Source organism: Microplitis demolitor, chromosome 5 (assembly GCF_026212275.2).
Source record: "Microplitis demolitor isolate Queensland-Clemson2020A chromosome 5, iyMicDemo2.1a, whole genome shotgun sequence".
Taxonomy (NCBI): Eukaryota; Metazoa; Arthropoda; class Insecta; order Hymenoptera; family Braconidae; genus Microplitis; species Microplitis demolitor.
The window spans coordinates 17,996,106-18,118,001 of NC_068549.1; the positions used below are offsets into that span (position 1 = coordinate 17,996,106).

Here is a 121,896-nt window from a genome sequence, read left to right on the forward strand (position 1 = left end):
AAACACTCTGCTCGCGCCACTTTAAAATCGCGTCATAGCAAATTTCAAAAAACTGTTGAATTTTTAATTGTTCCCCAGATCAGCCAGTCAATGCCATCCATTGCCATTAATATAACTCAGCTCGAAATACCTAAAAATATATCCCTCGCGGACCCAGAGTTCTATAAGCCGTCTGAGGTCGATGCTCTAATCGGAGTGAAGCTCTTTTATAAGCTCCTTAGTGTGGGACAAATTTCCCTCAAAAATCATCCCGACGCTGTTCTGCACAAAACGCTGCTTGGGTGGATAGTTGCTGGGGAAATAAACAGCAATTTGAGCGTTTCCAACGTGTCGTGTCATCTTAATTTAAACTCACCATCGTCTGATATCTCTTTAACCCGATTTTGGGAGGTGGAAGAAACTCCGTCTGTTGCAATCTTAGCTACGGAAGAAAAGGCTTGTGAAGAGCACTATAAGCTCCATACCACTCGGACTGTAGAGGGTCGGTATGTAGTTCGCTTGCCGTACAACAGCAAAAAGAGCAGACTAGGCGATTCATATTCGTCAGCCTTAAAAAGATTTTTTGCGCTAGAAAGGCGTTTCCAACGAGACCATGCAATCAAGCATGATTACCTCGAATTTTTGCGGGAGTATAAAGAGTTGGGTCACATGTCGGTGTCCAATGACGTATGTGAAGATCATTTAGGGTTCTATCTCCCTCATCATGCTGTCCTAAAGGACGACAGCATCACCACCAAGATCCGTGTAGTCTTCGACGGTTCTGCGAAAACATCTACGGGAATTTCCTTGAATGACACTTTAATGGTTGGTCCACAACTTCAGGATAGTTTATTTACAATACTCACTCGTTGGCGATCTCACCCTTACGTGCTCACTGCCGACGTAGAGAAGATGTACAGGCAAATCCTCGTACACCCCGAGGATGCAATCTACCAAAAAATTCTGTATCGCGAAACTTCTCAAGAGCCCATTAAGACCTGTTTGCTGAGCACAGTCACCTATGGCACTGCTTGTGCGTCTCACTTATCAGTGCGCACCCTTCATCAACTTGCTTACGATGAAGGTCCTGCATACCCTCTTGCTGTCATCGCTCTGCTGAGGGACTTCTACGTCGACGATTTGTTTACCGGCACTAAAACTCGCGCAGAAGCAGAGTGCATACGTGACGAATTAATTAATTTATTGAAAAGAGGCAAATTCCGTCTTCGCAAATGGGCCTCCAACGAGCCTGCCCTTATCCAAAATTTACCTTAGGCCTCAGAGGGAACCCACATGTCCCTGGATCCTGACGCTACCATCAAAACTCTCGGTATACGGTGGAGTCCTCGGGACGACACACTCTTCTACACTATTAGCGCGCCTGCTTCCGAGGCCACTACCAAGCGTGCAATTTTATCACAAATTGCGAAACTATTTGATCCACTAGGCCTCCTTGGCCCTATAATTGTCTATGCTAAGATAATAATGCAACTTTTGTGGAAGGCTGGACTTGCCTGGGATGAATCAATCCCGATCTCAATTCACTCACTATGGGCCCAATTTCGGGCCCAGTTGTCTATGATTGAAGAGCTGCGGTTCAAGCGCAGCGTTGCTTTCTCGGGAGCAGTCGATGTCCAATTGCATGGATTTTGTGACGCAAGCGAGCAAGCATACGGAACATGTATCTACATCCGCTCTATCGATGAGGCTGGGCATGTTCGTACTCATCTCGTTTGTTCAAAATCACGAGTTGCCCCAGTGTCGTCACTATCATTACCTCGATTAGAGCTCTGCGCTGCGTTATTACTTTCCAGACTCTATGACGTAGCTATTAAAACCCTATTGTTGGATATTAAGGACGTTTACTTATGGTCTGACTCGACTATCACACTTCATTGGATAAATACCCCTCCTCATCTACTAAAAACCTTCGTTGCCAATCGAGTGGCGGAGATTCAGAGGCTTTCTCATCGTTGCCATTGGCGCCACGTGTCTTCTCAAGACAATCCCGCGGACTCTATTTCGCGTGGCCAAACTCCGGCTGAGTTCGTTGCCAACAGCATCTGGCAGACTGGCCCAAGTTGGCTGCAGTGCGAGCCTAGCACTTGGCCCAAGGGAGCTCTCCCTTCAATCGACATTCCAGAAATGAAGCCTATAATTCCCGATCGCGTACTTTGTATGAAAATAGAGTGCGGACTCAATGATCTGCTCGAAAAATACCACTCTAGCCATAAATTAAAACGGGTAGTGGCTTACGTAATGCGTTTTGTTTACAACGCTCGCCATAAAAATCATCGCCGATCCGATCGATTAAGTTTACAGGAGCTACAACAAGCTCATGATCTCATAATAAGGATTACTCAGCACTCAGCCTTTCTGAAAGAAATAAAGCAACTAAAAAACAATGGAGTTATCTCCGACAATAGTAAATTAATTCCGTTAAATCCCTATCTTGACGAGCAAGATCTCCTAAGAGTAGGAGGAAGGCTGGCTCGTTCCTCGCTAACTAAGGAGCAGCAACACCCCCTGCTCTTACCAGCTCGTCATTATATAACGCGTCTTATCATAACCGGAGAACACGTGCGGCTGAAGCATGCTGGCACTCAAGCCACCCTATACTCAGTGCGTCAAACGTATTGGCCCTTAGACGGTCGCAACATTACGCGAAAAATTATCTATCGTTGCATTACCTGCTTTCGAGCGAAACCGCGTGCCGCTGATCACGTCATGGGAATCCTGCCTGAACCCCGTGTCACCCCTTCCCGTCCTTTCCTCCGTGTTAGAGTCGACTACTGCGGTCCTTTATACATAAAGGAAAAACGCTTTCGCAATCGTAGCCGATTGAAGGTTTATGTCGCAATTTACGTATGCATGTCAACCAAAGCAGTTCACTTAGAACTAGTAAGTGATCTCACCACCGAGGCCATTATTGGCAGCCTCCGAAGATTGTTTTCAAGGCGTGGAAAATCTCTCGAGATATACTCGGATAACGCCACGAATTTCGTCGGGACAAACCGTGAGCTTAATGAACTGCAAACATTGTTTAATTCGGAGGAGCATAAGAACTCCGTCCTAAGTTTTCTTACGTCCGAAAGGATAACTTGGCATTTTATTCCCCCCCGTGCCCCCCACTTCGGTGGGCTCTGGGAGGCCGCCGTAAAATCTTTTAAGCATCATCTGATTCGTACAGTTGGTGATACGCTGTTAACATTTGAACAGCTCGAGACGTGCGTTATAGAAATAGAAGCAATTTTAAATTCCCGCCCTATTTCTCCTATGTCCTCTGATCCAAATGACCTGCTCTCCCTTACCGCTGGTCATTTCCTAGTTGGTGGCCCTCTGACAAGCTTTCCTCAGGACGACCTCACCGATACACCATCTAATCGCCTATCAGCTTGGCAACATGCTCAGCAGCTGAAGCAACATTTTTGGAAGCGCTGGCACAAGGAATACCTACACCAGCTCATAACCCTGAGCGGGCACCTCGACAAATCGAACGGTCTACAGGTTGGTTCACTGGTGCTTATTGTGGAAGAAAATCTTCCTCCACTTCAATGGGCGCTAGGGCGCATTACCGCAGTACATCCCGGAGCAGACGGCATCATCAGGGTGGTTACCGTGAAGACTTCCACCGGCGAATACAAACGCTGCACCAAACGCGTGTGCCCATTGCCCCTTGACTAGTTGCGACTTCACCAACATTTATTTTGAACGCAGATCCGTTCAAGGCGGGCGGCATGTTCCGTCGCAGAATAATAGTCTTATATTAGTTTATTATTTTACGTATATTTAACGAATTTAATTTACGCCTTGTAATATTTTGTATTTTTAGTTTAAAAATATTTGTCCCTGGAATTTAGGAATTACCCATCTTTTTTTTTTTATCTTCAATTTTATTTTATTGTTATATTAGCTTCATTTATTTTACCGTATTTTAAACATCTGTTTAGGATTTAGTTGAAAACTTATTTTATGTCTAAATATTTTTTGCTCAAGTAAACGGCCAAACATCGGCTCTATTGTTTAGGGATTAAGTTTAAAATTTAAAAATGTAAAATACTTCTAGTCCCGTGTTTATGACTCCTTTGCTCCTTATCCTTAAATTATTTAAGCCCTATCATAAATCAGTCCGGACATCTGTTCCTAATTGCATTCGTCTACTCTCCAAAATAGTCCAGTCACCATTTTTTTTTCTGGATCTCACTCTCTCGGCTCGTCCTCTTTCACTTTCGTTTTGCCCCCCTTCTACTCCGCCATACTCCCACGACGATACGACCCTTCCCCATTTTCTCTGGCCCTTCTAATGCCCTCCGCGCTCCAATCACAACCCTTAGTTTTCCACTTTCCTTCTAGCACGCCCCTTTTTCCCTCAATCTTAGTTCTTTAAGTTTAACGCTAAGATATTTTTGTAAAATGTAAAAACCAGTTGTACTCGATACTTTGAAGAGATCAGCATTGCGCTCGGTCTAATAAATCCACAACAATATTTATTTAGCAAAATTGCTTGTTAAATATTTATTTCTTAACAAAATTACTTGTTAAGATTGGCTTTAATTTAATTGTTTAAATTATTATTTAACAAAATTAATTGTTAAAATTTATTCTCGCGGCAAACTAGTCGCGAGACATTTCAATGGGAGATGGCTTATATATATTTTTGTCAAATTTATCTGACACACGCGCTTATACTTATATTTTTAACAACCTTCCTATGCTTCTTAAATAATTATTTCGCAGTCGCCCTAAGAAGGATTCGAACCTAGCGCCCTACGCACGCAAGACCGACGATGTACCGCTACGCCACACGGCCGATGAGTAGCCATAGACGTTACTTAACTTATAAGCTAAGCGTACAAGTACTCACTTCGTTACAGCAACAAAATTAATTTAGTTACGGCAACCATTGTTTTCGCTCACAAATTAACCTTCAGAACTTAAAAAAATTCACATATCACAATAAAAAAAATATATTTTATTATAAAACAGAAGTTCATGTCACGAAACTCCGAATCGACTGACATACACAAATTTTGGCCAAATTTTTTTGTCTTATAAATTTTGGGCTCAGAAACTTAGAACAATTTAGACTTTTCAGACTTAGAAAAATTTTAAGTTTCGGGACTAAAAAGATTTCGGTGCTCAAAAAAAAAAAAATAATAATAATAATACTTGTCGAACGCAAATTTAACGATTTATATGTAGATCATATCGAAATAATATATTATTTTAACCCCGAAATTTTTTCTAAGTCCCAATTTTAGTTTGATTAAGTACCAAATAATATTTGATTTAACTAGTTAGTATGTGTTGTAACCACTAAACTTTTATTGTAGCGATAACTAAAAATAAATAACAAACTAATTTTAGCTACTTCAACTATTTTTTTTTAAGGCATCTGAACAATAAATAATTATCATAACTATTTAAATTAGTTACACTAACTAAATAAAAATACTTGGATAGAACTATGTAAAATGTTTTACCACTACTATTTAAAATTGTTACATCAACAGCAAAAATATAGTGATATACGGATACAACTTTAAAAAATTCATTGAATCAACTATTTCGAAATAGTTAAAAATATATAGTTGCTGCTACGATTCTTTTTAGTTAGATTGAGTACCAAAAAATATTTGATTCAACTAGTTAGTATTTGTTATGACTACTAAACTTTTATTGTAGCGATAACTAAAAATAAATAACAAAATAATTTTAGTTACTTCAACTATTTTTTTAAAGTCATTTGAATAATAAATAATTATCATAACTATTTAAAGTAGTTACAACAACTAAATAAAAATAGTTGGATACAACCATGTAAAATGTTTTACCACTACTATCTGAAACTTGTTACATCAACAGCAAAAATATAGTGATATACGGATACAACTTAAAAAAAATCGTTGAATCAACTATTTCGAAATAGTTACAAGTATATAATTACTGCTACGATTTTTTTCAGTTAAATTGAGTACCAAATAATATTTGATTCAACTAGTTAGTATTTGTTGTGACTACTAAACTTTAATTATAGCGATAACTAAAAATAAATAACAAAATAATTTTAGTTACTTCAACTATTTTTTTAAAGTCATCTGAATAATAAATAGTTACAATAACTATTTGAATTCGTTACACTAACTAAATTAAAATAGTTGTCTCTTTTTAGTTATGGCAACTACTGAGATTTCTTTCAGTGTAATCGGCTAAAATTTTATCAATAAGGTGGCCCATAAAGGGGGTCTAGGCAGGCCGATAGAGGGGACATCAGGAATTGAAGTTATATTTTCATGTATTATTTAATTTCTAATAAATATTTTTGCATATATTTTTTTTTTCATTTGAAATTAAAAGTATAAGCTTCGAGGTTCTATCACCGTTTTATACATGAATTAGTTTTTTATATTTTAATTCTCAATTCGAAAAAGAAAATACGCTTAACTGGCCGATAGAGGGGTCACTTAGCTTAGTTTTTTTTTTTTTTTTTTTTCAACCAAAAGTACTATATTGAGTTGATATATATATTTTTTTTATATTCAAAAAATATAAAATTTTTATAAGAAATGAATGAAATGAAATATATGCTAGCATATAATTTATATTACATATGGCATCATATATTTTCTTTGTTATATTTACTCGCATGCTTATATATTCGCATCGAATTAACTAATTTTGAGAATTTAAACTGCAATTGAAGGAGTATATCAAAATTTAGACCTAATTTAATTGGAGTTGGTCATACGAATAGGAAAATTTTTTTTCCTATACACAATATGAATATATTTTTCGTATATGACAAGAATATACATTTTTGTATATGATAAAAATATATTTCTTGTATATGATTTACATATATATTTTATATATGCTCAACATATACAGACTCGTATATGATAAATTTTATATATTTCAATGTAAAAATAATATATTAGAAAAAATATAGTTAAATTGGCCATATATATTTTTTGATATTTATCATATATTTTTATCATTTATGTTATTGTCATACAGTTGATAGTTGATGAATCGTTGGAGTAACATTCATGAGCGTTTATTATTTATTACTTTAAGTTCAGTAGGAGAGTAATTTTCTCAAAACGATTCCAAGTGCAGGTGCAACAAATACTTAAATATTTTATCTGACAATGTCTAGACTTTGGTGTCGCCAGTCTATTGTTATAAGTGTGAAAATCTGAAACTCAAGTATACAAACTTAAGGGTTCCCCCCCCCCCTTGGGAGAAGGGGGTTAATTGAACCAAAAATACTTAGACATTTTTCTATATATGAATAAAAGCAAAATGATTACTTTTTTTTACGAGATTATGATTTATTATATAGACTATCATCTCTCATAAGCACATAACTTAACAAATGATAAAAATTTTCAATAAATACGAAATTGAACAACTGCATGAAATGTTTCAATCGTCTCCTTTGCGGGGACAATTGAACCACTAGTCGGGGACAATTAAACCAAGAGTATGAGATCCACAATCGAATGACCTTAATGAATGATTTATTATTCATTACAGCTCAAAACTAAAATTACAATACTTCTAATAATATTTATTATTTTTTATAATATTATAATGTTATAACAATCAGTTTTGAAACTTCGGCCAATATATTTTTTTTTCTTGGTTAGTTTAGCTTTCTTTGACATTTAGTCAAGATGCACGCGCATGTCTGATGCTCACAGTGTGACTCATGTGGTTCAACCGTCCCCGAGAGTACTGGTTCAATTAACCCCATATGATTTTATTGAAATAATTAGTTTTAAAAAAAATAATCAAGAACTATTTTACTAGAAGTAAAGTCAGAAATTTATGAATAATATATGTATGAAGGTATTACAAAAAAAATTTTAAGATTACATTTGAAAAATAAAAAAATATTAAACAATTTGTCAAGAGCTAAAAAACAAAGTTCAGATGCCTAAAAACACAAAAACTTGAATGATTTAAAATTAAATCATTATGTTGGTTCCAAATTTTGGTCAGACTAAGGTTTGGTGTATTAAAATATAGTTCCAAGAGGATGACTCATTTTTATATTTTTTCTGATTTTTTAAGCTTACTGGATTAATTGACCCCACTCTCCCCACTTGAATTTTAAAGGCGGTCCCAAACCAATAACCTTCTTCGATGGTCGAGCAGGTAACTACGTACCTTTCTACAAATTGGCAGACTCTGACCAGAGAGACCTCAATCATTTTCAAGCCGCTGTCAAGTTGCCATCGAGTTTTAGCAACGTACATTTATACGAACGTGTTAGAAAAAAATTTTCGTTTTTCTTTGAAATTAAATAATTGATCATCAAAATAAATTCAAAATGTCTTGCAATAATCTAAAACAAGGATGCAAAGAGTTTACCCCGTCGGTCGAGCAGTCAGTGTATCCGTCGTCACTTGAGAGCATAAGTGAATACAACTATAATCAATCAGTGAATTATGATCAGTTAACGATTTTCGATGCTGACCAAAAGCAGCAAAAACAAGATCATCGGCAGAACAATACATCATCTCTGCAGAAAGTCGAGCAAGCTAGCACGGAAGGTAAGATTGTGGCGGGCTATGATTCTGAAGTTATTTTACAACAGTTAAGATGTTAATGTTTTATCAAATTTTAAAATATTTTAACAAATAAGTATCAGTAGTATGTGAAAACGTATTTCTATGATCATTTTTTTTTACTGTAATTATGAAAACTGCTTAGATATTACTCACAACCAATAAGTGATAAACAGACGTAATAGTTATTTTTTTTTTCATTTTATAGAAAAAAATAACAAACGGAGAGCACGGACTGCATTCACTACTCACCAACTTAGTAAGTTGGAGAAGATTTTTTGCGAAAACATTCACATATGTCGTCCAACGAAAATCAGCACTGCATCTCGATTAAACCTTAGTGAAAGACAGGTAAGGCAGTTTGCTATTTTTTCTATCATTTATTAGTGACATATTCATAAGATATAGTAAGGAAATTTTTTTTCTTATATTATTTAAAAATCAATTTTTTTTTATTTGAAGTCAACATCCTGGGTTACTACAAAAAAAAAATGTTTTCTTTGAGAATACATAAATATCAATAAACATTTAATAATTACATAGAAAAGATAAATTTAAATATATATCCATAATTTATTACAGTTTTAAACAGTAGCAAAGACTTAGAAACAGTCAATTTTACATTATTTTTGATATAGCAACTTTTTTAGTTTCATATAATAAGATGTTTTTTCGGTCCTCAATAGTAAATACATTTTCAACCGTTATATTTTGAGATAAAAATTAAAATCCTCCATTATAAATTCACATCAATTATTATACATAATATTATCTCATCATCATCTCCGTATTTTATGTCATTATATAAAATTCTAAGTTTAATTCTTTTTCTTCGATGTAAAAATATGAAAATGATGATATATAAACGCATATCTACCAATTTGTATTTTGTAAATAATATAACTTCTACTTTATCGACTATAATAATAAAGTTTTATACATATTTTTTAATTTTTTTGAAAGCATGCTTTATTGTTGCGACCAAATCTAAAGTAAATAACTTAGTTGCATGATATTTATTACTATATCTTCAAACCTATTCATTTTGCTGATCGAGTCGTTTGATTAAAAAAAATGACGATGACAAATAATATCATATATGATTATTTTAAATTATTTTTATTCAATAAAAAATATGCATTTAAATTTATTTCGCAATATTCTATTTATAAGTATAATTTAACTCTATGAGTGCAATATATAAATCTATACAGTTATATATAATTATATCAAAACATCCGAAATTATGTATAGTCAAAACTCTTATAATGTAATTGTTGCTAGAAATTTATATATAACTTTAGATACCCTGATAACACGAGTTGATCGTGAAAAAGTTGGTCATTCATTAGTTTCCGACCAACTTGACGACAAGTTATCGACAACTTCAGCTTTTGCAACTTTTGGCTACAAGTTACCGCCAACTTTCTCAGAAAGTTGGCGGCAGTATGGAGCCGCAACTGGAATGCAAGTTTCTGAGGAAATTGAAAGTAAACTTACCGTCAACTTATGATCACCAACTTTTGCAAGCAACTTTTGCCACCAACTTTCTCAGAAAGTGATAGTCAACTTTTTAGATTTACAACTTTTGCCACCAACTTTCTCAGAAAATGTCCATCAACTATTGGCGGTACCAACTGTTGGCGATCAACTTGGTTCCAGTTGCGGCTGCAAGTTTCTCGTCAGTTTCTCGCCAACTTGGCTATCAGGGTAATTATATAAAATTTGTCTTTCCTGATCTACATTACCAACAAATGATAGTTTTTACAGTTTCTTCTATAAACTGACAATTTTCACTTGAAAAAGGACGAAAAATAATGAGTAAATGTCATTTTCAAATTGATATAAACTAAAATTACATTAAAAATTATAAACTTGGTATTTATAGTTTTTATTACTTTATTACAAGGATTAGTCTAATTATTACATGTTCTTGCACTAAAAATTGGAACTTCTCCACTGCTTTTTTTTCCATATAGTTCAAAATTAAAACATCAAATTTTTAACCCAAAGTTTTAAATATATTTCTGATCATTTTATCGAAAAAACGTAAAGTTTAGATATTATATTCAGAAATATATATATTTATCGCTGATAATTAAACCACTCATTAATGGTATTTTCTAAAATTATTAAATTTATAATTAATTATTTTACAGGTGGAGGTGTGGTTTCAGAATCGACGAATGAAGGCAAAGCACGATAAATTGAAAATTGCAGCTACCAACGGCAAGAAAATTTTATATCCTTCGAAAGAAAAATTAAATCAGTTCGTTGCCACAGATGCCATAAAGGATAGAAGAGTAAACACATCTGGATTAAGTGCCACCATTCATTATCATCAGTTGCTACCAAATCAAGATCCAAATGTCAGAAACGACGGTAACTGTAGGACAAATGATACCAACTACCAAACAGCATACACCGGGGGTATATACTGCAATCAGTACAATGCTACCACTGAATATCCGGCTAATAATAGTAACTGATACCCATACGAAGTAGTTCAGACCTCATATCCACTATTTAACTCTTTTGAAGATATCATACCACCGATCGAGTTCAACAACGAAATCGATGGGTTCAATTTTTCAAGCCCTATACTCAATGCCTTCCAACTTCAGTAAATAATAAGATTTAATTATTGTAATAACTTTGCTTAATTAAGTTATCTTTAATGCTATTGCTTGTATTTTCTAGTTATTAATTATTTTATGCATATAAGTTAAGCTTTCATAATAAAAAATATGTATGTTATTTTGAAGGATAGTTGTAAACAACAATAATAATAATAAAACAAAACTAAAAAATTTAGAAAAACATTTTTTTTCTCACCGTACAAAATATGATAATTTTTTAATATCAATGTTATTAAATTTTTATTTTGTTAACTATCAATCAAACTTAAATCTGCAATACTTAAAAAATGTTCAAAGGTTTCGACAGCAATTTAGAAGTATACATCGATATCGATTTATATACGAATATTTATAAGTTTATAGATAAAAAGATTCGATTATATGTATATAATGAATTCTATTGTAATTCATGTACAAAACCAAATTCATCATTAGGTGCATTATTTACGTAGGATGCATTAATTTGATTATTTGAGTTAAGTAATGCCATAAACTTCTAATAATTATGAGTGTGTAACAGACTAGAGGATTTGACTACCATCCAGCGATTACCAAAATCGAGCATCATTAACGTAAATCATTAATTGGATGGGTGACCCTTTAGTACAATAATAGTTGACCGTTAATATTTTTTTTATTTTAAATTGAAATTTAACCAAAATTTATATTCATGAAGACAGTTAATTCTAATTAAAATACTCAATTAATAAATTTCAGATATTTTCAATAAGCTTTTAAAATTGACTATATTCGTTCAAGCATGATTATATCTAATCATATATGATTATATATAATCAGATCTGGCCAATTTTTGGATCTGATCATATATAAGTAATTATATATAATTAGGCAACATCATTTTCCCCGGGTATTCGTTCAAAAGTATTCTATCTTTGTTTTCTTTATTCCTACAAGCAAAAGTATCCTGATAAATATTATCGCTCATGTATGTATTATTAAAGATGATACCGTATTTACTGAACCATTCATGATCCGTGGTTTTTTAATGTTTTTAAGAATTATATGAAAGTTTTGAATATTAAAGTAACGACATCTAACAGATGTGACAAAATTGGAGAGCTCTTTATTACTATCGGTATTGAAAATCACGGTACGATCAACCATCGCTCTGAAATGCTACAGACACACGCGATATTATGGTAGTGTTTTCATAGAAAAAAATGGCATGCAACAGAAAAAAGGACCAGCGACATAAACTTGTCCCAACCTCCCTATTCCAGTAGCCTGGCTCTCTCGGGTAAACATGGATATTTATCTATCTTTCCGTATGATGGCGCTGCGGAAGCGGTATAGTGACATTTCTAGCGATTGAATTTATAATTTAAAGAAAAAGTTTTTAATTTAGAAATTAGCCGAGAAATCAATGTCTATAACAATTTTCCGCAATTTTTCTTGACAACTTTCATCAAACTTCAAAAAAAAAAAAAAAAAAATTAGTTACAAAGCATAATGCAATTTTTTTATTGTTGCATTGTTTCCGACTAGTAATTGTCCCAATACATATATTGGGTCCCAATTGAGAATCGCTGTAGCATGCCCAGTAGGTCTACCCTAGTCGGAGCCGGATTGGGAATTTGTTAGGATATCCCAATGCAAAAATTATCTACCCAACATCAGTTTATCCTAAGTGGGACCTGATTGGGAACTCGTTGAAATAGCCCAATGCAAAATTGAATTACTTTTATCGGTTTTGCCACATCGGAATCCAATTGGTAACTAGTTGGTGTAACCCAATGCAAAAATTATTATTATTTTAATAACTTTTATGATTCATATACAACCTGAAATGCTTAAAATTTGTTTTATTATTAAATTTTTTTTTTTCAAAAATTTAAGAATTAAACAAATTTACTTTTTACGCTCGTACACAATATTTATGTTAAAATTACTTTTTTTTATCTCCAAATTGTTTATAAACAATTTTATTTTATTAAATTTATTTAATTTTCAAATCATGTTATTTTTCGCTTCTTCTGAACCGAATATTTCATTTAGTGTCTCTCCCTCCTCTCTTTTCTATTTTTTCTAGTATAATTTTGATTGACTGAAATTTTAAATAAATTATTTTTTTCTAAATTTACTTTGAGTACCCTGAGGTTTTAATTTGAGAATCCCCTTGATCATAAAATTTTTTAATGTTTTTTAATATTTTGTCTATTGGCTAAAAATTAAACAAAATACAGAAAACAATAATATATTTATACAAAGAGTTTTGTGTTGTTGATGTTGTATTTTTGTTGATGATGTATTATTTGAACTTGTAACTGCAGTTATTTCTTTTGTTACTCAGTAATCGTTTATAAACAATGAGTGGATTATATGGGCTACTTATGAAAATAGCGAGACCTAGTTTTCTTATTTTTTAAGTACTTAGTAATGAAATTTATTACTGCAATTTCAGAGAATTGGTTTTTTAAATTATTTTACGGAGGTTCAAGCGAAACTAGACAGTCAAAGTAGTATTAAAATTTTTGTTGCTTACCAAACTCTCTCAATAGTTATAGGAATGAATTATTTTAATTTATAATGATATAATGAATTTATCGATCAATAATTATTACTTATTTAATTAAAGGAAGTAATGAAATTACTTCGTTATTTTTGACTCATATATAGTTTTAATAAAGAACGTGGCAACAGCGCGCTTTAAATTCTTAAACATTGACGTGTGCATAAGAGAAATCCGAACGAAAATGTAGCCAACGCTACAAATGCAAGAAAATTTAAAAGCAAAATTGATCAATATCAAAATATATACATTCCACAGCTTATATATTACACTAAATGAAGAACAAATCAAAATAAAAACTCTAAATTGATATGACACTCACACTTCAATCGTAAAATGTGATAATTAAACAAAAATCCAGTTACCAACATGAAAAAACCAAATAGTATGAATAACAAACTCTTAAAAAGTATCTAAGCTAAATTTTTTACAAAAGAGACAATTCCCCTGATAGCACAAGCTGCTCGTCAGAAAAGTTGACGGCACTAGTTGCGCGCCATTTGTCGACATCTTATGGGCAACTTTATACTCAGCAGCTGTTGACGACAATTTGCCTTCAACTTACTGAGAAACATGGCGACAATCTACTGCCGCAATCTGAAGGCAAACTACCGTCAGAAAAAGATCAGCAAAAGTTGACGGAAAGTTGTCATCAAGGTTTTCCAGCATATTGTGAGCAGTTTTCTATCAACAGTCGGACCGCAAAAATCGAAGTCAGTTACGGTTGACAAATAGCGCACAGCTTTCCGTCAAAAGTTTATCAGTATTTTTCTGACAGCAAGTTGCCAGTATTAGTTAGCTAGAAAGAATTTGACTTAAAAATGTGAGAAATTTGGGAGCGCTCAAACTAACGGCTATCTGCACTGTTCGAGATGAATGTACCTCATTGTAAATGTAAGCGCCTCAGATTCAACATTTGACGCCATAACAGTTTTGTTGTAACCTGTCTGTACATTTAATTTCTCTTTATTCTTTATAAAACTATTATTTTTCTAAATAACATAATACTTTACAAATTTTTCTTTAAATACCATTGGATATTTTGATTGGTATTTAATTTACTATATTACGATGTCAGTAAGTCATAAGGAGGTTAGTTTCTCTTATTATTCTTTGTTTATTCGATTCAGATTTTCTATTTAGCCATTAAATTTTATGTGAATGGCTCTGTGCTAAATCTAAATTAAAAATTCATTTTTTTTTATTAAAATAAATTTCTTTTTCTATTTAGTGACCAGCTTTGAAATTGCTTTGATAAATTTTCGATTTTTGCAAATTCAGTAACAATAATAATGCAATTATTTATTATCGGTGATAATTATTGTAATTTAATTGTTAAAAATTACTTTAAAATTAACTGGGAATTCTGTATTTGCAATTTTGTATTTAAAAATCATTATTTTTTAATAATACTGTAGTTAGCCGATACCCAATAATTTTTTTAAAAACTATAAATTCTAAACAATACACCTATAGTTTTACAATTTTTTTTCATGTGCATACTATTAGATTTTATATTTTTGAATGATTTGTAAAAAAAAAAAAAAATCGAAAGTTGTCAATTGTCTGCTAACTTCAGGATCATTCGAACTTTTGTTTTAAAGATTTTTTCTCCTAGCTTATGGTTCCTTACCTGGCTTTTATTATTGTGCATAATTATCTGAAATTTTTCATATATTTTTTAATTTTTTTTCATTTTATCTCGTGATTTTTTTAGTTAATAATGCATCATGATTATTTATTTTTTCATTTTGTATCGTTACACATTCTGTATATATGCATAATATGATATAATATTAACCAATAAATAGTTGAGTGATTGTTCTAGGAATTTTATGTTGTTTACAGTAGCAGAAATACGATGCTCATGAGTTTTTCACCCTGTGGTGAAGAGATGTAATGTTTTTTGTGCTTTAAGATCCAATAATTTTTCTATATTTTTAAAAACGATAAATTATTATAAACATAATATTTGAACAAATTGCCCCTGTGGTTTTTATTTCCTTTGTACATATGGATATTTTTAGTTCATTATTTTTTTTTTTTTAATCGATCGTTTTTTGAAAAATTAAGACGTCGGCTAACTTCAGTATCATATTATTGTTTTGCTCTAAAAAATTGCTGGTCACTTGATTTAAAATAAAATCACTTTTTTATGCTGATATATACTGTACTGAAGGTATATATATATTTATATATATATATATATACATTTACATTTTATTTATTTATTGAATTTTCAGCTTTGGTGAGAATATAAAATGCATAATTATATGAAAATGATTATTACTCATGAATCCTTCAATATTTTTCGATAGTTAATAAATTAACAACATATTACTTTCAGTCCTCTTTATATTCTGCTGTGCAGTAATAACAGAAACAACAACAATAATAATGGTAATAATAAAAATAATAATAATAAGTTAACGTCATCCATTATTTTTCGAACTTTTCTTTACATTTTAAAAATATAATAATTACAATTTTAATTATACTTTTTCCTATAATAAATGTCTTTTTCAGCATTTAATTTTTTTCTTTTTAATAGCGCCCTGATTAAACAAAACAATTTGTGACGATTAAAAACGATTAAAAATTAAATCATCATTAATCGGCATAATCGTCATGGATTTTCAGATTTAATCGCCCCAAATCGTTGAAAGACGATTTATTATTTTACGATTAAAAACGATTAATGACGATTAAAATTTTAAATCGTCATCAATCGTCTTTGATCTTTATTCGAAAAATTTAATCGTTTTTAATCATCAATTTATGATTTATTACGATTTATGACGATTCAAAACGATGAAAACAGTTTTAATCGTCACAAATCGTTTAGTTTAATCAGTGAGTGAAACATTAGCTGGCTATATCTAATGAATTAATGATGTATCAACAAAATGTACGGAATCTGATAAGTTCATAGATCATAAAATACTAATAATTATGGTACAGCGTATTTTTTAATTTTGTTGAATGGAAATTGATTTTTTGACTCATAGGTGTAGATCTATTTTGATAAGCTTGTCGTTTTTTCTGTAGTCTCTACACGGAGAAAAAAATATAGTAAAAGTTACGATCTTATAGTAAAATTTACTAACAGATATGAAAAAATACATTCTGCATTGTAATTATTACTAAACGTTTAGTAAAATTTACTAGTTAATAATAATTTCATAATAAGATATTAAAAATTACTCTGCGTAATCTATTTTTTGCTACCACAATTGTGTTTTTTACCATCTGTACAGTAAATTTTACTACAAGTATTTCTAATGAATACAAATTTAAGAAAGTTAATTTTCTAATACAATATAGGATTTAGTATAAAAAATATTAAAAATTCCTATACGCAATGTATTTTTTGCTAACACAATTGTATTTTTTACTATCTACACAGTAAGTTTTACTACAAGTATTTCTAATAAATACAAATTTAAGAAAGTTAATTTTCTAATACAATATAGGATTTACTATACAAAATATTAAAAATTACTATACGCAATGTATTTTTTGCTAACACGATTATATTTTTTTACTGTCTGTATAGTAAATTCTACTATGTATAGATACAACTGAAATTTGGTGGGGATTGCATATACAAATATGTATTACAAGTTCTGGAACTTCTGTCCAAAGGAGACATTGGGCCGTCAGACATAGAAAAGGATTTGCGGGCGGGAGACCAGGGTTCGAATCTAGATTGAAACCAAATGATTTTTTAAAGAATAAAAATCGACACCAACACCAATACAGATGACATGAATAGCAATAATAATCAAAATCATAGTAATAATAAAAAAAAATTAAAAGCTAATAAAAATTTAATTTTATTTTTTCCATTCTAATATAGTAAAATTTACTAAACAGGATAGTAAAATTTACTAAACGGCATTGTAAAATTTACTTATCTGTTTATGAATTTTTTCTATAAATCATAAGCGTTTCAAGATTACTATCTAAATTTAGTAATTATTCCCATATTTTTTATTAAGTTTTACTAAATTTTTTTCTCCGTGTAAACAGTGTTTTGAAGTACAATAAAAGTGATTTGTAGACAGGAAACAGGTACCGGAGCATTTAAGAGTATTTTAACATTTTAACATTAACTGTTTAATGATTATTTTTTATTTTTCTTGGTGGAAGCATGACAATCAAATTAAAACCATTAGTCGGATTATTGTTTAATTGTTTCTAAAAAAATTTGGATGAAAAGCGATTTTAGGAATTTAAGCGCATTCTCAGACGGTTTCCCTCATTTGTTAAAAATATGTAATGACTTTTAACTGTGAAAATCATATTTTAATTTAATCAATTAATGCTTCGCTGGATTATTTTTTAATAGAATATTTATTTATGTATTCTATTTTTTTGCCTGTTCGAAAAATTTCGAAAACAATCTGATAAGTTTTAAAATGTTTGATTCTCAAATATTACTTAAAATTAATTCTTATCAGTCTAGAATACTTTTCGATCGGGTTGCTCGGTATATATTAGTGTAATTTACAACTTTGAAATATATTGTACGATTTCTCGGGATATTTAAAAAATTTATAAAACTATTTTGTCCGTTGCAGACTGATTAAATAATTTTGAACGAAGTTAAACATCTACATATATATAAAAATTTTTCAGAAATTTATTAAATTTTCAGAACAAAAATCCCAAATATTCTAGAAAATTTCGAATCATTTTCATGAAATATAAACAATTAAGTATAATTCGAAGATTCTCAAATGATTGTCGAAATTTATGAAACAATCCAGTACATTCTAAACTAATTAGAATAATCATTGAAAGTTTAAAAAATTTTTTAAGTATTATAGGACTGCACAGATCACCATTGAAATTTATAGAACAATTTGAAACACTGTAGACTAATTACAATAATTTTAAAATAATTTTAAAAATTTTCAGATATTCCTAACTTTTGTAGAGTACCATTAAAATTGACAGGACAATTCTCAACATTCTTGACAAATTAGAATCAATTCATGCGATTTCAATCAACTAAGTAGAATTTACAGTTTTCTAATTCATTGTCAAAAAGTTCAGAGTTATCTACAACATTTTAGGCTTATTATGATATTTGTTGAATGATTTTAACCCATCTGAACTTCCGTTTTGTTTACAGGACGCTATTTGAATGATAGGATGTCGCTGTAGTAAAAGCGAGCAACTAAAAAAGACGGGAGTGTTGAAGGGTTATAATTCTAAATAGTAATTTACACTAAAAGTGTAGAAAGTTTGAAATACCTGTACTGCGCGCCATGATGCCCGAGACAATCATGCCGGAAATTTTTTGAATAATAGAGAACACTGTAGATTGAGAAAAATAACTTTTGAAAATTTTAACCCTCTAGCACTCTCGTGTTTTTTAGTGTCTCGCTTGCACTACAGCAAAATTCTATAATTTGAATAGTGCCATGTGAGCAAAATGATCATAACGGAAGTTCTGACGAGTTGAGTATCTCGGGATAATGCAAAACTTTCCAGATAACAAAACAAAACGCATGGTGGTGGATAGACTGAAATTCTAAACAAAATTTCCCCTACGTCCCCTAGACCAGGCTTATGACGGGTAGTCGAATGTATTTCAAAAAAGGGGACTTGAGAAAAAAAAAATGTCTTATCCTTTTAAATGACGTGTAAAAGTTGTCTGTGTGTTACTTAGGAAGTCCGCGTCTTCGAGTAAATTCTTCTTTCTGAAATCGTTTTGTTAAATTTCATTTCTTTTTACACAATGAATAATTTTTTTTAATAATTTGCGCTTCATCATTTCAGATGTTTTCAAAACTATGTATCCTGAAGCCGACTTTAATGATTACCCGAATGCTGTTAAAGCAGCATTAAAAAACGCAAAAGCTCGGGTTAGTCAGAAAAATAACAATTCTGGTCAGCCAAAGAAGTCAAGTCAGCCAAAAAAGAGAGTGACCGTATCGAAGGACTATTATAGCGAACCCTTCCCGAAAAGATCCTGCATTGACACTCAAAAATAAACATTGACATGAAAAATTTAAAATATCATTTCAAATGATGTGACAACATCGGCACAAAGTGGACAAAGTAAATTGGCATGGAGTATTAATTGCTGAAAATCGACGCTTTGAGTGCCCAATATGTCGAAGCCCAATTTTACGTGTTGTCAATGTTACTGCTGCGTAAATTATTGCCGAAATTTTTTTTAAAGTTTTTCTGACCAAACTAATACTTTTTCTTTTATTATTATTATTATTATTATTATTATTATTATTATTATTATTATTATTATTATTATTATTATTATTATTATTATTATTATTATTATCAATTATAAATCATAATAATATTTCCACGTTAAAAAGTTTTTGAATGTAATTTTAATTTTAATAATTTAAAATGTTTTAGAATTATTTTTGGAACTTAATTAAGACAAAAAATTTTTTACTTCCACTTTTTATATAATTACATAATTAGTTATAAGATAATTTAAATGATTGTATGGTTTCTGAAATAAAAAAGAATTTAATAAAAAATTTAATTAAAAAAATTATGTATTTGCAAAATTTTTTACATGGTTTTCTTTAGACTAATTTATTATTAAATACTTTATATCATTTAAGCATTTTACAATAATTAAAAAATATAAAAAAATTTTTTAAATTCCATTATAGCTTAAGACTTGATTACCTAGTTTGTCAGTTACCTACCAAGATTTACTTTACCGACGGTTGAATTTTTGTTCGACGTGATGTGACCCTGATAGCCAAATCGACGGTAGATCGCGCGCGGATTGATCGTCAATCTGACGGAAACTTACTGCCGCAATCTGACTACAGTATGACAGCCAAAATTGATGTCAGATGTCTGACGACAACATTCCAGCAACTTTCCAGCAACTTTTTTCCCTTGAACAAATCGGTAAAAATGTCCACTCTTACCAATTGAGTAGATAATTTATCGATAGAATAAGTCAATGAAAGAGCGTTCTTAGTTACCAACCGCTAAGTTGGAAGTTTTCCTTGCTAGATGGCGCTATTCAAATTGCACAGAATTTGGGCTGGCTGGAAATTGTTTTAATGCCTTGGTACTCGATTTTTGATTTTGAATGGATTAAAAAAAAAATAAGGTATAAAATTTTGGAAATCAAATTTTATAATATTAGAATGTATTTTAATATTTAACTCTTAGTTTTGAAATTTTTAATTTCATAAAATATTAATAAACATGAAAGAATAAAATTAAAATAAATAATAGTGTATTGATCCACATATGTGATGATATGATAATAAATTTCCAACTAATACTTTGTTGCTTTAGTCATGTGATGTACTGTTTCCTTCATCTGCTAACAAAATTCCTTCGTCAATGCAGGATCTTTTCGGGAAGGGTTCGCTATAATAGTCCTTCGATACGGTTACTCTCTTTTTTGGCTGACTTGACTTCTTTGGCTGACCAGAATTGTTATTTTTCTGACTAACCCGAGCTTTTGCGTTTTTTAATGCTGCTTTAACAGCATTCGGGTAATCATTAAAGTCGGCTTCAGGATACATAGTTTTGAAAACATCTGAAATGATGAAGCGCAAATTATTAAAAAAAATTATTCATTGTGTAAAAAGAAATGAAATTTAACAAAACGATTTCAGAAAGAAGAATTTACTCGAAGACGCGGACTTCCTAAGTAACACACAGACAACTTTTACACGTCATTTAAAAGGATAAGACATTTTTTTTTTCTCAAGTCCCCTTTTTTGAAATACATTCGACTACCCGTCATAAGCCTGGTCTAGGGGACGTAGGGGAAATTTTGTTTAGAATTTCAGTCTATCCACCACCATGCGTTTTGTTTTGTTATCTGGAAAGTTTTGCATTATCCCGAGATACTCAACTCGTCAGAACTTCCGTTATGATCATTTTGCTCACATGGCACTATTCAAATTATAGAATTTTGCTGTAGTGCAAGCGAGACACTAAAAAACACGAGAGTGCTAGAGGGTTAAAATTTTCAAAAGTTATTTTTCTCAATCTACAGTGTTCTCTATTATTCAAAAAATTTCCGGCATGATTGTCTCGGGCATCATGGCGCGCAGTACAGGTATTTCAAACTTTCTACACTTTTAGTGTAAATTACTATTTAGAATTATAACCCTTCAACACTCCCGTCTTTTTTAGTTGCTCGCTTTTACTACAGCGACATCCTATCATTCAAATAGCGTCCTGTAAACAAAACGGAAGTTCAGATGGGTTAAAATCATTCAACAAATATCATAATAAGCCTAAAATGTTGTAGATAACTCTGAACTTTTTGACAATGAATTAGAAAACTGTAAATTCTACTTAGTTGATTGAAATCGCATGAATTGATTCTAATTTGTCAAGAATGTTGAGAATTGTCCTGTCAATTTTAATGGTACTCTACAAAAGTTAGGAATATCTGAAAATTTTTAAAATTATTTTAAAATTATTGTAATTAGTCTACAGTGTTTCAAATTGTTCTATAAATTTCAATGGTGATCTGTGCAGTCCTATAATACTTAAAAAATTTTTTAAACTTTCAATGATTATTCTAATTAGTTTAGAATGTACTGGATTGTTTCATAAATTTCGACAATCATTTGAGAATCTTCGAATTATACTTAATTGTTTATATTTCATGAAAATGATTCGAAATTTTCTAGAATATTTGGGATTTTTGTTCTGAAAATTTAATAAATTTCTGAAAAATTTTTATATATATGTAGATGTTTAACTTCGTTCAAAATTATTTAATCAGTCTGCAACGGACAAAATAGTTTTATAAATTTTTTAAATATCCCGAGAAATCGTACAATATATTTCAAAGTTGTAAATTACACTAATATATACCGAGCAACCCGATCGAAAAGTATTCTAGACTGATAAGAATTAATTTTAAGTAATATTTGAGAATCAAACATTTTAAAACTTATCAGATTGTTTTCGAAATTTTTCGAACAGGCAAAAAAATAGAATACATAAATAAATATTCTATTAAAAAATAATCCAGCGAAGCATTAATTGATTAAATTAAAATATGATTTTCACAGTTAAAAGTCATTACATATTTTTAACAAATGAGGGAAACCGTCTGAGAATGCGCTTAAATTCCTAAAATCGCTTTTCATCCAAATTTTTTTAGAAACAATTAAACAATAATCCGACTAATGGTTTTAATTTGATTGTCATGCTTCCACCAAGAAAAATAAAAAATAATCATTAAACAGTTAATGTTAAAATGTTAAAATACTCTTAAATGCTCCGGTACCTGTTTCCTGTCTACAAATCACTTTTATTGTACTTCAAAACACTGTTTACACGGAGAAAAAAATTTAGTAAAACTTAATAAAAAATATGGGAATAATTACTAAATTTAGATAGTAATCTTGAAACGCTTATGATTTATAGAAAAAATTCATAAACAGATAAGTAAATTTTACAATGCCGTTTAGTAAATTTTACTATCCTGTTTAGTAAATTTTACTATATTAGAATGGAAAAAATAAAATTAAATTTTTATTAGCTTTTAATTTTTTTTTATTATTACTATGATTTTGATTATTATTGCTATTCATGTCATCTGTATTGGTGTTGGTGTCGATTTTTATTCTTTAAAAAATCATTTGGTTTCAATCTAGATTCGAACCCTGGTCTCCCGCCCGCAAATCCTTTTCTATGTCTGACGGCCCAATGTCTCCTTTGGACAGAAGTTCCAGAACTTGTAATACATATTTGTATATGCAATCCCCACCAAATTTCAGTTGTATCTATACATAGTAGAATTTACTATACAGACAGTAAAAAAATATAATCGTGTTAGCAAAAAATACATTGCGTATAGTAATTTTTAATATTTTGTATAGTAAATCCTATATTGTATTAGAAAATTAACTTTCTTAAATTTGTATTTATTAGAAATACTTGTAGTAAAACTTACTGTGTAGATAGTAAAAAATACAATTGTGTTAGCAAAAAATACATTGCGTATAGGAATTTTTAATATTTTTTATACTAAATCCTATATTGTATTAGAAAATTAACTTTCTTAAATTTGTATTCATTAGAAATACTTGTAGTAAAATTTACTGTACAGATGGTAAAAAACACAATTGTGGTAGCAAAAAATAGATTACGCAGAGTAATTTTTAATATCTTATTATGAAATTATTATTAACTAGTAAATTTTACTAAACGTTTAGTAATAATTACAATGCAGAATGTATTTTTTCATATCTGTTAGTAAATTTTACTATAAGATCGTAACTTTTACTATATTTTTTTCTCCGTGTAGAGACTACAGAAAAAACGACAAGCTTATCAAAATAGATCTACACCTATGAGTCAAAAAATCAATTTCCATTCAACAAAATTAAAAAATACGCTGTACCATAATTATTAGTATTTTATGATCTATGAACTTATCAGATTCCGTACATTTTGTTGATACATCATTAATTCATTAGATATAGCCAGCTAATGTTTCACTCACTGATTAAACTAAACGATTTGTGACGATTAAAACTGTTTTCATCGTTTTGAATCGTCATAAATCGTAATAAATCATAAATTGATGATTAAAAACGATTAAATTTTTCGAATAAAGATCAAAGACGATTGATGACGATTTAAAATTTTAATCGTCATTAATCGTTTTTAATCGTAAAATAATAAATCGTCTTTCAACGATTTGGGGCGATTAAATCTGAAAATCCATGACGATTATGCCGATTAATGATGATTTAATTTTTAATCGTTTTTAATCGTCACAAATTGTTTTGTTTAATCAGGGCGCTATTAAAAAGAAAAAAATTAAATGCTGAAAAAGACATTTATTATAGGAAAAAGTATAATTAAAATTGTAATTATTATATTTTTAAAATGTAAAGAAAAGTTCGAAAAATAATGGATGACGTTAACTTATTATTATTATTTTTATTATTACCATTATTATTGTTGTTGTTTCTGTTATTACTGCACAGCAGAATATAAAGAGGACTGAAAGTAATATGTTGTTAATTTATTAACTATCGAAAAATATTGAAGGATTCATGAGTAATAATCATTATCATATAATTATGCATTTTATATTGTCACCAAAGCTGAAAATTCAATAAATAAATAAAATGTAAATGTATATATATATATATATATATATATATATATATTTATTTATTTTTCGTATATGATAGAAATATTTATTTTATGTATGTCAAATATATACGGACTTGTAAATGATGAGGTTTATATTGTTTAATAAAAAAAAAATATATCATTCAATATAGTTCAATTGGCCACATATATTTTTTAATATTTATCATAAATTTTGACTTAATATATTATTTTCATATGGATAACTTTGTTATAATGCTATTTTAAATTTATTGAAAATAGAACAAAATTTTTCAGAACAGATATTTAAAATTTTTAAATAAAACAATATCAAATACTGTAGGAGAAAAGGGGGAAAGCAAAATGGGCCTCTAAACGGTTGGGGTTCTATTTCACCCCCAAATCATTCGAGGCACTCAAAATTTTAGGAAGTCCATTCGGCCCCCACAGGCTTACTTCGCCATTCTTCCCCTACATTTTTATCAAAAAAAGAAAAATAATAAATAAATATGGTGACTATTTGAAAGCAAAATATTAAATTGACTGAAAATTTTTTTCTATCATAATTTTTTTCATAAGTCGTTGATTCGAATTTACCGAAAAAATTTCCGATTTCTGCTTTAATAAAAATAACTTGGTTGAAAAAAAGAAATTTATCAACATTAAAATTAGAAAAAAATAGATTATATTTGAGAAAAAATGAATGATATCGTAAGTTTCCAGCAATTAAATATTTTTTTTTTTTTTTTGGATGAAAAAAAAAAAATTTCAAATAAGATTTTTTTAAAATAATATTGGCGAATATGACTTATTTCTCCGAAACAAACTTTTTTTTTGTCACACACATATAAGTTACTAGAAATTCATACAATACAAGTGAAATTAAAGGCTGCAGTTACATTTGGAAAAGAAAACAAAGAAAAAAAATTCAATTTTTTGTTTTTTGATCATTTCTTGGAAGTGGTTCATCGTTTCCAGAAAAAAAATTTCTTTTTTAAATTGTCGATTCCTATGAAAAAAATTCATTAAAAGATATATGTTAAAATATAAAAAAAATATATTTTCTATGTATGAAAATATATTAACAATACATGAAAAATATACAAATATGCATGAAAAATGTATTTCAAATACTTAACTTTCGGCCGATTTTCGTATGTGTTTTCTGTATTTTAAAAAAAAATATATATATATACATATATATATATATATATATATATATATATATATATATATATATATATATATCTTTATTTATTTTTCGTATATGATAGAAATATTTATTTTATGTATGTTAAATATATACGGACTTGTAAATGATGAGGTTTATATTGTTTAATAAAAGAAAAATATATCATACAATATAGTTCAATTGGCCACATATATTTTTTAATATTTATCATAAATTTTGACTTTATATATTATTTTCATATGGATAACTTTGTTATAATGCTATTTTAAATTTATTGATAATAGAAAAAAATTTTCCAGAACAGATATTTAAAATTTTTAAATAAAACAATATCAAATACTGTAGGAGAAAAGGGGGGAAGCAAAATGGGCCTCTAAACGGTTGGGGATCCATTTCACCCCCAAATCATTCGAGGCACTCAAAGTTTTAGGAAGTCCATTCGGCCCCCACAGGCTTATTTCGCCATTCTTCCCCTACATTTTTATCAGAAAAAGAAAAATAATAAATAAATATGGTGACTATTTGAAAGCAAAATATTAAATTGACTGAAAATTTTTTTTCTATCATAATTTTTTTCATAAGTCGTTGATTCGAATTTACCGAAAAAATTTCCGATTTCTGCTTTAATAAAAATAACTTGGTTGAAAAAAAAATATTTATCAACATTAAAATTAGAAAAAAATAGATTATATTTGAGAAAAAATGAGTAATATCGTAAGTTTCAAGCAATTGAATAATTTTTTTTTTTTTTTTTGGATGAAAAAAAAAAAATTTCAAATAAGATTTTTTTAAAATGATATTGGCGAATATGACTTATTTCTCCGAAACAGACTTTTTTTTTTGTCACACACATATAAGTTACTGGTAATTCATACAATACAAGTGAAATTAAAGGCTGCAGTTACATTTGGAAAAGATAACAAAGAAAAAAAATTCAATTTTTTTTTTTTTATCATTTCTTGGAAGTGGTTCATCGTTTCCCGGAAAAAAATTTCTTTTTTAAATTGTCGATTCCTATGAAAAAAATTCATTAAAAGATATATGTTAAAATATAAAAAAAATATATTTTCTATGTATGAAAATATATTAACAATACATGAAAAATATACAAATATGCATGAAAAATGTATTTCAAATACTTAACTTTCGGCCGATTTTCGTATGTGTTTTCTGTATTTTAAAAAAAAATATATATATATACATATATATATATATATATATATATATATATATATATATATATATCTTTATTTATTTTTCGTATATGATAGAAATATTTATTTTATGTATGTTAAATATATACGGACTTGTAAATGATGAGGTTTATATTGTTTAATAAAAGAAAAATATATCATACAATATAGTTCAATTGGCCACATATATTTTTTAATATTTATCATAAATTTTGACTTTATATATTATTTTCATATGGATAACTTTGTTATAATGCTATTTTAAATTTATTGATAATAGAAAAAAATTTTCCAGAACAGATATTTAAAATTTTTAAATAAAACAATATCAAATACTGTAGGAGAAAAGGGGGGAAGCAAAATGGGCCTCTAAACGGTTGGGGATCCATTTCACCCCCAAATCATTCGAGGCACTCAAAGTTTTAGGAAGTCCATTCGGCCCCCACAGGCTTATTTCGCCATTCTTCCCCTACATTTTTATCAGAAAAAGAAAAATAATAAATAAATATGGTGACTATTTGAAAGCAAAATATTAAATTGACTGAAAATTTTTTTTCTATCATAATTTTTTTCATAAGTCGTTGATTCGAATTTACCGAAAAAATTTCCGATTTCTGCTTTAATAAAAATAACTTGGTTGAAAAAAAAATATTTATCAACATTAAAATTAGAAAAAAATAGATTATATTTGAGAAAAAATGAGTAATATCGTAAGTTTCAAGCAATTGAATAATTTTTTTTTTTTTTTTTGGATGAAAAAAAAAAAATTTCAAATAAGATTTTTTTAAAATGATATTGGCGAATATGACTTATTTCTCCGAAACAGACTTTTTTTTTTGTCACACACATATAAGTTACTGGTAATTCATACAATACAAGTGAAATTAAAGGCTGCAGTTACATTTGGAAAAGATAACAAAGAAAAAAAATTCAATTTTTTTTTTTTTATCATTTCTTGGAAGTGGTTCATCGTTTCCCGGAAAAAAATTTCTTTTTTAAATTGTGGATCCCTATGAAAAAAATTCATTAAAAGATATATGTTAAAATATATAAAAAATGTATTTTCCATGTAAAAAAATATATTAACAATACATGAATAATATACAAATATGTATGAAAAATTTATTTTAAATACTTAACTTCTGGCCGATTTTCGTATGTAGTTTATATATTTTAAAAATATATATATATACATATATATATAATTATTGAATAAATATATAAATAAACATATGTCCTTTATTTAAACCAACAACTTAAATAAAAAGATGTAAAATTTTTATAAAAAATAAATTTTTTATAAATAATTTTTTTACTTCCATAGTCATATTTTTTATGTAATCTAAGATATACATAATTTTAATATATTCCAAGTATATCACATGTATACAAAAATCCGTGAAAAGTTAACTACTCAAAATTAATTTTTTATACATATTTCCCATATATTTATATATTGTTTATATATTTTTAAGATATATTTTTTTATAAGTTTTTTTTATAAGGTGAATCATTATGACGGATTAGTTCTGTAGATCAAAACAACATACATACCCGATGCTTAAAAACTACATTAAATAATTAGCTGCTTAGATAAGCCGTCTTGCCCCAACCTCCCCTATACGATTGCATTACTCCCGATATCATGGTCGTACTAGAAAATACAATTCATATATAATGTCAATAAAATATTTAATTTAAAAAATAATTTGTTAGAGTAGATTTATTATCATTCAATATTCAATAGAACTGTTATAAATTCAAAAGTTTCTTTTACAATTATCACTATCCCTCTGTATGGACTTATGGAGCAGTTTTAAGAAAATAACTACTTGTATTATAAATTATTTTATAGTAATTAAATAATTCATTATTTATTCTACAGATTTGATTTCTACACACAATAAAAATTTATTTACTACTAAATTATCTAATATGTTGCTAGAAAAATTCATTTAAACAATACGTCTCAGATATTGTAAAGTTGTTAGAAATTGTCGCCATACTGACACGTCGAAATCTTTTCAGCTATTCAAAATCGGTATTATGCATGTTGTAAATAAGCACTGAACGGACAGTCAATACCTACTTTATTTTTCAAATATAATCCGATTAAATCCTGGCCGCATTTTCTTGAATATTGAGGTACTATAAATTTTGTCGTTTGAACTAATGGTCACTATACCTGAAAAACTGTAGGTGTACACAAGCATATAATATATATATATGTATGTATGTACATATAAATATAAATATAAATATATACATATATATATATATGCATATAATCTATATAATATATATAATATATATATATATATATATATATATATATATATATATATATTAGAGTGTTTTAAAAAGACCAATATTTTTTTATTTTATGGTGTACAAAAATTGAAAGTAGAATAAAAAATTAAAATTTTGGCACTAACCCGGGCTCTTAATAATGATATTAAGGTTTGCATCAATCCATTTTTTTATTTTCCATTTAAATAACACGGAAAAAAAATTTTTTTTTTTTTTAGAATTTTCCAGCTCACAAACTAATCAACGAATTTCTATGCACGATATATTTTTTTTGTAGAAAATTTAACGCTCGACAAAAAAAGTCTCCTATCATTTTTTAATAAATCCTACCGTTTAAAAGTTATTTAAGCCTTAAGTCAAATCTATATTAAATTTTGAGATTTTTTTACTTTTCCAGCGAAACTATCAGTCTTATCAAAAAATCTCATGAGAACTTTTTGTAGATAATTTTATTTCTTACAAATTATCATTAATAAAGTTTTTCGAAATTCCGCATTGTTGACAAGTTATTTTCATTTAAATGTCAAGCTCTTAAAATCAATCAGAAATCTATTATTTTATGAGCTTAACATTGAAATGAGAATGACTTGTGAACAATGTAGAATTTCGAAAAACTTTATTTATAATAATTTGTAAGGAATAAAATTATCTACAAAAAGTTCTTATGAGATTTTTTGATAAGACTGATAGTTTCGCTGGAAAAGTAAAAAAATCTCAAAATTTACTATAAATTTGACTTAAGGCTTAAATAACTTTTAAACGGTAGGATTTATTAAAAAATGATAGGAGACTCTCTTTGTCGAGCGTTCAATTTCCTATAAAAAAATATATCGTGCATGAAAACTCGTTGATTAGTTTGTGAGCTAGAAAATTCTAAAAAAAAAAAAAAATTTTTTTTCCGTGTTATTTAAATGGAAAATAAAAAAATGGATTGAGGCAAACCTTAATATCATTATTAAGAGCCCGGATTGGTGCAAAAATTTTTATTTTTAGTTATATTTTTAATTTTTATACACCATAAAATTTTACATCAAATACACATGAGGGAGGGGAGGGGGCAAAAGGGGGTAGGCAGAACGGGGTACCTCCAAAATTAAAATAAAAAATTTTTTTTTGTCTAATTACTATTCCTATATATTCGCGCATTTTTACTTCTACGCATGTCACCTGGGGCAAAATAGACCACCCGAAAATTCTGAAAAAATGATTCCTTCATATTTTTATTGTAAAATTAAAAAAAAGTTAATATATTATTCCATTTTTTGGCTGATTTTCTTCAGCTAGGGCAAATTTGGCCATTAAAAATATTCGAAAATAATATTTTATCTTTTAATTGATCATATTTTTTAAATAATGCAAAATAATTTGTAATCTGAAAAATAAAAAAACACGTTTTTGGATTCAAAAGAATGACAAATAAAAAATATAGAAGTGATTTTTTTATTGAATAACAATAAATAATTAAGCTAATCGAGGGGGAACGATTCATGACACGTAGAAAAAATTTTTTTTGAGTCTTATAAAACCAAAAATAGTTGTCAAGACAAAGAAAAACATTCTTCATGACGAAAACAATTAAAAAAAAATATTCATCATTTTTTGGAGGGAAGCCTCTCTGGCCCACAAAGAAAAAAAATGTCGTCTGTCTTCGTATTCACCACTGATGTGGAATGTAATTTTTCTTCATGTATGTTACATTAAAAAATTTAATTTAATGAACTTTGATAAACTTTCAGAATTTTATTTTTTTTTTTTAATTTTTTTGAAGGGTATTTGATTTTGCCCGCCAAAAATAAAATTTTATTTTATAACGGCAGCTAAGAATTTTGTCTATTTACCTTGAATATCAATAAATATAAAAAGATTTAGTATATTTTAATCCTCGAAAACTTAGTATTTCCTTAAGTACCCCCTTCACCCCCTATACATGCATTCATACATATTCATCAAAAAATATTATGTGAATCCTATAGTATAAAAAGTACGTAAATGTATTCTTATCGTCGATATTTACAACAATAAAGAGAGTACAGATAGAAATATAGCATGGAAGTTCTTCATACTCATCAAAATATATATCCATGATTGATGATTCATTTAAGGATCACATGATTCATTTAACGATCGTAAATTTTATTTATTAAGTCGGAAGCAGTACTAATTTTATGCTTACATTATCCTTTATCTCTTTCTAAAATTTATCAATTAATCTATTACCACTATTGTTGTTGTTTAGACCACAGCATTTTTTACTATAAATCTATATACTAGATAAAAAAAAATTATAATTCATATAGGAAGAGATAATACTACCGATCCTTATGTTGCACCCTGCTGGGAATTCACACTTAAGCTTTGGGAGAGACACTAAGTTTTACAACCACTAAGGTTTGGGCTTCAGAGTAAATAGGATTTTAACTAGAGGCCGTAACGTCGAGACACCTTATTGCTATAGACTTACCTATCTATTGTTCGTATATTAAGTATCCGAAAATAATATAAGTACTAAATTTCAAAGCTTTACACTTCGTTGTCTAGAGAAATTACATGAATTTATAAGATAACATTTGTCAAAAGCATTAATAATTCTCCTTTCTCTAGAAGCATTTGAATTTTCTATCTCTCAATCAGGTCACAACGAGTTCTGTTAATATGATTAAAATAAGTAAATGGATAACCGTAATATTCATTAAATTATGAATGTTATGTTCTTCTCAAGATTTTTATAGTCACAATTATGTTTATCTATTTTTCTAATTTTCGTGTTTGAATTTTTTTTTAAGTACCAAACTGTAATTAGCGGTTATATGTTCAAAAAATCTTGACAACTTCCAAAATATTTATTTATCTCGACGTTTTTTTTTTTTCGTATGAATCACGTGTTGCCTTAAACGAATAGTAATTATATGTGCAACCGTGAAACTTAATCCTTTTTTGAAACAGTAATGTAGATTTTTTTTCACTTTGGCGGTAAAAATGGAGTATCCCCTAAAAAATGCGAAAAAAAAAATTCTACATATTAAATAAAATTGATCAAATTAAATTTTCGTGTAAGCAATTTACATAAAGAAACATTACATTTCACACAATTATTGGATGCAAAAAAAGAAAAAAAAATTTTACTGGTTTTTATCATAAATCAAAAGCCATCAAAATTTTTGGACTGAAATTCAATTTTTGAAAAACTTTAACAAAAAATATTCAAAATAATATTCAATTATGTTTACAAAAGTGAATTTGGAATGTTTAAAAAGTAAATATTCTTTTTATAGAATTTTGGGGTACTCCGTTTTACCTACCTCGCCCCTTCCTCTATATGCCCCATATAGCCAATGCATTGATACATATATGTCACATATATATTTTTTCGTATGCGTTTAAGTAATATATATATATTCATGCGCCGGCAAAAAAAAAAATTTTTTTTTCAGGTCTCCTAGTTTCAAAAGTTTTCTTAGGTCCTCAAAAAAATCTTCCTGAAAAATCAGCTTGAAATGTTAAAAATTGAACTGGCGCTAATAAAATTTATTTTCCCATTTAAAATGTACGTATATACATTTTATTTCTTTATTTTTCAAGGAAAATTTTTTTATGTGTAATTATTAGTTTTTCATTTTTGGTATTTAATTAATGATATTTTTTTTTCTGATTTGAATTTGAATTTTTTTTACAGAAAGTCGATTTTATCGACTGATTGACACAGATAAAGTAAAAACGTTAATCGCTATGGTTTTAAATTAGTTAATACCTTGAAAGCTTGATATATTTTTTGTATTTTCGTAACAAGCGTAACAACTCAAGACATTTTTGTGAGGAATTCAATTTTCTATAAAGTTTTTTTTTTTTTTTTCCAAAATCAAAGTTCATAATTTTGTAGAAAATTAAATTGTCTACAAAAAAGTTATTTAGTCTTTTCTTCTAACGATTATTAGAAAAAAAGTTATGACGCTTGAAACAATAGTGAATTCGAAAAATTAATGTAATACACATAGTTTTAAAAAACCATTTCCGAATTTTATTGCATATAAATTTTTATACGGTGAACCTATATATTATTTATAATCAATCAGCTGTTTAATAAAGGTTTCTTGTTTATTTTCTGTACAGATTTAAAAAAAAAATAGTTTTTTTTTAAAATTAAAATTTTTTCTCTTTCTTTGTTTTTAAAAAAAAAAAAAAAAAAAAAAAAAAAAAAAGAAAAACGCTCTGTTTTGAAAGTAAGGAAAATTATTTTCATAAGTTGAAAAAAAAAATTCACAGATGGCATTAGCTCAAATAAAAAAAAAACTGAAATTTCTGTCAAAAAACAGTTCAATATCATAGAAACATAAAATTATATTATTTAATATAGTTTAAATCTTCGTAATTTTTTTCTAAGCATTCTAACAAGAAAAAAGACTAAATAACTTTAATTTCCTACAAAATTATTCAATTTGATTTTCGAAGAAAAAATTTTATAATAGTTTTATTTTTAAAAAATGACAGGATATGAATATTCTTTAAGCTGCTCTTTTGGGAAGATTTTTTTTGTTTTTACTCAACACTAGCTTTTGAGACCATAAGAAAAAAAATAATTTTTTTTCGAAATACTCTACTATATACGTATATGTAGTATGCTTGTGCACAATAAGTAAGACAAAGAAATAAAAATTTCCAATGTTCAAGAATTGTTCTGAAGAATAAAAGTGACTTTAAAAAAAAAATATTTTTTCCGAAAAATACTATGGGGTAAATAATCAAATCGCTGCAACAACCAAACTGTATATTGCATCAAGCCATTTAAAAGCGTCGGTGTATTATTGTAACTTCGTACGACATGAAAGTGATGAAGATCGCGTGAACCCATACAGGTTTTTTACAGAGTATATATACAAGGCTATTGGAATGTTTAAGGATGTATTTACACAACTATTGATAAGCACTGAAAATTATCAATCGTATTTCAAGTTTGATAGCTTTACAAATTGTCTCTAAGCTCATTATATACTGTACCAATTTCAAAAATGAAATGAAAATATATCTATTCAAGGTTGCACTCACACCTTACTTCATTAGAATATATGTAGTAGCCCATCGGTCATACATTTTTTTTTATAAATTGTCTGCATTTACTGCAGTTACTGTCTGCAGTTACTGTAAGTGTGAAACATTCGCTTGGGAGCCGACAGGATATTGAAGGCAGAGAAGGGAGAAGTAGATAATTTTGAACAGAGAAAATAGAATACAGTTCGGTGACGTACAAGCCACGTTTGCCTATAAATTGGCGTACCTGGAGGCTTCAGACATCAGTTACCTCAGCGACTTCCATAAGTTAGCATCAAAATCTACGCTCTAACTTAGTACATACTGTTGAAACTTCCGATATTTATTTAAATCTAACAATTTAATAAACAACCAAGTGAAAATGTCTACTTTCGATTTCGACTTTATATTGAATGAACACAATCCATCATTGGAGTTCCAAACTTACGCATCTTCACCAGAAAGTATACGATCAGCTGTCTCAGAAGAATCAAGTTTTTCTCCATCCCCCAGTTCTGATGAAGTCCAGTTTGCTAATAATCCACTGGAAAATATTGTAAAAGTGGAGGAAGATTTAGAAGAAACACAAGGTAATTAAACATTTATAAATGCAAATTTTTTTTTTTACTTTTCTTAAAATTTATTATTTCAATTACTGATAATCACGCTAGCTGTTCAAATTTTTTTTCTTGAAGTGTGTAAAGTACTTTTAAAAATTCAATTTATTATTCATACTCGTTTATTATATTCTAACTTTTCGAAATTTTATTGCGGTGAACTATAGTTTCAATTCATTTAATATAGATCAAGTGTTATTTTTAGAGTATTTTATAAAAAAAAAAGTATAAAAAGCTTTTTAGTAAATATTTTTGATGATTTATTTGTTCTTTCGTTGCAACTTATAAAAATAACTTTATAAATAGTTATCTATTAAGTGAGTAAATAATTATTACAATATTCTCATTTTGTTTTATAGGTAGTAACTCAAAAAGAAGACTACGAACTACATTCTCCAACGATCAGCTTCTTTATCTGGAACAATTATTCGCCGAGAGCAAATACTTATGTCGTCCAAAAAGAATTATGACCGCAACTAAACTAGGACTCCAAGAAAGACAGGTAAGATGATTTTTCTATTTTTATTTTTACTTATTCGCGAAATTGACATTATATGTGTTGAAAACAGTGTTTTTTTTTTTAACTCATTTATAAGAAGCTAATTATCTGATGAAATATTTTATTTGAATTATTAAATTCACAAATTGAATTATCTAATATCACCAACAAAAATTAGTATCAGGGGTTTGTTTATATATGATACTACAGTTAGCTAACGTCTAATCATTTTTTTTATAAATGATAAAAAACGAATATTTTAAAAATTGCACCTATAATTTTTATACTTCTCTACAGGTGCATATTTTTAGTTTTTTTTTTTTTTTTTTTAATTAATTTATTTAATGGAGTAAAAAAATTGTTAATTGTTGGCTAACTGCAAGATCTTTGTAAATATTGATAAAATCTCAGACGATGAAACTATTTTCGTTTAAAATGCTATGGTATCATAGTTTAGTCGGACAATATTGACCACGTAGCTGAAATCGAAATAAACACTTGCTAAAATTACTATATATAGTAAAATAGACAGTGATTATATCACAAATTACTGTCGCCATTGGAAATTTTACTGTAGTCGTACTAATTGTTTCATGTGTCTATTTCAATTTTCGTCACGTAGCCAACATGGTCCGGCTTTACTATAACACTATATAGCATTTCAAACGAAAACAATTTTTCTGTGCAATAATCAATTTAAATTTAAAAATATAGAATTTTTGATTTGATAAATAAATAAATGAATAAATTAAAAGTTAATTGGTGTAAGAATTTGTTACATAAAAAAAAAATCAGTTTCTTACATGATTCTTTACACCTAATATAGGAATATCTCCGCGAATCCGTAATTAGTAACAAAATAATGTCTACAAATTATTATAAAACCATACATTGATATGATATTTCAAAATTATTAATTTCATAATTATTTTACAGATAAAAGTCTGGTTTCAAAATCGACGCATGAAGCAGAAGAAATTAGAGAAGGAAAATGAAGACACCAATAACGGAAAAATCAGTTCATTTTCCGCAAATAACGATGTAAAAAAGAGGAGTAATCAGTTGATCGCCACAGAAGATGCAAAGTTCAGAAGAATGAATACATCGGCTGGATTCAGGCCAACAGTACATCATCATCATCATCATCATCTACCACAAAATATCGACTCGAACACCAAATTATATGATAGTTATTTTTCACATACCGTCAACTATCAAACTGCATACAGCGGGAGTCAGCAAACCGGAAATATTAACTACACCGAGAGCTGTAGTTATGGAAACTATAACACCAACGTATATAATAATGATAACAATTGCTGCTACTCAACCAAGAACGTAATTAATAATAACCAAAACACATGTAGTTATTTTTCACAACCTGTAGATAAATACCTGAATTGTAATGACTATGAAAACTACTATGCCAATTCTAAAATCGGTGTTAGTGATCTTAACTTATACTCAATCGGAGAAAATCAGACTTCAGAACAAAATTTGAGTTTTTCTACAAAATCTGAACCATCATTTGATTTTTTCGACGATATCAATGGATCCAATTTTTTAAGCACTGTGCTAGATGTATAATGATTATTAAATAGATATACAGTTGTTGAGTGAGACTGATGTTTCTATAAGTGATGTCAAGTATTAAGTAGATATTTAATTCAACCGGCCAATTAAATTATGAATACTTTTTGTAAATTATGCACTCCAAAGCCATGCGTTAAGTCAATATAAGTCCACTTGCCAAATACTATTTGGCCATAAACAATAAAAAACTATAGTTTTACTTATGACCTTAAAAGCCGAACACATTCAATGTGTGTTAAAATACACGAAGGGAAAATTATGGTAACTGTTCCTATAATACTATTGTAAACATAATATTATGGTAATCATTCCCATAATGTACGGAAATTATTATCATTATATTATGGTAACCGTTACCATAATATCACGGTAACGATTACCATAATATTATGGTAACAATATCATAGTTACATGGTAACAATTACCATGATTCCATAGAAACTATTCCGATTCCATATGGAAATTATACTCATAATTATAGGAATGATTACCGTAATATATATACTATATTACTATAATTTATATATACTTTTTTAAATTACTTGTAAGTCGAATGTATAAAGCATTCCTAATCTATTTAACTTATTGTGATTACAATGTTAATTTACTGTCATAAATCACACGTTATTGATAGATCATCCTAAATTATTTAATGTTTATATATAAAACCGAATATATATTTTGTAATAATAGAATATTGATAAAAATTAGTAATGATATTATATTCATTTTTATACATTGTATTTGCTTTTTTATAACTCATGGAAATAATAATTTAATAAAATATTTTTATAACTTTTTAAATATGCTATTTTCTTTTCTATTCAATCATCAATTATTAGTTAATCTTTTATAGTTTTCAAAATATATATTTAAGTAAAAATGTGACAACAAGAGGTCGTTTATCTAAATATTTTTTTATTAGAAAAAATTTCAATTTTTATTTTTATTTAAATTTTTTTTATAATCCTGATGGAAAAAAAGTTTGGATCCAATGTATGATCTAATTTGATCTGATATTTTAGATCTATATAAATCTATATTCTGTCTAGATTCATCCAGATCAAATTAGATAGTTGGATATAATATATATATATATATATATATATATATATATATTGAATAAAATTAAAGAAAACATCATTTGAGTATTTTTTTTTTTTTAGTATTTTAAGTATATTTTACTTCCGTTTGCGAACGGTGAAAAAGAAGGAATATTACATTTTCCTAACGAGTTCTATAATAACCTTTTTTGTTTTACTCCACTTTTCTCGTAATCTAATTTACCTAATAAAATTAGTTTACCATTCCAGGTAATCAGAATTCAGTTCTGATGATAAGCAGCTATTATTTTTTACTCACAAAATTATATTTTTATAAGTATAGTCGTTTGAAAAATTAATTGGTCAAATATCCAGCGCAAAAGAAAATATGACAATTTTTTTTTCATATTTTATTATATTGTCATAATATGGAGAAGATGCAGAATAAATATTCACGCAGGGCTTAGCAAATATTGATGGATATCATCATAAATAAATATTTTATTGAACGCATGCCTGATTATTGCTCCTTATCATATCTTGAAAATGGCTGTGTACCGATCGTTAGTTAATAATTAATAAAAAGCAAATGGCGTTCTGTGTTCTTCAATAGCTTTTGCCTTGATAGCCAAGCTGGCAGCAAGCTAGCGACAACCTATAGTAGTAACTTGCCACTACCCTGATAGCCAAGTTGGCGAGAAACTGACGAGAAACTTGCAGCCGCAACTGGATACTAAGTTGACCGCCAATAGTTAGTACCTCCAATAGTTGATATACATTTTCTGAAAAAGTTGGTGGCAAAAGTTGCTTGCAAAAGGTTGACAATCATAAGTTGACGGTAAGTTTCTTTTCAATTTCCTCAGAAACTTGCATTCCAGTTGCGGCTCCATACTGGCGCCAACTTTCTGAGAAATTTGGCGGTAACTTGTAGCCAAAAGTTGCAAAAAGTGAAGTTGTCAATAACTTGTTGTCAAGTTGGTCGGAAACGAATGAATGACCAACTTTTTCACGATCAACTCGTGTTATCAGGGTAAGTTTGCCGCATAAATTGGCATTCTCATAAGTTGACGGCAACTGGTTGCCAAATTTCTGAGAAAGGTTAAATTCCATTAGTTGACGGAAAGTTGCCTTCAATTTTATCAGAATGTTTGTATCAGCTGTTAGTCAACAATTACAAAAAATGAAAGTTATGAAAAAGTTGACGCTAACTTGATCGCAACTAATTGACGCCAACTTTCTGACCAGGAAGTCTTCGTATTAGGGCACATTGCTCTAAAGTTTCAACAACTTTAACAAAAAATATTCAAAATAATATTCAATTATGTTTACAAAAGTGAATTTGGAATGTTTAAAAAGTAAAAATTTTTTTTATAGAATTTTGGGGTACTCCATTTTACCTACCTCACCCCTTCCTCTATATGCCCCATATAGCCAATGCATTGATACATATATGTCACATATATATTTTTTCGTATGCGTTTAAGTAATATATATATATTCATGCGCCGGCAAAAAAAAAAATTTTTTTTTCAGGTCTCATAGTTTCAAAAGTTTTCTTAGGTCCTCAAAAAAATCTTCCTGAAAAATCAACTTGAAATGTTAAAAATTGAACTGGCGCTAATAAAATTTATTTTCCCATTTAAAATGTACGTATATACATTTTATTTCTTTATTTTTCAAGGAAAATTTTTTTATGTGTAATTATTAGTTTTTCATTTTTGGTATTTAATTAATGATATTTTTTTTTCTGATTTGAATTTGAATTTTTTTTACAGAAAGTCGATTTTATCGACTGATTGACACAGATAAAGTAAAAACGTTAATCGCTATGGTTTTAAATTAGTTAATACCTTGAAAGCTTGATATATTTTTTGTATTTTCGTAACAAGCGTAACAACTCAAGACATTTTTGTGAGGAATTAAATTTTCTATAAAGTTTTTTTTTTTTTTTTTTCCAAAATCAAAGTTCATAATTTTGTAGAAAATTAAATTGCCTACAAAAAAGTTATTTAGTCTTTTCTTCTAACGATTATTAGAAAAAAAGTTATGAAGCTTGAAACAATAGTGAATTCAAAAACTTAGTGTAATACACACAGTTTTAAAAAACCATTTCTCAATTTTATTGCATATAAATTTTTATACGGTGAATCTATATATTATTTATAATCAATCAGCTGTTTTATAAAGGTTTCTTGCTTATTTTCTGTATAGATTTAAAAAAAAAATAGTTTTTTTGAAAAATTAAAATTTTTTCTCTTTCTTTGTTTTTAAATAAAAAAAAAAAAACGTTCTGTTTTGAAAGTAAGGAAAATTATTTTCATAAGTTAAAAAAAAAATTCACAAATGGCATTAGCTCAAATAAAAAAAAAACTGAAATTTCTGTCAAAAAACAGTTTAATATCATAGAAACATAAAATTATATTATTTAATATAGTTTAAATTTTTGTAATTTTTTTCTAAGCATTCTAACAAGAAAAAAGACTCAATAACTTTAATTTCCTACAAAATTATTCAATTTGATTTTCGAAGAAAAAAATTTTTTAATAGTTTTATTTCTAAAAAATGACAGGATATGAATATTCTTTAAGCTGCTCTTTTGGGAAGATTTTTTTTGTTTTTACTCAACACTAGCTTTTGAGACCATAAGAAAAAAAATGATTTTTTTTCGAAATACTCTACTATATACGTATATGTAGTATACTTGTGCACAATAAGTAAGACAAAGAAATAAAAATTTTCAATGTTCAAGAATTGTTCTAAAGAATAAAAGTGACTTTAAAAAAAAAATATTTTTTCCGAAAAATACTATGGGGTAAATAATCAAATCGCTGCAACAACCAAACTGTATATTGCATCAAGCCATTTAAAAGCGTCGGTGTATTATTGTAACTTCGTACCACTTGAAAGTGATGAAGATCGCGTGAACCCATACAGGTTTTTTACAGAGTATATATACAAGGCTATTGGAACGTTTAAGGATTTATTTACACGACTATTGATAAGCACTGGAAATTATCAATCGTATTTCAAGTTTGATAGCTTTACGAATTGTCTCTAAGCTCATTATATACTGTACCAATTTCAAAAATGAAATGAAAATATATCTTTTCAAAGTTGCACTCACACCTTACTTCATTAGAATATATGTAGTAGCCCATCGGTCATAAATTTTTTTTTATAACAATAGTGTAATACTTTAAGTGTAAATCCTAAACTTCCTTCACAAAGAAGATTTATTTAAAACGGACAATTGAAGAGGTGTGAAGTCTTCATATATCTATTGAACTTATTGTCTAGACATTGGCGCCAGATTTTTAATCCTGGGACCCTCATGGCCTAGGTACATATATATACATTGTCTGCAGTTACTGTAAGTGTGAAACATTAACTTGGGAGCTGACAGGATATTCAAGGCAGAGAAGGGAGAAATAGATAATTTTAAACAGAGAAAATAGAATACAGTTCGGTGACGTACAAGCCACGTTTGCCTATAAATTGGCGTACCTGGAGGCTTCAGACATCAGTTACCTCAGCGACTTCCATAAGTTAGCATCGCAATCTACGCTCTAACTTAGTACATACTGTTGAAACTTCCGATATTTATTTAAATCTAACAATTTAATAAACAACCAAGTGAAAATGTCTACTTTCAATTTCGACTTTATATTTAATGAACACAATCCATCATTGGAGTTCCAAACTTACGCATCTTCACCAGAAAGTATACCATCAGCTGTCTCAGAAGAATCAAGTTTTTCTCCATCCCCCAGTTCTGATGGAGTCCAGTTTGCTAATAATCCACTGGGAAATATTGTAAAAGTGGAGGAAGATTTAGAAGAAACACAAGGTAATTAAACATTTATAAATGCAAATTATTTTTTTGACTTTTCTTAAAATTTATTATTTCAATTACTGATAATCACGCTAGTTGTTCAAATTTTTTTTCTTGAAGTGTGTAAAGTACTTTTAAAAATTCAATTTATTATTCATACTCGTTTATTATATTCTAACTTCTCGAAATTTTATTGCGGTGAACTATAGTTTCAATTCATTTAATATAGATCAAGTGTTATTTTTAGAGTATTTTATAAAAAAAAAAAGAATAAAAAGCTTTTTAGTAAATATTTTTGATGATTTATTTGTTCTTTCGTTGCAACTTATAAAAATAACTTTATAAATATTTATCTATTAAGTGAGTAAATAATTATTACAATATTCTCATTTTGTTTTATAGGTAGTAACTCAAAAAGAAGACTACGAACTACATTCTCCAACGATCAGCTTCTTTATTTGAAACAATTATTCGCCGAGAGCAAATACTTATGTCGTCCAAAAAGAATTATGACCGCAACTAAACTAGGACTCCAAGAAAGACAGGTAAGATAATTTTTCTATTTTTATTTTTACTTATTCGCGAAATTGACATTATATGTGTTGAAAACAGTGTTTTTTTTTTAATTTATTTATAAGTAGCTAATTTTCTGATGAAATATTTTATTTGAATTATTAAATTCACAAATTAAATTATCTAATATCACCAACAAAAATTAGTGTCAGGGGTTTGTTTATATATGATACTACAGTTAGCTAACGTCTAATCATTTTTTTTTATAAATGATAAAAAACGAATATTTCAAAAATTGCACCTATAATTTTTATACTTCTCTACATGTGCATATTTTTAGTTTTTTTTTTTTTTTTCAATTAATTCATTTAATAGAGTAAAAAAATTGTTAATTGTTGGCTAACTGCAGGATCTTTGTAAATATTGATGAAATCTCAGACGGAGAAACTATTCTCGTTTCAAATGCTATGGTATTTTAGTTTAGTCGGACAATATTGACAACGTGGCGGAAATCGAAATAAACACTTGCTAAAATTACTACATATAGTAAAATAGACAGTGATTATATCAGAAATTACTGTCGCCATTGGAAATTTTACTATAGTCGTACTAATTGTTTCATGTGTCTATTTCAATTTTCGTCACGTAGCCAACATGGTCCGGCTTTACTATAACACTATATAGCATTTCAAACGAAAACAATTTTTCTGTGCAATAATCAATTTAAATTTAAAAATATAGAATTTTTGATTTGATAAATAAATAAATGAATAAATTAAAAGTTAATTGGTGTAAGAATTTGTTACATAAAAAAAAAATCAGGTTCTTACATGATTCTTTACACCTAATATAGGAATATCTCCGCGAATCCGTAATTAGTAACAAAATAATGTCTACAAATTATTATAAAACCATACATTGATATGATATTTCAAAATTATTAATTTCATAATTATTTTACAGATAAAAGTCTGGTTTCAAAATCGACGCATGAAGCAGAAGAAATTAGAGAAGGAAAATGAAGACACCAATAACGGAAAAATCAGTTCATTTTCCGCAAATAACGATGTAAAAAAGAGGAGTAATCAGTTGATCGCCACAGAAGATGCAAAGTTCAGAAGAATGAATACATCGGCTGGATTCAGGCCAACAGTACATCATCATCATCATCATCATCTACCACAAAATATCGACTCGAACACCAAATTATATGATAGTTATTTTTCAAATACCGTCAACTATCAAACTGCATACAGCGGGAGTCAGCAAACCGGAAATATTAACTACACCGAGAGCTGTAGTTATGGAAACTATAACACCAACGTATATAATAATGATAACAATTGCTGCTACTCAACCAAGAACGTAATTAATAATAACCAAAACACATGTAGTTATTTTTCACAACCTGTAGATAAATACATGAATTGTAATGACTATGAAAACTACTATGCCAATTCTAAAATCGGTGTTAGTGATCTTAACTTATACTCAATCGGAGAAAATCAGACTTCAGAACAAAATTTGAGTTTTTCTACAAAATCTGAACCATCATTTGATTTTTTCGACGATATCAATGGATCCAATTTTTTAAGCACTGTGCTAGATGTATAATGATTATTAAATAGATATACAGTTGTTGAGTGAGACTGATGTTTCTATAAGTGATGTCAAGTATTAAGTAGATATTTAATTCAACCGGCCAATTAAATTATGAATACTTTTTGTAAATTATGCACTCCAAAGCCATGCGTTAAGTCAATATAAGTCCACTTGCCAAATACTATTTGGCCATAAACAATAAAAAACTATAGTTTTACTTATGACCTTAAAAGCCGAACACATTCAATGTGTGTTAAAATACACGAAGGGAAAATTATGGTAACTGTTCCTATAATACTATTGTAAACATAATATTATGGTAATCATTCCCATAATGTACGGAAATTATTATCATTATATTATGGTAACAATATCATAGTTACATGGTAACAATTACCATGATTCCATAGAAACTATTCCGATTCCATATGGAAATTATACCCATAATTATAGGAATGATTACCGTAATATATATACTATATTACTATAATTTATATATACTATGTTACTATAATTTTCGCTCCGTGTAATATGTTTGTAACAAACTTGGCTTTATAGTGTATTTAGATTTTTCTATTTTTTTTAAATTTTGATCTGGTAACATTAATTATTATTGTATCTGAAAACTTATAGTGTTAGAAGAGAAAATACCAAATATTTGTCATAGATATTATAAATATTTTAATTTATTATGTCACTTTTTTAAATCACTTGTAAGTCGAATGTATAAAGCATTCCTAATCTATTTAACTTATTGTGATTACAATGTTAATTTACTGTCATAAATCACACGTTATTGATAGATCATCCTAAATTATTTAATGTTTATATATAAAACCGAATATATATTTTGTAATAATAGAATATTGATAAAAATTAGTAATGATATTATATTCATTTTTATACATTGTATTTGCTTTTTTATAACTCATGGAAATAATAATTTAATAAAATATTTTTATAACTTTTTAAATATGCTATTTTTTTTTCTATTCAATCATCAATTATTAGTTAATCTTTTATAGTTTTCAAAATATATATTTAAGTAAAAATGTGACAACAAGAGGTCGTTTATCTAAATATTTTTTTATTAGAAAAAATTTCAATTTTTATTTTTATTTAAATTTTTTTTATAATCCTGATGGAAAAAAAGTTTGGATCCAATGTATGATCTAATTTGATCTGATATTTTAGATCTATATAAATCTATATTCTGTCTAGATTCATCCAGATCAAATTAGATAGTTGGATATAATATATATATATATATATATATATTGAATAAAATTGAAGAAAACATCATTTGAGTATTTTTTTTTTTTTTAGTATTTTAAGTATATTTTACTTCCGTTTGCGACCGGTGAAAAAGAAGGAATATTACATTTTCCTAACGAGTTCTATAATAACCTTTTTTGTTTTACTCCACTTCTCTCGTAATCTAATTTACCTAATAAAATTAGTTTACCATTCCAGGTAATCAGAATTCAGTTCTGATGATAAGCAGCTATTATTTTTTACTCACAAAATTATATTTTTATAAGTATAGTCGTTTGAAAAATTAATTGGTCAAATATCCAGCGCAAAAGAAAATATGACAATTTTTTTTTCATATTTTATTATATTGTCATAATATGGAGAAGATGCAGAATAAATATTCACGCAGGGCTAAGCAAATATTGATGCATATCATCATAAATAAATATTTTATTGAACGCATGCCTGATTATTGCTCCTTATCATATCTTGAAAATGGCTGTGTACCGATCGTTAGTTAATAATTAATAAAAAGCAAATGGCGTTCTGTGTTCTTCAATAGCTTTTGCCTTGATAGCCAAGCTGGCAGCAAGCTAGCGACAACCTATAGTAGTAACTTGCCACTACCCTGATAGCCAAGTTGGCGAGAAACTGACGAGAAACTTGCAGCCGCAACTGGATACTAAGTTGACCGCCAATAGTTAGTACCTCCAATAGTTGATATTCATTTTCTGAAAAAGTTGGTGGCAAAAGTTGCTTGCAAAAGGTTGACAATCATAAGTTGACGGTAAGTTTCTTTTCAATTTCCTCAGAAACTTGCATTTCAGTTGCGGCTCCATACTGGCGCCAACTTTCTGAGAAATTTGGCGGTAACTTGTAGCCAAAAGTTGCAAAAAGTGAAGTTGTCAATAACTTGTTGTCAAGTTGGTCGGAAACGAATGAATGACCAACTTTTTCACGATCAACTCGTGTTATCAGGGTAAGTTTGCCGCATAAATTGGCATTCTCATAAGTTGACGGCAACTGGTTGCCAAATTTCTGAGAAAGTTTGAATTCCATTAGTTGACGGAAAGTTGCCTTCAATTTTATCAGAATGTTTGTATCAGCTGTTAGTCAACAATTACAAAAGATGAAAGTTATGAAAAAGTTGACGCTAACTTGATCGCAACTAATTGACGCCAACTTTCTGACCAGGAAGTCTTCGTATTAGGGCACATTGCTCTAAAGTTTCAACAACTTTAACAAAAAATATTCAAAATAATATTCAATTATGTTTACAAAAGTGAATTTAGAATGTTTAAAAAGTAAAAATTTTTTTTATAGAATTTTGGGGTACTCCGTTTTACCTACCTCACCCCTTCCTCTATATGCCCCATATAGCCAATGCATTGATACATATATGTCACATATATATTTTTTCGTATGCGTTTAAGTAATATATATATATTCATGCGCCGGCAAAAAAAAAAATTTTTTTTTCAGGTCTCCTAGTTTCAAAAGTTTTCTTAGGTCCTCAAAAAAATCTTCCTGAAAAATCAGCTTGAAATGTTAAAAATTGAACTGGCGCTAATAAAATTTATTTTCCCATTTAAAATGTACGTATATACATTTTATTTCTTTATTTTTCAAGGAAAATTTTTTTATGTGTAATTATTAGTTTTTCATTTTTGGTATTTAATTAATGATATTTTTTTTTCTGATTTGAATTTGAATTTTTTTTACAGAAAGTCGATTTTATCGACTGATTGACACAGATAAAGTAAAAACGTTAATCGCTATGGTTTTAAATTAGTTAATACCTTGAAAGCTTGATATATTTTTTGTATTTTCGTAACAAGCGTAACAACTCAAGACATTTTTGTGAGGAATTCAATTTTCTATAAAGTTTTTTTTTTTTTTTTTCCAAAATCAAAGTTCATAATTTTGTAGAAAATTAAATTGCCTACAAAAAAGTTATTTAGTCTTTTCTTCTAACGATTATTAGAAAAAAAGTTATGAAGCTTGAAACAATAGTGAATTCAAAAACTTAATGTAATACACACAGTTTTAAAAAACCATTTCCGAATTTTATTGCATATAAATTTTTATACGGTGAATCTATATATTATTTATAATCAATCAGCTGTTTTATAAAGGTTTCTTGCTTATTTTCTGTATAGATTTAAAAAAAAAATAGTTTTTTTGAAAAATTAAAATTTTTTCTCTTTCTTTGTTTTTAAATAAAAAAAAAAAAACGTTCTGTTTTGAAAGTAAGGAAAATTATTTTCATAAGTTAAAAAAAAAATTCACAGATGGCATTAGCTCAAATAAAAAAAAAAACTGAAATTTCTGTCAAAAAACCGTTTAATATCATAGAAACATAAAATTATATTATTTAATATAGTTTAAATCTTCGTAATTTTTTTCTAAGCATTCTAACAAGAAAAAAGACTAAATAACTTTAATTTCCTACAAAATTATTCAATTTGATTTTCGAAGAAAAAATTTTTTAATAGTTTTATTTTTAAAAAATGACAGGATATGAATATTCTTTAAGCTGCTCTTTTGGGAAGATTTTTTTTGTTTTTACTCAACACTAGCTTTTGAGACCATAAGAAAAAAAATAATTTTTTTTCGAAATACTCTACTATATACGTATATGTAGTATACTTGTGCACAATAAGTAAGACAAAGAAATAAAAATTTTCAATGTTCAAGAATTGTTCTAAAGAATAAAAGTGACTTTAAAAAAAAAATATTTTTTCCGAAAAATACTATGGGGTAAATAATCAAATCGCTGCAACAACCAAACTGTATATTGCATCAAGCCATTTAAAAGCGTCGGTGTATTATTGTAACTTCGTACCACTTGAAAGTGATGAAGATCGCGTGAACCCATACAGGTTTTTTACAGAGTATATATACAAGGCTATTGGAACGTTTAAGGATTTATATACACGACTATTGATAAGCACTGGAAATTATCAATCGTATTTCAAGTTTGATAGCTTTACGAATTGTCTCTAAGCTCATTATATACTGTACCAATTTCAAAAATGAAATGAAAATATATCTTTTCAAGGTTGCACTCACACCTTACTTCGTTAGAATATATGTAGTAGCCCATCGGTCATAAATTTTTTTTTTAACAATAGTGTAATACTTTAAGTGTAAATCCTAAACTTCCTTCACAAAGAAGATTTATTTAAAACGGACAATTGAAGAGGTGTGAAGTCTTCATATATCTATTGAACTTATTGTCTAGACATTGGCGCCAGATTTTTAATCCTGACCCTCATGGCCTAGGTACATATATATACATTGTCTGCAGTTACTGTAAGTGTGAAACATTCACTTGGGAGCTGACAGGATATTCAAGGCAGAGAAGGGAGAAGTAGATAATTTTAAACAGAGAAAATAGAATACAGTTCGGTGACGTACAAGCCACGTTTGCCTATAAATTGGCGTACCTGGAGGCTTCAGACATCAGTTACCTCAGCGACTTCCATAAGTTAGCATCGCAATCTACGCTCTAACTTAGTACATACTGTTGAAACTTCCGATATTTATTTAAATCTAACAATTTAATAAACAACCAAGTGAAAATGTCTACTTTCGATTTCGACTTTATATTTAATGAACACAATCCATCATTGGAGTTCCAAACTTACGCATCTTCACCAGAAAGTATACCATCAGCTGTCTCAGAAGAATCAAGTTTTTCTCCATCCCCCAGTTCTGATGGAGTCCAGTTTGCTAATAATCCACTGGGAAATATTGTAAAAGTGGAGGAAGATTTAGAAGAAACACAAGGTAATTAAACATTTATAAATGCAAATTATTTTTTTGACTTTTCTTAAAATTTATTATTTCAATTACTGATAATCACGCTAGTTGTTCAAATTTTTTTTCTTGAAGTGTGTAAAGTACTTTTAAAAATTCAATTTATTATTCATACTCGTTTATTATATTCTAACTTCTCGAAATTTTATTGCGGTGAACTATAGTTTCAATTCATTTAATATAGATCAAGTGTTATTTTTAGAGTATTTTATAAAAAAAAAAAGTATAAAAAGCTTTTTAGTAAATATTTTCGATGATTTATTTGTTCTTTCGTTGCAACTTATAAAAATAACTTTATAAATATTTATCTATTGAGTGAGTAAATAATTATTACAATATTCTCATTTTGTTTTATAGGTAGTAACTCAAAAAGAAGACTACGAACTACATTCTCCAACGATCAGCTTCTTTATTTGAAACAATTATTCGCCGAGAGCAAATACTTATGTCGTCCAAAAAGAATTATGACCGCAACTAAACTAGGACTCCAAGAAAGACAGGTAAGATAATTTTTCTATTTTTATTTTTACATATTCGCGAAATTGACATTAGATGTGTTAAAAACAGTTTTTTTTTTTTTAATTCATTTATAAGTAGCTAATTTTCTGATGAAATATTTTATTTGAATCATTAAATTCACAAATTAAATTATCTAATATCACCAACAAAAATTAGTATCAGGGGTTTGTTTATATATGATACTACAGTTAGCTAACGTCTAATCATTTTTTTTATAAACGATAAAAAACGAATATTTCAAAAATTGCACCTATAATTTTTATACTTCTCTACATGTGCATATTTTTAGTTTTTTTTTTTTTTTTTTCAATTAATTCATTTAATAGAGTAAAAAAATTGTTAATTGTTGGCTAACTGCAGGATCTTTGTAAATATTGATAAAATCTCAGACGGAGAAACTATTCTCGTTTAAAATGCTATGGTATTATAGTTTAGTCGGACAATATTGACCACGTGGCGGAAATCGAAATAAACACTTGCTAAAATTACTATATATAGTAAAATACACAGTGATTATATCACAAATTACTGTCGCCATTGGAAATTTTACTATAGTCGTACTAATTGTTTCATGTGTCTATTTCAATTTTCGTCACGTAGCCAACATGGTCCGGCTTTACTATAACACTATATAGCATTTCAAACGAAAACAATTTTTCTGTGCAATAATCAATTTAAATTTAAAAATATAGAATTTTTGATTTGATAAATAAATAAATGAATAAATTAAAAGTTAATTGGTGTAAGAATTTGTTACATAAAAAAAAAAATCAGGTTCTTACATGATTCTTTACACCTAATATAGGAATATGTCCGCAAATCCGTAATTAGTAACAAAATAATGTCTACAAATTATTATAAAACCATACATTGATATGATATTTCAAAATTATTAATTTCATAATTATTTTACAGATAAAAGTCTGGTTTCAAAATCAACGCATGAAGCAGAAGAAATTAGAGAAGGAAAATGAAGACACCAATAACGGAAAAATCAGTTCATTTTCCGCAAATAACGATGTAAAAAAGAGGAGTAATCAGTTGATCGCCACAGAAGATGCAAAGTTCAGAAGAATGAATACATCGGCTGGATTCAGGCCAACAGTACATCATCATCTACCACAAAATATCGACTCGAACACCAAATTATATAATAGTTATTTTTCAAATACCGTCAACTATCAAACTGCATACAGCGGGAGTCAGCAAACCGGAAATATTAACTACACCGAGAGCTGTAGTTATGGAAACTATAACACCAACGTATATAATAATGATAACAATTGCTGCTACTCAACCAAGAACGTAATTAATAGTAACCAAAACACATGTAGTTATTTTTCACAACCTGTAGATAAAGACATGAATTGTAATGACTATGAAATCTACTATAAAAATGCTAAAATCGGTGTTAGTGATCTTAACTTATACTCAATCGGAGAAAATCAGACTTCAGAACAAAATTTGAGTTTTTCTACAAAATCTGAACCATCATTTGATTTTTTCGACGATATCAATGGATCCAATTTTTTAAGCACTGTGCTAGATGTATAATGATTATTAAATAGATATACAGTTGTTGAGTGAGACTGATGTTTCTATAAGTGATGTCAAGTATTAAGTAGATATTTAATTCAACCGGCCAATTAAATTATGAATACTTTTTGTAAATAATGCACTCCAAAGCCATGCGTTAAGTCAATATAAGTCCACTTGCCAAATACTATTTGGCCATAAACAATAAAAAACTATAGTTTTACTTATGACCTTAAAAGCCGAACACATTCAATGTGTGTTAAAATACACGAAGAGAAAATTATGGTAACTGTTCCTATAATACTATTGTAAACATAATATTATGGTAATCATTCCCATAATGTACGGAAATTATTATCATTATATTATGGTAACCGTTACCATAATATCACGGTAACGATTACCATAATATTATGGTAACAATATCATAGTTACATGGTAACAATTACCATGATTCCATAGAAACTATTCCGATTCCATATGGAAATTATACCCATAATTATAGGAATGATTACCGTAATATATATACTATATTACTATAATTTATATATACTATGTTACTATAATTTTCGCTCCGTGTAATATGTTTGTAACAAACTTAGCTTTATAGTGTATTTAGATTTTTCTATTTTTTTTAAATTTTGATCTGGTAACATTAATTATTATTGTATCTGAAAACTTATAGTGTTAGAAGAGAAAATACCAAATATTTGTCATAGATATTGTAAAAATTTTAATTTATTATGTCACTTTTTTAAATTACTTGTAAGTCGAATGTATAAAGCATTCCTAATCTATTTAACTTATTGTGATTACAATGTTAATTTACTGTCATAAATCACACGTTATTGATAGATCATCCTAAATTATTTAATGTTTATATATAAAACCGAATATATATTTTGTAATAATAGAATATTGATAAAAATTAGTAATGATATTATATTCATTTTTATACACTGTATTTGCTTTTTTATAACTCATGGAAATAATAATTTAATAAAATATTTTTATAACTTTTTAAATATGCTATTTTTTTTTCTATTCAATCATCAATTATTAGTTAATCTTTTATAGTTTCCAAAATATATATTTAAGTAAAAATGTGACAACAAGAGGTCGTTTATCTAAATATTTTTTCATTAGAAAAAATTTCAATTTTTATTTTTATTTAAATTTTTTTTATAATCCTGATGGAAACAAAGTTTGGATCCAATGTATGATCTAATTTGATCTGATATTTTAGATCTGTATAAATCTATATTCTGTCTAGATTCATCCAGATCAAATAAGATAGTTGGATATTATATATATATATATATATATATATATATATATATATATATATATATATATTGAATAAAATTAAAGAAAACATCATTTAAGGATTTTTTTTTTTTTGAGTATTTTAAGTATATTTTACTTCCGTTTGCGACCGGTGAAAAAGAAGGAATATTACATTTTCCTAACGAGTTCTATAACAACCTTTTTTGTTTTACTCCACTTTTCTTGTAATTTAATTTACCTAATAAAATTAGTTTACCATTCCAGGTAATCAGAATTCAGTTCTGATGATAAGCAGCTATTATTTTTTACTCACAAAATTATATTTTTATAAGTATAGTCGTTTAAAAAATTAATTGGTCAAATATCCAGCGCAAAAGAAAATATGACAATTTTTTTTTCATATTTTATTATATTGTCATAATATGGAGAAGATGCAGAATAAATATTCACGCAGGGCTTAGCAAATATTGATGGATATCATCATAAATAAATATTTTATTGAACGCATGCCTGATTATTGCTCCTTATCATATCTTGAAAATGGCTGTGTACCGATCGTTAGTTAATAATTAATAAAAAGCAAATTGCGTTCTGTGTTCTTCAATAGCTTTTGCCTTGATAGCCAAGCTGGCAGCAAGCTAGCGACAACCTATAGTAGTAACTTGCCACTACCCTGATAGCCAAGTTGGCGAGAAACTGACGAGAAACTTGCAGCCGCAACTGGATACTAAGTTGACCGCCAATAGTTAGTACCTCCAATAGTTGATATACATTTTCTGAAAAAGTTGGTAGCAAAAGTTGCTTGCAAAAGGTTGACAATCATAAGTTGACGGTAAGTTTCTTTTCAATTTCCTCAGAAACTTGCATTCCAGTTGCGGCTCCATACTGGCGCCAACTTTCTGAGAAATTTGGCGGTAACTTGTAGCCAAAAGTTGCAAAAGCTGAAGTTGTCATTAACTTGTTGTCAAGTTGGTCGGAAACGAATGAATGACCAACTTTTTCACGATCAACTCGTGTTATCAGGGTAAATTTGCCACATAAATTGGCATTCTCATAAGTTGACGGCAACTGGTTGCCAAATTTCTGAGAAAGTTTAAATTCCATTAGTTGACGGAAAGTTGCCTTCAATTTTATCAGAATGTTTGTATCAGCTGTTAGTCAACAATTACAAAAGATGAAAGTTATGAAAAAGTTGACGCTAACTTGATCGCAACTAGTTGACGCCAACTTTCTGACCAGGAAGTCTTGGTATTAGGGCACATTTTTTCTATCATTATTTTTTTCATAAGTCGTTGTTTCGAATTTACCGAAAAAATTTCCCATTTCTGCTTTAATAAAAATAACTTGGTTGAAAAAAAGAAATTTATCAACATTAAAATTAGAAAAAAATAGATTATATTTGAGAAAAAATGAATAATATCGTAAGTTTCAAGCAATTAAATAATTTTTTTTTTTTTTTTTTTGGATGAAAAAAAAAAAAATTTCTAATAAGATTTTTTTAAAATGATATTGGCGAATATGACTTATTTCTTCGAAACAGACTTTTTTTTGTCACACACATATAAGTTACTAGTAATTCATACAATACAAGTGAAATTAAACGCTGCAGTTACATTTTGAAAAGAAAACAAAGAAAAAAAATTCAATTTTTTTTTTTTTGATCATTTCTTGGAAGTGGTTCATCGTTTCCCGGAGAAAAATTTCTTTTTTAAATTGTAGATCCCTATGAAAAAAATTCATTAAAAGATATATGTTAAAATATAAAATAAATATATTTTCTATGTATGAAAATATATTAACAATACATGAAAAATATACAAATATGCATGAAAAATGTCTTTTAAATACTTATTTCTTGGCCGATTTTCGTATGTAGTTTATGTATTTTAAAAATAAATATGTATGTATATATATATATATATCTTTATTTATTTTCCGTATATGATAGAAATATTTATTTTATGTATGTTAAATATATACGGACTTGTAAATGATGAGGTTTATATTGTTTAATTTAAAAAAAAATATATCATAAAATATAGTTCAATTGGCCACAAATATTTTTTAAATTTATCATATATTTTGACTTAATATATTATTTTCATATGGATAACTTTATTATAATGCTATTTTAAATTTATTGATAATAGAAAAAAATTTTCCAGAACAGATATTTAAAATTTTTAAATAAAACAATATCAAATACTGTAGGAGAAAAGGGGGGAAGCAAAATGGGCCTCTAAACGGTTGGGGATCCATTTCACCCCCAAATCATTCGAGGCACTCAAAATTTTAGGAAGTCCATTTGGCCCCCACAGGCTTATTTCGCCATTCTTCCCCTACATTTTTATCAAAAAAAAAAAAATAATAAATAAATATGGTGACTATTTGAAAGCAAAATATTAAATTGACTGAAAATTTTTTTTCTATCATAATTTTTTTCATAAGTCGTTGATTCGAATTTACCGAAAAAATTTCCGATTTCTGCTTTAATAAAAATAACTTGGTTGAAAAAAAAATATTTATCAACATTAAAATTAGAAAAAAATAGATTATATTTGAGAAAAAATGAGTAATATCGTAAGTTTCAAGCAATTGAATAATTTTTTTTTTTTTTTTTGGATGAAAAAAAAAAAATTTCAAATAAGATTTTTTTAAAATGATATTGGCGAATATGACTTATTTTTCCGAAACAGACTTTTTTTTGTCACACACATATAAGTTACTAGTAATTCATACAATACAAGTGAAATTAAACGCTGCAGTTACATTTTGAAAAGAAAACAAAGAAAAAAAATTCAATTTTTTTTTTTTTGATCATTTCTTGGAAGTGGTTCATCGTTTCCCGGAGAAAAATTTCTTTTTTAAATTGTGGATCCCTATGAAAAAAATTTATTAAAAGATATATGTTAAAATATAAAAAAAAATGTATTTTCCATGTAAAAAAATATATTAACAATACATGAATAATATACAAATATGTATGAAAAATTTATTTTAAATACTTAACTTTTGGCCGATTTTCGTATGTAGTTTATATATTTTAAAAATATATATATATACATATATATATAATTATTGAATAAATATATAAATAAACATATGTCCTTTATTTAAACCAACAACTTAAATAAAAAGATGTAAAATTTTTATAAAAAATAAATTTCTTATAAATAATTTTTATACTTCCATAGTCATATTTTTTATGTAATCTAAGATATACATAACTTTAATATATTCCAAGTATATCACATGTATACAAAAATCCGTGAAAAGTTAACTACTCAAAATTAATTTTTTATACATATTTCCCATATATTTATATATTGTTTATATATTTTTAAAATATATTTTTTTATAAGTTTTTTTTATAAGGTGAATCATTATGACGGATTAGTTCTGTAGATCAAAACAACATACATACCCGATGCTTAAAAACTACATTAAATAATTAGCTGCTTAGATAAGCCGTCTTGCCCCAACCTCCCCTATACGATTACATTACTCCCGATATCATGGTCGTACTAGAAAATACAATTCATATATAATGTCAATAAAATATATAATTTAAAAAATAATTTGTTAGAGTAGATTTATTATCATTTAATATTCAATAGAACTACTATAAATTCAAAAGTTTCTTTTACAATTATCACTATCCCTCTGTATGGACTTATGGAGCAGTTTTAAGAAAATAATTACTTGTATTATAAATTATTTTATAGTAATTAAGTAATTCATTATTTATTCTACAGATTTGATTTTTACACACAATAAAAATTTATTTACTACTAAATTATCTAATATGTTGCTAGGAAAATTCATTTAAACAATACGTCTCAGATATTGTAAAGTTGTTAGAAATTGTCGCCATACTGACACGTCGAAATCTTTTCAGCTATTCAAAATCGGTATTAAGCATGTTGTAAATAAGCACTGTACGGACAGTCAATACCTACTTTATTTTTCAAAAATAATCCGATTAAATCCTGGCCGCATTTTCTTGAATATTGAGGTACTGTAAATTTTGTCGTTTGAACTAATGGTCACTATACCTGAAAAACTGTAGGTGTACACAAGCATATAATATATATATATGTATGTATGTATATATAAATATAAATATATATATATATATATATATATATATATATATTAGAGTGTTTTAAAAAAACCAATAATTTTTTATTTTATGGTGTACAAAAATTGAAAGTATAATAAAAAATTAAAATTTTGGCACTAACCCGGGCTCTTAATAATGATATTAAGGTTTGCATCAATCCATTTTTTTATTTTCCATTTAAATAACACGGAAAAAAAAATTTTTTTTTTTTTAAGAATTTTCCAGCTCACAAACTAATCAACGAATTTATATGCACGATATATTTTTTTTGTAGGAAATTTAACGCTCGACAAAAAATGTCTCCTATCATTTTTTAATAAATCCTACCGTTTAAAAGTTATTTAAGCCTTAAGTCAAATCTATAGTAAATTTTGAGATTTTTTTACTTTTCCGGCGAAACTATCAGTCTTATCAAAAAATGTCATGAGAACTTTTTGTAGATAATTTTATTTCTTACAAATTATCATAAATAAAGTTTTTCGAAATTCCGCATTGTTGACAAGTTATTTTCATTTAAATGTCAAGCTCTTAAAATCAATCAGAAATCTATTTTTTTAAGAGCTTAACATTGAAATGAGAATAACTTGTGAACAATGTAGAATTTCGAAAAACTTTATTCATAATAATTTGTAAGGAATAAAATTATCTACAAAAAGTTCTTATGAGATTTTTTGATAAGACTGATAGTTTCGCTGGAAAAGTAAAAAAATCTCAAAATTTACTATAAATTTGACTTAAGGCTTAAATAACTTTTAAACGGTAGGATTTATTAAAAAATGATAGGAGACTCTCTTTGTCGAGCGTTCAATTTCCTATAAAAAAATATATCGTGCATGAAAACTCGTTGATTAGTTTGTGAGCTAGAAAATTCTAAAAAAAAAAAAAAAAATTTTTTTCCGTGTTATTTAAATGGAAAATAAAAAAATGGATTGAGGCAAACCTTAATATCATTATTAAGAGCCCGGATTGGTGCAAAAATTTTTATTTTTAGTTATATTTTTAATTTTTATACACCATAAAATTTTACATCAAATACACATGAGGGAGGGGAGGGGGCAAAAGGGGGTAGGCAGAACGGGGTACCTCCAAAATTAAAATAAAAAATTTTTTTTTGTCTAATTACTATTCCTATATATTCGCGCATTTTTACTTCTACGCATGTCACCTGGGGCAAAATAGACCACCCGAAAATTCTGAAAAAATGATTCCTTCATATTTTTATTGTAAAATTAAAAAAAAGTTAATATATTATTCCATTTTTTGGCTGATTTTCTTTAGCTAGGGCAAATTTGGCCATTAAAAATATTCGAAAATAATATTTTATCTTTTAATTGATCATATTTTTGAAATAATGCAAAATAATTTGTAATCTGAAAAATAAAAAAACACGTTTTTGGATTCAAAAGAATGACAAATAAAAAATATAGAAGTGATTTTTTTATTGAATAACAATAAGTAATTAAGCTAATCGAGGGGGAACGATTCATGACACGCAAAAAAAATTTTGTTTGAGTCTTATAAAACGAAAAATAGTTGTCAAGACAAAGAAAAACATTCTTCATGACGAAAACAATTAAAAAAAAATATTCATCATTTTTTGGAGGGAAGCCTCTCTGGCCCACAAAGAAAAAAAATGTCGTCTGTCTTCGTATTCACCACTGATGTGGAATGTAATTTTTCTTCATGTATGTTACATTAAAAAATTTAATTTAATGAACTTTGATAAACTTTCAGAATTTTTTTTTTTTTTTTAATTTTTTTGAAGGGTACTTGATTTTGCCTGCCAAAAATAAAATTTTATTTTATAACGGCAGCTAAGAATTTTGTCTATTTACCTTGAATGTCAATAAATATAAAAAGATTTAGTATATTTTAATCCTCGAAAACTTAGTATTTCCTTAAGTACCCCCTTCACCCCCTATACATGCATTCATACACATTCATCAAAAAATATTATATGAATCCTATAGTATAAAAAGTACGTAAATGTATTCTTATCGTCGATATTTACAACAATAAAGAGAGTACAGATAGAAATATAGCATGGAAGTTCTTCATACTCATCAAAATATATATCCATGATTGATGATTCATTCAAGGATCACATGATTCATTTAACGATCGTAAATTTTATTTATTAAGTCGGAAGCAGTACTAATTTTATGCTTACATTATCCTTTATCTCTTTCTAAAATTTATCAATTAATCTATTACCACTATTGTTGTTGTTTAGACCACAGCATTTTTTACTATAAATCTATATACTAGATAAAAAAAAATAATAATTCATATAGGAAGAGATAAAAAAATGTAAATATTATCAAGTTTTGAAAATTTCCAACTAATTAGGAAAGATAACTAGAAATATACGTAGTCAACAAAAAAAGTTACGAAATAATTATCAAGTAGAATCATTTTCTGTCGCCAGTAAAACAATAAGGCGGATATAGACAATGAGTTGAATATTTCGAAAGCGACCGTTCTTAAATCGAAGACGTGGAAATTAGACAAAATACTATGGCGCCTCAAAGATAAATATACATAAATCATTCAATGGTCGATACGTGTAATTTTGGTTACCGATCCTTATGTTGCACCCTGCTGGGAATTCACACTTAAGCTTTGGGAGAGACACTAAGTTTTACAACCACTAAGGTTTGGGCTTCAGAGTAAATAGGATTTCAACTAGAAGCCGTAACGTCGAGACACCTTATTGCTATAGACTTACCTATCTATTGTTCGTATATTAAGTATCCGAAAATAATATAAGTACTAAATTTCAAAGCTTCACACTTCGTTGTCTAGAGAAATTACATGAATTTATGAGATAACATTTGTCAAAAGCATTAATAATTCTCCTTTCTCTAGAAGCATTTGAATTTTCTATCTCTCAATCAGGTCACAACGAGTTCTGTTCATATGATTAAAATAAGTAAATGGATAACCGTAATATTCATTAAATTATGAATGTTATGTTCTTCTTAAGATTTTTATAGTCACAATTATGTTTATCTATTTTTCTAATTTTCGTGTTTGAATTTTTTTTTAAGTACCAAACTGTAATTAGCGGTTATATGTTCAAAAAATCTTGACAACTTCCAAAATATTTATTTATCTCGACGTTTTTTTTTTTTCGTATGAATCACGTGTTGCCTTAAACGAATAGTAATTATATGTGCAATCGTGAAACTTAATCCTTTTTTGAAACAGTAATGTAGATTTTTTTTCACTTTGGCGGAAAAAATGGAGTATCCCCTAAAAAATGCGAAAAAAAAAATTCTACATATTAAATAAAATTGATCAAATTAAATTTTCGTGTAAGCAATTTACATAAAGAAACATTACATTTCACACAATTATTGGATGCAAAAAAAGAAAAAAAAATTTTACTGGTTTTTATCATAAATCAAAAGCCATCAACATTTTTGGACTGAAATTCAATTTTTGAAAAACTTTAACAAAAAATATTCAAAATAATATTCAATTATGTTTACAAAAGTGAATTTGGAATGTTTAAAAAGGAAAAATTTTTTTTATAGAATTTTGGGGTACTCCGTTTGACCTACCTCGCCCCTTCCTCTATATGCCCCATATAGCCAATGCATTGATACATATATGTCACATATATATTTTTTCGTATGCGTTTAAGTAATATATATATTCATGCGCCGGCAAAAAAAAAAAATTTTTTTTTCAGGTCTCCTAGTTTCAAAAGTTTTCTTAGGTCCTCAAAAAAATCTTCCTGAAAAATCAGCTTGAAATGTTAAAAATTGAACTGGCGCTAATAAAATTTATTTTCCCATTTAAAATGTACGTATATACATTTTATTTCTTTATTTTTCAAGGAAAATTTTTTTATGTGTAATTATTAGTTTTTCATTTTTGGTATTTAATTAATGATATTTTTTTTTCTGATTTGAATTTGAATTTTTTTTACAGAAAGTCGATTTTATCGACTGATTGACACAGATAAAGTAAAAACGTTAATCGCTATGGTTTTAAATTAGTTAATACCTTGAAAGCTTGATATATTTTTTGTATTTTCGTAACAAGCGTAACAACTCAAGACATTTTTGTGAGGAATTAAATTTTCTATAAAGTTTTTTTTTTTTTTTTTTCCAAAATCAAAGTTCATAATTTTGTAGAAAATTAAATTGCCTACAAAAAAGTTATTTAGTCTTTTCTTCTAACGATTATTAGAAAAAGAAGTTATGAAGCTTGAAACAATAGTGAATTCAAAAACTTAATGTAATACACACAGTTTTAAAAAACCATTTCCGAATTTTATTGCATATAGATTTTTATACGGTGAATCTATATATTATTTATAATCAATCAGCTGTTTTATAAAGGTTTCTTGCTTATTTTCTGTATAGATTTAAAAAAAAAATAGTTTTTTTGAAAAATTAAAATTTTTTCTCTTTCTTTGTTTTTAAATAAAAAAAAAAAACGTTCTGTTTTGAAAGTAAGGAAAATTATTTTCATAAGTTAAAAAAAAAATTCACAGATGGCATTAGCTCAAATAAAAAAAAAAACTGAAATTTCTGTCAAAAAACAGTTTAATATCATAGAAACATAAAATTATATTATTTAATATAGTTTAAATCTTCGTAATTTTTTTCTAAGCATTCTAACAAGAAAAAAGACTAAATAACTTTAATTTCCTACAAAATTATTCAATTTGATTTTCGAAAAAAAAAATTTTTTAATAGTTTTATTTTTAAAAAATGACAGGATATGAATATTCTTTAAGCTGCTCTTTTGGGAAGATTTTTTTTGTTTTTACTCAACACTAGCTTTTGAGACCATAAGAAAAAAAATAATTTTTTTTCGAAATACTCTACTATATACGTATATGTAGTATACTTGTGCACAATAAGTAAGACAACGAAATAAAAATTTCCAATGTTCAAGAATTGTTCTAAAGAATAAAAGTGACTTTAAAAAAAAAATATTTTTTCCGAAAAATACTATGGGGTAAATAATCAAATCGCTGCAACAACCAAACTGTATATTGCATCAAGCCATTTAAAAGCGTCAGTGTATTATTGTAACTTCGTACCACTTGAAAGTGATGAAGATCGCGTGGACCCATACAGGTTTTTTACAGAGTATATATACAAGGCTATTGGAACGTTTAAGGATTTATTTACACGACTATTGATAAGCACTGGAAATTGTCAATCGTATTTCAAGTTTGATAGCTTTACGAATTGTCTCTAAGCTCATTATATACTGTACCAATTTCAAAAATAAAATGAAAATATATCTTTTCAAGGTTGCACTCACACCTTACTTCATTAGAATATATGTAGTAGCCCATCGTTCATAAATTTTTTTTTATAACAATAGTGTAATACTTTAAGTGTAAATCCTAAACTTCCTTTACAAAGAAGATTTATTTAAAACGGACAATTGAAGAGGTGTGAAGTCTTCATATATCTATTGAACTTATTGTCTAGACATTGGCGCCAGATTTTTAATCCTGGGACCCTCATGGCCTAGGTACATATATATACATTGTCTGCAGTTACTGTAAGTGTGAAACATTTACTTGGGAGCTGACAGGATATTCAAGGCAGAGAAGGGAGAAGTAGATAATTTTAAACAGAGAAAATAGAATACAGTTCGGTGACGTACAAGCCACGTTTGCCTATAAATTGGCGTACCTGGAGGCTTCAGACATCAGTTACCTCAGCGACTTCCATAAGTTAGCATCGCAATCTACGCTCTAACTTAGTACATACTGTTGAAACTTCCGATATTTATTTAAATCTAACAATTTAATAAACAACCAAGTGAAAATGTCTACTTTCGATTTCGACTTTATATTTAATGAACACAATCCATCATTGGAGTTCCAAACTTACGCATCTTCACCAGAAAGTATACCATCAGCTGTCTCAAAAGAATCAAGTTTTTCTCCATCCCCCAGTTCTGATGAAGTCCAGTTTGCTAATAATCCACTGGGAAATATTGTAAAAGTGGAGGAAGATTTAGAAGAAACACAAGGTAATTAAACATTTATAAATGCAAATTATTTTTTTGACTTTTCTTAAAATTTATTATTTCAATTACTGATAATCACGCTAGTTGTTCAAATTTTTTTTCTTGAAGTGTGTAAAGTACTTTTAAAAATTTAATTTATTATTCATACTCGTTTATTATATTCTAACTTCTCGAAATTTTATTGCGGTGAACTATAGTTTCAATTCATTTAATATAGATCAAGTGTTATTTTTAGAGTATTTTATAAAAAAAAAAAAGTATAAAAAGCTTTTTAGTAAATATTTTTGATGATTTATTTGTTCTTTCGTTGCAACTTATAAAAATAACTTTATAAATATTTATCTATTAAGTGAGTAAATAATTATTACAATATTCTCATTTTGTTTTATAGGTAGTAACTCAAAAAGAAGACTACGAACTACATTCTCCAACGATCAGCTTCTTTATTTGAAACAATTATTCGCCGAGAGCAAATACTTATGTCGTCCAAAAAGAATTATGACCGCAACTAAACTAGGACTCCAAGAAAGACAGGTAAGATGATTTTTCTATTTTTATTTTTACTTATTCGCGAAATTGACATTATATGTGTTAAAAACAGTGTTTTTTTTTTTAATTCATTTATAAGTAGCTAATTTTCTGATGAAATATTTTATTTGAATTATTAAATTCACAAATTAAATTATCTAATATCACCAACAAAAATTAGTATCAGGGGTTTGTTTATATATGATACTACAGTTAGCTAACGTCTAATCATTTTTTTTTATAAACGATAAAAAACGAATATTTAAAAAATTGCACCTATAATTTTTATACTTCTCTACATGTGCATATTTTTAGTTTTTTTTTTTTTTTTTTTTTTTCAATTAATTCATTTAATAGAGTAAAAAAATTGTTAATTGTTGGCTAACTGCAGGATCTTTGTAAATATTGATAAAATCTCAGACGGAGAAACTATTCTCGTTTAAAATGCTATGGTATTATAGTTTAGTCGGACAATATTGACCACGTGGCGGAAATCGAAATAAACACTTGCTAAAATTACTATATATAGTAAAATACACAGTGATTATATCACAAATTACTGTCGCCATTGGAAATTTTACTATAGTCGTACTAATTGTTTCATGTGTCTATTTCAATTTTCGTCACGTAGCCAACATGGTCCGGCTTTACTATAACACTATATAGCATTTCAAACGAAAACAATTTTTCTGTGCAATAATCAATTTAAATTTAAAAATATAGAATTTTTGATTTGATAAATAAATAAATGAATAAATTAAAAGTTAATTGGTGTAAGAATTTGTTACATAAAAAAAAAAATCAGGTTCTTACATGATTCTTTACACCTAATATAGGAATATGTCCGCAAATCCGTAATTAGTAACAAAATAATGTCTACAAATTATTATAAAACCATACATTGATATGATATTTCAAAATTATTAATTTCATAATTATTTTACAGATAAAAGTCTGGTTTCAAAATCAACGCATGAAGCAGAAGAAATTAGAGAAGGAAAATGAAGACACCAATAACGGAAAAATCAGTTCATTTTCCGCAAATAACGATGTAAAAAAGAGGAGTAATCAGTTGATCGCCACAGAAGATGCAAAGTTCAGAAGAATGAATACATCGGCTGGATTCAGGCCAACAGTACATCATCATCTACCACAAAATATCGACTCGAACACCAAATTATATAATAGTTATTTTTCAAATACCGTCAACTATCAAACTGCATACAGCGGGAGTCAGCAAACCGGAAATATTAACTACACCGAGAGCTGTAGTTATGGAAACTATAACACCAACGTATATAATAATGATAACAATTGCTGCTACTCAACCAAGAACGTAATTAATAGTAACCAAAACACATGTAGTTATTTTTCACAACCTGTAGATAAAGACATGAATTGTAATGACTATGAAATCTACTATAAAAATGCTAAAATCGGTGTTAGTGATCTTAACTTATACTCAATCGGAGAAAATCAGACTTCAGAACAAAATTTGAGTTTTTCTACAAAATCTGAACCATCATTTGATTTTTTCGACGATATCAATGGATCCAATTTTTTAAGCACTGTGCTAGATGTATAATGATTATTAAATAGATATACAGTTGTTGAGTGAGACTGATGTTTCTATAAGTGATGTCAAGTATTAAGTAGATATTTAATTCAACCGGCCAATTAAATTATGAATACTTTTTGTAAATAATGCACTCCAAAGCCATGCGTTAAGTCAATATAAGTCCACTTGCCAAATACTATTTGGCCATAAACAATAAAAAACTATAGTTTTACTTATGACCTTAAAAGCCGAACACATTCAATGTGTGTTAAAATACACGAAGAGAAAATTATGGTAACTGTTCCTATAATACTATTGTAAACATAATATTATGGTAATCATTCCCATAATGTACGGAAATTATTATCATTATATTATGGTAACCGTTACCATAATATCACGGTAACGATTACCATAATATTATGGTAACAATATCATAGTTACATGGTAACAATTACCATGATTCCATAGAAACTATTCCGATTCCATATGGAAATTATACCCATAATTATAGGAATGATTACCGTAATATATATACTATATTACTATAATTTATATATACTATGTTACTATAATTTTCGCTCCGTGTAATATGTTTGTAACAAACTTAGCTTTATAGTGTATTTAGATTTTTCTATTTTTTTTAAATTTTGATCTGGTAACATTAATTATTATTGTATCTGAAAACTTATAGTGTTAGAAGAGAAAATACCAAATATTTGTCATAGATATTGTAAAAATTTTAATTTATTATGTCACTTTTTTAAATTACTTGTAAGTCGAATGTATAAAGCATTCCTAATCTATTTAACTTATTGTGATTACAATGTTAATTTACTGTCATAAATCACACGTTATTGATAGATCATCCTAAATTATTTAATGTTTATATATAAAACCGAATATATATTTTGTAATAATAGAATATTGATAAAAATTAGTAATGATATTATATTCATTTTTATACACTGTATTTGCTTTTTTATAACTCATGGAAATAATAATTAAATAAAATATTTTTATAACTTTTTAAATATGCTATTTTTTTTTCTATTCAATCATCAATTATTAGTTAATCTTTTATAGTTTTCAAAATATATATTTAAGTAAAAATGTGACAACAAGAGGTCGTTTATCTAAATATTTTTTCATTAGAAAAAATTTCAATTTTTATTTTTATTTAAATTTTTTTTATAATCCTGATGGAAACAAAGTTTGGATCCAATGTATGATCTAATTTGATCTGATATTTTAGATCTGTATAAATCTATATTCTGTCTAGATTCATCCAGATCAAATTAGATAGTTGGATATTATATATATATATATATATATATATATATATATTGAATAAAATTAAAGAAAACATCATTTAAGGATTTTTTTTTTTTGAGTATTTTAAGTATATTTTACTTCCGTTTGCGAAGGGTGAAAAAGAAGGAATATTACATTTTCCTAACGAGTTCTATAATAACCTTTTTTGTTTTACTCCACTTTTCTTGTAATCTAATTTACCTAATAAAATTAGTTTACCATTCCAGGTAATCAGAATTCAGTTCTGATGATAAGCAGCTATTATTTTTTACTCACAAAATTATATTTTTATAAGTATAGTCGTTTGAAAAATTAATTGGTCAAATATCCAGCGCAAAAGAAAATATGACAATTTTTTTTTCATATTTTATTATATTGTCATAATATGGAGAAGATGCAGAATAAATATTCACGCAGGGCTTAGCAAATATTGATGGATATCATCATAAATAAATATTTTATTGAACGCATGCCTGATTATTGCTCCTTATCATATCTTGAAAATGGCTGTGTACCGATCGTTAGTTAATAATTAATAAAAAGCAAATGGCGTTCTGTGTTCTTCAATAGCTTTTGCCTTGATAGCCAAGCTGGCAGCAAGCTAGCGACAACCTATAGTAGTAACTTGCCACTACCCTGATAGCCAAGTTGGCGAGAAACTGACGAGAAACTTGCAGCCGCAACTGGATACTAAGTTGACCGCCAATAGTTAGTACCTCCAATAGTTGATATACATTTTCTGAAAAAGTTGGTAGCAAAAGTTGCTTGCAAAAGGTTGACAATCATAAGTTGACGGTAAGTTTCTTTTCAATTTCCTCAGAAACTTGCATTCCAGTTGCGGCTCCATACTGGCGCCAACTTTCTGAGAAATTTGGCGGTAACTTGTAGCCAAAAGTTGCAAAAGCTGAAGTTGTCATTAACTTGTTGTCAAGTTGGTCGGAAACGAATGAATGACCAACTTTTTCACGATCAACTCGTGTTATCAGGGTAAGTTTGCCGCATAAATTGGCATTCTCATAAGTTGACGGCAACTGGTTGCCAAATTTCTGAGAAAGTTTAAATTCCATTAGTTGACGGAAAGTTGCCTTCAATTTTATCAGAATGTTTGTATCAGCTGTTAGTCAACAATTACAAAAGATGAAAGTTATGAAAAAGTTGACGCTAACTTGATCGCAACTAATTGACGCCAACTTTCTGACCAGGAAGTCTTCGTATTAGGGCACATTGCTCTAAAGTTTCAACAACTTTAACAAAAAATATTCAAAATAATATTCAATTATGTTTACAAAAGTGAATTTGGAATGTTTAAAAAGTAGAAATTTTTTTTATAGAATTTTGGGGTACTTCGTTTTACCTACCTCACCCCTTCCTCTATATGCCCCATATAGCCAATGCATTGATACATATATGTCACATATATATTTTTTCGTATGCGTTTAAGTAATATATATATATTCATGCGCCGGCAAAAAAAAAAATTTTTTTTTCAGGTCTCCTAGTTTCAAAAGTTTTCTTAGGTCCTCAAAAAAATCTTCCTGAAAAATCAGCTTGAAATGTTAAAAATTGAACTGGCGCTAATAAAATTTATTTTCCCATTTAAAATGTACGTATATACATTTTATTTCTTTATTTTTCAAGGAAAATTTTTTTATGTGTAATTATTAGTTTTTCATTTTTGGTATTTAATTAATGATATTTTTTTTTCTGATTTGAATTTGAATTTTTTTTACAGAAAGTCGATTTTATCGACTGATTGACACAGATAAAGTAAAAACGTTAATCGCTATGGTTTTAAATTAGTTAATACCTCGAAAGCTTGATATATTTTTTGTATTTTCGTAACAAGCGTAACAACTCAAGACATTTTTGTGAGGAATTCAATTTTCTATAAAGTTTTTTTTTTTTTTTTTTTTTTCCAAAATCAAAGTTCATAATTTTGTAGAAAATTAAATTGCCTACAAAAAAGTTATTTAGTCTTTTCTTCTAACGATTATTAGAAAAAAAGTTATGAAGCTTGAAACAATAGTGAATTCAAAAACTTAATGTAATACACACAGTTTTAAAAAACCATTTCCGAATTTTATTGCATATAGATTTTTATACGGTGAATCTATATATTATTTATAATCAATCAGCTGTTTTATAAAGGTTTCTTGCTTATTTTCTGTATAGATTTAAAAAAAAAATAGTTTTTTTGAAAAATTAAAATTTTTTCTCTTTCTTTGTTTTTAAATAAAAAAAAAAAACGTTCTGTTTTGAAAGTAAGGAAAATTATTTTCATAAGTTAAAAAAAAAATTCACAGATGGCATTAGCTCAAATAAAAAAAAAACTGAAATTTCTGTCAAAAAACAGTTTAATATCATAGAAACATAAAATTATATTATTTAATATAGTTTAAATCTTCGTAATTTTTTTCTAAGCATTCTAACAAGAAAAAAGACTAAATAACTTTAATTTCCTACAAAATTATTCAATTTGATTTTCTAAGAGAAAATTTTTTAATAGTTTTATTTTTAAAAAATGACAGGATATGAATATTCTTTAAGCTGCTCTTTTGGGAAGATTTTTTTTGTTTTTACTCAACACTAGCTTTTGAGACCATAAGAAAAAAAATAATTTTTTTTCGAAATACTCTACTATATACGTATATGTAGTATACTTGTGCACAATAAGTAAGACAAAGAAATAAAAATTTTCAATGTTCAAGAATTGTTCTAAAGAATAAAAGTGACTTTAAAAAAAAAATATTTTTTCCGAAAAATACTATGGGGTAAATAATCAAATCGCTGCAACAACCAAACTGTATATTGCATCAAGCCATTTAAAAGCGTCGGTGTATTATTGTAACTTCGTACCACTTGAAAGTGATGAAGATCGCGTGAACCCATACAGGTTTTTTACAGAGTATATATACAAGGCTATTGGAACGTTTAAGAATTTATTTACACGACTATTGATAAGCACTGGAAATTATCAATCGTATTTCAAGTTTGATAGCTTTACGAATTGTCTCTAAGCTCATTATATACTGTACCAATTTCAAAAATGAAATGAAAATATATCTTTTCAAGGTTGCACTCACACCTTACTTCATTAGAATATATGTAGTAGCCCATCGGTCATAAATTTTTTTTTATAACAATAGTGTAATACTTTAAGTGTAAATCCTAAACTTCCTTCACAAAGAAGATTTATTTGAAACGGACAATTGAAGAGGTGTGAAGTCTTCATATATCTATTGAACTTATTGTCTAGACATTGGCGCCAGATTTTTAATCCTGGGACCCTCATGGCCTAGGTACATATATATACATTGTCTGCAGTTACTGTAAGTGTGAAACATTCACTTGGGAGCTGACAGGATATTCAAGGCAGAGAAGGGAGAAGTAGATAATTTTAAACAGAGAAAATAGAATACAGTTCGGTGACGTACAAGCCACGTTTGCCTATAAATTGGCGTACCTGGAGGCTTCAGACATCAGTTACCTCAGCGACTTCCATAAGTTAGCATCGCAATCTACGCTCTAACTTAGTACATACTGTTGAACTTTCCGATATTTATTTAAATCTAACAATTTAATAAACAACCAAGTGAAAATGTCTACTTTCGATTTCGACTTTATATTTAATGAACACAATCCATCATTGGAGTTCCAAACTTACGCATCTTCACCAGAAAGTATACCATCAGCTGTCTCAGAAGAATCAAGTTTTTCTCCATCCCCCAGTTCTGATGAAGTCCAGTTTGCTAATAATCCACTGGGAAATATTGTAAAAGTGGAGGAAGATTTAGAAGAAACACAAGGTAATTAAACATTTATAAATGCAAATTATTTTTTTGACTTTTCTTAAAATTTATTATTTCAATTACTGATAATCACGCTAGTTGTTCAAATTTTTTTTCTTGAAGTGTGTAAAGTACTTTTAAAAATTCAATTTATTATTCATACTCGTTTATTATATTCTAATTTCTCGAAATTTTATTGCGGTGAACTATAGTTTCAATTCATTTAATATAGATCAAGTGTTATTTTTAGAGTATTTTATAAAAAAAAAAAAGTATAAAAAGCTTTTTAGTAAATATTTTTGATGATTTATTTGTTCTTTCGTTGCAACTTATAAAAATAACTTTATAAATATTTATCTATTAAGTGAGTAAATAATTATTACAATATTCTCATTTTGTTTTATAGGTAGTAACTCAAAAAGAAGACTACGAACTACATTCTCCAACGATCAGCTTCTTTATTTGAAACAATTATTCGCCGAGAGCAAATACTTATGTCGTCCAAAAAGAATTATGACCGCAACTAAACTAGGACTCCAAGAAAGACAGGTAAGATGATTTTTCTATTTTTATTTTTACTTATTCGCGAAATTGACATTATATGTGTTAAAAACAGTGTTTTTTTTTTTTAATTCATTCATAAGTAGCTAATTTTCTGATGAAATATTTTATTTGAATTATTAAATTCACAAATTAAATTATCTAATATCACCAACAAAAATTAGTATCAGGGGTTTGTTTATATATGATACTACAGTTAGCTAACGTCTAATCATTTTTTTTTATAAACGATAAAAAACGAATATTTCAAAAATTGCACCTATAATTTTTATACTTCTCTACATGTGCATATTTTTAGTTTTTTTTTTTTTTTTTCAATTAATTCATTTAATAGAGTAAAAAAATTGTTAATTGTTGGCTAACTGCAGGATCTTTGTAAATATTGATAAAATCTCAGACGGAGAAACTATTCTCGTTTAAAATGCTATGGTATTATAGTTTAGTCGGACAATATTGACCACGTGGCGGAAATCGAAATAAACACTTGCTAAAATTACTATATATAGTAAAATACACAGTGATTATATCACAAATTACTGTCGCCATTGGAAATTTTACTATAGTCGTACTAATTGTTTCATGTGTCTATTTCAATTTTCGTCACGTAGCCAACATGGTCCGGCTTTACTATAACACTATATAGCATTTCAAACGAAAACAATTTTTCTGTGCAATAATCAATTTAAATTTAAAAATATAGAATTTTTGATTTGATAAATAAATAAATGAATAAATTAAAAGTTAATTGGTGTAAGAATTTGTTACATAAAAAAAAAAATCAGGTTCTTACATGATTCTTTACACCTAATATAGGAATATGTCCGCAAATCCGTAATTAGTAACAAAATAATGTCTACAAATTATTATAAAACCATACATTGATATGATATTTCAAAATTATTAATTTCATAATTATTTTACAGATAAAAGTCTGGTTTCAAAATCAACGCATGAAGCAGAAGAAATTAGAGAAGGAAAATGAAGACACCAATAACGGAAAAATCAGTTCATTTTCCGCAAATAACGATGTAAAAAAGAGGAGTAATCAGTTGATCGCCACAGAAGATGCAAAGTTCAGAAGAATGAATACATCGGCTGGATTCAGGCCAACAGTACATCATCATCTACCACAAAATATCGACTCGAACACCAAATTATATAATAGTTATTTTTCAAATACCGTCAACTATCAAACTGCATACAGCGGGAGTCAGCAAACCGGAAATATTAACTACACCGAGAGCTGTAGTTATGGAAACTATAACACCAACGTATATAATAATGATAACAATTGCTGCTACTCAACCAAGAACGTAATTAATAGTAACCAAAACACATGTAGTTATTTTTCACAACCTGTAGATAAAGACATGAATTGTAATGACTATGAAATCTACTATGAAAATGCTAAAATCGGTGTTAGTGATCTTAACTTATACTCAATCGGAGAAAATCAGACTTCAGAACAAAATTTGAGTTTTTCTACAAAATCTGAACCATCATTTGATTTTTTCGACGATATCAATGGATCCAAATTTTTAAGCACTGTGCTAGATGTATAATGATTATTAAATAGATATACAGTTGTTGAGTGAGACTGATGTTGCTATAAGTGATGTCAAGTATTAAGTAGATATTTAATTCAACCGGCCAATTAAATTATGAATACTTTTTGTAAATAATGCACTCCAAAGCCATGCGTTAAGTCAATATAAGTCCACTTGCCAAATACTATTTGGCCATAAACAATAAAAAACTATAGTTTTACTTATGACCTTAAAAGCCGAACACATTCAATGTGTGTTAAAATACACGAAGAGAAAATTATGGTAACTGTTCCTATAATACTATTGTAAACATAATATTATGGTAATCATTCCCATAATGTACGGAAATTATTATCATTATATTATGGTAACCGTTACCATAATATCACGGTAACGATTACCATAATATTATGGTAACAATATCATAGTTACATGGTAACAATTACCATGATTCCATAGAAACTATTCCGATTCCATATGGAAATTATACCCATAATTATAGGAATGATTACCGTAATATATATACTATATTACTATAATTTATATATACTATGTTACTATAATTTTCGCTCCGTGTAATATGTTTGTAACAAACTTAGCTTTATAGTGTATTTAGATTTTTCTATTTTTTTTAAATTTTGATCTGGTAACATTAATTATTATTGTATCTGAAAACTTATAGTGTTAGAAGAGAAAATACCAAATATTTGTCATAGATATTGTAAAAATTTTAATTTATTATGTCACTTTTTTAAATTACTTGTAAGTCGAATGTATAAAGCATTCCTAATCTATTTAACTTATTGTGATTACAATGTTAATTTACTGTCATAAATCACACGTTATTGATAGATCATCCTAAATTATTTAATGTTTATATATAAAACCGAATATATATTTTGTAATAATAGAATATTGATAAAAATTAGTAATGATATTATATTCATTTTTATACACTGTATTTGCTTTTTTATAACTCATGGAAATAATAATTTAATAAAATATTTTTATAACTTTTTAAATATGCTATTTTTTTTTCTATTCAATCATCAATTATTAGTTAATCTTTTATAGTTTCCAAAATATATATTTAAGTAAAAATGTGACAACAAGAGGTCGTTTATCTAAATATTTTTTCATTAGAAAAAATTTCAATTTTTATTTTTATTTAAATTTTTTTTATAATCCTGATGGAAACAAAGTTTGAATCCAATGTATGATCTAATTTGATCTGATATTTTAGATCTGTATAAATCTATATTCTGTCTAGATTCATCCAGATCAAATAAGATAGTTGGATATTATATATATATATATATATATTGAATAAAATTAAAGAAAACATCATTTAAGGATTTTTTTTTTTTTGAGTATTTTAAGTATATTTTACTTCCGTTTGCGACCGGTGAAAAAGAAGGAATATCACATTTTCCTAACGAGTTCTATAATAACCTTTTTTGTTTTACTCCACTTTTCTTGTAATCTAATTTACCTAATAAAATTAGTTTACCATTCCAGGTAATCAGAATTCAGTTCTGATGATAAGCAGCTATTATTTTTTACTCACAAAATTATATTTTTATAAGTATAGTCGTTTGAAAAATTAATTGGTCAAATATCCAGCGCAAAAGAAAATATGACAATTTTTTTTTCATATTTTATTATATTGTCATAATATGGAGAAGATGCAGAATAAATATTCACGCAGGGCTTAGCAAATATTGATGGATATCATCATAAATAAATATTTTATTGAACGCATGCCTGATTATTGCTCCTTATCATATCTTGAAAATGGCTGTGTACCGATCGTTAGTTAATAATTAATAAAAAGCAAATGGCGTTCTGTGTTCTTCAATAGCTTTTGCCTTGATAGCCAAGCTGGCAGCAAGCTAGCGACAACCTATAGTAGTAACTTGCCACTACCCTGATAGCCAAGTTGGCGAGAAACTGACGAGAAACTTGCAGCCGCAACTGGATACTAAGTTGACCGCCAATAGTTAGTACCTCCAATAGTTGATATACATTTTCTGAAAAAGTTGGTAGCAAAAGTTGCTTGCAAAAGGTTGACAATCATAAGTTGACGGTAAGTTTCTTTTCAATTTCCTCAGAAACTTGCATTCCAGTTGCGGCTCCATACTGGCGCCAACTTTCTGAGAAATTTGGCGGTAACTTGTAGCCAAAAGTTGCAAAAGCTGAAGTTGTCATTAACTTGTTGTCAAGTTGGTCGGAAACGAATGAATGACCAACTTTTTCACGATCAACTCGTGTTATCAGGGTAAGTTTGCCGCATAAATTGGCATTCTCATAAGTTGACGGCAACTGGTTGCCAAATTTCTGAGAAAGTTTAAATTCCATTAGTTGACGGAAAGTTGCCTTCAATTTTATCAGAATGTTTGTATCAGCTGTTAGTCAACAATTACAAAAGATGAAAGTTATGAAAAAGTTGACGCTAACTTGATCGCAACTAATTGACGCCAACTTTCTGACCAGGAAGTCTTCGTATTAGGGCACATTGCTCTAAAGTTTCAACAACTTTAACAAAAAATATTCAAAATAATATTCAATTATGTTTACAAAAGTGAATTTGGAATGTTTAAAAAGTAGAAATTTTTTTTATAGAATTTTGGGGTACTTCGTTTTACCTACCTCACCCCTTCCTCTATATGCCCCATATAGCCAATGCATTGATACATATATGTCACATATATATTTTTTCGTATGCGTTTAAGTAATATATATATATTCATGCGCCGGCAAAAAAAAAAATTTTTTTTTCAGGTCTCCTAGTTTCAAAAGTTTTCTTAGGTCCTCAAAAAAATCTTCCTGAAAAATCAGCTTGAAATGTTAAAAATTGAACTGGCGCTAATAAAATTTATTTTCCCATTTAAAATGTACGTATATACATTTTATTTCTTTATTTTTCAAGGAAAATTTTTTTATGTGTAATTATTAGTTTTTCATTTTTGGTATTTAATTAATGATATTTTTTTTTCTGATTTGAATTTGAATTTTTTTTACAGAAAGTCGATTTTATCGACTGATTGACACAGATAAAGTAAAAACGTTAATCGCTATGGTTTTAAATTAGTTAATACCTCGAAAGCTTGATATATTTTTTGTATTTTCGTAACAAGCGTAACAACTCAAGACATTTTTGTGAGGAATTCAATTTTCTATAAAGTTTTTTTTTTTTTTTTTTTTTTCCAAAATCAAAGTTCATAATTTTGTAGAAAATTAAATTGCCTACAAAAAAGTTATTTAGTCTTTTCTTCTAACGATTATTAGAAAAAAAGTTATGAAGCTTGAAACAATAGTGAATTCAAAAACTTAATGTAATACACACAGTTTTAAAAAACCATTTCCGAATTTTATTGCATATAGATTTTTATACGGTGAATCTATATATTATTTATAATCAATCAGCTGTTTTATAAAGGTTTCTTGCTTATTTTCTGTATAGATTTAAAAAAAAAATAGTTTTTTTGAAAAATTAAAATTTTTTCTCTTTCTTTGTTTTTAAATAAAAAAAAAAAACGTTCTGTTTTGAAAGTAAGGAAAATTATTTTCATAAGTTAAAAAAAAAATTCACAGATGGCATTAGCTCAAATAAAAAAAAAACTGAAATTTCTGTCAAAAAACAGTTTAATATCATAGAAACATAAAATTATATTATTTAATATAGTTTAAATCTTCGTAATTTTTTTCTAAGCATTCTAACAAGAAAAAAGACTAAATAACTTTAATTTCCTACAAAATTATTCAATTTGATTTTCTAAGAAAAAATTTTTTAATAGTTTTATTTTTAAAAAATGACAGGATATGAATATTCTTTAAGCTGCTCTTTTGGGAAGATTTTTTTTGTTTTTACTCAACACTAGCTTTTGAGACCATAAGAAAAAAAATAATTTTTTTTCGAAATACTCTACTATATACGTATATGTAGTATACTTGTGCACAATAAGTAAGACAAAGAAATAAAAATTTTCAATGTTCAAGAATTGTTCTAAAGAATAAAAGTGACTTTAAAAAAAAAATATTTTTTCCGAAAAATACTATGGGGTAAATAATCAAATCGCTGCAACAACCAAACTGTATATTGCATCAAGCCATTTAAAAGCGTCGGTGTATTATTGTAACTTCGTACCACTTGAAAGTGATGAAGATCGCGTGAACCCATACAGGTTTTTTACAGAGTATATACAAGGCTATTGGAACGTTTAAGAATTTATTTACACGACTATTGATAAGCACTGGAAATTATCAATCGTATTTCAAGTTTGATAGCTTTACGAATTGTCTCTAAGCTCATTATATACTGTACCAATTTCAAAAATGAAATGAAAATATATCTTTTCAAGGTTGCACTCACACCTTACTTCATTAGAATATATGTAGTAGCCCATCGGTCATAAATTTTTTTTTATAACAATAGTGTAATACTTTAAGTGTAAATCCTAAACTTCCTTCACAAAGAAGATTTATTTAAAACGGACAATTGAAGAGGTGTGAAGTCTTCATATATCTATTGAACTTATTGTCTAGACATTGGCGCCAGATTTTTAATCCTGGGACCCTCATGGCCTAGGTACATATATATACATTGTCTGCAGTTACTGTAAGTGTGAAACATTCACTTGGGAGCTGACAGGATATTCAAGGCAGAGAAGGGAGAAGTAGATAATTTTAAACAGAGAAAATAGAATACAGTTCGGTGACGTACAAGCCACGTTTGCCTATAAATTGGCGTACCTGGAGGCTTCAGACATCAGTTACCTCAGCGACTTCCATAAGTTAGCATCGCAATCTACGCTCTAACTTAGTACATACTGTTGAACTTTCCGATATTTATTTAAATCTAACAATTTAATAAACAACCAAGTGAAAATGTCTACTTTCGATTTCGACTTTATATTTAATGAACACAATCCATCATTGGAGTTCCAAACTTACGCATCTTCACCAGAAAGTATACCATCAGCTGTCTCAGAAGAATCAAGTTTTTCTCCATCCCCCAGTTCTGATGGAGTCCAGTTTGCTAATAATCCACTGGGAAATATTGTAAAAGTGGAGGAAGATTTAGAAGAAACACAAGGTAATTAAACATTTATAAATGCAAATTATTTTTTTGACTTTTCTTAAAATTTATTATTTCAATTACTGATAATCACGCTAGTTGTTCAAATTTTTTTTCTTGAAGTGTGTAAAGTACTTTTAAAAATTCAATTTATTATTCATACTCGTTTATTATATTCTAATTTCTCGAAATTTTATTGCGGTGAACTATAGTTTCAATTCATTTAATATAGATCAAGTGTTATTTTTAGAGTATTTTATAAAAAAAAAAAAGTATAAAAAGCTTTTTAGTAAATATTTTTGATGATTTATTTGTTCTTTCGTTGCAACTTATAAAAATAACTTTATAAATATTTATCTATTAAGTGAGTAAATAATTATTACAATATTCTCATTTTGTTTTATAGGTAGTAACTCAAAAAGAAGACTACGAACTACATTCTCCAACGATCAGCTTCTTTATTTGAAACAATTATTCGCCGAGAGCAAATACTTATGTCGTCCAAAAAGAATTATGACCGCAACTAAACTAGGACTCCAAGAAAGACAGGTAAGATGATTTTTCTATTTTTATTTTTACTTATTCGCGAAATTGACATTATATGTGTTAAAAACAGTGTTTTTTTTTTTTAATTCATTCATAAGTAGCTAATTTTCTGATGAAATATTTTATTTGAATTATTAAATTCACAAATTAAATTATCTAATATCACCAACAAAAATTAGTATCAGGGGTTTGTTTATATATGATACTACAGTTAGCTAACGTCTAATCATTTTTTTTTATAAACGATAAAAAACGAATATTTCAAAAATTGCACCTATAATTTTTATACTTCTCTACATGTGCATATTTTTAGTTTTTTTTTTTTTTTTTCAATTAATTCATTTAATAGAGTAAAAAAATTGTTAATTGTTGGCTAACTGCAGGATCTTTGTAAATATTGATAAAATCTCAGACGGAGAAACTATTCTCGTTTAAAATGCTATGGTATTATAGTTTAGTCGGACAATATTGACCACGTGGCGGAAATCGAAATAAACACTTGCTAAAATTACTATATATAGTAAAATACACAGTGATTATATCACAAATTACTGTCGCCATTGGAAATTTTACTATAGTCGTACTAATTGTTTCATGTGTCTATTTCAATTTTCGTCACGTAGCCAACATGGTCCGGCTTTACTATAACACTATATAGCATTTCAAACGAAAACAATTTTTCTGTGCAATAATCAATTTAAATTTAAAAATATAGAATTTTTGATTTGATAAATAAATAAATGAATAAATTAAAAGTTAATTGGTGTAAGAATTTGTTACATAAAAAAAAAAATCAGGTTCTTACATGATTCTTTACACCTAATATAGGAATATGTCCGCAAATCCGTAATTAGTAACAAAATAATGTCTACAAATTATTATAAAACCATACATTGATATGATATTTCAAAATTATTAATTTCATAATTATTTTACAGATAAAAGTCTGGTTTCAAAATCAACGCATGAAGCAGAAGAAATTAGAGAAGGAAAATGAAGACACCAATAACGGAAAAATCAGTTCATTTTCCGCAAATAACGATGTAAAAAAGAGGAGTAATCAGTTGATCGCCACAGAAGATGCAAAGTTCAGAAGAATGAATACATCGGCTGGATTCAGGCCAACAGTACATCATCATCTACCACAAAATATCGACTCGAACACCAAATTATATAATAGTTATTTTTCAAATACCGTCAACTATCAAACTGCATACAGCGGGAGTCAGCAAACCGGAAATATTAACTACACCGAGAGCTGTAGTTATGGAAACTATAACACCAACGTATATAATAATGATAACAATTGCTGCTACTCAACCAAGAACGTAATTAATAGTAACCAAAACACATGTAGTTATTTTTCACAACCTGTAGATAAAGACATGAATTGTAATGACTATGAAATCTACTATGAAAATGCTAAAATCGGTGTTAGTGATCTTAACTTATACTCAATCGGAGAAAATCAGACTTCAGAACAAAATTTGAGTTTTTCTACAAAATCTGAACCATCATTTGATTTTTTCGACGATATCAATGGATCCAAATTTTTAAGCACTGTGCTAGATGTATAATGATTATTAAATAGATATACAGTTGTTGAGTGAGACTGATGTTGCTATAAGTGATGTCAAGTATTAAGTAGATATTTAATTCAACCGGCCAATTAAATTATGAATACTTTTTGTAAATAATGCACTCCAAAGCCATGCGTTAAGTCAATATAAGTCCACTTGCCAAATACTATTTGGCCATAAACAATAAAAAACTATAGTTTTACTTATGACCTTAAAAGCCGAACACATTCAATGTGTGTTAAAATACACGAAGAGAAAATTATGGTAACTGTTCCTATAATACTATTGTAAACATAATATTATGGTAATCATTCCCATAATGTACGGAAATTATTATCATTATATTATGGTAACCGTTACCATAATATCACGGTAACGATTACCATAATATTATGGTAACAATATCATAGTTACATGGTAACAATTACCATGATTCCATAGAAACTATTCCGATTCCATATGGAAATTATACCCATAATTATAGGAATGATTACCGTAATATATATACTATATTACTATAATTTATATATACTATGTTACTATAATTTTCGCTCCGTGTAATATGTTTGTAACAAACTTAGCTTTATAGTGTATTTAGATTTTTCTATTTTTTTTAAATTTTGATCTGGTAACATTAATTATTATTGTATCTGAAAACTTATAGTGTTAGAAGAGAAAATACCAAATATTTGTCATAGATATTGTAAAAATTTTAATTTATTATGTCACTTTTTTAAATTACTTGTAAGTCGAATGTATAAAGCATTCCTAATCTATTTAACTTATTGTGATTACAATGTTAATTTACTGTCATAAATCACACGTTATTGATAGATCATCCTAAATTATTTAATGTTTATATATAAAACCGAATATATATTTTGTAATAATAGAATATTGATAAAAATTAGTAATGATATTATATTCATTTTTATACACTGTATTTGCTTTTTTATAACTCATGGAAATAATAATTTAATAAAATATTTTTATAACTTTTTAAATATGCTATTTTTTTTTCTATTCAATCATCAATTATTAGTTAATCTTTTATAGTTTCCAAAATATATATTTAAGTAAAAATGTGACAACAAGAGGTCGTTTATCTAAATATTTTTTCATTAGAAAAAATTTCAATTTTTATTTTTATTTAAATTTTTTTTATAATCCTGATGGAAACAAAGTTTGGATCCAATGTATGATCTAATTTGATCTGATATTTTAGATCTGTATAAATCTATATTCTGTCTAGATTCATCCAGATCAAATAAGATAGTTGGATATTATATATATATATATATATATTGAATAAAATTAAAGAAAACATCATTTAAGGATTTTTTTTTTTTTGAGTATTTTAAGTATATTTTACTTCCGTTTGCGACCGGTGAAAAAGAAGGAATATCACATTTTCCTAACGAGTTCTATAATAACCTTTTTTGTTTTACTCCACTTTTCTTGTAATCTAATTTACCTAATAAAATTAGTTTACCATTCCAGGTAATCAGAATTCAGTTCTGATGATAAGCAGCTATTATTTTTTACTCACAAAATTATATTTTTATAAGTATAGTCGTTTGAAAAATTAATTGGTCAAATATCCAGCGCAAAAGAAAATATGACAATTTTTTTTTCATATTTTATTATATTGTCATAATATGGAGAAGATGCAGAATAAATATTCACGCAGGGCTTAGCAAATATTGATGGATATCATCATAAATAAATATTTTATTGAACGCATGCCTGATTATTGCTCCTTATCATATCTTGAAAATGGCTGTGTACCGATCGTTAGTTAATAATTAATAAAAAGCAAATGGCGTTCTGTGTTCTTCAATAGCTTTTGCCTTGATAGCCAAGCTGGCAGCAAGCTAGCGACAACCTATAGTAGTAACTTGCCACTACCCTGATAGCCAAGTTGGCGAGAAACTGACGAGAAACTTGCAGCCGCAACTGGATACTAAGTTGACCGCCAATAGTTAGTACCTCCAATAGTTGATATACATTTTCTGAAAAAGTTGGTAGCAAAAGTTGCTTGCAAAAGGTTGACAATCATAAGTTGACGGTAAGTTTCTTTTCAATTTCCTGAGAAACTTGCATTCCAGTTGCGGCTCCATACTGGCGCCAACTTTCTGAGAAATTTGGCGGTAACTTGTAGCCAAAAGTTGCAAAAGCTGAAGTTGTCATTAACTTGTTGTCAAGTTGGTCGGAAACGAATGAATGACCAACTTTTTCACGATCAACTCGTGTTATCAGGGTAAGTTTGCCGCATAAATTGGCATTCTCATAAGTTGACGGCAACTGGTTGCCAAATTTCTGAGAAAGTTTAAATTCCATTAGTTGACGGAAAGTTGCCTTCAATTTTATCAGAATGTTTGTATCAGCTGTTAGTCAACAATTACAAAAGATGAAAGTTATGAAAAAGTTGACGCTAACTTGATCGCAACTAATTGACGCCAACTTTCTGACCAGGAAGTCTTCGTATTAGGGCACATTGCTCTAAAGTTTCAACAACTTTAACAAAAAATATTCAAAATAATATTCAATTATGTTTACAAAAGTGAATTTGGAATGTTTAAAAAGTAGAAATTTTTTTTATAGAATTTTGGGGTACTCCGTTTGACCTACCTCGCCCCTTCCTCTATATGCCCCATATAGCCAATGCATTGATACATATATGTCACATATATATTTCTTCGTATGCGTTTAAGTAATATATATATTCATGCGCCGGCAAAAAAAAAAATTTTTTTTTTCAGGTCTCCTAGTTTCAAAAGTTTTCTTAGGTCCTCAAAAAAATCTTCCTGAAAAATCAGCTTGAAATGTTAAAAATTGAACTGGCGCTAATAAAATTTATTTTCCCATTTAAAATGTACGTATATACATTTTATTTCTTTATTTTTCAAGGAAAATTTTTTTATGTGTAATTATTAGTTTTTCATTTTTGGTATTTAATTAATGATATTTTTTTTTCTGATTTGAATTTGAATTATTTTTACAGAAAGTCGATTTTATCGACTGATTGACACAGATAAAGTAAAAACGTTAATCGCTATGGTTTTAAATTAGTTAATACCTCGAAAGCTTGATATATTTTTTGTATTTTCGTAACAAGCGTAACAACTCAAGACATTTTTGTGAGGAATTCAATTTTCTATAAAGTTTTTTTTTTTTTTTTTTTTTTTCCAAAATCAAAGTTCATAATTTTGTAGAAAATTAAATTGCCTACAAAAAAGTTATTTAGTCTTTTCTTCTAACGATTATTAGAAAAAAAGTTATGAAGCTTGAAACAATAGTGAATTCAAAAACTTGATGTAATACACACAGTTTTAAAAAACCATTTCCGAATTTTATTGCATATAGATTTTTATACGGTGAATCTATATATTATTTATAATCAATCAGCTGTTTTATAAAGGTTTCTTGCTTATTTTCTGTATAGATTTAAAAAAAAAATAGTTTTTTTGAAAAATTAAAATTTTTTCTCTTTCTTTGTTTTTAAATAAAAAAAAAAAACGTTCTGTTTTGAAAGTAAGGAAAATTATTTTCATAAGTTAAAAAAAAAATTCACAGATGGCATTAGCTCAAATAAAAAAAAAAACTGAAATTTCTGTCAAAAAACAGTTTAATATCATAGAAACATAAAATTATATTATTTAATATAGTTTAAATCTTCGTAATTTTTTTCTAAGCATTCTAACAAGAAAAAAGACTAAATAACTTTAATTTCCTACAAAATTATTCAATTTGATTTTCGAAGAAAAAATTTTTTAATAGTTTTATTTTTAAAAAATGACAGGATATGAATATTCTTTAAGCTGCTCTTTTGGGAAGATTTTTTTTGTTTTTACTCAACACTAGCTTTTGAGACCATAAGAAAAAAAATAATTTTCTTTCGAAATACTCTACTATATACGTATATGTAGTATACTTGTGCACAATAAGTAAGACAAAGAAATAAAAATTTTCAATGTTCAAGAATTGTTCTAAAGAATAAAAGTGACTTTAAAAAAAAAATATTTTTTCCGAAAAATACTATGGGGTAAATAATCAAATCGCTGCAACAACCAAACTGTATATTGCATCAAGCCATTTAAAAGCGTCGGTGTATCATTGTAACTTCGTACCACTTGAAAGTGATGAAGATCGCGTGAACCCATACAGGTTTTTTACAGAGTATATATACAAGGCTATTGGAACGTTTAAGGATTTATTTACACGACTATTGATAAGCACTGGAAATTATCAATCGTATTTCAAGTTTGATAGCTTTACGAATTGTCTCTAAGCTCATTATATACTGTACCAATTTCAAAAATGAAATGAAAATATATCTTTTCAAGGTTGCACTCACACCTTACTTCATTAGAATATATGTAGTAGCCCATCGGTCATAAATTTTTTTTTATAACAATAGTGTAATACTTTAAGTGTAAATCCTAAACTTCCTTCACAAAGAAGATTTATTTAAAACGGACAATTGAAGAGGTGTGAAGTCTTCATATATCTATTGAACTTATTGTCTAGACATTGGCGCCAGATTTTTAATCCTGGGACCCTCATGGCCTAGGTACATATATATACATTGTCTGCAGTTACTGTAAGTGTGAAACATTCACTTGGGAGCTGACAGGATATTCAAGGCAGAGAAGGGAGAAGTAGATAATTTTAAACAGAGAAAATAGAATACAGTTCGGTGACGTACAAGCCACGTTTGCCTATAAATTGGCGTACCTGGAGGCTTCAGACATCAGTTACCTCAGCGACTTCCATAAGTTAGCATCGCAATCTACGCTCTAACTTAGTACATACTGTTGAAACTTCCGATATTTATTTAAATCTAACAATTTAATAAACAACCAAGTGAAAATGTCTACTTTCGATTTCGACTTTATATTTAATGAACACAATCCATCATTGGAGTTCCAAACTTACGCATCTTCACCAGAAAGTATACCATCAGCTGTCTCAGAAGAATCAAGTTTTTCTCCATCCCCCAGTTCTGATGGAGTCCAGTTTGCTAATAATCCACTGGGAAATATTGTAAAAGTGGAGGAAGATTTAGAAGAAACACAAGGTAATTAAACATTTATAAATGCAAATTATTTTTTTGACTTTTCTTAAAATTTATTATTTCAATTACTGATAATCACGCTAGTTGTTCAAATTTTTTTTCTTGAAGTGTGTAAAGTACTTTTAAAAATTCAATTTATTATTCATACTCGTTTATTATATTCTAATTTCTCGAAATTTTATTGCGGTGAACTATAGTTTCAATTCATTTAATATAGATCAAGTGTTATTTTTAGAGTATTTTATAAAAAAAAAAAAGTATAAAAAGCTTTTTAGTAAATATTTTTGATGATTTATTTGTTCTTTCGTTGCAACTTATAAAAATAACTTTATAAATATTTATCTATTAAGTGAGTAAATAATTATTACAATATTCTCATTTTGTTTTATAGGTAGTAACTCAAAAAGAAGACTACGAACTACATTCTCCAACGATCAGCTTCTTTATTTGAAACAATTATTTGCCGAGAGCAAATACTTATGTCGTCCAAAAAGAATTATGACCGCAACTAAACTAGGACTCCAAGAAAGACAGGTAAGATGATTTTTCTATTTTTATTTTTACTTATTCGCGAAATTGACATTATATGTGTTAAAAACAGTGTTTTTTTTTTTAATTCATTTATAAGTAGCTAATTTTCTGATGAAATATTTTATTTGAATTATTAAATTCACAAATTAAATTATCTAATATCACCAACAAAAATTAGTATCAGGGGTTTGTTTATATATGATACTACAGTTAGCTAACGTCTAATCATTTTTTTTTATAAACGATAAAAAACGAATATTTCAAAAATTGCACCTATAATTTTTATACTTCTCTACATGTGCATATTTTTAGTTTTTTTTTTTTTTTTTTTTTTCAATTAATTCATTTAATAGAGTAAAAAAATTGTTAATTGTTGGCTAACTGCAGGATCTTTGTAAATATTGATAAAATCTCAGACGGAGAAACTATTCTCGTTTAAAATGCTATGGTATTATAGTTTAGTCGGACAATATTGACCACGTGGCGGAAATCGAAATAAACACTTGCTAAAATTACTATATATAGTAAAATACACAGTGATTATATCACAAATTACTGTCGCCATTGGAAATTTTACTATAGTCGTACTAATTGTTTCATGTGTCTATTTCAATTTTCGTCACGTAGCCAACATGGTCCGGCTTTACTATAACACTATATAGCATTTCAAACGAAAACAATTTTTCTGTGCAATAATCAATTTAAATTTAAAAATATAGAATTTTTGATTTGATAAATAAATAAATGAATAAATTAAAAGTTAATTGGTGTAAGAATTTGTTACATAAAAAAAAAAATCAGGTTCTTACATGATTCTTTACACCTAATATAGGAATATGTCCGCAAATCCGTAATTAGTAACAAAATAATGTCTACAAATTATTATAAAACCATACATTGATATGATATTTCAAAATTATTAATTTCATAATTATTTTACAGATAAAAGTCTGGTTTCAAAATCAACGCATGAAGCAGAAGAAATTAGAGAAGGAAAATGAAGACACCAATAACGGAAAAATCAGTTCATTTTCCGCAAATAACGATGTAAAAAAGAGGAGTAATCAGTTGATCGCCACAGAAGATGCAAAGTTCAGAAGAATGAATACATCGGCTGGATTCAGGCCAACAGTACATCATCATCTACCACAAAATATCGACTCGAACACCAAATTATATAATAGTTATTTTTCAAATACCGTCAACTATCAAACTGCATACAGCGGGAGTCAGCAAACCGGAAATATTAACTACACCGAGAGCTGTAGTTATGGAAACTATAACACCAACGTATATAATAATGATAACAATTGCTGCTACTCAGCCAAGAACGTAATTAATAGTAACCAAAACACATGTAGTTATTTTTCACAACCTGTAGATAAAGACATGAATTGTAATGACTATGAAATCTACTATGAAAATGCTAAAATCGGTGTTAGTGATCTTAACTTATACTCAATCGGAGAAAATCAGACTTCAGAACAAAATTTGAGTTTTTCTACAAAATCTGAACCATCATTTGATTTTTTCGACGATATCAATGGATCCAAATTTTTAAGCACTGTGCTAGATGTATAATGATTATTAAATAGATATACAGTTGTTGAGTGAGACTGATGTTGCTATAAGTGATGTCAAGTATTAAGTAGATATTTAATTCAACCGGCCAATTAAATTATGAATACTTTTTGTAAATAATGCACTCCAAAGCCATGCGTTAAGTCAATATAAGTCCACTTGCCAAATACTATTTGGCCATAAACAATAAAAAACTATAGTTTTACTTATGACCTTAAAAGCCGAACACATTCAATGTGTGTTAAAATACACGAAGAGAAAATTATGGTAACTGTTCCTATAATACTATTGTAAACATAATATTATGGTAATCATTCCCATAATGTACGGAAATTATTATCATTATATTATGGTAACCGTTACCATAATATCACGGTAACGATTACCATAATATTATGGTAACAATATCATAGTTACATGGTAACAATTACCATGATTCCATAGAAACTATTCCGATTCCATATGGAAATTATACCCATAATTATAGGAATGATTACCGTAATATATATACTATATTACTATAATTTATATATACTATGTTACTATAATTTTCGCTCCGTGTAATATGTTTGTAACAAACTTAGCTTTATAGTGTATTTAGATTTTTCTATTTTTTTTAAATTTTGATCTGGTAACATTAATTATTATTGTATCTGAAAACTTATAGTGTTAGAAGAGAAAATACCAAATATTTGTCATAGATATTGTAAAAATTTTAATTTATTATGTCACTTTTTTAAATTACTTGTAAGTCGAATGTATAAAGCATTCCTAATCTATTTAACTTATTGTGATTACAATGTTAATTTACTGTCATAAATCACACGTTATTGATAGATCATCCTAAATTATTTAATGTTTATATATAAAACCGAATATATATTTTGTAATAATAGAATTTTGATAAAAATTAGTGATGATATTATATTCATTTTTATACACTGTATTTGCTTTTTTATAACTCATGGAAATAATAATTTAATAAAATATTTTTATAACTTTTTAAATATGCTATTTTTTTTTCTATTCAATCATCAATTATTAGTTAATCTTTTATAGTTTCCAAAATATATATTTAAGTAAAAATGTGACAACAAGAGGTCGTTTATCTAAATATTTTTTCATTAGAAAAAATTTCAATTTTTATTTTTATTTAAATTTTTTTTATAATCCTGATGGAAACAAAGTTTGGATCCAATGTATGATCTAATTTGATCTGATATTTTAGATCTGTATAAATCTATATTCCGTCTAGATTCATCCAGATCAAATAAGATAGTTGGATATTATATATATATATATATATATATATATATATATATATATATATATATATATATATATATATATATATATATATATATATTGAATAAAATCAAAGAAAACATCATTTAAGGATTTTTTTTTTTTTGAGTATTTTAAGTATATTTTACTTCCGTTTGCGACCGGTGAAAAAGAAGGAATATTACATTTTCCTAACGAGTTCTATAATAACCTTTTTTGTTTTACTCCACTTTTCTTGTAATTTAATTTACCTAATAAAATTAGTTTACCATTCCAGGTAATCAGAATTCAGTTCTGATGATAAGCAGCTATTATTTTTTACTCACAAAATTATATTTTTATAAGTATAGTCGTTTGAAAAATTAATTGGTCAAATATCCAGCGCAAAAGAAAATATGACAATTTTTTTTTCATATTTTATTATATTGTCATAATATGGAGAAGATGCAGAATAAATATTCACGCAGGGCTTAGCAAATATTGATGGATATCATCATAAATAAATATTTTATTGAACGCATGCCTGATTATTGCTCCTTATCATATCTTGAAAATGGCTGTGTACCGATCGTTAGTTAATAATTAATAAAAAGCAAATGGCGTTCTGTGTTCTTCAATAGCTTTTGCCTTGATAGCCAAGCTGGCAGCTAGCTAGCGACAACCTATAGTAGTAACTTGCCACTACCCTGATAGCCAAGTTGGCGAGAAACTGACGAGAAACTTGCAGCCGCAACTGGATACTAAGTTGACCGCCAATAGTTAGTACCTCCAATAGTTGATATACATTTTCTGAAAAAGTTGGTAGCAAAAGTTGCTTGCAAAAGGTTGACAATCATAAGTTGACGGTAAGTTTCTTTTCAATTTCCTCAGAAACTTGCATTCCAGTTGCGGCTCCATACTGGCGCCAACTTTCTGAGAAATTTGGCGGTAACTTGTAGCCAAAAGTTGCAAAAGCTGAAGTTGTCATTAACTTGTTGTCAAGTTGGTCGGAAACGAATGAATGACCAACTTTTTCACGATCAACTCGTGTTATCAGGGTAAGTTTGCCACATAAATTGGCATTCTCATAAGTTGACGGCAACTGGTTGCCAAATTTCTGAGAAAGTTTAAATTCCATTAGTTGACGGAAAGTTGCCTTCAATTTTATCAGAATGTTTGTATCAGCTGTTAGTCAACAATTACAAAAGATGAAAGTTATGAAAAAGTTGACGCCAACTTTCTGACCAGGAAGTCTTGGTATTAGGGCACATTTTTTCTATCATTATTTTTTTCATAAGTCGTTGTTTCGAATTTACCGAAAAAATTTCCGATTTCTGCTTTAATAAAAATAACTTGGTTGAAAAAAAGAAATTTATCAACATTAAAATTAGAAAAAAATAGATTATATTTGAGAAAAAATGAATAATATCGTAAGTTTCAAGCAATTAAATAATTTTTTTCTTTTTTTTTTTTTGGATGAAAAAAAAAAAAATTTCTAATAAGATTTTTTTAAAATGATATTGGCGAATATGACTTATTTCTTCGAAACAGACTTTTTTTTGTCACACACATATAAGTTACTAGTAATTCATACAATACAAGTGAAATTAAACGCTGCAGTTACATTTTGAAAAGAAAACAAAGAAAAAAAATTCAATTTTTTTTTTTTTGATCATTTCTTGGAAGTGGTTCATCGTTTCCCGGAGAAAAATTTCTTTTTTAAATTGTAGATCCCTATGAAAAAAATTCATTAAAAGATATATGTTAAAATATAAAATAAATATATTTTCTATGTATGAAAATATATTAACAATACATGAAAAATATACAAATATGCATGAAAAATGTCTTTTAAATACTTATTTCTTGGCCGATTTTCGTATGTAGTTTATGTATTTTAAAAATAAATATGTATGTATATATATATATATATATATCTTTATTTATTTTCCGTATATGATAGAAATATTTATTTTATGTATGTTAAATATATACGGACTTGTAAATGATGAGGTTTATATTGTTTAATTTAAAAAAAATATATCATAAAATATAGTTCAATTGGCCACAAATATTTTTTAAAATTTATCATATATTTTGACTTAATATATTATTTTCATATGGATAACTTTATTATAATGCTATTTTAAATTTATTGATAATAGAAAAAAATTTTCCAGAACAGATATTTAAAATTTTTAAATAAAACAATATCAAATACTGTAGGAGAAAAGGGGGGAAGCAAAATGGGCCTCTAAACGGTTGGGGATCCATTTCACCCCCAAATCATTCGAGGCACTCAAAATTTTAGGAAGTCCATTTGGCCCCCACAGGCTTATTTCGCCATTCTTCCCCTACATTTTTATCAAAAAAAAAAAAATAATAAATAAATATGGTGACTATTTGAAAGCAAAATATTAAATTGACTGAAAATTTTTTTTCTATCATAATTTTTTTCATAAGTCGTTGATTCGAATTTACCGAAAAAATTTCCGATTTCTGCTTTAATAAAAATAACTTGGTTGAAAAAAAAATATTTATCAACATTAAAATTAGAAAAAAATAGATTATATTTGAGAAAAAATGAGTAATATCGTAAGTTTCAAGCAATTGAATAATTTTTTTTTTTTTTTTTGGATGAAAAAAAAAAAATTTCAAATAAGATTTTTTTAAAATGATATTGGCGAATATGACTTATTTTTCCGAAACAGACTTTTTTTTTTGTCACACACATATAAGTTACTGGTAATTCATACAATACAAGTGAAATTAAAGGCTGCAGTTACATTTGGAAAAGAAAACAAAGAAAAAAAATTCAATTTTTTTTTTTTTTATCATTTCTTGGAAGTGGTTCATCGTTTCCCGGAAAAAAATTTCTTTTTTAAATTGTGGATCCCTATGAAAAAAATTTATTAAAAGATATATGTTAAAATATAAAAAAAAATGTATTTTCCATGTAAAAAAATATATTAACAATACATGAATAATATACAAATATGTATGAAAAATTTATTTTAAATACTTAACTTTTGGCTGATTTTCGTATGTAGTTTATATATTTTAAAAATATATATATATACATATATATATAATTATTGAATAAATATATAAATAAACATATGTCCTTTATTTAAACCAACAACTTAAATAAAAAGATGTAAAATTTTTATAAAAAATAAATTTCTTATAAATAATTTTTATACTTCCATAGTCATATTTTTTATGTAATCTAAGATATACATAACTTTAATATATTCCAAGTATATCACATGTATACAAAAATCCGTGAAAAGTTAACTACTCAAAATTAATTTTTTATACATATTTCCCATATATTTATATATTGTTTATATATTTTTAAAATATATTTTTTTATAAGTTTTTTTTATAAGGTGAATCATTATGACGGATTAGTTCTGTAGATCAAAACAACATACATACCCGATGCTTAAAAACTACATTAAATAATTAGCTGCTTAGATAAGCCGTCTTGCCCCAACCTCCCCTATACGATTACATTACTCCCGATATCATGGTCGTACTAGAAAATACAATTCATATATAATGTCAATAAAATATTTAATTTAAAAAATAATTTGTTAGAGTAGATTTATTATCATTTAATATTCAATAGAACTACTATAAATTCAAAAGTTTCTTTTACAATTATCACTATCCCTCTGTATGGACTTATGGAGCAGTTTTAAGAAAATAATTACTTGTATTATAAATTATTTTATAGTAATTAAATAATTCATTATTTATTCTACAGATTTGATTTCTACACACAATAAAAATTTATTTACTACTAAATTATCTAATATGTTGCTAGGAAAATTCATTTAAACAATACGTCTCAGATATTGTAAAGTTGTTAGAAATTGTCGCCATACTGACACGTCGAAATCTTTTCAGCTATTCAAAATCGGTATTAAGCATGTTGTAAATAAGCACTGTACGGACAGTCAATACCTACTTTATTTTTCAAAAATAATCCGATTAAATCCTGGCCGCATTTTCTTGAATATTGAGGTACTGTAAATTTTGTCGTTTGAACTAATGGTCACTATACCTGAAAAACTGTAGGTGTACACAAGCATATATATATATATATATATATATTAGAGTGTTTTAAAAAAACCAATAATTTTTTATTTTATGGTGTACAAAAATTGAAAGTATAATAAAAAATTAAAATTTTGGCACTAACCCGGGCTCTTAATAATGATATTAAGGTTTGCATCAATCCATTTTTTTATTTTCCATTTAAATAACACGGAAAAAAAAATTTTTTTTTTTTTTAAGAATTTTCCAGCTCACAAACTAATCAACGAATTTATATGCACGATATATTTTTTTTGTAGGAAATTTAACGCTCGACAAAAAAAGTCTCCTATCATTTTTTAATAAATCCTACCGTTTAAAAGTTATTTAAGCCTTAAGTCAAATCTATAGTAAATTTTGAGATTTTTTTACTTTTCCGGCGAAACTATCAGTCTTATCAAAAAATGTCATGAGAACTTTTTGTAGATAATTTTATTTCTTACAAATTATCATAAATAAAGTTTTTCGAAATTCCGCATTGTTGACAAGTTATTTTCATTTAAATGTCAAGCTCTTAAAATCAATCAGAAATCTATTTTTTTAAGAGCTTAACATTGAAATGAGAATAACTTGTGAACAATGTAGAATTTCGAAAAACTTTATTCATAATAATTTGTAAGGAATAAAATTATCTACAAAAAGTTCTTATGAGATTTTTTGATAAGACTGATAGTTTCGCTGGAAAAGTAAAAAAATCTCAAAATTTACTATAAATTTGACTTAAGGCTTAAATAACTTTTAAACGGTAGGATTTATTAAAAAATGATAGGAGACTCTCTTTGTCGAGCGTTCAATTTCCTATAAAAAAATATATCGTGCATGAAAACTCGTTGATTAGTTTGTGAGCTAGAAAATTCTAAAAAAAAAAAAAAAAATTTTTTTCCGTGTTATTTAAATGGAAAATAAAAAAATGGATTGAGGCAAACCTTAATATCATTATTAAGAGCCCGGATTGGTGCAAAAATTTTTATTTTTAGTTATATTTTTAATTTTTATACACCATAAAATTTTACATCAAATACACATGAGGGAGGGGAGGGGGCAAAAGGGGGTAGGCAGAACGGGGTACCTCCAAAATTAAAATAAAAAATTTTTTTTTGTCTAATTACTATTCCTATATATTCGCGCATTTTTACTTCTACGCATGTCACCTGGGGCAAAATAGACCACCCGAAAATTCTGAAAAAATGATTCCTTCATATTTTTATTGTAAAATTAAAAAAAAGTTAATATATTATTCCATTTTTTGGCTGATTTTCTTTAGCTAGGGCAAATTTGGCCATTAAAAATATTCGAAAATAATATTTTATCTTTTAATTGATCATATTTTTGAAATAATGCAAAATAATTTGTAATCTGAAAAATAAAAAAACACGTTTTTGGATTCAAAAGAATGACAAATAAAAAATATAGAAGTGATTTTTTTATTGAATAACAATAAGTAATTAAGCTAATCGAGGGGGAACGATTCATGACACGCAAAAAAAATTTTGTTTGAGTCTTATAAAACGAAAAATAGTTGTCAAGACAAAGAAAAACATTCTTCATGACGAAAACAATTAAAAAAAAATATTCATCATTTTTTGGAGGGAAGCCTCTCTGGCCCACAAAGAAAAAAAATGTCGTCTGTCTTCGTATTCACCACTGATGTGGAATGTAATTTTTCTTCATGTATGTTACATTAAAAAATTTAATTTAATGAACTTTGATAAACTTTCAGAATTTTTTTTTTTTTTTTAATTTTTTTGAAGGGTACTTGATTTTGCCTGCCAAAAATAAAATTTTATTTTATAACGGCAGCTAAGAATTTTGTCTATTTACCTTGAATGTCAATAAATATAAAAAGATTTAGTATATTTTAATCCTCGAAAACTTAGTATTTCCTTAAGTACCCCCTTCACCCCCTATACATGCATTCATACACATTCATCAAAAAATATTATATGAATCCTATAGTATAAAAAGTACGTAAATGTATTCTTATCGTCGATATTTACAACAATAAAGAGAGTACAGATAGAAATATAGCATGGAAGTTCTTCATACTCATCAAAATATATATCCATGATTGATGATTCATTCAAGGATCACATGATTCATTTAACGATCGTAAATTTTATTTATTAAGTCGGAAGCAGTACTAATTTTATGCTTACATTATCCTTTATCTCTTTCTAAAATTTATCAATTAATCTATTACCACTATTGTTGTTGTTTAGACCACAGCATTTTTTACTATAAATCTATATACTAGATAAAAAAAAATAATAATTCATATAGGAAGAGATAAAAAAATGTAAATATTATCAAGTTTTGAAAATTTCCAACTAATTAGGAAAGATAACTAGAAATATACGTAGTCAACAAAAAAAGTTACGAAATAATTATCAAGTAGAATCATTTTCTGTCGCCAGTAAAACAATAAGGCGGATATAGACAATGAGTTGAATATTTCGAAAGCGACCGTTCTTAAATCGAAGACGTGGAAATTAGACAAAATACTATGGCGCCTCAAAGATAAATATACATAAATCATTCAATGGTCGATACGTGTAATTTTGGTTACCGATCCTTATGTTGCACCCTGCTGGGAATTCACACTTAAGCTTTGGGAGAGACACTAAGTTTTACAACCACTAAGGTTTGGGCTTCAGAGTAAATAGGATTTCAACTAGAAGCCGTAACGTCGAGACACCTTATTGCTATAGACTTACCTATCTATTGTTCGTATATTAAGTATCCGAAAATAATATAAGTACTAAATTTCAAAGCTTCACACTTCGTTGTCTAGAGAAATTACATGAATTTATGAGATAACATTTGTCAAAAGCATTAATAATTCTCCTTTCTCTAGAAGCATTTGAATTTTCTATCTCTCAATCAGGTCACAACGAGTTCTGTTCATATGATTAAAATAAGTAAATGGATAACCGTAATATTCATTAAATTATGAATGTTATGTTCTTCTTAAGATTTTTATAGTCACAATTATGTTTATCTATTTTTCTAATTTTCGTGTTTGAATTTTTTTTTAAGTACCAAACTGTAATTAGCGGTTATATGTTCAAAAAATCTTGACAACTTCCAAAATATTTATTTATCTCGACGTTTTTTTTTTTTCGTATGAATCACGTGTTGCCTTAAACGAATAGTAATTATATGTGCAATCGTGAAACTTAATCCTTTTTTGAAACAGTAATGTAGATTTTTTTTCACTTTGGCGGAAAAAATGGAGTATCCCCTAAAAAATGCGAAAAAAAAAATTCTACATATTAAATAAAATTGATCAAATTAAATTTTCGTGTAAGCAATTTACATAAAGAAACATTACATTTCACACAATTATTGGATGCAAAAAAAGAAAAAAAAATTTTACTGGTTTTTATCATAAATCAAAAGCCATCAACATTTTTGGACTGAAATTCAATTTTTGAAAAACTTTAACAAAAAATATTCAAAATAATATTCAATTATGTTTACAAAAGTGAATTTGGAATGTTTAAAAAGGAAAAATTTTTTTTATAGAATTTTGGGGTACTCCGTTTGACCTACCTCGCCCCTTCCTCTATATGCCCCATATAGCCAATGCATTGATACATATATGTCACATATATATTTTTTCGTATGCGTTTAAGTAATATATATATTCATGCGCCGGCAAAAAAAAAAAATTTTTTTTTCAGGTCTCCTAGTTTCAAAAGTTTTCTTAGGTCCTCAAAAAAATCTTCCTGAAAAATCAGCTTGAAATGTTAAAAATTGAACTGGCGCTAATAAAATTTATTTTCCCATTTAAAATGTACGTATATACATTTTATTTCTTTATTTTTCAAGGAAAATTTTTTTATGTGTAATTATTAGTTTTTCATTTTTGGTATTTAATTAATGATATTTTTTTTTCTGATTTGAATTTGAATTTTTTTTACAGAAAGTCGATTTTATCGACTGATTGACACAGATAAAGTAAAAACGTTAATCGCTATGGTTTTAAATTAGTTAATACCTTGAAAGCTTGATATATTTTTTGTATTTTCGTAACAAGCGTAACAACTCAAGACATTTTTGTGAGGAATTAAATTTTCTATAAAGTTTTTTTTTTTTTTTTTTCCAAAATCAAAGTTCATAATTTTGTAGAAAATTAAATTGCCTACAAAAAAGTTATTTAGTCTTTTCTTCTAACGATTATTAGAAAAAGAAGTTATGGAGCTTGAAACAATAGTGAATTCAAAAACTTAATGTAATACACACAGTTTTAAAAAACCATTTCCGAATTTTATTGCATATAGATTTTTATACGGTGAATCTATATATTATTTATAATCAATCAGCTGTTTTATAAAGGTTTCTTGCTTATTTTCTGTATAGATTTAAAAAAAAAATAGTTTTTTTGAAAAATTAAAATTTTTTCTCTTTCTTTGTTTTTAAATAAAAAAAAAAAACGTTCTGTTTTGAAAGTAAGGAAAATTATTTTCATAAGTTAAAAAAAAAATTCACAGATGGCATTAGCTCAAATAAAAAAAAAAACTGAAATTTCTGTCAAAAAACAGTTTAATATCATAGAAACATAAAATTATATTATTTAATATAGTTTAAATCTTCGTAATTTTTTTCTAAGCATTCTAACAAGAAAAAAGACTAAATAACTTTAATTTCCTACAAAATTATTCAATTTGATTTTCGAAAAAAAAAATTTTTTAATAGTTTTATTTTTAAAAAATGACAGGATATGAATATTCTTTAAGCTGCTCTTTTGGGAAGATTTTTTTTGTTTTTACTCAACACTAGCTTTTGAGACCATAAGAAAAAAAATAATTTTTTTTCGAAATACTCTACTATATACGTATATGTAGTATACTTGTGCACAATAAGTAAGACAACGAAATAAAAATTTCCAATGTTCAAGAATTGTTCTAAAGAATAAAAGTGACTTTAAAAAAAAAATATTTTTTCCGAAAAATACTATGGGGTAAATAATCAAATCGCTGCAACAACCAAACTGTATATTGCATCAAGCCATTTAAAAGCGTCGGTGTATTATTGTAACTTCGTACCACTTGAAAGTGATGAAGATCGCGTGGACCCATACAGGTTTTTTACAGAGTATATATACAAGGCTATTGGAACGTTTAAGGATTTATTTACACGACTATTGATAAGCACTGGAAATTGTCAATCGTATTTCAAGTTTGATAGCTTTACGAATTGTCTCTAAGCTCATTATATACTGTACCAATTTCAAAAATAAAATGAAAATATATCTTTTCAAGGTTGCACTCACACCTTACTTCATTAGAATATATGTAGTAGCCCATCGTTCATAAATTTTTTTTTATAACAATAGTGTAATACTTTAAGTGTAAATCCTAAACTTCCTTTACAAAGAAGATTTATTTAAAACGGACAATTGAAGAGGTGTGAAGTCTTCATATATCTATTGAACTTATTGTCTAGACATTGGCGCCAGATTTTTAATCCTGGGACCCTCATGGCCTAGGTACATATATATACATTGTCTGCAGTTACTGTAAGTGTGAAACATTTACTTGGGAGCTGACAGGATATTCAAGGCAGAGAAGGGAGAAGTAGATAATTTTAAACAGAGAAAATAGAATACAGTTCGGTGACGTACAAGCCACGTTTGCCTATAAATTGGCGTACCTGGAGGCTTCAGACATCAGTTACCTCAGCGACTTCCATAAGTTAGCATCGCAATCTACGCTCTAACTTAGTACATACTGTTGAAACTTCCGATATTTATTTAAATCTAACAATTTAATAAACAACCAAGTGAAAATGTCTACTTTCGATTTCGACTTTATATTTAATGAACACAATCCATCATTGGAGTTCCAAACTTACGCATCTTCACCAGAAAGTATACCATCAGCTGTCTCAAAAGAATCAAGTTTTTCTCCATCCCCCAGTTCTGATGAAGTCCAGTTTGCTAATAATCCACTGGGAAATATTGTAAAAGTGGAGGAAGATTTAGAAGAAACACAAGGTAATTAAACATTTATAAATGCAAATTATTTTTTTGACTTTTCTTAAAATTTATTATTTCAATTACTGATAATCACGCTAGTTGTTCAAATTTTTTTTCTTGAAGTGTGTAAAGTACTTTTAAAAATTTAATTTATTATTCATACTCGTTTATTATATTCTAACTTCTCGAAATTTTATTGCGGTGAACTATAGTTTCAATTCATTTAATATAGATCAAGTGTTATTTTTAGAGTATTTTATAAAAAAAAAAAAGTATAAAAAGCTTTTTAGTAAATATTTTTGATGATTTATTTGTTCTTTCGTTGCAACTTATAAAAATAACTTTATAAATATTTATCTATTAAGTGAGTAAATAATTATTACAATATTCTCATTTTGTTTTATAGGTAGTAACTCAAAAAGAAGACTACGAACTACATTCTCCAACGATCAGCTTCTTTATTTGAAACAATTATTCGCCGAGAGCAAATACTTATGTCGTCCAAAAAGAATTATGACCGCAACTAAACTAGGACTCCAAGAAAGACAGGTAAGATGATTTTTCTATTTTTATTTTTACTTATTCGCGAAATTGACATTATATGTGTTAAAAACAGTGTTTTTTTTTTTAATTCATTTATAAGTAGCTAATTTTCTGATGAAATATTTTATTTGAATTATTAAATTCACAAATTAAATTATCTAATATCACCAACAAAAATTAGTATCAGGGGTTTGTTTATATATGATACTACAGTTAGCTAACGTCTAATCATTTTTTTTTATAAACGATAAAAAACGAATATTTCAAAAATTGCACCTATAATTTTTATACTTCTCTACATGTGCATATTTTTAGTTTTTTTTTTTTTTTTTTTTTCAATTAATTCATTTAATAGAGTAAAAAAATTGTTAATTGTTGGCTAACTGCAGGATCTTTGTAAATATTGATAAAATCTCAGACGGAGAAACTATTCTCGTTTAAAATGCTATGGTATTATAGTTTAGTCGGACAATATTGACCACGTGGCGGAAATCGAAATAAACACTTGCTAAAATTACTATATATAGTAAAATACACAGTGATTATATCACAAATTACTGTCGCCATTGGAAATTTTACTATAGTCGTACTAATTGTTTCATGTGTCTATTTCAATTTTCGTCACGTAGCCAACATGGTCCGGCTTTACTATAACACTATATAGCATTTCAAACGAAAACAATTTTTCTGTGCAATAATCAATTTAAATTTAAAAATATAGAATTTTTGATTTGATAAATAAATAAATGAATAAATTAAAAGTTAATTGGTGTAAGAATTTGTTACATAAAAAAAAAAATCAGGTTCTTACATGATTCTTTACACCTAATATAGGAATATGTCCGCAAATCCGTAATTAGTAACAAAATAATGTCTACAAATTATTATAAAACCATACATTGATATGATATTTCAAAATTATTAATTTCATAATTATTTTACAGATAAAAGTCTGGTTTCAAAATCAACGCATGAAGCAGAAGAAATTAGAGAAGGAAAATGAAGACACCAATAACGGAAAAATCAGTTCATTTTCCGCAAATAACGATGTAAAAAAGAGGAGTAATCAGTTGATCGCCACAGAAGATGCAAAGTTCAGAAGAATGAATACATCGGCTGGATTCAGGCCAACAGTACATCATCATCTACCACAAAATATCGACTCGAACACCAAATTATATAATAGTTATTTTTCAAATACCGTCAACTATCAAACTGCATACAGCGGGAGTCAGCAAACCGGAAATATTAACTACACCGAGAGCTGTAGTTATGGAAACTATAACACCAACGTATATAATAATGATAACAATTGCTGCTACTCAACCAAGAACGTAATTAATAGTAACCAAAACACATGTAGTTATTTTTCACAACCTGTAGATAAAGACATGAATTGTAATGACTATGAAATCTACTATAAAAATGCTAAAATCGGTGTTAGTGATCTTAACTTATACTCAATCGGAGAAAATCAGACTTCAGAACAAAATTTGAGTTTTTCTACAAAATCTGAACCATCATTTGATTTTTTCGACGATATCAATGGATCCAATTTTTTAAGCACTGTGCTAGATGTATAATGATTATTAAATAGATATACAGTTGTTGAGTGAGACTGATGTTTCTATAAGTGATGTCAAGTATTAAGTAGATATTTAATTCAACCGGCCAATTAAATTATGAATACTTTTTGTAAATAATGCACTCCAAAGCCATGCGTTAAGTCAATATAAGTCCACTTGCCAAATACTATTTGGCCATAAACAATAAAAAACTATAGTTTTACTTATGACCTTAAAAGCCGAACACATTCAATGTGTGTTAAAATACACGAAGAGAAAATTATGGTAACTGTTCCTATAATACTATTGTAAACATAATATTATGGTAATCATTCCCATAATGTACGGAAATTATTATCATTATATTATGGTAACCGTTACCATAATATCACGGTAACGATTACCATAATATTATGGTAACAATATCATAGTTACATGGTAACAATTACCATGATTCCATAGAAACTATTCCGATTCCATATGGAAATTATACCCATAATTATAGGAATGATTACCGTAATATATATACTATATTACTATAATTTATATATACTATGTTACTATAATTTTCGCTCCGTGTAATATGTTTGTAACAAACTTAGCTTTATAGTGTATTTAGATTTTTCTATTTTTTTTAAATTTTGATCTGGTAACATTAATTATTATTGTATCTGAAAACTTATAGTGTTAGAAGAGAAAATACCAAATATTTGTCATAGATATTGTAAAAATTTTAATTTATTATGTCACTTTTTTAAATTACTTGTAAGTCGAATGTATAAAGCATTCCTAATCTATTTAACTTATTGTGATTACAATGTTAATTTACTGTCATAAATCACACGTTATTGATAGATCATCCTAAATTATTTAATGTTTATATATAAAACCGAATATATATTTTGTAATAATAGAATATTGATAAAAATTAGTAATGATATTATATTCATTTTTATACACTGTATTTGCTTTTTTATAACTCATGGAAATAATAATTTAATAAAATATTTTTATAACTTTTTAAATATGCTATTTTTTTTTCTATTCAATCATCAATTATTAGTTAATCTTTTATAGTTTTCAAAATATATATTTAAGTAAAAATGTGACAACAAGAGGTCGTTTATCTAAATATTTTTTCATTAGAAAAAATTTCAATTTTTATTTTTATTTAAATTTTTTTTATAATCCTGATGGAAACAAAGTTTGGATCCAATGTATGATCTAATTTGATCTGATATTTTAGATCTGTATAAATCTATATTCTGTCTAGATTCATCCAGATCAAATAAGATAGTTGGATATTATATATATATATATATATATTGAATAAAATTAAAGAAAACATCATTTAAGGATTTTTTTTTTTTTGAGTATTTTAAGTATATTTTACTTCCGTTTGCGACCGGTGAAAAAGAAGGAATATCACATTTTCCTAACGAGTTCTATAATAACCTTTTTTGTTTTACTCCACTTTTCTTGTAATCTAATTTACCTAATAAAATTAGTTTACCATTCCAGGTAATCAGAATTCAGTTCTGATGATAAGCAGCTATTATTTTTTACTCACAAAATTATATTTTTATAAGTATAGTCGTTTGAAAAATTAATTGGTCAAATATCCAGCGCAAAAGAAAATATGACAATTTTTTTTTCATATTTTATTATATTGTCATAATATGGAGAAGATGCAGAATAAATATTCACGCAGGGCTTAGCAAATATTGATGGATATCATCATAAATAAATATTTTATTGAACGCATGCCTGATTATTGCTCCTTATCATATCTTGAAAATGGCTGTGTACCGATCGTTAGTTAATAATTAATAAAAAGCAAATGGCGTTCTGTGTTCTTCAATAGCTTTTGCCTTGATAGCCAAGCTGGCAGCAAGCTAGCGACAACCTATAGTAGTAACTTGCCACTACCCTGATAGCCAAGTTGGCGAGAAACTGACGAGAAACTTGCAGCCGCAACTGGATACTAAGTTGACCGCCAATAGTTAGTACCTCCAATAGTTGATATACATTTTCTGAAAAAGTTGGTAGCAAAAGTTGCTTGCAAAAGGTTGACAATCATAAGTTGACGGTAAGTTTCTTTTCAATTTCCTGAGAAACTTGCATTCCAGTTGCGGCTCCATACTGGCGCCAACTTTCTGAGAAATTTGGCGGTAACTTGTAGCCAAAAGTTGCAAAAGCTGAAGTTGTCATTAACTTGTTGTCAAGTTGGTCGGAAACGAATGAATGACCAACTTTTTCACGATCAACTCGTGTTATCAGGGTAAGTTTGCCGCATAAATTGGCATTCTCATAAGTTGACGGCAACTGGTTGCCAAATTTCTGAGAAAGTTTAAATTCCATTAGTTGACGGAAAGTTGCCTTCAATTTTATCAGAATGTTTGTATCAGCTGTTAGTCAACAATTACAAAAGATGAAAGTTATGAAAAAGTTGACGCTAACTTGATCGCAACTAATTGACGCCAACTTTCTGACCAGGAAGTCTTCGTATTAGGGCACATTGCTCTAAAGTTTCAACAACTTTAACAAAAAATATTCAAAATAATATTCAATTATGTTTACAAAAGTGAATTTGGAATGTTTAAAAAGTAGAAATTTTTTTTATAGAATTTTGGGGTACTTCGTTTTACCTACCTCACCCCTTCCTCTATATGCCCCATATAGCCAATGCATTGATACATATATGTCACATATATATTTTTTCGTATGCGTTTAAGTAATATATATATATTCATGCGCCGGCAAAAAAAAAAATTTTTTTTTCAGGTCTCCTAGTTTCAAAAGTTTTCTTAGGTCCTCAAAAAAATCTTCCTGAAAAATCAGCTTGAAATGTTAAAAATTGAACTGGCGCTAATAAAATTTATTTTCCCATTTAAAATGTACGTATATACATTTTATTTCTTTATTTTTCAAGGAAAATTTTTTTATGTGTAATTATTAGTTTTTCATTTTTGGTATTTAATTAATGATATTTTTTTTTCTGATTTGAATTTGAATTTTTTTTACAGAAAGTCGATTTTATCGACTGATTGACACAGATAAAGTAAAAACGTTAATCGCTATGGTTTTAAATTAGTTAATACCTCGAAAGCTTGATATATTTTTTGTATTTTCGTAACAAGCGTAACAACTCAAGACATTTTTGTGAGGAATTCAATTTTCTATAAAGTTTTTTTTTTTTTTTTTTTTTTCCAAAATCAAAGTTCATAATTTTGTAGAAAATTAAATTGCCTACAAAAAAGTTATTTAGTCTTTTCTTCTAACGATTATTAGAAAAAAAGTTATGAAGCTTGAAACAATAGTGAATTCAAAAACTTAATGTAATACACACAGTTTTAAAAAACCATTTCCGAATTTTATTGCATATAGATTTTTATACGGTGAATCTATATATTATTTATAATCAATCAGCTGTTTTATAAAGGTTTCTTGCTTATTTTCTGTATAGATTTAAAAAAAAAATAGTTTTTTTGAAAAATTAAAATTTTTTCTCTTTCTTTGTTTTTAAATAAAAAAAAAAAACGTTCTGTTTTGAAAGTAAGGAAAATTATTTTCATAAGTTAAAAAAAAAATTCACAGATGGCATTAGCTCAAATAAAAAAAAAACTGAAATTTCTGTCAAAAAACAGTTTAATATCATAGAAACATAAAATTATATTATTTAATATAGTTTAAATCTTCGTAATTTTTTTCTAAGCATTCTAACAAGAAAAAAGACTAAATAACTTTAATTTCCTACAAAATTATTCAATTTGATTTTCTAAGAAAAAATTTTTTAATAGTTTTATTTTTAAAAAATGACAGGATATGAATATTCTTTAAGCTGCTCTTTTGGGAAGATTTTTTTTGTTTTTACTCAACACTAGCTTTTGAGACCATAAGAAAAAAAATAATTTTTTTTCGAAATACTCTACTATATACGTATATGTAGTATACTTGTGCACAATAAGTAAGACAAAGAAATAAAAATTTTCAATGTTCAAGAATTGTTCTAAAGAATAAAAGTGACTTTAAAAAAAAAATATTTTTTCCGAAAAATACTATGGGGTAAATAATCAAATCGCTGCAACAACCAAACTGTATATTGCATCAAGCCATTTAAAAGCGTCGGTGTATTATTGTAACTTCGTACCACTTGAAAGTGATGAAGATCGCGTGAACCCATACAGGTTTTTTACAGAGTATATATACAAGGCTATTGGAACGTTTAAGAATTTATTTACACGACTATTGATAAGCACTGGAAATTATCAATCGTATTTCAAGTTTGATAGCTTTACGAATTGTCTCTAAGCTCATTATATACTGTACCAATTTCAAAAATGAAATGAAAATATATCTTTTCAAGGTTGCACTCACACCTTACTTCATTAGAATATATGTAGTAGCCCATCGGTCATAAATTTTTTTTTATAACAATAGTGTAATACTTTAAGTGTAAATCCTAAACTTCCTTCACAAAGAAGATTTATTTAAAACGGACAATTGAAGAGGTGTGAAGTCTTCATATATCTATTGAACTTATTGTCTAGACATTGGCGCCAGATTTTTAATCCTGGGACCCTCATGGCCTAGGTACATATATATACATTGTCTGCAGTTACTGTAAGTGTGAAACATTCACTTGGGAGCTGACAGGATATTCAAGGCAGAGAAGGGAGAAGTAGATAATTTTAAACAGAGAAAATAGAATACAGTTCGGTGACGTACAAGCCACGTTTGCCTATAAATTGGCGTACCTGGAGGCTTCAGACATCAGTTACCTCAGCGACTTCCATAAGTTAGCATCGCAATCTACGCTCTAACTTAGTACATACTGTTGAAACTTCCGATATTTATTTAAATCTAACAATTTAATAAACAACCAAGTGAAAATGTCTACTTTCGATTTCGACTTTATATTTAATGAACACAATCCATCATTGGAGTTCCAAACTTACGCATCTTCACCAGAAAGTATACCATCAGCTGTCTCAGAAGAATCAAGTTTTTCTCCATCCCCCAGTTCTGATGGAGTCCAGTTTGCTAATAATCCACTGGGAAATATTGTAAAAGTGGAGGAAGATTTAGAAGAAACACAAGGTAATTAAACATTTATAAATGCAAATTATTTTTTTGACTTTTCTTAAAATTTATTATTTCAATTACTGATAATCACGCTAGTTGTTCAAATTTTTTTTCTTGAAGTGTGTAAAGTACTTTTAAAAATTCAATTTATTATTCATACTCGTTTATTATATTCTAATTTCTCGAAATTTTATTGCGGTGAACTATAGTTTCAATTCATTTAATATAGATCAAGTGTTATTTTTAGAGTATTTTATAAAAAAAAAAAAGTATAAAAAGCTTTTTAGTAAATATTTTTGATGATTTATTTGTTCTTTCGTTGCAACTTATAAAAATAACTTTATAAATATTTATCTATTAAGTGAGTAAATAATTATTACAATATTCTCATTTTGTTTTATAGGTAGTAACTCAAAAAGAAGACTACGATTTACATTCTCCAACGATCAGCTTCTTTATTTGAAACAATTATTCGCCGAGAGCAAATACTTATGTCGTCCAAAAAGAATTATGACCGCAACTAAACTAGGACTCCAAGAAAGACAGGTAAGATGATTTTTCTATTTTTATTTTTACTTATTCGCGAAATTGACATTATATGTGTTAAAAACAGTGTTTTTTTTTTTTAATTCATTTATAAGTAGCTAATTTTCTGATGAAATATTTTATTTGAATTATTAAATTCACAAATTAAATTATCTAATATCACCAACAAAAATTAGTATCAGGGGTTTGTTTATATATGATACTACAGTTAGCTAACGTCTAATCATTTTTTTTTATAAACGATAAAAAACGAATATTTCAAAAATTGCACCTATAATTTTTATACTTCTCTACATGTGCATATTTTTAGTTTTTTTTTTTTTTTTTCAATTAATTCATTTAATAGAGTAAAAAAATTGTTAATTGTTGGCTAACTGCAGGATCTTTGTAAATATTGATAAAATCTCAGACGGAGAAACTATTCTCGTTTAAAATGCTATGGTATTATAGTTTAGTCGGACAATATTGACCACGTGGCGGAAATCGAAATAAACACTTGCTAAAATTACTATATATAGTAAAATACACAGTGATTATATCACAAATTACTGTCGCCATTGGAAATTTTACTATAGTCGTACTAATTGTTTCATGTGTCTATTTCAATTTTCGTCACGTAGCCAACATGGTCCGGCTTTACTATAACACTATATAGCATTTCAAACGAAAACAATTTTTCTGTGCAATAATCAATTTAAATTTAAAAATATAGAATTTTTGATTTGATAAATAAATAAATGAATAAATTAAAAGTTAATTGGTGTAAGAATTTGTTACATAAAAAAAAAAATCAGGTTCTTACATGATTCTTTACACCTAATATAGGAATATGTCCGCAAATCCGTAATTAGTAACAAAATAATGTCTACAAATTATTATAAAACCATACATTGATATGATATTTCAAAATTATTAATTTCATAATTATTTTACAGATAAAAGTCTGGTTTCAAAATCAACGCATGAAGCAGAAGAAATTAGAGAAGGAAAATGAAGACACCAATAACGGAAAAATCAGTTCATTTTCCGCAAATAACGATGTAAAAAAGAGGAGTAATCAGTTGATCGCCACAGAAGATGCAAAGTTCAGAAGAATGAATACATCGGCTGGATTCAGGCCAACAGTACATCATCATCTACCACAAAATATCGACTCGAACACCAAATTATATAATAGTTATTTTTCAAATACCGTCAACTATCAAACTGCATACAGCGGGAGTCAGCAAACCGGAAATATTAACTACACCGAGAGCTGTAGTTATGGAAACTATAACACCAACGTATATAATAATGATAACAATTGCTGCTACTCAACCAAGAACGTAATTAATAGTAACCAAAACACATGTAGTTATTTTTCACAACCTGTAGATAAAGACATGAATTGTAATGACTATGAAATCTACTATAAAAATGCTAAAATCGGTGTTAGTGATCTTAACTTATACTCAATCGGAGAAAATCAGACTTCAGAACAAAATTTGAGTTTTTCTACAAAATCTGAACCATCATTTGATTTTTTCGACGATATCAATGGATCCAATTTTTTAAGCACTGTGCTAGATGTATAATGATTATTAAATAGATATACAGTTGTTGAGTGAGACTGATGTTTCTATAAGTGATGTCAAGTATTAAGTAGATATTTAATTCAACCGGCCAATTAAATTATGAATACTTTTTGTAAATAATGCACTCCAAAGCCATGCGTTAAGTCAATATAAGTCCACTTGCCAAATACTATTTGGCCATAAACAATAAAAAACTATAGTTTTACTTATGACCTTAAAAGCCGAACACATTCAATGTGTGTTAAAATACACGAAGAGAAAATTATGGTAACTGTTCCTATAATACTATTGTAAACATAATATTATGGTAATCATTCCCATAATGTACGGAAATTATTATCATTATATTATGGTAACCGTTACCATAATATCACGGTAACGATTACCATAATATTATGGTAACAATATCATAGTTACATGGTAACAATTACCATGATTCCATAGAAACTATTCCGATTCCATATGGAAATTATACCCATAATTATAGGAATGATTACCGTAATATATATACTATATTACTATAATTTATATATACTATGTTACTATAATTTTCGCTCCGTGTAATATGTTTGTAACAAACTTAGCTTTATAGTGTATTTAGATTTTTCTATTTTTTTTAAATTTTGATCTGGTAACATTAATTATTATTGTATCTGAAAACTTATAGTGTTAGAAGAGAAAATACCAAATATTTGTCATAGATATTGTAAAAATTTTAATTTATTATGTCACTTTTTTAAATTACTTGTAAGTCGAATGTATAAAGCATTCCTAATCTATTTAACTTATTGTGATTACAATGTTAATTTACTGTCATAAATCACACGTTATTGATAGATCATCCTAAATTATTTAATGTTTATATATAAAACCGAATATATATTTTGTAATAATAGAATATTGATAAAAATTAGTAATGATATTATATTCATTTTTATACACTGTATTTGCTTTTTTATAACTCATGGAAATAATAATTTAATAAAATATTTTTATAACTTTTTAAATATGCTATTTTTTTTTCTATTCAATCATCAATTATTAGTTAATCTTTTATAGTTTTCAAAATATATATTTAAGTAAAAATGTGACAACAAGAGGTCGTTTATCTAAATATTTTTTCATTAGAAAAAATTTCAATTTTTATTTTTATTTAAATTTTTTTTATAATCCTGATGGAAACAAAGTTTGGATCCAATGTATGATCTAATTTGATCTGATATTTTAGATCTGTATAAATCTATATTCTGTCTAGATTCATCCAGATCAAATAAGATAGTTGGATATTATATATATATATATATATATTGAATAAAATTAAAGAAAACATCATTTAAGGATTTTTTTTTTTTTGAGTATTTTAAGTATATTTTACTTCCGTTTGCGACCGGTGAAAAAGAAGGAATATCACATTTTCCTAACGAGTTCTATAATAACCTTTTTTGTTTTACTCCACTTTTCTTGTAATTTAATTTACCTAATAAAATTAGTTTACCATTCCAGGTAATCAGAATTCAGTTCTGATGATAAGCAGCTATTATTTTTTACTCACAAAATTATATTTTTATAAGTATAGTCGTTTGAAAAATTAATTGGTCAAATATCCAGCGCAAAAGAAAATATGACAATTTTTTTTTCATATTTTATTATATTGTCATAATATGGAGAAGATGCAGAATAAATATTCACGCAGGGCTTAGCAAATATTGATGGATATCATCATAAATAAATATTTTATTGAACGCATGCCTGATTATTGCTCCTTATCATATCTTGAAAATGGCTGTGTACCGATCGTTAGTTAATAATTAATAAAAAGCAAATGGCGTTCTGTGTTCTTCAATAGCTTTTGCCTTGATAGCCAAGCTGGCAGCAAGCTAGCGACAACCTATAGTAGTAACTTGCCACTACCCTGATAGCCAAGTTGGCGAGAAACTGACGAGAAACTTGCAGCCGCAACTGGATACTAAGTTGACCGCCAATAGTTAGTACCTCCAATAGTTGATATACATTTTCTGAAAAAGTTGGTAGCAAAAGTTGCTTGCAAAAGGTTGACAATCATAAGTTGACGGTAAGTTTCTTTTCAATTTCCTGAGAAACTTGCATTCCAGTTGCGGCTCCATACTGGCGCCAACTTTCTGAGAAATTTGGCGGTAACTTGTAGCCAAAAGTTGCAAAAGCTGAAGTTGTCATTAACTTGTTGTCAAGTTGGTCGGAAACGAATGAATGACCAACTTTTTCACGATCAACTCGTGTTATCAGGGTAAGTTTGCCGCATAAATTGGCATTCTCATAAGTTGACGGCAACTGGTTGCCAAATTTCTGAGAAAGTTTAAATTCCATTAGTTGACGGAAAGTTGCCTTCAATTTTATCAGAATGTTTGTATCAGCTGTTAGTCAACAATTACAAAAGATGAAAGTTATGAAAAAGTTGACGCTAACTTGATCGCAACTAATTGACGCCAACTTTCTGACCAGGAAGTCTTCGTATTAGGGCACATTGCTCTAAAGTTTCAACAACTTTAACAAAAAATATTCAAAATAATATTCAATTATGTTTACAAAAGTGAATTTGGAATGTTTAAAAAGTAGAAATTTTTTTTATAGAATTTTGGGGTACTTCGTTTTACCTACCTCACCCCTTCCTCTATATGCCCCATATAGCCAATGCATTGATACATATATGTCACATATATATTTTTTCGTATGCGTTTAAGTAATATATATATATTCATGCGCCGGCAAAAAAAAAAATTTTTTTTTCAGGTCTCCTAGTTTCAAAAGTTTTCTTAGGTCCTCAAAAAAATCTTCCTGAAAAATCAGCTTGAAATGTTAAAAATTGAACTGGCGCTAATAAAATTTATTTTCCCATTTAAAATGTACGTATATACATTTTATTTCTTTATTTTTCAAGGAAAATTTTTTTATGTGTAATTATTAGTTTTTCATTTTTGGTATTTAATTAATGATATTTTTTTTTCTGATTTGAATTTGAATTTTTTTTACAGAAAGTCGATTTTATCGACTGATTGACACAGATAAAGTAAAAACGTTAATCGCTATGGTTTTAAATTAGTTAATACCTCGAAAGCTTGATATATTTTTTGTATTTTCGTAACAAGCGTAACAACTCAAGACATTTTTGTGAGGAATTCAATTTTCTATAAAGTTTTTTTTTTTTTTTTTTTTTTCCAAAATCAAAGTTCATAATTTTGTAGAAAATTAAATTGCCTACAAAAAAGTTATTTAGTCTTTTCTTCTAACGATTATTAGAAAAAAAGTTATGAAGCTTGAAACAATAGTGAATTCAAAAACTTAATGTAATACACACAGTTTTAAAAAACCATTTCCGAATTTTATTGCATATAGATTTTTATACGGTGAATCTATATATTATTTATAATCAATCAGCTGTTTTATAAAGGTTTCTTGCTTATTTTCTGTATAGATTTAAAAAAAAAATAGTTTTTTTGAAAAATTAAAATTTTTTCTCTTTCTTTGTTTTTAAATAAAAAAAAAAAACGTTCTGTTTTGAAAGTAAGGAAAATTATTTTCATAAGTTAAAAAAAAAATTCACAGATGGCATTAGCTCAAATAAAAAAAAAAACTGAAATTTCTGTCAAAAAACAGTTTAATATCATAGAAACATAAAATTATATTATTTAATATAGTTTAAATCTTCGTAATTTTTTTCTAAGCATTCTAACAAGAAAAAAGACTAAATAACTTTAATTTCCTACAAAATTATTCAATTTGATTTTCTAAGAAAAAATTTTTTAATAGTTTTATTTTTAAAAAATGACAGGATATGAATATTCTTTAAGCTGCTCTTTTGGGAAGATTTTTTTTGTTTTTACTCAACACTAGCTTTTGAGACCATAAGAAAAAAAATAATTTTTTTTCGAAATACTCTACTATATACGTATATGTAGTATACTTGTGCACAATAAGTAAGACAAAGAAATAAAAATTTTCAATGTTCAAGAATTGTTCTAAAGAATAAAAGTGACTTTAAAAAAAAAATATTTTTTCCGAAAAATACTATGGGGTAAATAATCAAATCGCTGCAACAACCAAACTGTATATTGCATCAAGCCATTTAAAAGCGTCGGTGTATTATTGTAACTTCGTACCACTTGAAAGTGATGAAGATCGCGTGAACCCATACAGGTTTTTTACAGAGTATATATACAAGGCTATTGGAACGTTTAAGAATTTATTTACACGACTATTGATAAGCACTGGAAATTATCAATCGTATTTCAAGTTTGATAGCTTTACGAATTGTCTCTAAGCTCATTATATACTGTACCAATTTCAAAAATGAAATGAAAATATATCTTTTCAAGGTTGCACTCACACCTTACTTCATTAGAATATATGTAGTAGCCCATCGGTCATAAATTTTTTTTTATAACAATAGTGTAATACTTTAAGTGTAAATCCTAAACTTCCTTCACAAAGAAGATTTATTTGAAACGGACAATTGAAGAGGTGTGAAGTCTTCATATATCTATTGAACTTATTGTCTAGACATTGGCGCCAGATTTTTAATCCTGGGACCCTCATGGCCTAGGTACATATATATACATTGTCTGCAGTTACTGTAAGTGTGAAACATTCACTTGGGAGCTGACAGGATATTCAAGGCAGAGAAGGGAGAAGTAGATAATTTTAAACAGAGAAAATAGAATACAGTTCGGTGACGTACAAGCCACGTTTGCCTATAAATTGGCGTACCTGGAGGCTTCAGACATCAGTTACCTCAGCGACTTCCATAAGTTAGCATCGCAATCTACGCTCTAACTTAGTACATACTGTTGAACTTTCCGATATTTATTTAAATCTAACAATTTAATAAACAACCAAGTGAAAATGTCTACTTTCGATTTCGACTTTATATTTAATGAACACAATCCATCATTGGAGTTCCAAACTTACGCATCTTCACCAGAAAGTATACCATCAGCTGTCTCAGAAGAATCAAGTTTTTCTCCATCCCCCAGTTCTGATGGAGTCCAGTTTGCTAATAATCCACTGGGAAATATTGTAAAAGTGGAGGAAGATTTAGAAGAAACACAAGGTAATTAAACATTTATAAATGCAAATTATTTTTTTGACTTTTCTTAAAATTTATTATTTCAATTACTGATAATCACGCTAGTTGTTCAAATTTTTTTTCTTGAAGTGTGTAAAGTACTTTTAAAAATTCAATTTATTATTCATACTCGTTTATTATATTCTAATTTCTCGAAATTTTATTGCGGTGAACTATAGTTTCAATTCATTTAATATAGATCAAGTGTTATTTTTAGAGTATTTTATAAAAAAAAAAAAGTATAAAAAGCTTTTTAGTAAATATTTTTGATGATTTATTTGTTCTTTCGTTGCAACTTATAAAAATAACTTTATAAATATTTATCTATTAAGTGAGTAAATAATTATTACAATATTCTCATTTTGTTTTATAGGTAGTAACTCAAAAAGAAGACTACGAACTACATTCTCCAACGATCAGCTTCTTTATTTGAAACAATTATTCGCCGAGAGCAAATACTTATGTCGTCCAAAAAGAATTATGACCGCAACTAAACTAGGACTCCAAGAAAGACAGGTAAGATGATTTTTCTATTTTTATTTTTACTTATTCGCGAAATTGACATTATATGTGTTAAAAACAGTGTTTTTTTTTTTTAATTCATTTATAAGTAGCTAATTTTCTGATGAAATATTTTATTTGAATTATTAAATTCACAAATTAAATTATCTAATATCACCAACAAAAATTAGTATCAGGGGTTTGTTTATATATGATACTACAGTTAGCTAACGTCTAATCATTTTTTTTTATAAACGATAAAAAACGAATATTTCAAAAATTGCACCTATAATTTTTATACTTCTCTACATGTGCATATTTTTAGTTTTTTTTTTTTTTTTTCAATTAATTCATTTAATAGAGTAAAAAAATTGTTAATTGTTGGCTAACTGCAGGATCTTTGTAAATATTGATAAAATCTCAGACGGAGAAACTATTCTCGTTTAAAATGCTATGGTATTATAGTTTAGTCGGACAATATTGACCACGTGGCGGAAATCGAAATAAACACTTGCTAAAATTACTATATATAGTAAAATACACAGTGATTATATCACAAATTACTGTCGCCATTGGAAATTTTACTATAGTCGTACTAATTGTTTCATGTGTCTATTTCAATTTTCGTCACGTAGCCAACATGGTCCGGCTTTACTATAACACTATATAGCATTTCAAACGAAAACAATTTTTCTGTGCAATAATCAATTTAAATTTAAAAATATAGAATTTTTGATTTGATAAATAAATAAATGAATAAATTAAAAGTTAATTGGTGTAAGAATTTGTTACATAAAAAAAAAAATCAGGTTCTTACATGATTCTTTACACCTAATATAGGAATATGTCCGCAAATCCGTAATTAGTAACAAAATAATGTCTACAAATTATTATAAAACCATACATTGATATGATATTTCAAAATTATTAATTTCATAATTATTTTACAGATAAAAGTCTGGTTTCAAAATCAACGCATGAAGCAGAAGAAATTAGAGAAGGAAAATGAAGACACCAATAACGGAAAAATCAGTTCATTTTCCGCAAATAACGATGTAAAAAAGAGGAGTAATCAGTTGATCGCCACAGAAGATGCAAAGTTCAGAAGAATGAATACATCGGCTGGATTCAGGCCAACAGTACATCATCATCTACCACAAAATATCGACTCGAACACCAAATTATATAATAGTTATTTTTCAAATACCGTCAACTATCAAACTGCATACAGCGGGAGTCAGCAAACCGGAAATATTAACTACACCGAGAGCTGTAGTTATGGAAACTATAACACCAACGTATATAATAATGATAACAATTGCTGCTACTCAACCAAGAACGTAATTAATAGTAACCAAAACACATGTAGTTATTTTTCACAACCTGTAGATAAAGACATGAATTGTAATGACTATGAAATCTACTATGAAAATGCTAAAATCGGTGTTAGTGATCTTAACTTATACTCAATCGGAGAAAATCAGACTTCAGAACAAAATTTGAGTTTTTCTACAAAATCTGAACCATCATTTGATTTTTTCGACGATATCAATGGATCCAATTTTTTAAGCACTGTGCTAGATGTATAATGATTATTAAATAGATATACAGTTGTTGAGTGAGACTGATGTTTCTATAAGTGATGTCAAGTATTAAGTAGATATTTAATTCAACCGGCCAATTAAATTATGAATACTTTTTGTAAATAATGCACTCCAAAGCCATGCGTTAAGTCAATATAAGTCCACTTGCCAAATACTATTTGGCCATAAACAATAAAAAACTATAGTTTTACTTATGACCTTAAAAGCCGAACACATTCAATGTGTGTTAAAATACACGAAGAGAAAATTATGGTAACTGTTCCTATAATACTATTGTAAACATAATATTATGGTAATCATTCCCATAATGTACGGAAATTATTATCATTATATTATGGTAACCGTTACCATAATATCACGGTAACGATTACCATAATATTATGGTAACAATATCATAGTTACATGGTAACAATTACCATGATTCCATAGAAACTATTCCGATTCCATATGGAAATTATACCCATAATTATAGGAATGATTACCGTAATATATATACTATATTACTATAATTTATATATACTATGTTACTATAATTTTCGCTCCGTGTAATATGTTTGTAACAAACTTAGCTTTATAGTGTATTTAGATTTTTCTATTTTTTTTAAATTTTGATCTGGTAACATTAATTATTATTGTATCTGAAAACTTATAGTGTTAGAAGAGAAAATACCAAATATTTGTCATAGATATTGTAAAAATTTTAATTTATTATGTCACTTTTTTAAATTACTTGTAAGTCGAATGTATAAAGCATTCCTAATCTATTTAACTTATTGTGATTACAATGTTAATTTACTGTCATAAATCACACGTTATTGATAGATCATCCTAAATTATTTAATGTTTATATATAAAACCGAATATATATTTTGTAATAATAGAATATTGATAAAAATTAGTAATGATATTATATTCATTTTTATACACTGTATTTGCTTTTTTATAACTCATGGAAATAATAATTTAATAAAATATTTTTATAACTTTTTAAATATGCTATTTTTTTTTCTATTCAATCATCAATTATTAGTTAATCTTTTATAGTTTTCAAAATATATATTTAAGTAAAAATGTGACAACAAGAGGTCGTTTATCTAAATATTTTTTCATTAGAAAAAATTTCAATTTTTATTTTTATTTAAATTTTTTTTATAATCCTGATGGAAACAAAGTTTGGATCCAATGTATGATCTAATTTGATCTGATATTTTAGATCTGTATAAATCTATATTCTGTCTAGATTCATCCAGATCAAATAAGATAGTTGGATATTATATATATATATATATATATTGAATAAAATTAAAGAAAACATCATTTAAGGATTTTTTTTTTTTTGAGTATTTTAAGTATATTTTACTTCCGTTTGCGACCGGTGAAAAAGAAGGAATATCACATTTTCCTAACGAGTTCTATAATAACCTTTTTTGTTTTACTCCACTTTTCTTGTAATTTAATTTACCTAATAAAATTAGTTTACCATTCCAGGTAATCAGAATTCAGTTCTGATGATAAGCAGCTATTATTTTTTACTCACAAAATTATATTTTTATAAGTATAGTCGTTTGAAAAATTAATTGGTCAAATATCCAGCGCAAAAGAAAATATGACAATTTTTTTTTCATATTTTATTATATTGTCATAATATGGAGAAGATGCAGAATAAATATTCACGCAGGGCTTAGCAAATATTGATGGATATCATCATAAATAAATATTTTATTGAACGCATGCCTGATTATTGCTCCTTATCATATCTTGAAAATGGCTGTGTACCGATCGTTAGTTAATAATTAATAAAAAGCAAATGGCGTTCTGTGTTCTTCAATAGCTTTTGCCTTGATAGCCAAGCTGGCAGCAAGCTAGCGACAACCTATAGTAGTAACTTGCCACTACCCTGATAGCCAAGTTGGCGAGAAACTGACGAGAAACTTGCAGCCGCAACTGGATACTAAGTTGACCGCCAATAGTTAGTACCTCCAATAGTTGATATACATTTTCTGAAAAAGTTGGTAGCAAAAGTTGCTTGCAAAAGGTTGACAATCATAAGTTGACGGTAAGTTTCTTTTCAATTTCCTCAGAAACTTGCATTCCAGTTGCGGCTCCATACTGGCGCCAACTTTATGAGAAATTTGGCGGTAACTTGTAGCCAAAAGTTGCAAAAAGTGAAGTTGTCAATAACTTGTTGTCAAGTTGGTCGGAAACGAATGAATGACCAACTTTTTCACGATCAACTCGTGTTATCAGGGTAAGTTTGCCGCATAAATTGGCATTCTCATAAGTTGACGGCAACTGGTTGCCAAATTTCTGAGAAAGTTTAAATTCCATTAGTTGACGGAAAGTTGCCTTCAATTTTATCAGAATGTTTGTATCAGCTGTTAGTCAACAATTACAAAAGATGAAAGTTATGAAAAAGTTGACGCTAACTTGATCGCAACTAATTGACGCCAACTTTCTGACCAGGAAGTCTTCGTATTAGGGCACATTGCTCTAAAGTTTCAACAACTTTAACAGAAAATATTCAAAATAATATTCAATTATGTTTACAAAAGTGAATTTGGAATGTTTAAAAAGTAGAAATTTTTTTTATAGAATTTTGGGGTACTTCGTTTGACCTACCTCGCCCCTTCCTCTATATGCCCCATATAGCCAATGCATTGATACATATATGTCACATATATATTTTTTCGTATGCGTTTAAGTAATATATATATATTCATGCGCCGGCAAAAAAAAAAATTTTTTTTTCAGGTCTCCTAGTTTCAAAAGTTTTCTTAGGTCCTCAAAAAAATCTTCCTGAAAAATCAGCTTGAAATGTTAAAAATTGAACTGGCGCTAATAAAATTTATTTTCCCATTTAAAATGTACGTATATACATTTTATTTCTTTATTTTTCAAGGAAAATTTTTTTATGTGTAATTATTAGTTTTTCATTTTTGGTATTTAATTAATGATATTTTTTTTTCTGATTTGAATTTGAATTTTTTTTACAGAAAGTCGATTTTATCGACTGATTGACACAGATAAAGTAAAAACGTTAATCGCTATGGTTTTAAATTAGTTAATACCTCGAAAGCTTGATATATTTTTTGTATTTTCGTAACAAGCGTAACAACTCAAGACATTTTTGTGAGGAATTCAATTTTCTATAAAGTTTTTTTTTTTTTTTTTTCCAAAATCAAAGTTCATAATTTTGTAGAAAATTAAATTGCCTACAAAAAAGTTATTTAGTCTTTTCTTCTAACGATTATTAGAAAAAGAAGTTATGAAGCTTGAAACAATAGTGAATTCAAAAACTTAATGTAATACACACAGTTTTAAAAAACCATTTCCGAATTTTATTGCATATAGATTTTTATACGGTGAATCTATATATTATTTATAATCAATCAGCTGTTTTATAAAGGTTTCTTGCTTATTTTCTGTATAGATTTAAAAAAAAAATAGTTTTTTTGAAAAATTAAAATTTTTTCTCTTTCTTTGTTTTTAAATAAAAAAAAAAAACGTTCTGTTTTGAAAGTAAGGAAAATTATTTTCATAAGTTAAAAAAAAAATTCACAGATGGCATTAGCTCAAATAAAAAAAAAAACTGAAATTTCTGTCAAAAAACAGTTTAATATCATAGAAACATAAAATTATATTATTTAATATAGTTTAAATCTTCGTAATTTTTTTCTAAGCATTCTAACAAGAAAAAAGACTAAATAACTTTAATTTCCTACAAAATTATTCAATTTGATTTTCGAAGAAAAAATTTTTTAATAGTTTTATTTTTAAAAAATGACAGGATATGAATATTCTTTAAGCTGCTCTTTTGGGAAGATTTTTTTTGTTTTTACTCAACACTAGCTTTTGAGACCATAAGAAAAAAAATAATTTTTTTTCGAAATACTCTACTATATACGTATATGTAGTATACTTGTGCACAATAAGTAAGACAAAGAAATAAAAATTTTCAATGTTCAAGAATTGTTCTAAAGAATAAAAGTGACTTTAAAAAAAAAATATTTTTTCCGAAAAATACTATGGGGTAAATAATCAAATCGCTGCAACAACCAAACTGTATATTGCATCAAGCCATTTAAAAGCGTCGGTGTATCATTGTAACTTCGTACCACTTGAAAGTGATGAAGATCGCGTGAACCCATACAGGTTTTTTACAGAGTATATATACAAGGCTATTGGAACGTTTAAGGATTTATTTACACGACTATTGATAAGCACTGGAAATTATCAATCGTATTTCAAGTTTGATAGCTTTACGAATTGTCTCTAAGCTCATTATATACTGTACCAATTTCAAAAATGAAATGAAAATATATCTTTTCAAGGTTGCACTCACACCTTACTTCATTAGAATATATGTAGTAGCCCATCGGTCATAAATTTTTTTTTATAACAATAGTGTAATACTTTAAGTGTAAATCCTAAACTTCCTTCACAAAGAAGATTTATTTAAAACGGACAATTGAAGAGGTGTGAAGTCTTCATATATCTATTGAACTTATTGTCTAGACATTGGCGCCAGATTTTTAATCCTGGGACCCTCATGGCCTAGGTACATATATATACATTGTCTGCAGTTACTGTAAGTGTGAAACATTTACTTGGGAGCTGACAGGATATTCAAGGCAGAGAAGGGAGAAGTAGATAATTTTAAACAGAGAAAATAGAATACAGTTCGGTGACGTACAAGCCACGTTTGCCTATAAATTGGCGTACCTGGAGGCTTCAGACATCAGTTACCTCAGCGACTTCCATAAGTTAGCATCGCAATCTACGCTCTAACTTAGTACATACTGTTGAAACTTCCGATATTTATTTAAATCTAACAATTTAATAAACAACCAAGTGAAAATGTCTACTTTCGATTTCGACTTTATATTTAATGAACACAATCCATCATTGGAGTTCCAAACTTACGCATCTTCACCAGAAAGTATACCATCAGCTGTCTCAAAAGAATCAAGTTTTTCTCCATCCCCCAGTTCTGATGAAGTCCAGTTTGCTAATAATCCACTGGGAAATATTGTAAAAGTGGAGGAAGATTTAGAAGAAACACAAGGTAATTAAACATTTATAAATGCAAATTATTTTTTTGACTTTTCTTAAAATTTATTATTTCAATTACTGATAATCACGCTAGTTGTTCAAATTTTTTTTCTTGAAGTGTGTAAAGTACTTTTAAAAATTTAATTTATTATTCATACTCGTTTATTATATTCTAACTTCTCGAAATTTTATTGCGGTGAACTATAGTTTCAATTCATTTAATATAGATCAAGTGTTATTTTTAGAGTATTTTATAAAAAAAAAAAAGTATAAAAAGCTTTTTAGTAAATATTTTTGATGATTTATTTGTTCTTTCGTTGCAACTTATAAAAATAACTTTATAAATATTTATCTATTAAGTGAGTAAATAATTATTACAATATTCTCATTTTGTTTTATAGGTAGTAACTCAAAAAGAAGACTACGAACTACATTCTCCAACGATCAGCTTCTTTATTTGAAACAATTATTCGCCGAGAGCAAATACTTATGTCGTCCAAAAAGAATTATGACCGCAACTAAACTAGGACTCCAAGAAAGACAGGTAAGATGATTTTCCTATTTTTATTTTTACTTATTCGCGAAATTGACATTATATGTGTTAAAAACAGTGTTTTTTTTTTAATTCATTTATAAGTAGCTAATTTTCTGATGAAATATTTTATTTGAATTATTAAATTCACAAATTAAATTATCTAATATCACCAACAAAAATTAGTATCAGGGGTTTGTTTATATATGATACTACAGTTAGCTAACGTCTAATCATTTTTTTTTATAAACGATAAAAAACGAATATTTCAAAAATTGCACCTATAATTTTTATACTTCTCTACATGTGCATATTTTTAGTTTTTTTTTTTTTTTTTTTTCAATTAATTCATTTAATAGAGTAAAAAAATTGTTAATTGTTGGCTAACTGCAGGATCTTTGTAAATATTGATAAAATCTCAGACGGAGAAACTATTCTCGTTTAAAATGCTATGGTATTATAGTTTAGTCGGACAATATTGACCACGTGGCGGAAATCGAAATAAACACTTGCTAAAATTACTATATATAGTAAAATACACAGTGATTATATCACAAATTACTGTCGCCATTGGAAATTTTACTATAGTCGTACTAATTGTTTCATGTGTCTATTTCAATTTTCGTCACGTAGCCAACATGGTCCGGCTTTACTATAACACTATATAGCATTTCAAACGAAAACAATTTTTCTGTGCAATAATCAATTTAAATTTAAAAATATAGAATTTTTGATTTGATAAATAAATAAATGAATAAATTAAAAGTTAATTGGTGTAAGAATTTGTTACATAAAAAAAAAAATCAGGTTCTTACATGATTCTTTACACCTAATATAGGAATATGTCCGCAAATCCGTAATTAGTAACAAAATAATGTCTACAAATTATTATAAAACCATACATTGATATGATATTTCAAAATTATTAATTTCATAATTATTTTACAGATAAAAGTCTGGTTTCAAAATCAACGCATGAAGCAGAAGAAATTAGAGAAGGAAAATGAAGACACCAATAACGGAAAAATCAGTTCATTTTCCGCAAATAACGATGTAAAAAAGAGGAGTAATCAGTTGATCGCCACAGAAGATGCAAAGTTCAGAAGAATGAATACATCGGCTGGATTCAGGCCAACAGTACATCATCATCTACCACAAAATATCGACTCGAACACCAAATTATATAATAGTTATTTTTCAAATACCGTCAACTATCAAACTGCATACAGCGGGAGTCAGCAAACCGGAAATATTAACTACACCGAGAGCTGTAGTTATGGAAACTATAACACCAACGTATATAATAATGATAACAATTGCTGCTACTCAGCCAAGAACGTAATTAATAGTAACCAAAACACATGTAGTTATTTTTCACAACCTGTAGATAAAGACATGAATTGTAATGACTATGAAATCTACTATGAAAATGCTAAAATCGGTGTTAGTGATCTTAACTTATACTCAATCGGAGAAAATCAGACTTCAGAACAAAATTTGAGTTTTTCTACAAAATCTGAACCATCATTTGATTTTTTCGACGATATCAATGGATCCAATTTTTTAAGCACTGTGCTAGATGTATAATGATTATTAAATAGATATACAGTTGTTGAGTGAGACTGATGTTTCTATAAGTGATGTCAAGTATTAAGTAGATATTTAATTCAACCGGCCAATTAAATTATGAATACTTTTTGTAAATAATGCACTCCAAAGCCATGCGTTAAGTCAATATAAGTCCACTTGCCAAATACTATTTGGCCATAAACAATAAAAAACTATAGTTTTACTTATGACCTTAAAAGCCGAACACATTCAATGTGTGTTAAAATACACGAAGAGAAAATTATGGTAACTGTTCCTATAATACTATTGTAAACATAATATTATGGTAATCATTCCCATAATGTACGGAAATTATTATCATTATATTATGGTAACCGTTACCATAATATCACG

At 27.5% G+C, this 121,896-nt stretch overlaps 14 protein-coding genes across 14 annotated transcripts in view; all 14 read left to right on the forward strand.

The window, feature by feature from the left end:
- LOC128667834 (uncharacterized) overlaps positions 1-1,254 on the forward strand; it is a 2,901-nt gene extending 1,647 nt beyond the window's left edge. The window contains exon 1 of the mRNA XM_053739541.1: positions 1-1,254. This exon is cut by the window's left edge and continues 1,647 nt beyond it. Within this exon, the coding sequence (XP_053595516.1) occupies positions 1-1,254 (1,254 nt within the window).
- An 18-nt stretch (positions 1,255-1,272) lies between these two features.
- On the forward strand, positions 1,273-3,663 carry LOC128667835 (uncharacterized). The gene has a single exon (XM_053739542.1). The coding sequence runs from the start codon at positions 1,273-1,275 to the stop codon at positions 3,661-3,663; it is 2,391 nt and encodes a 796-aa protein (XP_053595517.1).
- A 4,654-nt stretch (positions 3,664-8,317) lies between these two features.
- LOC103577656 (homeobox protein Hox-A2-like) lies at positions 8,318-11,044 on the forward strand. Its single transcript, XM_053739543.1, has 3 exons — positions 8,318-8,540; positions 8,764-8,906; positions 10,715-11,044. Exons 1-3 carry the CDS (start codon positions 8,318-8,320, stop codon positions 11,042-11,044), a joined length of 696 nt encoding a protein of 231 aa, XP_053595518.1.
- Positions 11,045-34,932: 23,888 nt separating this feature from the next.
- On the forward strand, positions 34,933-37,253 carry LOC128667836 (homeobox protein Hox-B3-like). Its single transcript, XM_053739544.1, has 3 exons — positions 34,933-35,140; positions 35,527-35,669; positions 36,603-37,253. The coding sequence occupies exons 1-3, from the start codon at positions 34,933-34,935 to the stop codon at positions 37,251-37,253; spliced, it is 1,002 nt and encodes a 333-aa protein (XP_053595519.1).
- A 4,688-nt stretch (positions 37,254-41,941) lies between these two features.
- LOC128667837 (homeobox protein Hox-B3a-like) lies at positions 41,942-44,261 on the forward strand. Its single transcript, XM_053739545.1, has 3 exons — positions 41,942-42,149; positions 42,537-42,679; positions 43,611-44,261. The coding sequence occupies exons 1-3, from the start codon at positions 41,942-41,944 to the stop codon at positions 44,259-44,261; spliced, it is 1,002 nt and encodes a 333-aa protein (XP_053595520.1).
- Positions 44,262-49,087: 4,826 nt separating this feature from the next.
- On the forward strand, positions 49,088-52,018 carry LOC128667838 (homeobox protein Hox-A2-like). Its single transcript, XM_053739546.1, has 3 exons — positions 49,088-49,295; positions 49,683-49,825; positions 50,760-52,018. The coding sequence occupies exons 1-3, from the start codon at positions 49,088-49,090 to the stop codon at positions 51,396-51,398; spliced, it is 990 nt and encodes a 329-aa protein (XP_053595521.1). The 3' UTR covers positions 51,399-52,018.
- A 10,576-nt stretch (positions 52,019-62,594) lies between these two features.
- On the forward strand, positions 62,595-65,532 carry LOC128667839 (homeobox protein Hox-A2-like). The gene is made up of 3 exons (XM_053739547.1): positions 62,595-62,802; positions 63,191-63,333; positions 64,274-65,532. Exons 1-3 carry the CDS (start codon positions 62,595-62,597, stop codon positions 64,910-64,912), a joined length of 990 nt encoding a protein of 329 aa, XP_053595522.1. The 3' UTR covers positions 64,913-65,532.
- Positions 65,533-69,797: 4,265 nt separating this feature from the next.
- On the forward strand, positions 69,798-72,110 carry LOC128667840 (homeobox protein Hox-A2-like). Its single transcript, XM_053739548.1, has 3 exons — positions 69,798-70,005; positions 70,394-70,536; positions 71,472-72,110. Exons 1-3 carry the CDS (start codon positions 69,798-69,800, stop codon positions 72,108-72,110), a joined length of 990 nt encoding a protein of 329 aa, XP_053595523.1.
- Positions 72,111-76,982: 4,872 nt separating this feature from the next.
- Positions 76,983-79,295, forward strand: LOC128667841 (homeobox protein Hox-A2-like). The gene is made up of 3 exons (XM_053739549.1): positions 76,983-77,190; positions 77,579-77,721; positions 78,657-79,295. The coding sequence occupies exons 1-3, from the start codon at positions 76,983-76,985 to the stop codon at positions 79,293-79,295; spliced, it is 990 nt and encodes a 329-aa protein (XP_053595524.1).
- Positions 79,296-84,170: 4,875 nt separating this feature from the next.
- LOC128667842 (homeobox protein Hox-A2-like) lies at positions 84,171-86,487 on the forward strand. Its single transcript, XM_053739550.1, has 3 exons — positions 84,171-84,378; positions 84,767-84,909; positions 85,849-86,487. The coding sequence occupies exons 1-3, from the start codon at positions 84,171-84,173 to the stop codon at positions 86,485-86,487; spliced, it is 990 nt and encodes a 329-aa protein (XP_053595525.1).
- An 11,157-nt stretch (positions 86,488-97,644) lies between these two features.
- Positions 97,645-100,580, forward strand: LOC128667843 (homeobox protein Hox-A2-like). Its single transcript, XM_053739552.1, has 3 exons — positions 97,645-97,852; positions 98,241-98,383; positions 99,322-100,580. Exons 1-3 carry the CDS (start codon positions 97,645-97,647, stop codon positions 99,958-99,960), a joined length of 990 nt encoding a protein of 329 aa, XP_053595527.1. The 3' UTR covers positions 99,961-100,580.
- A 4,254-nt stretch (positions 100,581-104,834) lies between these two features.
- Positions 104,835-107,147, forward strand: LOC128667844 (homeobox protein Hox-A2-like). Its single transcript, XM_053739553.1, has 3 exons — positions 104,835-105,042; positions 105,431-105,573; positions 106,509-107,147. The coding sequence occupies exons 1-3, from the start codon at positions 104,835-104,837 to the stop codon at positions 107,145-107,147; spliced, it is 990 nt and encodes a 329-aa protein (XP_053595528.1).
- Positions 107,148-112,022: 4,875 nt separating this feature from the next.
- Positions 112,023-114,955, forward strand: LOC128667845 (homeobox protein Hox-A2-like). Its single transcript, XM_053739554.1, has 3 exons — positions 112,023-112,230; positions 112,619-112,761; positions 113,697-114,955. Exons 1-3 carry the CDS (start codon positions 112,023-112,025, stop codon positions 114,333-114,335), a joined length of 990 nt encoding a protein of 329 aa, XP_053595529.1. The 3' UTR covers positions 114,336-114,955.
- Positions 114,956-119,207: 4,252 nt separating this feature from the next.
- Positions 119,208-121,521, forward strand: LOC128667846 (homeobox protein Hox-A2-like). The gene is made up of 3 exons (XM_053739556.1): positions 119,208-119,415; positions 119,804-119,946; positions 120,883-121,521. The coding sequence occupies exons 1-3, from the start codon at positions 119,208-119,210 to the stop codon at positions 121,519-121,521; spliced, it is 990 nt and encodes a 329-aa protein (XP_053595531.1).
- The last annotated feature ends 375 nt before the right edge of the window (positions 121,522-121,896 follow it).

What these genes read in the sequence shown, in the direction of transcription:
- LOC128667835 (XM_053739542.1), top strand. Translation starts at nt 1,273, where the DNA reads ATGTCCCTGGATCCTGACGCTACCATCAAAACTCTCGGTATACGGTGG.
- LOC103577656 (XM_053739543.1), top strand. Translation starts at nt 8,318, where the DNA reads ATGTCTTGCAATAATCTAAAACAAGGATGCAAAGAGTTTACCCCGTCG. An exon ending in CGAGCAAGCTAGCACGGAAG is followed by an intron (nt 8,541 to 8,763) that starts GTAAGATTGTGG and finishes TTCATTTTATAG; the next exon opens with AAAAAAATAACAAACGGAGA. An exon ending in TAAACCTTAGTGAAAGACAG is followed by an intron (nt 8,907 to 10,714) that starts GTAAGGCAGTTT and finishes ATTATTTTACAG; the next exon opens with GTGGAGGTGTGGTTTCAGAA.
- LOC128667836 (XM_053739544.1), top strand. Translation starts at nt 34,933, where the DNA reads ATGTCTACTTTCGATTTCGACTTTATATTGAATGAACACAATCCATCA. An exon ending in AGATTTAGAAGAAACACAAG is followed by an intron (nt 35,141 to 35,526) that starts GTAATTAAACAT and finishes TTTGTTTTATAG; the next exon opens with GTAGTAACTCAAAAAGAAGA. An exon ending in TAGGACTCCAAGAAAGACAG is followed by an intron (nt 35,670 to 36,602) that starts GTAAGATGATTT and finishes ATTATTTTACAG; the next exon opens with ATAAAAGTCTGGTTTCAAAA.
- LOC128667837 (XM_053739545.1), top strand. Translation starts at nt 41,942, where the DNA reads ATGTCTACTTTCAATTTCGACTTTATATTTAATGAACACAATCCATCA. An exon ending in AGATTTAGAAGAAACACAAG is followed by an intron (nt 42,150 to 42,536) that starts GTAATTAAACAT and finishes TTTGTTTTATAG; the next exon opens with GTAGTAACTCAAAAAGAAGA. An exon ending in TAGGACTCCAAGAAAGACAG is followed by an intron (nt 42,680 to 43,610) that starts GTAAGATAATTT and finishes ATTATTTTACAG; the next exon opens with ATAAAAGTCTGGTTTCAAAA.
- LOC128667838 (XM_053739546.1), top strand. Translation starts at nt 49,088, where the DNA reads ATGTCTACTTTCGATTTCGACTTTATATTTAATGAACACAATCCATCA. An exon ending in AGATTTAGAAGAAACACAAG is followed by an intron (nt 49,296 to 49,682) that starts GTAATTAAACAT and finishes TTTGTTTTATAG; the next exon opens with GTAGTAACTCAAAAAGAAGA. An exon ending in TAGGACTCCAAGAAAGACAG is followed by an intron (nt 49,826 to 50,759) that starts GTAAGATAATTT and finishes ATTATTTTACAG; the next exon opens with ATAAAAGTCTGGTTTCAAAA.
- LOC128667839 (XM_053739547.1), top strand. Translation starts at nt 62,595, where the DNA reads ATGTCTACTTTCGATTTCGACTTTATATTTAATGAACACAATCCATCA. An exon ending in AGATTTAGAAGAAACACAAG is followed by an intron (nt 62,803 to 63,190) that starts GTAATTAAACAT and finishes TTTGTTTTATAG; the next exon opens with GTAGTAACTCAAAAAGAAGA. An exon ending in TAGGACTCCAAGAAAGACAG is followed by an intron (nt 63,334 to 64,273) that starts GTAAGATGATTT and finishes ATTATTTTACAG; the next exon opens with ATAAAAGTCTGGTTTCAAAA.
- LOC128667840 (XM_053739548.1), top strand. Translation starts at nt 69,798, where the DNA reads ATGTCTACTTTCGATTTCGACTTTATATTTAATGAACACAATCCATCA. An exon ending in AGATTTAGAAGAAACACAAG is followed by an intron (nt 70,006 to 70,393) that starts GTAATTAAACAT and finishes TTTGTTTTATAG; the next exon opens with GTAGTAACTCAAAAAGAAGA. An exon ending in TAGGACTCCAAGAAAGACAG is followed by an intron (nt 70,537 to 71,471) that starts GTAAGATGATTT and finishes ATTATTTTACAG; the next exon opens with ATAAAAGTCTGGTTTCAAAA.
- LOC128667841 (XM_053739549.1), top strand. Translation starts at nt 76,983, where the DNA reads ATGTCTACTTTCGATTTCGACTTTATATTTAATGAACACAATCCATCA. An exon ending in AGATTTAGAAGAAACACAAG is followed by an intron (nt 77,191 to 77,578) that starts GTAATTAAACAT and finishes TTTGTTTTATAG; the next exon opens with GTAGTAACTCAAAAAGAAGA. An exon ending in TAGGACTCCAAGAAAGACAG is followed by an intron (nt 77,722 to 78,656) that starts GTAAGATGATTT and finishes ATTATTTTACAG; the next exon opens with ATAAAAGTCTGGTTTCAAAA.
- LOC128667842 (XM_053739550.1), top strand. Translation starts at nt 84,171, where the DNA reads ATGTCTACTTTCGATTTCGACTTTATATTTAATGAACACAATCCATCA. An exon ending in AGATTTAGAAGAAACACAAG is followed by an intron (nt 84,379 to 84,766) that starts GTAATTAAACAT and finishes TTTGTTTTATAG; the next exon opens with GTAGTAACTCAAAAAGAAGA. An exon ending in TAGGACTCCAAGAAAGACAG is followed by an intron (nt 84,910 to 85,848) that starts GTAAGATGATTT and finishes ATTATTTTACAG; the next exon opens with ATAAAAGTCTGGTTTCAAAA.
- LOC128667843 (XM_053739552.1), top strand. Translation starts at nt 97,645, where the DNA reads ATGTCTACTTTCGATTTCGACTTTATATTTAATGAACACAATCCATCA. An exon ending in AGATTTAGAAGAAACACAAG is followed by an intron (nt 97,853 to 98,240) that starts GTAATTAAACAT and finishes TTTGTTTTATAG; the next exon opens with GTAGTAACTCAAAAAGAAGA. An exon ending in TAGGACTCCAAGAAAGACAG is followed by an intron (nt 98,384 to 99,321) that starts GTAAGATGATTT and finishes ATTATTTTACAG; the next exon opens with ATAAAAGTCTGGTTTCAAAA.
- LOC128667844 (XM_053739553.1), top strand. Translation starts at nt 104,835, where the DNA reads ATGTCTACTTTCGATTTCGACTTTATATTTAATGAACACAATCCATCA. An exon ending in AGATTTAGAAGAAACACAAG is followed by an intron (nt 105,043 to 105,430) that starts GTAATTAAACAT and finishes TTTGTTTTATAG; the next exon opens with GTAGTAACTCAAAAAGAAGA. An exon ending in TAGGACTCCAAGAAAGACAG is followed by an intron (nt 105,574 to 106,508) that starts GTAAGATGATTT and finishes ATTATTTTACAG; the next exon opens with ATAAAAGTCTGGTTTCAAAA.
- LOC128667845 (XM_053739554.1), top strand. Translation starts at nt 112,023, where the DNA reads ATGTCTACTTTCGATTTCGACTTTATATTTAATGAACACAATCCATCA. An exon ending in AGATTTAGAAGAAACACAAG is followed by an intron (nt 112,231 to 112,618) that starts GTAATTAAACAT and finishes TTTGTTTTATAG; the next exon opens with GTAGTAACTCAAAAAGAAGA. An exon ending in TAGGACTCCAAGAAAGACAG is followed by an intron (nt 112,762 to 113,696) that starts GTAAGATGATTT and finishes ATTATTTTACAG; the next exon opens with ATAAAAGTCTGGTTTCAAAA.
- LOC128667846 (XM_053739556.1), top strand. Translation starts at nt 119,208, where the DNA reads ATGTCTACTTTCGATTTCGACTTTATATTTAATGAACACAATCCATCA. An exon ending in AGATTTAGAAGAAACACAAG is followed by an intron (nt 119,416 to 119,803) that starts GTAATTAAACAT and finishes TTTGTTTTATAG; the next exon opens with GTAGTAACTCAAAAAGAAGA. An exon ending in TAGGACTCCAAGAAAGACAG is followed by an intron (nt 119,947 to 120,882) that starts GTAAGATGATTT and finishes ATTATTTTACAG; the next exon opens with ATAAAAGTCTGGTTTCAAAA.